This window comes from Micromys minutus (assembly GCF_963924665.1).
Source record: "Micromys minutus genome assembly, chromosome: 15".
Taxonomy (NCBI): Eukaryota; Metazoa; Chordata; class Mammalia; order Rodentia; family Muridae; genus Micromys; species Micromys minutus.
The window spans coordinates 3633253-3777431 of NC_137984.1; the positions used below are offsets into that span (position 1 = coordinate 3633253).

Genomic DNA, 144179 nt, shown 5'->3' on the forward strand with positions numbered 1-144179 from the left:
ACATGTTGATCCCACTCTAGCCCCTTGCTTGACTAATCCTATATATATATATATATATATATATATATATATATATATATATATTATATATATTTACATACATATACATACACATATATACATATATATCCATGTTTTTATACATATGGCATTCAAAATGCTGAAAGATTCATTATTGAATGTATCATGAATAAAGTCAGCATAAATTGAAAGTCTCCTCATTGTTTTCTCTCTCTCTCTCTCTCTCTCTCTGTCTCTCTCTCTCTCTCTCTTTCTCTGTGTGTGTGTGTGTGTGTGTGTGTGTGTGTGTGTGTGTGCTCATGTTTATATCTGCACACATGCATGGAAGTAGAGATAAAAACTATGGTCGACTGTCATTCTTCTGAAGTGCAGTTCACCTTTTTCTGAGACCGTTTCTCAAGACCCTGACACTTGGCAAATAGGCTAGGCCGGCTGGCTGCCCATCCCTAGGGTCCATCTGTCTTTGCCTCCCAGCTTTGGGATCACAAGCTCAGGCTGCAGGGTTTTTGGAGTCTGGGATTTGCACTCAGCTCCTGTGTTTGCTAGTGCAGAACTTTGCCTGCTGATTGTCCCCCCCGCCCCCCCGCCGTCCATGCTGACAGTTTTAAAGGAGACAAACCCAGTTTACACCCATTTAACATCTATTTTTCACTTATAAATGTGATGCATGTAAACAAAGCAAGTAAAAGAAGACTTATGAATATATGATTTTTTTCTTAGTCACTGTATTCGGTCACATGGCTTTTGCTTTTGTGTTCTGGGAGGTGTGGTGTTGCTGATGGGAAGGGGCATGGTAAAAGCTGAAGAATCAAAGGTGAAACAAAACTCATCAAGAATTGTAGCCTACTGCTCACATTCTGTTTCAAAATAAAAGCGTATCAAATAGAGTTAGAGTTCTTGATATTGTTCATCAATTAAAGTGCTGACCTCAAAGGAGCAAGACAGGCACCCGGAAGCCTCCGGAAGTCTAAAATAGCTAATAAGTAAATGTATTAAGATAGCAACCCCGGACACCACATAGACCGTATGTGTGTTTGTGCAAACCCATCAGTGTTGTGTAAACTCTGTGTCCCACGTTTAGCAGCTCCAGGCAGAGAATTTTTGTTTGCACTGGTGGGAGAAAAAGAAAGTCACCTCTCCAAGCGCTCATAGTATTTTCCGGGTGAAACGCGCAGCGCAGGTCTGCTCCAGGCCACTGGGTCTCCTGCCTTTGAGACCTCTGGGGTGGGGGGTGGGGGCTCTGCATTCTCTCAGGGCTCTATTTTGGGGCTTCATGATTTCATGCCCTCTGCAGACCACACAGCGATTCCAGTCCAGCCCTCCTCGTTGGGCCACGCGGCCGATTCCTGCAAGGGTTCGTAAGGTGCCACGATCGCGGGCGGGGACAGGGTTTGGGGTGGAAGTTAAAGACACGCCCACGTCAGGGACCCAAAATAGCCCACGCGCCCAGAGCCCGAAATCAGACAGGAAGCCAAATAACCGGGGCGTTGAGCGGCTCAGGCCCGGAGCGCCGGCCGAGGGCTGGGAGCCAAGGGTCCGGCGGGGGCGGCGCGGCGCGGGGCGGGGCTGCGAGCCTATTAAAGCTCAGCCCGCGGGGGCAGAGCGGGGTGATGGAGCGCGACGGCGACCAGGCAGGGCACGGGCCCCGTCGTGGGCCAGCAGGAAACGGCCGCGAGCCCCAGTCTCCAGCCGCGACTTCGCTGCTGGCGCCCATGGACCTAGGGGAGGAGCCGCTGGAGAAGTCGGAGCGCGCTCGCACCGTCAAAGACCCCAACACCTACAAAGTGCTGTCGCTGGTAGGTCGGTGCTCGCCGGGACCAGACACCCGGGAGGCAGCGAGGGCAGAGAGCACGGTCAGCACCGGGCACCGGTGCTGGAGAGTGTGGGCGCCTCCTGTGCCAGCAGAGGGGTGACCTGCAGGGCCCTTACCCCTCGCCCAGCAGGAGCAGGCTGCTAACGTAGTCACCTTGAAATACCGTCCTCTTCCCTCAGAGAAGACAGGATATTTAGAGGGGGAAACAAATGATCAGCTAGTCTTAGGCTAGTTCAGCGAGGTTTGTAGCCTTTTAGGTGGCCTGGTTCAGGGTGCAGGTGGTGCTTGTGGCTTTAGATGAATTCATTCCGGTTGGAAGATTTATCACAGCTTTTGAAAGTATCAGGGACGTTTAAAAAAAACACCCTTGTTTGGCTCCGTCGTGGTGTTTCCTGGCAGTTGTTAGAAACCCCATCGATATTCGTGTTTATGTGACTGGGAAGAGGCTGGGATTCATTGCCCACTCTTCTAACCACAGGCAGAGGCAGCGCTGTGTTGTCAGTACTGCTGCTTGCTTGTTTCCCTCTATTTTGTTAGGACAGTTGCAGGACCCACAGCCAACTTTTGGAAACAGGATGCCGAGTTTTCCACTCCTTGGATCAGAAAGGCTGAGTCCCGGGGGTTGTTCGAAGTTTTGGTTCGGACTTTCATTATTCTTCCAAGCTCATTATTCTTCAAGCTAAAATGGGAGAGCGCACAGCATGGTTCCAATGGTACTGGATGCAGGGAAATAAAGTCAGGACCAAAGGAAGATGTAGTTACCGTCCAGTATGTGGACGCAAACCGCAGCTCTCTGTGGCTAGAGCACCCTGAAACATTGTCACACAGCGTGGCTTGAGAGCTGTTCTGTTGAAAAGTCTCCTTTGCGATGTTTAAAGTCTCCCTTTAGAGATCGTTTTCATTCCCACTGTTCCAAGGTTCTATGCAGACACCACAGCACTTTGAGAACCAGAGTTCCTAGACGCAAGCGATGGTGTCATATCCTTAGTTTTTTAAAAATAAGCCTGAGGTTCAAAGGAGAAGTCTCTCAAACCACAGGCTGCTGGATCCCAGGGTATAATTTTGCAGCATATATCACTCATACGATACTGATGGGCATTTATTTAGTTTGAGTCCAGAAAGGCTTTTTGTTGTATTTTTTAATGGAAAATGATAGGATGTCACAGGACTATTTAAATTACTGAATATCAGTACCCTTAGCTACGAGATACTCAATAAATATTGAGTATCTGAATATTTATGAAACTGCATTATAAAACATGTTTATAAACTACAAGTCTCTAAAGGGTTTCCAGTTATTGAAATCAGTTTTACTCGTTTGCTTATAGGCCCACAAGAGATGTCAGCACAGGTCCACCTTCAGAACACAGCGTTCACTCTGACGCCTGCAGTCAGTTGGTTGAACAGCATTCCCTCATTAGAAGTGGCTCTGATGCTGCACCTCAGAAGTTGTCATGCATGTGCCCTGGAATTTCCTCAAACAGAGCAGCTATGCATATTTGGTATATTTGGGTACAGCATGTTTTATGAGTTAGAAAGAATCCTTGTCTCATGTCAGATAATTTTTAAAGATTTATATATTCGTAGTTTATGACTGTTTAGCACACACACACACACACACACACACACACACACACACACATATATATATATATATATATATATATATATATTTACACGTGTACATATACGATCTACTTCAACTGTCCAGTGTTCTCAGCAGAGGCCCAAAGCAATGTATGCAACCTCTAGTTAATTCATTTTATATGTGTGTGTGTGTGTGTGTGTGTGCATACACACATATAGAGGTCTACCTATCTATCATCTGTCTATCTCTATATATCTGTATGTTTGTACCCCTTGTGTTTGTGTACCTGGTACCCACAGAGGCCAAAAGAAGATGTCTGAACCTCGGAGCTGTAGTTGCCATCGAAACCCTTTGGAAGTGTAGTGTACAGATGGTTATGAGCCACCATGTGGGTGCTGGGAACGGAACCTGGGTCCTCTGCAAGAGCAACAAGGTACCATCTCTCCAACTGCAGTTTCATATCTTTTGATAGATGGCAGAGAGACATAAAATATGTCACTTGGTTTCTCTTTAGAGCTCTTAGTTCAGGACTGAGCTGGAAGTGAAACCTATTTTTTTCTCTTTTCCTCCTCTACTTTAATAACCCTCTATCAGAAGCCCTCAAAGGAATTTGACAACTGTCATCAAAGGGCCCTGGGATATGTTTTCTGCAGACAGCCATAATTATTGGATTTATCTTGTTTCTTTTTTCAGATTAAGCATCAGCACATTTTGTATGAAGCTGAAGAATCAGGTTGAACTAATTGCATCCTGGGGTTAGGATCAGGGAGGCCCCCACTCCCTGGCCACAGGATGCTAATCGGACAGGATAATCACAGGGCTGCCTTGCAGAGGAAGGCTGGAACGGTGGTGACAGGATTGTGTGCTTTCCTCAGATTTTCTTTTATTAAGGAAAAGAATGTAGTTACATCAGAGTCAATGAAGAAAGAGGTGCCTTGTCCTGGCCTTGCTTGCTTCATCTCAGGACTTGGGGCGGTGGTAAGGATTCTGCCTAGGTACTCAGCCAGACTGAGAGAGAGAGAGAGAGAGAGAGAGAGAGAGAGAGAGAAAGAGAGAGAGGGGCACTGCTTTCAGTGCCCTCTGTGACATGTGTTTGCTTTTCTTGGATATCATGAATGACTTTGGCAATCAAATTGCCAAGGGAAAAGATGGAACAGAGATCATGGTACTGAGACCAGGGTATCAGAGGTTCTCTTACATTTGGTATCTGCTGAGAACTCTGGGTGTCTGAAGTGGGGAATAAGGATGGATAAGCAAACATAGATGAAGCCTATAAATCTCACACGAGGTAGATTCTCAAGTCTACCACCTCCTAATAGCACTGCCCTGTGGACTGAGTTTTAGCTCACGAAGCTTTGGGTAGATATTCTCAATGCAAAGTATAGCAGCAGTGTTAGGTATAGAATGCCTCTGCTTGGTTCCAGATCAAGTTTGAACTGGAATATTCACTCCTAGAGTTGGGCTGGGATATTTATCTAAGATATCATTCCTCCCTGTTCTAGTTTTAAAGGACTGGGGGCTTTCAAGTAGTGTGTGCTCTGGTTAGGCCCCCCAAAGCATTGTTTTTATGAGTTTGTGATTTTTCTCCTATAATCATTAAGATAGAGATTTGCTATGTGACACAGGTTTGCCGTCGGTGGTGGTAACTGAGGGCTGTCTTTACTTTCCTTAAAAGAGTTCTTCCTAAGAAACAGAAGTTGACCTTGGTCTGTCTAGACTAGGGTGTGACAGGTGAATTCTCTTTCTTCCCTCCTCTGCCCATTAGCCTATATGCCACAGTGTTCAGAATAACACTCTCAACCAGCTTTGGATTGACATTGTCCATTGATTTTCAAATTTAATATCTGCCTACTATGGCTTTAGCATTTTACTACAAAATGACCAGGCTATGTCCAAAGCTAGAACAGTCTAAAATTTGTTGCTAAAGGTATTAATTCATATGCTCTAATATGTATGGAGAGTCGAGGAGCCCAGGTACATGTTGTCCTTGACAGTACTTGACTCTTATCAACATTTGCTTGGTTGGATGAATACACCACACACGATATTACTAGTTAGAACCGTTGGAAAGACAGAACACTCTGTTATAAAGTCGGAATGCGAGGAATCCAAATATGCTCGGCACTTGGCTGTAACCCCGGGGATAAGATAAAAACAGGAAGAGTATTTTATTTGGATGACGGTGATAGTAGTCATGAATGAACAAGGTGGATGAGAGCCAGCATACCTGAGCAGAGCCCATGCTAAGGATCAGAAATGTAACCTTGAGCTTTCTTCCCCATTGGCACATACACCTCAGGTATGGCCAGACCAGGATATATGCAAAGGCCAAACAAAGCTCCCTCGCTTGTGCCAGGAGCTTTGTGCTTTGGTAACTGTTCTCTTTCCCTCATTTCAGCTCTGGAGCCTCCTGCAGATGTTTTCTTGGGTCTTGTCTCCTGTTCTTTCTCCTCTGCCTTGAGGTCCCTTCCATTCCTCCTGACAGGTTCTATAGCCCAGCATTTGGGCCCCACCTAGTCTCGTTCTTGGGAACCCAGCCTCCTCAGCACCCCTTTTATTCCTCTTCTATTTCACTTGGCCACTTTCCTGTCACTGAAACATCCTAATCATGGCTCTGGACAGTAGCCATGATGGCCGTGTTGAGCATTTCAAACACCATGGATAAGAGAGAGCTGGAGGCCTCCAGCTGTTCTAGAATATGGATAGAAATTTCAGTTTGCTAACTCTGTATTTTCCTCCAACTACGTTTTCTTTTCCAGATACCAATATTTAAAATTAAAATAGCTTTACTTTTTTTGCAGCATTATTTTTTTGAGTTTGATAAGTAATATTGAAATCTCTCTCTCTCTCTCTCTCTCTCTCTCTCTCTCTCTCTCTCTGTCTCTGTCTGTCTGTCTCTCATGTGTTTAACAATTAGCAAATATATTTCATGTATATTACAGGCTTTGGTGACAATCCACAGAACCTGATCATGATTCATTACTTACCTTTTTGTTGTTGTTTTGTTTTTATTGGATATTCTCTGTATTTACATTTTGAATGTTATCCCCTCCCCCTCCCCTTGCTTCCATGAAGATGCTCCCTCTCCCAACCACCCTCTCCACCTCAGCACCTTGGCTTCCCCTACACTGGGAAAACAAGCCCTCACTGGATCAAAGGTCTCTCCTCCCATTGATGCCATACAATGCTGTCCTCTGCTGCATATGCACCTGGGGCCATGGGTCTCTCCATGTGTGCTCAGTGGTTGGTGTTTTGGTCCCTGGGAGTTCTGGAGGGTTTGGTTGGTTGATAGTGTTGTTCTTCCCATGGGGTTGCAACCCTTTCAGCTCCTTTAGTCCTTTCTCTAGCTCCTTTATTGGGGACCCCGTGTTTAGTCCGATGGTTAGCTGCAAGTATGCTCAGCTGTATCTGTATGGCTCTGACAGACCCTCCAAGGAGGCATCCATATCTGGCTCTTGCCAGTTAGCACTTCTTGGCATCAGCGATAGTGCTTGGGTTTGGTAGCTGCATATGGGATAGGTTTCCAGGTGAGGCAGTCTCTGGATGATCTTTTCTTCAATCCTTGCTCCTCTACTTCTCCCATTATTTCCTCCTGTGAGTGTTTTGTTCTTCCTTCTAAGAAGAGCTGAGGGAGGCAGCTACATGTCCCCTACGTCCCCCTCCCCAAGATGGTCAAAAAGAAACATTGGGCTTTTGGACATAGATTATTTATGCAAGCATAATTCTGCACTGGAAGAATAGATAATCAAAACATTGATTCAACATGAGAAATACCTATTTATCTAAATGAAAGTTGTGCATTCACTAAGGAGAGAATGGATCTAAGAGGGTTTTTGAAAACAGTGACAAGAATGCTGTGTTAAATATGAACTGGAGTACATGACCACAGCATTTTAGTTAGTGACGGCTTCAGGACAACAGCTGAATACAGTCTGGAATGGCTGCTGCTTTCTCCTCTTGGTTTTTAGAAGAATTGGTGGAAATGGGGGTGGTAAAGTCTTGATGGTCATGCTGTGTAAGGACATTTCAAAGGCATGTTTCCATATATGTTTGTCTGACTTGTGGTACATAAATTCTGTAGTAAGAAGACACAGTAATACCAAGTTCCATCTTTCAGTTAAGGGAATAGGCACAGTGGAATTCTTTTGGGATTCTAGAATGTTTATTTGCCTGGAGACCATCTGGGGCAGCCTTAAGGCAGAGATCCCAGAGGCCTCAGGTTCTGATTTGGAAGATCTGGAAGTTGTGCAATGCATCCAAGGAGGGGGGGAGGGAGAGAGGGAGAGAGAGAGAGACAGAGACAGAGAGAGAGACAGAGAGAGAGAGAGTGTGTGTGTTTGTGTGTGTGTGATGTAAGTGTGTGTAATGTATGTGTATGCAAGTGTGTGTGTGATATATGTGTATGTGTGTGTGATGTATGTGTGTTTGACGTATGTATGTGATGTATGTGTGTGTGATGTATGTGTGTGTGATGTAAGTGTGTGTGTGATGTAGGTATATGCAAGTGTGTGTGTGATGTATGTGTGTTTGATGTATGTGTGTGATGTATGTGTATGTGATGTGTGTGTGATGTATGTGTGTGTGATGTAAGTGTGTGTGTGTGTGTGTGTGTGATGTAGGTATATGCAAGTGTGTGAGATGTATGTGTATGTGATGTGTGTATGTGTGTGTGAGGGGGGTGGTACAGATAGAGGTCAGCTTGTTCTGCTGTTCTTCAGGAACCTTCCTCCTGTGGTTTAATAGGATTCCTTCAATAGCCTAGGCTTCCTAGCAGTCCAAAGATCAGTCTGTCCCTACCTCTCAATCTTCGAGATTATACGCACCTGGCTTTTCTCCTCCCTCCCTCCCTCCCTCCCTCCCTCCCTCCCTCCCTCTTCCTTCCTTCATTCCTTCCTTTTTTCTTTCCTTCCTTCCTTCCTTCCTTCACAGCTTCTGGGGACTGAACAGAGGCTCCATCTCTTACACTGCAAGCTCCCACTGAGTTATCCTTCCAGCCTGTCACGTGCCATTAATGAATAACTGGGGCGTTCGGGTGCAGGCTCTTCCTTTTCTCCACTTCTAGAAATGGATGACATTAGTTACAGGAAGACCGTAGCCCTAATCCTGCCTCATCTGCTCACCATGTCCACAGATGTCACATCCAGACCCATCACTTCTGACTACCCCGTCTGCCCCTTTCTTTTCTTAGTGCTTTTTATAATGAGTGATGGAAATGTGATGATGCACAGACCACTCATACCGTGAGACGTGTTTCTCTTTTCCTCAGGAACCCACAATCTGGTCATGCTTAGTTACTATTGACTCAGCAGTTGGTGTGTGTCTGTGTGTGTTTTTCTAATGTTCACAACTGAGAGTGTCACTATACTAATTTTCTCACTGTACTATAGGACTTTGCAATCATTTCATTGTCAAACATCCTCTTCATCTGTGATCTGGGAACCATAAAGAATGTTCTAGCTTGTTCCTGTGCAAGGCATTTTTGAGAAAGAAATGTTTTGTTTCTAAAGCTAGCTTCTTGCCATTGGAAAGTTTGTTGGCATTGGCTCACACTCAGACTTATAATGGGTCACCTGAGGCCTGTAGTCTATCACAGAGCGAGCAAAACAGAGACTCGGTAGTTTTTACGATGACATGATATGTATTACCAGAATTTTCCCAAGTAGAATCATGATTTTAGAGAAGTATGCTTATAATTCAAAGGCAATACAGCTGGAGCTAAGTTTCAGCCAGAATATTTAGGCAGCAGTTCTCAAAATGGGGTTAGCAGATACTTCTTCTTCTTCTTCTTCTTCTTCTTCTTCTTCTTCTTCTTCTTCTTCTTCTTCTTCTTCTTCTTCTTCTTCTTCTTCTTCTCCTTCTCCTTCTCCTTCTCCTTCTCCTTCTCCTTCTCCTTCTCCTTCTCCTCCTCCTCCTTCTCCTCCTCCTCCTGTGTTGTCATCATCATCATCATCATCATCATCATCATCATCATCATCATCACCACCACCACCACCACCATCATCATTGTGGTGGTTTCACTGTCTTCCTTGTTATTTTGGAATCCCCTGTGTAGACCAGGTTGTCCTCAAACTCATAGAGATCCCTCTGCCTCTACCTCCTGAGTGTTGGGATTAATAGATGGGTTCATCACACCCAGAACAAATCAGTCTTACTTTAATAGAACAGCCAGATGTCCCCTGTCCTTTGGCCATGTTGTCTTTGGGCGATAATGTCTCAGTGCAATGGTGTGAATGAACCCGTTGGTGCCTTGGTGGAAGGAGGCTGAGGCAGTGTGTGCCACAGCCAGTTGAAACAAGTCCCTGACTAGCTTACAAAGGAATGAAATGGTGATGATTTCATTTGGCTTTGACAGTTCCCAGGGGTCACCCCAATCTACTCTTCCAACTGCTGGCCTGGCCTCCCCTCTAGCAATGTCCCCCAGAAATTTGCTGTTTCTCCTGGCCACGTGCTCATGGTCCATCTCTCCCCCATGGTGGTTTCCTCCTCCTCTTTTCATTCTTTCTTTTCTCTACCCCAACCAGGCAACTCAAAGCCCACCTACCTCTAATCCCTGCAGTATTAGGCTGTAGCCAATCTTATTTAATCAATAGTTTAAGGAACAAGATCTGCAGGACAAAAGCTTGTAAAAGTGGAACTCACTGGTAGGCCTAGACCTAGAACTTAGCAGTCTAGTACATAGCAACGGGTCAGACCTTCATAGCAACGGGCTCAGTTAGACAAGTAGTCATGGACTTCTATTTAAACAGCAACAATAACCGACCCCTCCCCCCAAAAAAAATCCCTTAATTTAAAAGAATATCTTACATGGAGCAGCAAACATGTCCCTTACTACACTGAATTTATTAATTCTAATTATTAAAACTTAGCCATCGTTAATTTTTCTGTGTGATGGAACTCAGAGTGTGCATATAACATACTAGATGGAAGAACGGAGTTTTCTTCCAGAAATGAGAGCCTGCAGTTAAAACCTGATGGCTTCCTCCTATGCGGGGTGGCTTACAAGCTTGTGCCACGATACCTGGCTTCTTGAAATGAGGGTATTGTAATGGCAAGCATCTCCTCGCTGAGTGCTGAGCCTCCTCCATCTTTATAGAGTCCAAACACCTCTCCACGCGCTGGGTCATTCCGTCCTGTCAGCCCCCACCCCTTGTTGGAGGCAGAAAGCCTCGGAAAAGGTTGAGAGATGATTTAAGACCACAAAACGGGTAACTCTGTGGATCTCACCTGTGTGGTTGTCAGTGAATAGTTCTAGAGTCAGACAGAGTTACGTTTAAACGAATATTGTCATTAGCCGACTGAGTAATTAAAGATTGTGTCCTGAATATCAGCTTCCGCAGCTGTGAAGCCAAAACCATCGTGTGTGTTGTTAGGAGAGTCCAATAGTTTAGGACATGGCATGTTGTGTCCCCTGAGCAAGTATTGCATTTAGTAGTGTGACCTTGTAACATCACACCAGCACAGTGTCATCCCTTTGGAATTTGTAAGACATCAAGTGTCACAGGTCCTACCCCAGACCTTCTGGGCCATCATTTGCATGTTAAAATTTGGAGTGTCCCAGCATACCCCAGGTCTGAGGCCCAACAACTGGGCTTTGTTCCTAGGAGTTCTAATCAATAAACAACATTGCAACCAAGCATCAAACACCGAAAGCAAGATAAAAAGCCAAGTGCTCGATGTGGCCTGAATTGTAGTGAACTGGGTTATGCTGGTCCTACTTCTAGTGGCCCATCTGCTTCCCTAGACAGCAGTGGGACATGTGACAAGGGCCTCTTTCCTCCAAGGCATGCTTTCCACCTTACTCTGAACCGGCTTCGTGCCCTTGCCCAAGGCCCTTAGTTTAATTACCATCCTCACCCTGCTCTGACTTGCCCCTTAATTGCTGTTTATTGCTCCAAGTACAGCCAAGTTTCTGCTATGGCCATTGGTGGATAGCAGATGTTTCTCGAGTCTGCCGTTTATCCAAACACCATATTGATTTTTTCTTACAGCACGTGGTCAGGAGAGCTCTCCAGTTAAACTTCCACTGAGCACACTCTGTGCAGCAGGGCAGACACTTGACACAGCCAAGCAAAGGGGTCTCTTAGGGGTGCTCTCCAGGTGATGTTGAATCAGATTAAATATTCTAGTTTGTTCCACGATTTCCGCATTGTCCAAAAACGCTGGCTTCCAATAGCACCATAGAGATTTGGATTCCTGGGATTCTAGGAAGTGTAAATGAAATCTGTTCGGGTGGGCGGGTGTGGAGCACTGTGGATAGACAGACTCAATCTTAGCTGTTTTGGGGGGTGGTTACCCAGGGAAATGAGTACAAGACTATTTGTAAGTTATTTATTTAAATACCTTATACAGTCAGCAAAAAAAACAAAAACCAAACAAACAAACCAGCAAACAAATCCTATCTAGTCAGCTCAAGGGGGGTGCTGTGAAGAACTCCAGCATACTCAAGTATGCATTCATTTGTCATCCTTTGGAAACAGAATGAAAAAGCACTACTGGTTTTCCTGGAATGCTTTAAGCAAAGTGAAGAGATCATGTAGAGTGTAAGCTGAGTGTTATTGGATATTTGTTATTGGACAGTCTTTTCTCTTTGGACACTTTGCCAGTTAGAGAATCAAAGATGTCTTTCCAAGCGTCTAAGCTCTGCTCACACAGCCTTCCGCTGCACTCAGCTACATTTTCCCCACCTATTGTCTCTGTCTGGTGGCCAACAGTTCTGTATCAAGTCCCTGGTGAGAGGAGTTAAGAACTACAGTTCAATTGGCCTTCTTGCCAACCATTGTGAACTTGATGATGAGGTTGTTGCACTGCCTCCTGGGTACCCAGATATTAAGGGGGTTCCCAGTTTATCCATCATTGCAGCATTAACGTGGGAGTGGTGTATCCATGACCTAATCCCACCTACCCTAACAGCTGTAGGCGTGGTCAGGATCGTTGAGTGAGGTGCCTTTCAGAGCGGTTCCAGAGTCTTGTGGTTGGTTATTTCTATTAATCCAGACTTTATTAGTGGGGGTTAGGGGAAGGAGAAGACTCATGAACCTGGCAGATTGTAGGCCAGAGTTGCTTCTAGATCCTATGGAGGACTTCCAAGGATTTTAAAAACTTAGGTTGGTCATATTCAGCTAAGATATAAGACTGGAGGTTAGGCTGCATGGGAGGGGGCCTCCCATATAGGATCTCAAAAGGGTGAGACCTAAAGTATAGGGGGTGTTCCTAGCCATATATAAGGCATAAAGTAGGAGGGATGCCCAGTCACTGCCAGTTTCAAGGGTTAATTTGGTCAAGGCCTCCTTCATAAATTCCTGTACTTGACTTGGGGTTAATGGAACTGAGAGACTGAGGATGGTTTGCTTCTGGGGTGTGTGACAGCATCCTTGAATATGTACCCCAGATAGGTGACCTCAAGCTGACAAAGCTGGGCCTTCTTAGCAGACACTTGGTGGCCAAGTTGACTCAGCTTCTGTAGCAGGTCTCCTGTGGCTTCCTGATGGGTTTCCAAGTGCCCCATCTCCACTCAGGATGTCATTTATATACTGGAGTAGTTATTTGGGGGCACTCACCCAAGTCCTCATGCAGTGCCTCATCAAAGATGTTGGGTGAGTCCTTGAATCCTTGAGGCAGGCCTGTCCTCGTTGGTTGAAGCCTTTCTTCAAGTCTTGCTCCTCAAAGGCAGATAGAGGCTGGCTTTGGGGTGCTGAAGCTTCCAATGTTGTTAGGGGCAGCTTGGTTAACAAAAGCCATGTTCATGGTTGACCAGTGCTCTCTTCTGAGTCAAAGGAAGTTTAGGTCCTATAGGTTTCAAAAATCTTTCTAGATATTCCTTGGAGGCTCTCATTCTTTCCCTGTACCACCTGGCTCACTTTAGGTAAATTGTGGGCTGGCTGGCAGCCTCTTGCAGGTCCCCATCAGAATCCGGCAGTGAACCTGGAGCATCTCCTTACCTTTCAGTAATGTTGAAAACCCATGGCTCCAGGTGCATATGTAGTAGAGGATGATGGCAGTGTCTGGCATCAATGGGAGGAGAGGCCTTTGGTATAGTGAAGGCTCGTTTTCCCAGTGTAGGGGGATGCCAAGATGCTGAGGTGGAGAGGGTGATTGGGAGAGGGAGCACCTTCATGGAGGCAAGGGGAGGGAGAAGGGGAATGGGAGTGGGAAGAAAGGGGATAACATCTGAAATGTGAATACAGAGACTATCCAATAAAAAAATAAAAAATAAAATCCCAGTCAGGTCAAAGTCAAAGGAAAGTCTGCACCAAAATGAGCCCAGACTTTAGTGGGCAGTCCATTTGCCCCTGGAATCAATTTCCGGACAGCTCCCAACATCCTTCCTTGCTCTTCTCTGGAGCAGCTGCTGACAGTCAGAATGGTTGAAGGAGCATGAATCTGAGAACCTGTGAGAACTGCTGGTCTTTCTGAAATGGGGATGGGGAGGGGGTGGGGGATCTGCAATTTCCAGTTGTAAAGATCATTACTGGCCAAGGGCACATATGTCAGGAACTGAGATTTAGGCCTAGTCTTCTGCCAACTCGAGGCTTGTCACAGAATCGTCCTGTCTCACCTCATGCTTCAAGGCACTTTACTCAGGCTGGTTACATTCTGTCCCCTGGGAGTGGTCTTCCCACCTCCTCTCAGTCAACACCAGACTCCCTGGGGTCTGACTCAGTGTAACCTCCCTCGGGAAACATCTCTCTGCTGCTCTCTGGCCTATCTCATGTGTCCTAAAGCACTTTATGTCCCTAAAGTCATGTGGAGGCCACAGCACTTAGTGGTTAGGGGGCAGATTTTGGAACCAGAATGCTGGGGTGTTGACTTTACCTCTGCCAACAACTGCTGTGTGTTCTGGGCAGGACCCCAACTTTCCTGTGTCTCAGTTTCCTTACTCCCATGGAAAGGGATAACAGTTGACGCCTTTATGCCTGATGAACTCCAAGAGTGGAATTTGTGTTTACTGTTCCTGTGGCGCTTTGTGGTTTATTCACTGAGACCTTGGAGCTCCTTGGGTAACAGTGCTGTGTGGCTGTCTGGACTGGGATGCCAAGCAGGCACCTGGGAGACATTCGCTCTGTTCTCACAGTCTACACCCAGGGCCCGAGATAGCTGCCCAAGAATCACAAAAGGGAGTCATCAGGTGGCAACTGTGGGAAATGCTGCCCAGAAGCTGTACACAGGGTGGTGGAGGGTGGAGAGGAAGAAGATAGAGGTCTTGGCATGAAGAGGCTTCCCTGAGGAGGCAGCAGGCCTGGAGAAAGAGATCAGAGGGGAGGCTGCAGCCTGAACAAAGGCCCTGGGAGAAAGGAGCATGTGTTTCTGCCCAGCTCTGGTGTGCCTGCTGTTCAGAACTGTTTGAGAGCCCTCTCTCCCTCCCTTTCTTTCTCTCTGTGTCTCTGTTTCTCTCTGTCTCTCTCTCTCTGTCTCTCTCTCTGTCTCTCTCTCTCTCTCTCTCTCTCTCTCTCTCTCTCCCCACTCATGTGCGTGCGTGTGTGTGTGTGTGTGTGTGTGTGTGTGTGTGTGTGTGTCCCAAGGCCAGTTCCATCTGAAGGGTTTGGGTTTTTCAGAGTGACTGGAAAGTCCTGAAGATTATTTTAGCATCAGTGATAGGAACAAATTGAAGACTGTGTATTGAAAGATACACTGCCTTATTTCTATTTCTGGGCCACTTTGTAACTTCTCCCTCACATGTGGTTATTATATTAACATTCTAATCAAGTAATAGTAAATACAGTAAAAATTCATTATCTGAGACACATTTCCAATGCATAGTACTGTTTTACTACAACATTGAGATTTACAGGTGTATAGAACATTTTCATTGTGTCAAAATTTCTATTGACACTGTGATGTCACAGAGGTTTTGTTTGTATAATGCGGGGATCAAACCCTGGGCCTTGTACATGCTGGGTAAACGGTCTTCAAATAATAATAATAATAATAATAATAATAATAATAATAATAATAATAATAATAAATAATGTAGCATTTGTTAAAAATACATTTACTAAAAGAACAAAACAAATTAAAAGGGTTAAGCATAAATGTTCTTATAAATATACTTTGAGATTTTTTTTACCCACATGAATGTGTATAATTAAATTGACTGAAGTCATAGTGAACATGTTAAAAGTTGTTATGGTGGAAAACTGTCATCCCTCCCCAATCACAAACCCACACGTCCATTACCTGTTTGTAAACTCTGTCCTTAAGTTGACAGTGTTGCTGTGATGGAGCAACTCCGGGGCCTTTCTCAAAGGTTAAAGGTTACTTGATCTTCCTTTATACTGTTGCCAGTAAAAAGAAAAACAAAAACTGAAGTTTACTTGACGTTCTCTCTTTGTTACTATTGAGTCTTCATTATTAATTGCATCGGTCTCTTGGCTGTTTCATTCATGTACATAATGCACTCTGGTTGATCTCACTCCACATCCCCACTCACCCCACACTCCTCTGTAAAATCCCTTCCTCACATTCATTGTCTTCTGTTGTGACCACTGCGTTTAACCAGAAGGTGTGTGTGAGCAGGGGTTTGGAACTGTTCACTGGAACCGAGTGGGCACACATCAAAGTCAACCATGGTTGGTCGTCAGTAAACAGCAGCAGAGAGGGGCAGGGCCTCCTGTGCCCCGACCACTGGTACCACACTCCGCACCCCCATGATTTATATCTTCTCACTTTCCTCTAGTCTCCTGCCATTATTCTCCACTGGCTGATTCTGGCTTGAGCCAGGGAGCCTGGGTAATGGGGCCAGGCAGTGTCATTGCTCTTCAGCCCCGGGTCAGCAGGAAGCAGTGTCACAGCTTTGGTGTCCTTGGCAAACAAAACTGGAGACAGACTTAGAGATCTAAGCATTGTGCTTGGGTGTGCAGGGGTCTGCTCGTGCAGGCTGCACTGAGTGGGAAGTCAGCACATAGGGCTGTGCAGAATACTGAAGGTGACCTCTGACCCTGTGGATGGTCAGCGGGAGCCATGCTCAGTGGTCACATTGCTACACCATGTGCTGTCCTAAATTAAGATAACCCGTTGAGGTTGTGCAAGATCAGCCTTCTCAGGACAAGTGTGTGACCCTATGGCATTCTTTAGCCAAGGCTATCCCTCAAGGAGACCATGCCCAAGAACTGGGGTGGAATCCCTTCAGCCCTGGTCAGTTCAATCGGAGTGTCCAGCACACTTGAGAAACAGATGTGAAAATCAAGCCCACACACAGATCACACATTGCTGAGATACATAAGCAATTCTAATATTCAACTCAGTGTTTTTTCATATGACAAAACCATAGTTTATTATTTCCCCACTCCACCCTGTCGAACCTATGAAATTAAATTATGAAGATATTTAAAAATATTCATTAGTAAACAATTAAAAATCATGTTATATGCAAAGAGATGAATCAACACTGCATGTGGAATAATTTCTTAATTATGTCTCTATAGCTACAGTAGGATATTAGTACATTTTAAGAAATGAAAGTAGACCAAAGATTTTTTTTAAGCAAAATGGAAATTTGCAGTAGACTAATTCTGAGTTTTTCTGATTTCCCTGTTCCCCAATAAATACTCTATTTTTATCACAGTTTTAGATTTACAGGAAAGTTGTAAACCTAGTACAGGGAGATCCCACACCCTCCCTTGTGGCTGACAGAGACATCACAGTACATTTCCAGGGTCCCCTCTGTTGACTTTATTCTTCCAAGACCCCCTTCAGGAATGACTGATTACACTGAATACCCTGTCCCACCCCGGCTCCTCAGATGTTTCTTGATTTTGATGACTTGGACAGTTTGGAGAGGACTGTCATATTTTGTAGAGTGTTCTTCACTTAGGATTTGTCTGATATTTTCCTCATGACTAGACTTGGATGGTGAAGCTTCAGGAGGCAGTCTAAGGGTTAAAGTGTTGTCCTATACATTATGTCCTATACATTACACATATCACTGTGGTTATCCTCAATGTCCTTTTTGGTTTTCTATAAAGACAGTCTTTTTTCCCCCTTTTTTGGTCCATTTTCATATTATTCTTTTGGAAGAAAGTTGTATATCACCGTCTGCCTCCCACGTGCCCGGGCTCCAGGTGTTTGCCACCATACCTGGCCATGGTCCACTTTGGTCACTGGCTGTCAGAATTAAACTGAATCAGAGCAAGTTCGCCAGATGTCTGCAGTTACAGAACTGTGTCTACCTAGAGATAGCATCAGATTCACAGTTTAAGGGCTTAGTCTCCCAAACTGAACCACCCTTCCGGTTTGCCTGTTTGTTTAAACCTCAATTTGTGGTAAGGCTCAAGTTGTTTTTAACCTGACTGGCTCCCGGGCTCCTCGGCTTCAAGCAGTTTGCTTGAGGGGCTCACATATTCTGAAGAAAAACAGCTATAGTTATTATAAAGGGTATTACTGAAGGATGGGGATGAGGAGAAGATGGTGAGGGTTTTGTATCCTCTGTGCCCCCTCTTACCAGGAACCTGTGTGTGTTCAGCCCATTTGATTCATGGCTAAGGGCTTAGTCTCTAAAACTGCACCCACTTTCAGTTTACCTGTCATAAGCCTCAAGTTCTCCCCCCAACCCCCGCTTCTGATGGCTCACCGGAAGTAAGGATTCTCCCACTCTCTTCGTCTAGGAAGCTCTTTGGACCTTGTCTTTCTTGTTTTTAATGGAGACTTTCCTTTATATATGATTGAGGTATGAACAACCATGAACTCTGACAAAAAGGGGAGAATGTTCTGGTAATCCACTGACATAGACATCCACCAAGGCTGCCCGTGGTTCTCTGGCCTCTTTCTATAGCATCCCTGTCTACAAAGTAGGAACGATGTCTTCACTCCAGGGTAGGTAAGACACTCCTCGTGTCTTATTGTTTATTATCAGGCAAGGGGAGGAAGGCCACGTGATTTCTTTATGGCTAGTTACCGGACAGAAAGATTCGTGTTTCAGTGACTTGCTCTGGGGAAGAGAAATACTAGTTTCTGAAAGTTTGTAAGACATAAATAATGGACAAAGGTTGAAATAAATATGACTATGGATACATATCACATTGTTGGCAGGTTTTCGCTGTTACACTTGGTTCTAATAAATGTCCTAATTTCCTTGTATGTTTATGCGAGTAGCCAGTAAATTGGAATCTTAGGGCAAAAGGTGTCCCATTTTGAGTTTGATTCAGTGATCGTCAAGTGAACTGAAGCCTTTGTGGAGATGTGGTGAAGGCGCCGAGGCTCATCTTTCCCCATCGTTACCAGTTATCAGTCTCTTTGGTGCTTGTTGATGTCGATTTATAGCCTCTGACTTTTTAAAAGAATGAACATTTCTGTATTTGTGAACGCATGTGGGAGTCAGTTCCCCCTCCACAGAGTGGGTCCAGGGGTCAAACTCAAGGTCTTAGGCTTGGGCCAGCTCCTCTACTTCTGAGCTGCTCTGAGGGTTTTACTTTAAATGAAAGCGAATACTTCCTGTTTCTGGGTTTTGTTGTCACCCCCACCCCCATTTCAAATGATTTGGTAATACTTTATTTTAGTAATTTCACTTTGTATCTTTAAAAAACATGAAATGTTAATTTTTATGTGTTGGTATGTGCATGGGGTTCCTTCGGAGGCCAGTAGAAAGCGTTGGGTTTCTGGGAGCTGAAGTTACAGGCAGGTATGAGCTGTGCCATGTGGGAAAATCTACTGATAACTCACTGAGTGTGAACTCATGCCCAGCAAGCCTGGCTTCTTTCTACAGCATTTCTGCCTTCAAGGTACAAATGAGATTGCTTTCCTCCAGGGTAGGAATGAGGAGTGGCTTGTTGTCCACTATCAGACAAGGGAAGGTCACGTGATTTCTTTATGAACTTAGGTCCTGGGTGAGCACCCTCATCTACTAAGCCACTCTTTAGACTCTCACTTTATATCTTTAAACATTTTCTTCACCAACCAGTTTATTTTTATAAGGTGTTCCTTCTACTGGACACCCCTGCCCCCAAGCTCATGGCATTAAAAATGTCACATTTATTTATTCATGCGCAGGTGACACTCAACCTGCTATAGCTTGTGCGTGCAAGTCAGAGCATAGCTTGTGGGAGCCAGTACTTTCCATCTGTGTGGGTCCAGAGGATTGCATTTGGGTTATCAAGCTTGCTGGGAAGTACCTTTACTACCCAGCCATCTGGCCATCCCCAAATCTCTCTTTTCAGTGGGTAACTCTTCTTCAGGATCAGAAGTCAATAGACTATGTACATAAAGGTCACAAAAAATATCTTGCTATACAAAAAGTTCTACAGAAGACACAAGACAGTTAAATTGTCAGTGCAAAACCACAGTGGTGATACTTACTGATTCCATGATCAATCCAGAGCACCCATCCTTGTGGGCATAGACAGAAGTTCTCCTGTGGGAGGCTGCCCCTGAGGAGTGCCTTCTAGCCTTTTGAAGCTTGATCCTGCTTTGCCTTTGTGGGGTTTCCAGCCACTGACAGACTACACTGTGCCTCAGGTTTCAGTGAAGACATGGAGGGGTGACATCAAAGCTGAGCAGAAAGACATTACTTGGCACTATCAGATGGACATTTTCTTCTTAGGCCTTTGACTTCAGAGAGAAACGGTCTGTGGGGGCACATGCAGGGCCTGGAGGAGCCTTTGCTCACTGAGGCGGAGGTTGCAGACAGTACTTAGTTCCCCCTTTGAAGATATTTGGTACTTATTGAACACAAATGACTGAACACAAGAGGAGGTAGATAACTCGGTTCTCTGCAGATCTCATCCAACAGATCTCTCCTTTGAAAAACATGGCAAAGGTGAGCTCCCAGCGACCTTCCTCTTCTGTGTCAGGGCTGATGCTTGAGGCCTCATAGTTTATTCCAGTGGCTCATGTTCAAGGGAGAGCTGTCACCCATACAAGATGTAAGAGATTAAGTTTTCAGGGAGAGGTAGATTCCTAGGTAGTGCTCTATTTTACCAGGGGAGGGCTGGGAGTGGTGCATGTTACTCAGAATCACCACATCTTACACGTAGCTTGATGGTTGCAGGGGCCATTGTGACTGCCCGCTGTTCTGAGCTCTGTTAACTGGGTCTGGCTGTAATTGGAAGAATAGTCATATTTGTGTCCTTTCTTTTCTATTTTTTATGGCCAGCCTTTAAATTTGATATTTCCTCTTAAGCAATCCTTCTCAAATCTTCTTAAAATTCTGATTTGCAACTCCTCTGCTTTCTGAATGGAAGGCCTTGAGTTGTTTCTTCAGGTACAAACTCACCAGAGTAGCTCACCAAAAAGTAAAGACATAATAATGTAGGTGTTGACTCAAATACCCAAGGTGCCAACACCCTCTTTTGATTCTTAATTGCAGTTTATAATCTGATAGAGCTCTATCTGCAAGACCAGTCCAGCCAACGATGCTGTGATTAGTTAGTAGATAAGTGCCCGCACCAGATTTTCTGTTGTCAGGTTTCCATTAGCTGCAGGCGTCATCTCCATGGGCTTCCTTCATGGCAGGGTGGGCTTGGAAAAGTTGAAGATATCCATCTTTCTTTCCCCTTAGGAGAAGGTTCAAGCCTCAATTAGTGACACATACAAATGACCTAAAGTGCTTCTACTAAATAACTTCAGAGTTTGTTTTGTGCTTTAGTCACTAAATTTTTCCCATCTCCTTTCTTACCTCTTTTGTCCTTTTGAAAAGGTGTATGGTTGCCGATGACTGATTGATTGATTGACTGATTGACTGACTGACTGATACAGAAACTAGAAAGAGTGTCAACCATCTGTACTCTGTTCAATGCTCTTGACAATATGATCAGTTGTTCTCTCGGAAGACTCTCTGGGTGGCCCGATTCTCTCAGCATCTTGGGTGCTCTCCGTGGGAACTCTTGATTTACCTCTAACCCCAGGCATGTCTGGCAACTTCTTGTGTGTTATGTTCGGGGCATAGCCCTTTCATAGGTAGAGAAATGAAACAAAACAGAAGCCAGAAGTTCCAGTGATCCTATAAACCATTCCCAGACCTCATGGCTGCTGGTTTTCTACAAGTTGCCATAATGTTAGCCCTGGGAGACACTGGCTGGGTTCAGTTCCCTGGTCTGTCTCTAGCCCTGCACAGTGCAAGTGTTGTTCGGGGAACTGCTGGTTCGGGGAATTCACTTTGAACCATTCTGTCTGAATCCGAGACTCTTTTTGTTTGTGCTTGGGGGGGATCTGAGTGTGAGGTTTGCCCTAGTGAGGTGTCTGTTCAGGCTTGTGGCCTCTTTCTCTTGTTTTCCAGTAACATGAGTACCTTAACATACAATTCCACTATAGTTAGGGAGTTACTGACCAAGTAAGTCAGCAGCAGAAGAGAGTTGCCCATGCCTGGGCAATAGACACAAAGGGTATCAACACCTGCCTGGAAAGAGCGTCAGAGGAAGTTTATAATCTATGCTCGAACTTCACAACATTTAGAAGAGCTCCAACAAAGTGTTAGCCTCTGTATGTCCTGTGGAAGTTGGACTTACTTCCCTCTAGTCTCCTTGCCCAGCGGAGGAGTCCCTGGCAGACTGAAATGCTGCTGAGGTCTGAGTTCTAGCAGGGTTTGTTTTTTATTTTATTTTTTTTAACTTCTCTTGCAGTTTGACCGAAGGTTAGAGGTCTAATAGACAACACACCCTTGATTCAGCTCCATGAGACATCAGCATCTTTTCTCGTCTGTTACGCTTGGGTGGTAAATACAACAGTTGTCCATGTCGGGGCTTTTTAAAATGCACTTATTGTTGATAGACTTTATATGAATCAGGCATAAAGATACTTAAATGGACCAGCAGGGTCAGGTCAAATGTAGGAAAGGGATTCTGCCTCTTTCCCTAAATTATGTTTTCATTCAGGCTTGCTGGTTTTTGGCTTTGGCTGTTTAATGTGTGCAAGGCGCCTTTTCGATGTGGAGAGCACAGAAGTAAATAAACATGTCTATAGCTGCCTGGATTTCACAGTCAGCCAGAGACAGGCAAATAAACAAACCCACGTCTGAGGCCTGGGTTCCTGTAACCTAAGGAGGAGACTCTAGTCCAGGGGAGCAAAGAGCAGCATCCTTCCAAAGTGAAGCAGACAAGCCAAGACCTCATCTTCATATGGGACCATGCAGAGTCATGCCACAGCCCTCCAGGATGCTGCTGAAAGACTTTTCTAGAAGTTTCTAGAACAATCCATTTGTGTTACTTCCACAGCTAAAGGCTTCAGGATCTCTCCATCTGCCATGATCCTCTGTGGATTATTCATTTCTCCACAGTTCGGGTTCTATAAACTGGTAGGATCATATCATCATAATCTCTCTGAGAATGCTCTTGGGAGGATTAAGTGACTTAATATAAAAGTCTAGAAAACCTCAGGATGTGCTGTGGAAGTGACACGTGTTATTTTCTCAGATTCTATACCCACATGGGGCTTCTGGAGACCCTGTAGCTTGCATTGTGATTCGTTTGGTTAACTGAGAGGTTGCTTTTTTGCTAGTTTGTGTCTTTCTCAATGACGTAAGGCTCCTTCCAGAGTCCTCATAGACTCTAAGATGAAGGCTCTCACTAGAGTGTCTTCTGTTTGCTTTGGTTTTGTGCGTCTCCACTGAACCTCATTTCGTCATACACCACAAACAGGTAAACACGTGTTCATCGATAGAGAAATCCTTTTCTCCTCCCAATGTCTTTATGTGTCCTTGTGGCCTCTCCTTTAGGCTCTCCACGGGGCTACTAGTACGTCAGCATCTTTTGCATTTTTCCACTGCAGCTCTTGTCAAATTCTGTCGTGTTAATTTATTTTAACGTCCACTACTTCACATTTTATCTCTTCATAGGCTCAGAGTTGCTTTCACTGCTGTCCTGGCCATCAGTGTAGGGAACACACACAAGTAGGCATTCACATCTTGGAAAATCCTTAATAAATAATGAAAATCAAAATAATGCTAATAAGGAGCTGGTAAGATGGCCTAGTGGGGACAGGCACTTGCTACCTAGCTACCTAGCTTAAAGAGTTCAATCCCCAGGGCACATTTGTGGAGGCTGAGAACTGACTCACATGTGTGAGCATGTACACACACACACTCACACACACACACACAATTATAGGCAAATATAATATAAAGTTAATGCTAGTGTGTTTGAATGAATCTGTGAGGAAAATGTGCTTTGTAAAAATGTCTGTTTTTTTTTTTTTAATTTCACTTAATGTCAAAGAAAAACCTAATGATTTAGTTAAGAACCCCTATTAAACAAGCAGGAAGCTAACAAGTAAATATCCTTTAACATAGAGGCAAAACGTTTGAACATTTTCATTTTTTTACTTTATGTGTCTCAGATTTCCAGGAAGTGTTTTTCTATAAATTTCAAGAAACCATCAAAATATAAATTGAATTATTCAAATTGTTAATTGAAAATGTCAGAATATAAAAGTGTCTGAATTGTTTCAGAGGTAAACAGCTTGTTGGGGGGATAGAGAGGTGGATCTGGGTTCAGTTCCCGGCACACACATGGTCCTCACAACCATTTGTAACTTCAGGGAATTGGTGTTATCTTCTGGTCCCTGCGGGCATCAGGGTGCGTATACAAACATGCAGGTGATACATCCACACACATAATAAAAAAGATTAAAATAAGTGCTGGGTGGACTTCGACCTCAGATTAATCTACACTGAGAAGAAAAACTGAGTCAGAGCTCGCAGTTCTGAAAATGCTCCAGGGAAGTTTTCTACTGAAATGATTTTGACTAGGTGTGCTACAATAGAATAACAGACACCACAATTTGTGTGTGTGTGCATGTGTGTGTGTGTGTAGGGATAAATGAAGAATATTTTGTTGTTGTGCATACACGTTTTAATTCTGTGTTACACATAATATTATAAAATGCAAATATAAGGAACTTAGTTTTTGACAATGAAGAGCTAATTACGGAAAGAGAGGTGTGTACTTTCTGGTAGTTAATAAGCGGGCAGGGCGTCACGTACATACGGTTACCTGTTAAATGGTTAAACCAATGGGCACAGTTTAAATGCTCGCTTTCAACCAACAATGAATATCCACCCTGTTCTCGTCCCTTCATTTCTCCCACACAAGTGCTCAAGTCGGCTTGATCCTACTCAGACGTCCCGCCCACGCGTTTCTGCTTTGTTGATTCTCCCTTCCTGGTTCCAGGCTTTGCCAACTTCTCAGCCGGTCTCCCACCCCATTCCCAGACTTTCAATGCGGTGTATGCCTTTGTGATCTAGTAGGTCAAGCTGGGCTGCCAGAACCGAAGCTCTTTCCCTGTCTGCTCCTGGTTGGCCCCTTTGCCTTTGCTGCCACCCTTCCCCAGGTGCTACATCCGGTTCATCACACCAGAGCTCTGCTGCGACTCCCGCACTCCCTGCAGTGCTCCCTGCCTGATCCACCCTGAGCTGCCTGCCTTCCTACAACCCAGGCTCTCCGCCTTAAGTGTGGGTCTTTTATAGTCCCCCCCCCCCCCCGTCTTCTGTCGCATCTCTGAGGCTAACTCCTGGAGATGCTTCCACAGCAGAGAAAGGAACTTAACTTTTGGAACCGGTTTTCCTGTTCTGTTCTTTCGTGTGTCGAGTGAAAACAGTTTTGAAGGAACCGCTCAGACAATCAGCCTGTAACTCTTTCCTGCTTCCCCGACCCGAGAGCAACAGACAACAGTGGCCTGCCAACAACACTGTTTGATGTATTAACACCGAGAACCTGCATTGCTCTAGGACACACTGACTGTTGCTAGCCCAGTAGTGGGCGGAGAACTACAGATGTGGACCATTAGGTAGTCAGTCCTATCAAGAACTTCAGAGTCTGTCAGCGACTGGTCGGCAGGGACCTGCCAGTCAGTTCATGCATCGGCAGCAATGTGTGTTTGTGCTGCTTCCTTGGTGACCAGGGTTATGCCCATGTGACAGTCTGTAGCAGTGTAGCAGTGGGTAATTGAAAATGCAGTTGACTGATAAAGCGAGTGCAGAAATGAACAACAACAAAACTGATAGTGCTGGAATTGAAATTCAAACAAAATATGGAGTTTTGGAGGGCGAGGCTTATGTGGGACTGTTGACATTACCACGGTTTGGTGCATGAAGGCAGGAAGGCGGAGGGATGTCGTGAAGGCTGCTTTCTGATGACGGTTGACTGTACGCAACTCTAATTGGAAAGGGGAGGCCCAGATAAAGGGAGAGTGTTGTGTATATGTCTAGCGTTTTTGGCTTTACCTTCCCTTGCACGTTCCTGAGCTCCCGGAGGTAGATCTTACTCTTCCCTGGGTCACTTTTGCACACAGTTCTTTCTCTGTGAATGCTGAAATGCCCTGCGAGCTGATGTCCAGGATGCTTTGAAGGAAAAGCCAACTTGAAAAAGGTGGGCGGGGGAAGTTGTTTTGTGGATTATTTTCCTCCTTTGTCTTCTGACCCTCAAAACTTGTTATTGACCTTAGGGGTTCCAGGTCTACTTCATTTTAAATAGTAAAGGCAGGAATCATGGGGAGGGAGGAGGTGGGAAAACAGAAGCCCTGGAAGGATCCTGAGAGATTGAAGCAGTCCAGTTTTCTGCTTTTATAGATGAATAAGCAAATGCTTGGAACTTGTGAGTTACCCCCACCTCACACTGACAGCTCGTGGCAATGTTTCAGCCCAGTGGGCATCCCTGTGACCCTGCAGGGTGCATCTGAGGTGTTTCCTTTAGGTTTAGGTTTGTGAGTTCAAAGCTCAAAGAGGCTTGGAATGTTCTAGAAGGCAGTAGGAAGTGAAGCCACTTAATAGATTTTCTTCCTTTAAGGATTACAACTTTCTTTCTGGCTAGTTCCTTCATGTTAGCCAAGTGTTTTCCTCATTGCATTAACTTGGGATGATTTAGAAAGTTGCCAGTTGATGTTTATCACACATTCAGAACAGGACTTAGAGCACAAGTGTGTGGTTTGAAATGTTCAAAAAGTGAACCTGTCCCTGTGATCAGCTGCCACATCTGGAAACATTTTCCCAAGTCGGAAGCACTGAAAAAGATGAAGATAGGAGGCTTTCAGAAGACTCTAACGGTCTTTTCCTCTCCTTACAGGTTTTGTCAGTATGCGTGCTAACAACCATTCTTGGTTGTATATTTGGGTTGAAACCAAGCTGTGCCAAAGAAGGTAATTAATCCTGTGGGTTTCTGTGTCTGTGTACCTGTGGATGTATGTTGGTATGTGTGCGTATGTGCTTCTCTGTGCGTTTTCTGTATGTGCATATGTGTACACTTACAGCTGAATATATATGTGCATGTGTGTAATTACAGTGTGATTGAAGTAACTGTAATCTCCAGGTCCTGTGCATGTTTCCAGATGTTGACAATTTCATAAGTTTGACGCTAGTTTAAGCATTCTTCCTGAAGTTCTATTTTATTTTGGACATACACAGTTTTTTTTTTTTTATTTGTTTGTTTACAAATTTTTATATTAAAATGTGGAATAGAGTCTGTGACCAAAAACAGTACCTCCCACAAAAACAAAACAAAACAATCTAACCTATCCCCCCCCCAAAAAAAAACCCAAACCAAAAAACAAAACCAAAAGCCAAACAAACCATGAAGACATGACCAGAGGTTCCTCCAAGCCCCAAGGAGTTGGTTGCTAAAGCAGCTCTGGAAGTTACTAGGAGACCAGTTAGCATCCCTAAGTGACCAGAATCTCAAGAGAGTTTTAGATATTTCTGCCATTGCTCGTTTCAAAGTAGTAATGAAACCATCACACCTCTAACTGTGTTTTCCTGGTATCAAGAGTAGGTTCTACACAGCACCGAAAACTCACCAAATAGATAACGAAAGCAAATAGGCAACTTCGGTGGTAATTCTTTTGACTCGGTTGTGTCTCCCTCTGTACCCTGTATGGAAGAGTATTGGTGATTCAGTTCTCAAAATTGAATGCATCTTTGTCCTGCTCAACTATCTTGCTATTATAATATTACTCGTCTAAATGTTAAGAGATTTTTTTTTTTGAAATATGCCAATTTTATCTGTCTGGATGGGATACCCTAGAGCAAATGTACTTAAGCTTAAATCAAGCAAAAAGGTGGGGCTTTTGTGTTACCTTTGCATTTGTTCATAAAATGAACTAATTCATCTCACATCAAAGAAAATGAAAAATGGTTATTTTAATGTGAGCTCAGGGTAGTATGCACTGTTTTAACAGTTGCCAGACGCATCTAAATCAACAGCAGTTGCTGTAGTTCCACGCCCCGCCCCCTTCCACCGATAGTTCTAGGAAAGTTAGTTTCCTTTCCTCTCTCTAGTTTTTCTTTGTAACATTGCCTGGTTTCCAAGCAAACGGGTGTGAGTTATGTTCTAAGGCGGTGGCATCTTGACTCAGGTGTGCCTTAACTGGTGCATGCTTTGTAATTTTGTGATTGACAGCACCTGACTTGTTCACAATTTTCAGTAAAAAGTTGCAAAGGCCGCTGCTATGAGAGGACGTTCAGCAATTGCCGCTGTGATGCTGCCTGTGTCAGCCTTGGGAACTGCTGTCTGGATTTCCAGGAGACCTGTGTGGAACCAAGTATGGTGGGAGAGGAGGCGGGGTTGCAGGGGAGGGGTGGAGTTACGGAAAGGGGCGGGGTCACGGGTGTCAGGAAAGGATCTCCAGGAAGCCGTGCGTCTATCTTCCTGTCTGTGGTTAGAGTAACTCAATGCGTTTTTCTCTTCTAGACACCATTTATTCCTTTGCTTGCTTGTTTGTTTATTGAAATAAGTCTCACTACGTAACCCTGGTCTTTCTGGAGCTTGCTGTGTAATCCAGGCTAGACTTGAACTCACAGAGATTCACCTGCGTCTGCCCTGAGTATAGAGCTCAAAGGCATATCTCCACCATTCCCAACTTAGATGTTTTTAAAATTTTCTACTTTAGAATGTACATGTTTTCTACTGTAGCCTTTCTCTTTCGACACCTAAAGAACTTATTTCATCTTTGTTAAATGCTGTATCGATAACAAAATTGTGTATGTGTTTAATGTGTGCCAGAACTGTGGCTTAGTTCTTTAAAATGTAGTCCTAAAAGAATACTTTTAAAATGTGAATATTTTTTATTATTGATCTATTAAAGAAAGAATTCTTGACTATTTACTGAACATTTTAAAAATAAAACCATTGGATCAGAAAATAAATTGAGATAGTAAAAAATTTATTTTTGTTTGTTTTGACACAAGAGTCTTATTCAAAGACTGGCCTCCACATTTCCATTCTCCTGCCTTTGCTTCTTGAATACTAGAAGTACAGGTGTTTACTAGCATATATAGTTCTAGATTAAACTTTGAGACCCCTGAGAAGGCTGCTGAGACAAGCCAGGGCTTTCTTCTGTTTGTACAATACTAATGACTTGTCCCAGTCTAAAAACAATGAAGTCCTGGGTTTCTAGTGAAATATTACTGGCGGGTGCCTGCATGTTTGCCATCTTTTAGCTCAGAAGGGCTGAGCAGAATCAGAATCTCAGGACTCAGTTATAGAATGGATTTCTGTCTCTGATCCTCTTGTCCAAGATGCCGTTGATTTTATGGATGTGTTGAACTATAAGTATTTGTGTTTCTTTGTTCGATTCTGCTTTCTAGCACATATATGGACTTGCAACAAGTTCAGGTGTGGTGAGAAGAGGCTATCCAGATTCGTGTGCTCCTGTGCAGACGACTGCAAAACCCACAATGACTGCTGTATCAACTACAGCTCCGTGTGCCAAGGTCAGCGTCGCTACTCTGGGCTCTCCTGGGGTCAGCCATCTTCCAGGGCCTTTGGGGGGGTGGGGTTACATCGGCATCGTCTTTTCTAGGAGCAGCTGTATGAGTTGTCCTTACAGTGGCTGTTGTGTTGATAGGCCAATCTCAGTTGCCGAAAAAGACTCGCAAACCTTTTATGACGGAGTAGCTCTAATGTATGCATGAACTAAGAACACGTGACATCATCCAACTGGATGATGGTTACTATCGGTGCATGGTTGACCCTTTTTTACCTGGAGCCATTTTTCTATTCTTTTTCTTTTTCCACTGCCATCTTCCCCACGCCATTTAGATGGTGCCTGCATACTTAATACTGCAATTGAGTAAGGATTATGTTCTTGCTAAGGTTTCCTTGTGATAAAGGAGCACGGTCTTGGCCAGGCAGCTCTAGAGCTGGGTTTGATGAGACCAGGCACATTCCGGGTGGAATGGCTGGAGACAGGAAATTACTTTGAAGGATGCTAACAGTGCTCTAATGTTTTGCTCCAGAATTATAAGGTGACTTTAAATCTCCAACAGAACCTGAGTCTAAATGTGCTCATTTAGGGAGGGAGGCTGGGACAGGCTATACGTTCTAGATGAAAATACTACGATTTAGAAAGAAGGAAGGATATCTCAGTTCTCTACTACTTTGATATAATGTATAAACATCCTGTATGCTGAGCTGGTAAAATACATTGTAAATTACATATTAAATATTTTATCTGCTTTTCCAAAAAAAAAAAAGCAGGAAGGATATCTCAGTTCTCAGTTCTCATGGACAGAATGGTTGTCCTGGTATTTCACGGAGACAAGCTGAATAACCTGTGTCCTCACTTCAGTCACCAGTGCTAAGTCCCTTCTATGTTAAGTTGCACAGTGTTTGCACATGACCTGTGCATACCTTCACATATACCTTCACGCTCTGCAATTACTCACAGTGCCCATGGAACAGGGAAGCTAAGTAAATGATTGGTACATGATACCATCTAGGAAATGAAAGGTAATTCAGTGTAATTCAAACAAATAACCACTTTCCATCCACAGTTGGCTGAGTCTGTGAATGCTGATTATTCACAGCAATGAGCAGAGCATTCGCATCCTGCAGTCTTGTACTTTGTTTTCTGCTGACTGTAATTTTGAAACAGAAAAACTCTATATTCATGGTATTTGTGTACTGTCAATGCCTCCGAGGCCTGTTTATTTTGCTTTGGGAAATCTGTGTTGCTGTGTCTGAAAAACACTATGTTTCTGCCATTATCAAGCATGCTCACTTTATTTTTTTGAAAATATTCCAGAAAAGAAGAGTTGGGTAGAAGAAGCGTGTGCGCGTCTCGACACACCACAGTGTCCAGCAGAGTAAGCTCAATGTGTGCAGACACACATTTCTCCCTTTTTGAGAAGGGCCGTGCGTTTCTCTTTCTAAATTAAGATTAAAAACAGTAATAAATCATTGGCTAATTAAACATTTGCTTCCACCAGACCGTGTTAGCTACGGGTTCTCCAGAGGAGCCAGTAGAAAGAGACAGGCCATGAGTAATAGGGGCTGTCATCAGCGCGTGTGTGGTGTGCTTGCTTCCTTGGTTCTAGTTGGGAGTTTCTGGTGCTGTTGAACTTGTAGCGAATTACAACTCTTTTTTCTTTTTAAATGTTTGAATTTTTTATTTTTAAAACTAGGATAACTATTATTTGTAAAATGAATGAATGGAACTTCTTTAAGAATCTAGTTACCAATTCAGAAAGATTTCTTTCTTTTTTTTTTCTGAGTACTTTAGCATACTTTTTTCTTTTAAGTTTTTTTTAACTTTATTTTAAAAAACAAAGGTAAAAGAAAAAATTTAAACATTTTTGCATAAATGTATACAAATACAATTGTGTCAGTGCTTGGCTTTTTTTTTTTCTTTTTTTTAAGGTTTGATACTCTGCATTATACTCTGGTTTCTCTTCAGATCGTATAAATCTTTCACCTTTTACTAAAGAAACTCTGCATTAAGGTCTTACTAGTTACAATGAGCAAAAAGTACATGTAAAACAGGATGTAACCTGGAATTAGTCAACGTTTTCTTGGTGTGTAAGGATTGAGCATGACGTTTTTTTTTTGTTGTTGTTGTGTTTTGTTTTGTTTTGTTTCTTTCTTGAACTTCACACAGTCTGTGAGTTGTTTCTGGGGCAGTCCGAGCCTCTGGGGTTAGCATCCCACTATCAGTGACAACATATTATGTCTGTTCTTTTGTGACTGGGTTATCTCACTCAGGATGATATTCTCTAGATGCATCCATTTTCTTAAGAATTTGGTTAAGTCATTGTTCTGACGGCTGAGTAGTATTCCATTGTGTAAATGTACCACAATTTTTGTATCCATTCATCTACTGAAGGACATCTGGGTTCTTCCAGCTTCTCGCTATTATAAATAGAGCTGCTATGAACATTGTGGTGCATGTATCTTTGTTGTATATTAAAGTGTCTCGGGGGTATATGCCCAGAAGTGGAATAGCTGGGTCTTCAGGTAGTACTATGTCCAGTTTTCTGAGGAACCACCAGACGGATCCAGAGTGGTTGTATCAGTTTACAACCCCACCAACAGTGGAGAAGTGTTCCTTTTTCTCTGCAACCTCGCCAGCATCTGCTGTCATCTGAGTTTTGGATCTTGGCCAATCTGACTGGTGTGAGGTGGAATCTCAGGGTTGTTTTGATTTGCATTTCCCTGATGGCTAAGGATGTCAAGCACTTCCTTAGATGTTTCTCAGCCATTGCATATTCCTCAATTGAGAAAGTTCTGTTTAGCTCTGTACCCCATTTTTTAATAGGGTTATTTGATTCTCTGGTGTCTAGCTTTTTGAGTTCTTTGTATACCTTGGATATTAGGCCTCTATCTGATGTGGAGTTGGTAAAGATCTTTTCCCATTCCGTTGGCTGCCGTTTTGTTTTCTTGACGATGTCCTTAGCTTTACAGAAACTTTGTAATCTCATTAAGTCCCATTTGTTAATCTTTAACCTTAGAGCTTGAGCCACTGGTGTTTTGTTCAGAAAAATTTCTCCTGTGCCTATGTGTTCTAAGGTTTTCCCTACTTTCTCTTCTAATAGTTTCAGTGTATCTGGTTTAATGTGGAGACCTTTGATCCACTTACACTTGAGCTTTGTACAAGGAGATAAGAACGGGTCTATTTTCATTCTTTTGCATGCTGAGTGCCAGTTGGACCAGCACCATTTGTTGAATAGGCTGTCCTTTTTCCATTGAATGTTTACAGCTCCTTTGTCAAAAATCAGGTGACCATATACATGAGGGCTCATTTCTGGATCTTCTATTCTATTCCATTGATCCACATGCCTATTTCTGTACCAGTACCATGCAGTTTTCAGCACAATTGCCTTGTAATATAGCTTGAGGTCAGGGATAGTGATTCCTGCAGATGTTTTCTTTTTGTTGAGGATGGATTTTGCTAGCGAATTACAACTCTTAAACATTATTTTTTTGGCAAGTGTATGCAGTTTTGGCATAAATAAGACGTTTATGAGAGGAAGTTACATACGTGTTGTAATTCATCTATTATGCTCTTCTTCAAACTTCATGTTCAATAAATATTCACTTATTTTATTTTGAGATGGGGGTTTCTCTGTGTAGCCCTTGATGTCCTGGAATTTCCTCTGTAGACCAGGCTGGCATAGAACTCAAAGATCTGCCTGCCTCTGCCTTTCTAGTGCTGGGATTCAAATTATGCACCACGATCACCTGGAGAAATACATTTCTTTTACCAGTTCAAAATAATGTCTTTCAAACTTTAAAATACTTTAAACCTGTATTTTTATCTCATTTTGCTCATGTATGTAATTTATTTTGTCAAACAACTTTATTTATGTTTGAAACAGCAGTAAGGACAACAAAAATTAAGTTATTTTATCAGAAGATGGATTTTTCTGTAAGCTGTTTTTTAAAGGCCAAGATATACTAAAGTTTTAGACTTGCTATTTTTTCTTTCTAAATGTTAGTCATCCGTTTAAAGTGTACTGTAAGATCTGTACTGGAAAATAAAATTCCTGTCATAATTTGGAACATGTTCTGGGAAATTTTATGTCAGTGTATTTGCCCGGTGTTCCACTAACCCAGATTTCATGGCCTTTGTTGATTGACTTAATTTTGTGCAGTGACTGAGACTATACACAGTTGATTACCGTCACCCAGGAGGGCGAGGTTAGAAAGAGGAGTTACCGAGAATTGTATAGCAAAGTTCTTCCTTTGGTGTGGTTGCTTTTAGGTCTGGATGTTTGTTTAAAATGGGAGGGCTGAGAAGATAAGAGAGAGAAAGCTCACTCGCTCTAGGATTTTAAAGTTCCGAGAAACTGTGGGAAAGATGTTTGCTGTTATTTATTTATTTAGCAATGCGACTTTCCTACCAACCATTAGCAAAACTGTTACTCAATTTCTGAGCCATGGCTTTTTTTTTAGTCCCTGGCCAGCTATTCTCTTTCGCAGTGTATACCTGATGCAGTATTTTATGCCCTCTTGTGCTAGCGGTGTCACACGCCTTCTGCGTCTCTCTACGTTCCTGGTCTCTTTACTGTTTAAATATAGGAACATGGTGTCTCTCAAGCTTCTGCACCAAATCTTATCTCTTCAAAATATACTGAACTTAAATATTAAATATGGTCAAGATGCAGCTGATGGGCATAGCACGTGCCTACCATTAGTGAAGACAGAGCTGGGCTTGATCCTCAGCATATAAAAAAAGCAACAGAGCCTAATTATGGCGTATGTTCTGTACCTACTGGGGTACCATATACTGAAGGAGAGACAAAGGTTTGTTGAGATAAAGAATTAGTGGGAAAAGGTAGTTTATTTGTCAAATTTCGTTTCTTAGAAAGTATGAAAATCTTATGACAGTACCACTTTACCAAACTTGTGGAATGGCAGGAACTATGATTGAAGTTTCTCTGTTGTAGCTCATAACAGTATGGATCCTTTATAAATATTATTGATGATACATGCATGTGAATTACTCCTTGATAAAATATGTATACAAACAAGAAAGCGTGGAGGACGTTCTCTTCCGTTCTTGATGACTTTTCAGATTACTTCAGTTGCATGATGATGTCATTGAAAAACCTTCAAGGGTGGAGCCGGGGAGAGAGTGGGGTGGGGAGAGGGTGGAGCCAGGGAGAGGGTGGAGCCAGGGGAGGGTGGATCCAGGGCGAGGGTAGGGTCAGGGAGAGGGTGGAGCCAGGGAAAGGGTGGGGTCAGGGAGAGGGTGGATCTAGGGAGAGAGTGGTGTGGGGAGAGGATGGAGTCAGGGAGAGGGTGGAGTCAGGGAGAGGGTGGAGCCAGGGAGAGGGTGGAGTCAGGGAGAGGGTGGAGCCAGGTAGAAGGCAGGGCCAAGGAGAGGGCATCTTCTCTGGATGTGTCTTTATTTTGTCTCTTTACACAGTTTTCTTTTACTCTTTACCAGGTTTGAATCACCCCCTACTCTCTTGTTTTCTTTGGATGGATTCAGAGCTGAATATTTGCACACCTGGGGTGGACTTCTTCCTGTCATTAGCAAGCTGAGTGAGTAACTTCAGAGCTGAGTATTGAAGGGTCACGGCTTTGGAGCTGGATGAGGGAGGGGGATGTTTCTGGAAAAGTACTGTGAAGCCTCTCACTGCTTTACAGAACTTCTCCATTGCAAGGCGGTAAACTTGAGACCACTAGTGTTGATATTGTAAATCTTGGAAACTTTCCCCAAAATACTTTTAGCTTTATTGGTTGTCCTAGTATCTGAACCCTTGACCATGGCTACTCGTATTTACTCTTCTTGAGAATTTGGGAAAATATTTACTTACTTCCTGAGTTTTCTTATTAAAATGCAAAAGCTGACAATTTTGGAAACTAATATACAGATTGTGTAGACAACTATCCTCTGTCATCATTTTGGGTCAAAAAAATTTTTTTTCTTTGAGACAACATATTATGTAACCTGGGCTAGCCTTAGACTTGCTGTGTAAAGGTAGCCTTCAATTCCTGATCTTCCTGGCTATACTTCCCAAGTACCAAGGTTATAGGCATTGTTACTGCAGTGTTCTTCTGGAATTCTAAAGTATCTCCTAGACAAATACATTGTTGTTTTAAACCTTAAAATGGCTCTCAGTAAATGCATATATGTATCATTAGGCTGGGGTAATTTAAAATTTTCAGTGTTAAATATCTGCTTGGAAGATAATGTTTTCATAAGTCACTTGGCATCAACCAGGCCTGTGAACTTGGAAGATATGAGCCAGCCCTCTGTCCCTTCCTGAGACTTGTCTCTGTGGTATGGCTATCAGCATCCATATGTGACATTTAAACCAATCCAGGCTTAGCCAGTTTAAGCAGAAGTAACCAAGAGTGTTGGGGTTCTGTGTCTGATGACTGAGGCCATAAGAAAGTCATAGGCATGCAGACACACACCTATCTGGGGACCACTTTCAGATAACACAGTTCAACTGCTGGGTCATCAAGTGTATGTTCCTCCTCCAAGAGTAGACAGTGCGGAAGAGTGAGACACAGGGCTAGACCAGAACAGTGTCAACAGTATCTGACTCCTCAGTTCCCTTCGACATTGTCTTTTGTTTTTCAAATAACTAAGAAGCTCATCCGTGGGTGGCCCGTTTGTGCTCTATAGCCAGGGGCAATGTCACCTCAACTCCTGGGGCTTCTTTGTTTTCATTTGCAGATTTAGCAGAGAGTGCAGCCACTTTCCCTCACCCTTACTGATATTTATCTATTTGAACACTAAGTAGCAGGCTCTTCCAAGCATCCTGTTACCTGTCTGTCTGTCCATCTCTTCAGGCTATTGATGGTTGCAGGATAGCTGCTTACTTGGCTTAATCAATTTGCTCATTGTTTTTGTAACAAAGACTATAAGGTCTGGAGTTGAATGAAGCTCAGGTGGTAGAGTGCTTGCCCAGTATGCATGAAGCTCTGGGTTCAGTCCCCAGCACTGTATAAACCAGGCATAATGGTGGACAGGTATAATCCTTGCACTGGAGAGGTGAGGGCAGGAAGCTTGCAGTTTAGTGTTTCCTTTGCTGCACACCAAACTCAGTGTCAGCTTGGGTTACACAGAAGGGAGGGAAAGAGAGAGAAATAAAACCACGTTATTTCATTGTTAAGATGAAATGTGTAGTAGCTGTGTTACTTTTGACTCATTCTGAATTTTGATCTGCATCCTGGGATAATTACTTTACATGATACACCCAATTGCAATGTCTGTTTCTTTTCTTTTTTCTGTGTAGAAAACTGTGGAACATACACTAAAAACATGAGGCCTATGTACCCTACAAAGACGTTTCCCAATCATTACAGCATCGTCACAGTGAGTAGGCATCCAAGCATTCTGTGTTTGTACCAGGAAGATGTAGTTGAAGCGCACTGTTCAAGGGCATACGTAATTCAACTTCAGAAGAGGATGAGATAATTTGTTTTGGAATGTGAGGTATAATCTGCAATTGATCTTTTCTCAGGGACTTTACCCAGAATCCCATGGAATAATTGACAACAAGATGTATGATCCTAAAATGAATGCTTCTTTCTCACTCAAAAGTAAAGAGAAATTCAACCCTTTGTGGTACAAGGGGCAGCCGGTAAGCTGTTCGTTGTAGCTACTAAAGTAGTTCATTATTTGTACTTATTTTAACCAGAGAAAAATAAGATGGTTCCATAGGAATTCTGTTTGATCTTCCTTGTGTAGTTCAGGCAACTGTTGACGGTCTCGTGTGTGCGTATTACACAGTTTACTTGAGGGCTAGATTTGGGTTGTACCAAGTTCCCCTTTTCCCCAGCCTGAGCCTTCTCTCCTGAAGTTCTAGTTGTTTGGCATGATAGTTTTTATTATTTGTTACTGACCTTTATGTGTTTATGGTGCATAGTGTAATAATTTGATGTGGGTACATACTGCATAATAACCAAATTAGGGTAATTCACATTTTCAGCTTTTTAAACATTTAATTTTTAAAAGTAATAGAAAGTAATGCTAAGGGGATATAAATGTTACTGACCATGGTTTGATAGCATATCTTGTATACATGACTAAAGTATCCCAACTATTGGACCTGGAAAACACTGTCACTGAAGAAGAATGTGCTGGTATAGTTCTCTGTCTCCTTAGAGGGTTAATATCTTTACCATCTGACTCCCTTCCCTTCTCTTTGCCAGATTTGGGTCACCGCTAACCATCAGGGGGTCAAGTCAGGCACATACTTTTGGCCAGGATCAGACGTGGAAATTGATGGGATTCTACCAGATATCTACAAAGTGTATAATGGGTACGCGGAGGTGACCTGTCCCTGGGTTTGCTAACACAGTAAAACCTCTATTTCTCTTTACTCCTCCTTTCATTCAGTTCTGAGTCCCAACACTTGAAAGACACTCAATTAAAGACCGGAGTAAGAACTTCTCTAGAGAGTTTTAGATGGTGCTGAATAGAAAGTAAAATAAGATGAAAAGTTTATAGAATCATTTGCAAGATGTGTTCTGATCTTTGGGTAGTGTTTTTGTTATTGCTTTGGTTTTTTTTTTTTTTTTTTTTTTTTTGCTTGTTTTTTTTAAATGAGGTAATTTTGGACATGTTTGTGCAGGACTGTAATTCCTGTAGCAAGGCACTGAGGTAGGACGGTGAGTTCCAGGCAAGCCTAGGTGGCAAAGTGGGTCAAGGCCAGTTTATGTGAGTACAAGACCATGCTGAGTCTATAATCAGACTTTGTTTCAAATAAAATAAATGAAAAATAGCACAGAAGGAAGGAAGGAAGGAAGGAAGGAAGGAAGGAAGGGATGGATGGAGGGAGGAAGGGAGGGAAGAAAGGAAAGAAGACAGGAAAGAAGGAAGGCAGGCAGGTAGGCAGAAAGGAAGGCAGGAAGGAAAGAAGGAAGTCAGGCAAGCAGGAAGGAAGGCAGGCAGGAAGGCAGAAAGGAAGGAAGAAAGGAAGGAAGGCAGGAAGGAAGGAAGGAAGGAAGGAAATCAGGCAGGAAGGCAGGAAGGAAGGAAGTCAGGCAGGAAGGAAGGAGAGGGAGGGAGTAAGGGAGGGAGGGGGAGAGAGAAAGACAGAGACACAGAGATCGCAGTGGAAACAGTTCTGAGTGCAGAGGTGCTATGTATTTTAACTGTAGAAAGTAAAAGAACAAGAGAAGAAAAGAAGGGGTGCTTTAAAGAATTCATAAGCAGGAGCTCCTGCATGGCGGACACAACATAAACAATGCATAGGTAAGAGCTACGTCATGGTGGAGTCTGGAACGTTGTTAAAAAAAAGATTGTTGTGTCTCTGTATTTCCATTTCTAAATTACTTTAATATATTTACTCTCTAACACAAGGACCTATGAGGATGGCCTCTCTGGTTGATTTTCAAAAACCATGCAGACATTTTAGCGAGGATTTTCTTTCACTGATTTTAGCAAAACTACCAAAGTAGTTTCTTTTATACTTTTGAAATCTATGATTAAAGAGTCATATGATATACTTTACCTGAGAATATCAAAAACGGTCACAAATTCCAGACTAGCACAGGACAATCCTTCCTTGGTCAGCTCATGGTACTGTGTGTTCTGTGTGGCTCACTAAAGGAGAGTATGAGGTTTGTTCCTGTCTCGGATGCTCACCATGGTTTTTATTTCATAGAGGGAGTGGTCTTTGAACATCTTGCTAGCCTAGGTGAACGTACAGCTCCATGAGGGGCAGCCTAGATGTAGTAAAGGGCTCAGCTGGTGGTGTGTGGGGTGAGCAGGCTTTGGAAGGACTATGTTAACAGAACCCAGTGACCAGAGGAGGCAGAACTAATTTCATTGAAGAAAAGTTACCTAGAGGACTGGAGTCTGTTGTCACCCTGTCTGCTTCCCAGTCACCAGCGGGCCACTCCTTCCAAGACACCAGTTCTTTGTGTGACAGAGGCCGTTCTTACCTGAATGTGGAATCCTCAAAAGAAGTCAAGAAACAATCTTTAATCCCACTCACATTTATTTGTATAAAGTTAAATCTTGGTCGTCATTGGAAAAGCAAATTTAAGTTTGGAAAGAACACCTCTGTGTGGGTCATGGGGTGGGGGAGTCTGCAGGGCAGGGTCTTTCTATATAGACCTTGAACTGCAGTTCTGTGTTGGTTTCCTGATATTGGAATTTTAGGATGGCAAATAAGTCATAAATAATTTCAAATACAGCAGACACCCCTGCTTGCTCTAGCATCACTACTATTTCCAATGAGAAAAATGTTTACATTTGACATATAGTTATTGTAGATTTGGTTTCATTTGCTTACCCTCAATTTTAGGTCAGTACCATTTGAAGAAAGGATTTTAACTGTTCTTGAGTGGCTACAGCTTCCTAGCTATGAAAGGTATGTAGACAGTTTCTGGTACAAAGGCTGCTTTGTTTTATAGATGTCACGTGCTTCTATACAGACTATAACAAAAATGTTGTTTGCTCTGATGACTTTTATCCAAAGAAACTGGTGAGCAATTACAGCTTCATTTTGAAGAATCCCAAGCTTGTAAACAGCTTCTCAGAGTTTTAGGGATGTCACCCCAGTGCTGTAGGATTTTTAATCAGGATCAACTGTTGAATTATTCTTTTCACTCTGTTTTTCAATGTGTTCGTAAAATATTACATTTTGATACTGTTTGATTTAGACCACACTTTTACACTCTGTATTTAGAAGAACCAGATTCTTCAGGGCATTCACATGGACCAGTCAGCAGTGAGGTAAGTTCACTCCTATCTGTAATCACTTCATTAAGCTTAGTAATCTTGAAGTGGACTTCAAGATCAGTATGTAAGGTACTGTGACTTCTGGAAAGTAAGACGTTATGGTTTTTTTTATGAAAAGAATGTTACATAAAACTTTTACATAATCAGAGGGGACAATTTAAACAAGAGCTGAGAGAACCGGTTTTGCTTACATTTTTTACAGTGCTACATTGAACTGTTGTGTTAATTCATGTCTTCAATTCTGAATCTCATATCTTCTCTCCATAACCTTTATATCTCTCTTTGCTTTCAAACCTGAGTGCTCTTTGGGAAGCCTTTAAGTATCCAAGACTCCAAATTTCTGTGAAAATATCCTCTTCTATTCTTAGAAGACACTGTCCTGCCTGTGAGCCATGCTTATAAGAGATCTGGGTCTGGAAAACATGAAAGACACAATCAAAGGGAAGAACCAGGCAAACAATAATCATTTGTGTCAGTTACTGTGACACAGGAGAGGGGAACCAGTCCCCTATGGAGTAAAGAACATAATGTGTCCTGTTCAACCTGCCCACATTTTACAAACACAGACAGTTCCTGGCCAGGGTCACCATAGCTTAAAGCAACACTTCCTGCTTTCTGAGTTCCCATCACCAGGCCGTGGGGTCTAGAGCATCGGCACCCAAGGCGGCTCGAACTTCTTCCTCCCCGCATCCCTGTTCTGTTTTCTGCTGATGTGTGAATTCATTCCCATGGCCTGGGATGTGAATGGAAAAAGAAACTAAGGAGTAGGGAATCCTGTGGGACATAAGATGAAGAGGTGTTGTTGGATCTATTACCTTTCTCCTCCAGAAGACAGACTACAAACCCACTGTCCTTCTTGGTAGTTAAACCTTCACCCCACATTTCTACTAGTTCCCTGCCCAGGTGTAGCGGAGGCTGGATAGTTTATGAGTCTTTAGGATTCTTTATCGCATGTCCAGGTGGAGGCTTGGTCTGCTGTGTTCACTATGAACTCTGTTTTGGGTAGCCATGTCTGTGTTCCTTGGTGTAAATGCAAGATGATTGTTAAAGGTAACTGTAAGGAATAGGCAGACGCCCCCACACGCACACACACACACTTGAATTTAAGCCTCTGAAGAGACCATCTTTCCTTGTTTGACTGCCCCATTCCTGGCACAAACTTGAACCCTTTGAAAGAGTAGATACTGTTTCGTGTTGCTTTTATATCAGACAAAAGAGGGATATTCGTCCTCAGCCAGGTCTGTTTCTGTCCAGCAGCTCCAGGGTAGATAGCAGCCTCACCATACCAAGTCCGACTCTCTCCTTGCTGGAGGCAGGGTTACGGAGACACATCACTAGACTGGTATCTCACAGTAGGACGACAGAAACTCTTCCCATGATGACTATTGCTGTGGTTTGAGCAATTGACCAGGCAGCCAGTGTGATTTTCATTATTTTGCTTATTAATTTATATTATTTCACTAGTATGTAAGACTCATGACAAGACAAGGTCAGTTTGGCTGAAACAAAACAACTGTTTATTAGGTCACATAATTAATATCCATGCAACCCTGCCTGATTTTCTTACTTTCCTGCTTTTGTCCTAATGTGTTCTTGTTCTGGATGAAGCCCTTTACTGTTCAAATCATACTCACCAACTATATTCAACTCTTTTAGCATTCCTGGCACCTGAAAACTGCTTTAATATTTACAACTTAAAATCCATGTCATTTGGCTGTCTCTGTGAGTGGAGGGTCATATTGAAGGATCTTCTCTCGTATCAGTTCGAGGTATAGAATATGTAAGTGAAGATACGGAGAATACAGGCGAGACTTTCTCTGTGTGGCTTTATAACGCACGAGGAAAAAGGAAATGCCAGAAAGCACAGCTCCCCCAACTCATAATCCTTCTGTAGCCTGGGAATCGCAATGTGCAAAGTAGGTTCATTTTGTAAGGAAATAGGGGGTAAGGTTTTTTGTTTTGTTTTGTTTATAAAGTAAACAGAACTACATGAAGCATTTGTGGATTAATCCCAATCCCTCTGGAAATCAGGAAGCGTTGCACTCATATAGCGACCGCTTAAATGATGCAGAAGTTGAAGATGAGGTTGATAGTGACGAGTGCAATGGTAATTAAGAAGGCACTGGCTTCTGCCCGGGCACTGCAAACTTGAGTGAGCATCACTTTGGTTTAACTGGGGCTAGTCTGAGTTTGATACTTGAATCTCAGGGAGGGACTAGTTAATACAAACCCAGAGTATACAGTTGAGGACATGCACAATCTGGACCATGTGATTCTTAATTATTGGCAGATGTTTCATGATCTTGACCTGTATTAGTCTAATGTATATTTATCATAGTTTATCAACAGCCCCTTCCCCTCCTTTCCTCCTTCCCTCCCTCCCTCCCTCCCTCCCTCCATTCCTCTTTCCCTCCTTCCTCTCTCCCTCTCTTCCTTTTAGCAGACTGTGATTATGTAGAAAGTTTTAGCATGGAGTACATCATACCATTCCTGTTTGCCATTCCTAGGTCATCAGGGCCTTGCAGAAGGTTGACCAGATGGTTGGCTTGCTGATGGATGGTCTGAAGGACCTGGGCTTGGACAAATGCCTGAACCTCATCCTCATTTCAGATCATGGTAATCTGAGTTCATGTGTTCACTCTGTGGATTAAACAGTGTTTTTTAAAGAATTGGCTCGATTGGGTTCCTGGGTTTTTTTTTTTTGTTTGTTTGTTTTTTTTGGTTTTTTTTTTTGTTTTTTTTTTTTTTTTTTACTGAATATTGTAGATAAAGCTTCTTACTTTTAAATATGATTTCCTATGGGCACTCTTTAGGGAAAATACTTTAAATATAAAATGCAGGTAAAGCATACCATTAAAGAAGCTTGTGAGCCTGGCCATAACCTATCTGACTTTTCTTCGATTTGAGAAGATTCTATGTCAGACTTCTCATCTCTTAAATTCGTCTTATATGGTAAATCTGACTTTGGAGGTGGAACATGTTACTTTTATGAGTTTCTCACAGCACGTTTTATTCAGAGCTTTAACTCAATTATTACTTGTGCCCGTACTGCACCACAGTGTGCTGTTGGAGGTCAGAGGACCACTTTTAAAAGTCAGTTTCTCCGTCTGCCATGGGTTCTGGGGACAGAGTTAAGGCTGTTAGGGTTGTAGAAGTGCCTTTTCCAGCTGAGCTGTCTCACTGGTCCCCGCGTGCAATTTTTACACCACATGATTATTACTTTTTGTAGTTTTGGGACTACAAAAAGTAGTCCTACCTACACAAGAAAGTAGCACATAAACTTTCTGGTTCACTTTGTCAGTATCACTTGTTTTTGCTTCAGAAATAGTTGTGGAATGCTGCCTTAGGAAACAGTCCTAACACTGTATGCTAAGGGATCTCCTATTTCAGAAGTATACTCCAGTTTAATATGAGGTGTTCTTGAGGTACATCGTGCTTTTTAAGTGTGGAAAGATATCGGTTATGCTCACATGGTGATTGTATCAGGAGGAAGGAGCATACAGTTAATGCCAAATTTGGGAATGAAGGAATGGGAGAAGTGTGGGAAAGCTGGAGAGAAGGCTCAGTGATTGAAGTGTTAACTGTTCTTGCAGAGGACCTGGTTCAGTTTATAACACCCACATCAGGAGGTTCACACCATGTGTAACTCCAGTTCCAGGGATCTGTGTCTTCTGGTTGTCTGTGGGTACCTGCACACATGCCATATGTATAAGTGCACACTCATGTATGCACATGCACATATGCATACATACATAAAAATAATAAACATTTTAAAAAGAGAAATATAGAGAGAATGTGTACCCAGCTGACACTCTATGTCTTATTGGGGAATCTACTTATATGAGTACTAAATTGTGTGTCTAGATAATCAGTTTAATCCTGGAGGTGTCAGGTGGCAGAGGCAGGCAGATCTCTATGAGCTCAAGGGCAGCCTGGCATATGTAATGAGTTTCAGGACTATATACAGAGACCCTGTCTCAATAAAATAATAAGAAAGAGCCAAAAACTGATTCTGGAAGTGAAAAAAAAATTATGCTTTATATGTTATTTTCTTTTGTCACATTACAACATGTTTTGTGATTTAATTCTTCCAGGCATGGAACAAGGCAGTTGTAAGAAGTATGTGTACCTGAATAAGTATTTGGGGGATGTGAAAAATGTTAAAGTTGTGTATGGACCTGCTGCTCGATTGAGACCCACTGATGTTCCGGAGACCTATTATTCATGTGAGTGAAGCTATTTGTTAACTTTAGATATCACCAGAGTGAACATATTCCTCTACACTAGTCTGTGCCAGCCGTAGGAAAGCATCATCAAGCCTCCACACAGATGTCCTGTACTGAGTACCAGTGGAGCGAAGATAGGGCAACCACTTACCAATTATATAATCTGGGGCCAGACGCTATTAGGGGATCTTAATATGATTCCATATTACAGTATATAGTCTGCTTGTTAAGTTTTATACACTGTTTATGAGACATTTCCAACATTAAATAATAGCATTCCATCATAATACCCACCATTGTAGAATATTGTTATGAAGAGGAATGCAGCAGAAACTATTCACCCTTGTAGGCGATCGATTTCTTTATTGAGAAATAATTCCCTAAAGCAATAGCACCTTTTACACAGAGAGACAAGCGATCTCATCTTCTGTCTCGACCACATTGGAACACACACGGCCAAGACATTTTCAAAGATAAGTGTTACTTTGCACATCAAGCTCATGTCATAGCTGTCTCTGGGCTCCATGGCTCCTTTTCTGACTTCCAGCTTTGGTTTTGTGTATATTTTTTGATAGGATTATTTTTGATATCATTGCGCAGTGGAAATATGAATGTGTCTGAATTATCAAAATTGGGTTAAGTTTGGAGTTTGCAATGAAGTGAATTTCAGCAGAGACAGTTGAATATTTTGCTATCGTCATCCTCTAAATAGTAGTCTTATAATTAGCTGAAGCTCGCTTTGTATTAGGCATTATATTAATTCAGAGATGAGTGACAATATACAGGAGTTCATGAAAGTGACATACAGAGACTGCATGACTCTGTAAGTGACGTAGCCATCTGAGAATGGCAGTATCTGAAGGAAGGCCCTAGGAGCATTTTTCAGGGATTCTGAGGCACACTGTCCCTGGTTATTAACCTGTTAGAAATGTGTTGACTGTCATTTTCCTAGGTGGCATTTGGCACAGGGTGGTTGAGGTTGACATCCTGAGTAGTGTTTGGAATGTGGCTGATCTTTAGCCACATCATCATTCCTGTTAGGACTCCAGATCTCCCAAAGTAAAGCAAATGCTGGGCATTGATTTATCTATATACATATGCATGAATTCTTCTGTGTTGGTAATTTTCTCAAATTCTATGTAACTAAAGACAGAACTAAAGAGACTTTCAGAAAACTAGATGGTTGCTGATATGTAGCCCCAGCTACACTAGGAAAGTCTAATGGACCCCCCCCACATTTAAGTCCAGCATTTGCATTAATCTACCTGCCTTCTCCTTTGTGTCTGTTTCATTTGAAAAACTTATTTCCTTCTCTACATCACAGCTTGTTTCTTCTCTTTAGAGGCAGCCTGCTAGGTTTGGAATATGTCTTCCTGGGTACTTTCTGTAATGTATCAGAAACACATATTTTTATTATTACACGAAGGAGCTATGCTAGATCTGGATGGGTGGACAAGCAGCTGCGGAGTCAGGTGGATGCGTGGGCAAGCATGTTTGCACAGGGTGATGGGCCGACAGACAGTGTAGTTTCCTTTTTATATGGCGGTGTGACACTGTTTCTTGGCCATCATGACAGAGTGGTGCCTAAGGACTTGTCTGCTCTTTTCAGCGGCCATGCTCTGAGGTAACAAACGAACTGTTTGAGATCAGCTTGGGGGCTGCCGGTGTAGCCCCATTGGCAGGGAACTTGCTTAGTTTGCAGGAAACCCCAGATTTGTTCCCCAGCACAGCATAAATTGGGTGTAGCGACACATGCCTGTGGTCCGGGGTTGTGAGTAGGAAGATTAGAAGTTCAAAGACGTCCTCACTACATAATGAGTGTGAGGCCAGTCTGGGCTACATGAGATCCTGTTTCAAAAAGAGGGAAAGAAGAATGCACTGGTACTTCCTGATCGGTTTGAGTGAAACAATATCACACTGTGCATGTTACATTGCTTGTTCTGTTAATTGTAGCCTGTCATCAGCTTTAAATTCTTTTGTTTGTCCCTTCAGTTAACTATGAAGCCCTTGCAAAAAATCTTTCTGTGAGTATCTTGATTTTTTTATTGCTATTCTTGGAATTATGTATGATATAGGTCATGGTGAACCACTGTGCTACACATCTCTAATCTTGGTTTTGATTTGGTTTATACTAAGTATCTATTTTAAAAATATATCTTTGTCCTAGTTTCAGTATATATCTATATAGCAATATATCTATATCTCTATATATCTCTATATCTATATTTCTATATCATTGTAAAGAAATATATATGTCTACGCATTTATGACATTATATATGACATATATATATACATATAAATGTTTCATATTGATACAGTTTAAGTATTGAAGAATTCTGTATAGCTGCATTTAGCAAGCATGTGGAATAAGCATCTTAGTTGTAGCCTCACTGTGACCCGGTGACACTCGAAGAATCCTAGGTCTTTGGCTCGCTTTAATTCCCAATGAAGGTTGCAATGACCATTCAAGTCCCACAACTAGCAGGAAGCATGGGTTTCCTAGCTGCACACAGCTGTGTCTTCCGGTCAGGCTGGTGATGCTTGAGAGTAGAAACCCTACCGGAAGTGAAGGGATTTCCAAGATATTTTTTTGCCCCAGATGACGTGAGAATAACAGTTTCGTTTTGTTTGCCTTTTGCTCCATCAGTGCCGAGAACCAAACCAGCACTTCCGGCCTTACCTGAAACCCTTCTTACCCAAGCGCTTACACTTTGCTAAGAATGACAGGATCGAGCCTCTGACCTTCTATCTGGACCCTCAGTGGCAACTTGCATTGTAAGTTATGGAGACACTCTTGGCCTGTGCAGCCTGAGGTGGTGTCCACTATGGGGAGGACCGGCCCCTTTGTAACAGTGCACGTAGGGTGTTCTTCACTCTGACTTTAGACTCTCAAATGTTCATTTGAATCATTCTTGTCACTGCAAGCTGCTCAGCTCGTCATAGGAACGTTGACAGGACACTGCACTTGGTTTCAGCATTCAATCTGAGCTTACAGCAGTCTGGAAAGCTAGAGATGAACCCTAACATCTCCTGGGGATGGGTGATCAGCTCTGTCTGCTCACGCCCATGTCGATGGCTTCTAATGACCGACGTTAATGTATTACCCACATCACCGCGGCTCTCCTGTGCGGTGGTTATTTCTAGCAGTCCTTCCAAGTTCTGCAGTCGTGGGAGCCTCTTTAACAAGCATGCATCGTTCTTATACATAGCAGCTCCTTTTCATTTTCTCATACCAACCCATCAAAAAAAAAAAAAAACAAAAAACAAAAAACACTCAGTTTGTTGTGATAGTCACCAAAATATATGCATGATTGATTAGATTCATATCTTAAAACTTGACCATTAAATTGGTTTGATAGTCACTGGCAAAACCATTAATTGTGACAAATGTCCCTGCTGAATAACACTGGAACCAGTAAAACAGTTCAGTCAACAGTTACACCCTCTTCTCTCTATCAGAGCGAGGCATTTAGTCCAAAAGATGCATAATGGCCCAATTATTACTCTCCAGAGTTTAGTATATACTGACTAAATGCTGTGTATGAGGGCTGGGCATATAGCTCAGTGATAAAGTGCTTGCGCGGCACATCTAAGGCCCCGGGTCCAATCCTCAGTACCCTCAACAACAACAAAGCACCACATCTGAGTATTATTATAAACTTATTATTACTGAAGTTTTACAGATGACCTAAAAGAGAAGTTGAAACCAAGTGGAGTAAAGATTAATGCCATTTTTTAAAGTTACAGTCAGCATTCCCAGACCCCTCTGTCTCTGTGCTCAGGCTTGGTCGCCTTGTTCTGTTGTCTTGTGAGTGGATCAGCTCTGAGCAGAACAGCATAAAGAATAATGCTCAGGCGTTTCACAGGGAGGTAGCTTTACTTAGGCTGTGTTGATTTAACAGTAGCCACTTGTTCTTTACGAATGAATATAGCAGTGCGTTTGAAGTTCTGCTCAATGACTAGAATTGTGTTACTAATTTATATATTTCAAAATGTAGGAATCCATCAGAAAGGAAATACTGTGGAAGTGGATTTCATGGCTCTGACAACCTGTTTTCAAACATGCAAGTGAGTCAAGTTTTTATACTCCACTGATGAGATTATTCTGAAGAAAGCCAGATTAAAAAAAGAATTTAAGTCTTAAAAGAAGAAACCAAATGTGTAGTGAAAGGCAATTACTGAGTTTTTTCTCCTCTGGGAAGAATTAGAGAGTCTGTTAGGAATGTGTGTTCATGTTTCTGTAGGTGTGAGATTTACTGGCCACCTTACTCAGTGTCTAATGATAATGAATATATCTGTGCCCTGTGAACTATTTTGGCTCATGGTAAACATCAGCGATTTTGGGTGATTATGTTTATGATCCGAAAGGAGATAACTCCTGGCATTTGCCTGGCATTTTAAACTTCTTTTTTGAATATAGTTTAATCATGATCAGAATGTTTCTCCATAGCACACTGTGAGGTAGGCTGTGAGTTTGAGCTCCGGCTCTGGGGGATGGGATGCCCTGTCTGGCTTCTGTGAGTGTCCCCACCCACGGGTGGCATATGTGCACATAGATACATACATGGAGACACAAGTAAAAAAAAACAGTGAAAACCTTTTATGAAAAGAAAAGAAAATTTAAAATGCAAAATTCCACCATAAAAAATTCAAAAGTCATGTTTTTTTTTTTTAATGGAACTTGTCCTATTTCATAGATGAAAAAAATGATTTCATCGTTCACTCTGTTCTGATTATCAATCCAGAGAGTACAGTAAAAGTGAACAAAATATTCTTAGGTATCTTTATACACAATGAAAATTAAAACTGTGCCCAAGAAAGCTCACTGGGCCTGGTGGTTCCCTTCCTATCTTACGTGGCCAACTATATCCATGTGTGTGCACCCCTCTGTGTGCACCACAGACAACATAAAATGTTGGCCAGCTACAGGCATAACTGAATTAAACTCATATTTTAATTTAACTTAAACATTTCATATTTCTGGTGAATTCAGGCTCTCTTTATTGGCTATGGGCCTGCCTTCAAGCACGGTGCTGAAGTTGACTCCTTTGAAAATATTGAAGTCTATAACTTAATGTGTGGTAAGTGTGAGCAGCCATTCTGATGGGTGTAAGATGGATGCTCTTACAGAAGAGCTGGGCTTGGTTGCCAGTACCCATGTTGGGTGACTTACAATGGCCTATGTAACACCAGCTCTTGTGGGAAAAGTGGCCTCTGTTGTCACCAGCACTGATGTGTATATACTGATGTAGACCAACATATACATATGATTAAAGATAAATATAATCGCTTTGTTTTCTGAGACAAGGTTTCCCTGTGCAGCCCTGGCTGTTGTGGAACTCAATGTATAACTCACAAGCTAGCCTTGAATTCAGAGACCCACCTGTCTCTGCCTCCAAGTGCTGGGATTAAAGGCACGGGGCACATGCAGCCACCTGGTTAAGATCAATCTTAAGTGAATTAATGGTTAGGACTTTGGGTGGCAGGGCACTTGCGTCAGTATCAGGACACCACCTTTGGGGTGGAGCGATGACTAGTTCTTCCAGACGACGCAGGTCCAGTTTCCAACACCGCCATAAGACAGCTTACAAACAGCAGCTAACTTGAGCCACAGGGCATCCAGCACACTCTTCTAGTCTCCACAGGCACCTACACTCACATGCACGCGCACACACACACAGACACACACACACTCACATGCACACGTGCACACACACATACGGTCTTTATAGAATAAGTATAATAAAATAACCATATATGGGTAAACAAATCAGTTTCCTATAGTTCAAGTCCAAGCATGTCCTATCTTCTTTCTAGTTAAATAGAAAGAGAATCAAATGCATTTAAAACAATAAAATGAAACTCACAGTACACAGTTTGTTTGGTCTAGAAATGTCTGGTTAACTCTTTACCATTCTTGGGACTGTGCAGATTTATTGGGTTTGATCCCAGCCCCCAATAATGGAAGTCATGGCAGTCTGAACCACCTTCTAAAGAAACCCACTTATACCCCAAGTCATCCCAAAGAAGAGGGCTTCCTGTCCCAGTGTCCAATTGAATCCACATCCAGTAACCTCGGCTGCACATGTGACCCCAGGGTGAGTATAGATGTAAAGCTTAACACTGAGTGTGTGTGTGTGTGTGTGTGTGTGTGTGTGTGTGTGTGTGTAGGGGAAGGGGGTTGTTGTTGTTCAAATGATATAATACACGGTTCCATTTCCATTAGTGCTAACTGTCCTAATCATAGTGATAGTGCCTTAGCTGTCGCCAGAATGTAAAAGAACAGTAATCTATGGGCCCAGTGGACGAGATTCATGAAGTTAGCAGGTGGAGCTTATTTTACTCGTTCTCTTTTGTTTACCTTTGGTTTGGACTTGGAATAGAGATCAGATCTTAAAGCAGATTTATAGATTCAGCTGCCACAGATAATTTTGTCTCATGGTAACCATTGCTTCTCCTCTTTCACCTCTCTTGTCAAAGACAGAAAACATCTCACATGATACTGTGTAAATTTTTTCCTTTTCTTCATGGATTAGTTATGTTACAGGAATGATATAGTGCAAAATGAAAGCATGTGTTCCAACTCCTTAAAAATCCTTTTATAAACCTCTTTTAGATTGAGCCAATCACGGACTTTGAGAAACAGTTTAATCTGACTACGGAAGATGGTAAGACATATTTACGCTCAGATCTGAAATGTGGAAGCAGGTCCTTCTCTATACAAGCTTCAGAAAGTTGTTAGGGGGCATTCTTTACAGAGGACCTATAACATGGAGCCATTTGAAGGAGCGTGGTCCTCTCTGCCAGATAGTCTAGCATGTTATTCGTAAGGCAAGAAATGTCATTTTACACTGGAAAGGTATACACCCTGTTTTGTGAAAGCCATGTCTTTCTGCACATGTTGGAAGTGTTCTGAAAATTTAAAGATTTTTGTAGGTTTATAAGAAAGCTAAGATTTACATTTAATATACCTGGAAAATTCCCGTCCCCTTATTTTAAAATTAATTGTAAGAAATTACAGGTCAATTTATCTATCTAAAGTTATTTCCCATAAATTTTTTAATTAACACTTTTTTATTTATCCTTTTCTCATAGCTTTCTAATGAGGGCTACGACTTTGTAGGCAACAGACACAATATTTTCTAATTGTGACTTGGATGCTCAGAGTTACTTTGGTCCAATCTCTAATCTTGAGATGATCTGACTGGTACTTTGTCGTTGCTAGAACAAAGGGATAAATTCTACGTTAAGTTTGACTTGAGCTGGTCTTGTAACTGTTGGGATTGGGGACAATCTTTTATCCCCAAGGTGGCACAATATGTGATAAAGGTCATAACATGTGACTCCTTGAGACCATGGCGTAGCTGAGTTTGTGGGCTCAGGAACAGTACAATGGGGGAAGTATTTATCCCTGCAAGCTTCCATAACTTCCTCTGTAAAATAGCTGTAGGACCACACTTGAGATGTGGGAAACAAGTTGAAAACCATTTTGCAAAGCGCCTGACCCTTAGGGGAAGGGCATCAAGCCATTGTCTATAGCGATGTCATATCTGCCAGTTGCTCCTGGTCTTTGCCTTCTAACAACCCACATGTGTCACTTACCTGGCACTTAATGTGAGGGATTAAAACAGCATTAAGGAATTTCAGGGACTTGCAGGGCAATTCAATGAGTTGACTGCCTGCTAACATACATGAAGCCCTGGGTTCAGTCTTCCAGCGCCACAAAGAATTAGGCATGCCACCTCGCACCTGTGATGCCAGTTCAGGAGGCAGAAGCAGAAGGATCAGAGGTTCAAGGTCAGCCCTGGCTGCATAGTTCACATTGGTACCAACCTGAGCGAATCTGAGACTTTGTCTCAAAAAATACACTTATCTATCTATCTATCTATCTATCTATCTATCTATCTATCTATTTATTTATTTATTTATTGGGTATCAATGTTTCAGTAGAAAAGGCAAAGTTTCACATCTGCATATGGCTACTCTGCAGTATTGGATGTCTTTATGGTTAAAAGCGAATTTCTCTGTGTGCCTTAAAAGACAGAGGGTAACAATGGAAAGCGTGTTTTCATTTTCCCTTTATGACCCAAGCAGAGGATATTGACTACACGAGTGTGCCCTACGGAAGGCCCCGGGTTCTGCAGAAGCAACACCGTATCTGTCTGCTCCAGCAGAGACAGTTTTTGACCGGATACAGCCTGAACCTCCTCATGCCCCTCTGGACATCTTATACCTTCCTCCGTAATGCAAGTATCTGCCCCGCATTGTGCTGTTGAAAGCAGTTTACCGCTGCTGATCTGTTAGCCTTCCCGAAGGACGAGAGGAATCCAGAAGTTAGGGCACAGCGTTAGGTCGGCCACCAGCTGTCTGTGTGGCTGTGAGACTCAGGTTAGAAGTCTCAGCAGCTGATTTCCTTTATCCTCCTCTACCCCTCCCCATGTTTGAGTTTTCAAGGCAGGATTTCTCTCTGTAGCCCTGGCTGTCTTGCAACTCACTTTTTAACCAGGCTGGTCTCGGGCTCAGAGATCTGCCTACTTCTGTCTCCTGGGTGCTAGGATTAAAGACTGCCACACCCAGTCACCCCCTATTTTTAATACTGTGTGACCCTGATTTATAATCCTAGGAGATCAAATTGGCAACAAGTCACAGTTACTCTTTTTGAAAGGCAGGAATGGCTATCTGAGCATAGCTGTCTCCAACTGACCAAGTTTAAGGAGACCCATGAGAGCTCTGTCTTGTCGCTGCCCCTCAGCTAAGAACCCCACACAGAAGGGCCGTGCATTTTCTCTCCCTCATCCTGCCAACAACAGACTATCGGGGCCTTGAAAGGATTGTGTACAGATATCTTAGAATAAGTTACTGTCCTCCCTCACTGTGGCCCACAGCGCTTAAATGGGAGGAGAAGGGTAAAGGAACCATGGGTGATTGGTGAGCCATAAAGATACCCTTAAGGGATTGTGAGGGGATTGGAGAGAGCTCCACTGAAGGGAGCAGTTAGACTTAATAAATGGTTAGTGTTGACGCTCTTTGAGAGTCCTAGACAAAGAGATAGGGATACACACACACAACACACACACACACACACACACACACACACACACACAACACACACACACACACACACACAACACACACACACACACACACACAACACACACACACACACACACACACACACACACACACACGTATATATATTTGTTTATAAAAATACTCACTTTTATAGACATTCGCATTTGTGCAAAATTTTTTGTGGTGTGCACAGGCATTTGCTGTGGCTCACTGCTGTGATTTGGGATTGTCATTGATTCTGTTTGATTCTGATTTACCTTGGTGCCCCCCACCTCTTTCTCAGAAACTTTTGGCTGTATTTTTAGATATGGAAGATGGAGAAGACTTCCTGGAAATGGATTTTTTTAAATCTTTACAGTGTTTAAAACTGTGTAAGCAAAACATAACCTCACAGTAGCAGACACTCGCATATAGAGATTAATAGTCTTCCCATTGTAGAATGTGTTTGTGCTTTAGACAGAAAATACCCACAGGCAGATGGGAAGCAGGAGAGGGTTGTGACTGCCGGTGCAATGCAGCCCGCCTCTAGTTTACTAGCTTCCGTCTCTGCTCCGTGCCTGGTACCAGCTGATTCCTCATCATTTGTTCCCCAGGACCAATTCTCCACAGATAACTTCTCCAACTGTTTGTACCAGGACCTTCGGATTCCCCTTAGTACCATGCATAAATGTTCCTATTATAAAAGCAATTCCAAGCTAAGTTATGGATTCCTCACGCCACCGAGTAAGTACCTCTCCACTGTGGCACCATGGCTTTTCCCTTGCCTGAGCTTTTCTCGTTTCTTGCTTATGAATCTCTCATGGGTCTGTGGGAACTCTCTTAGCATGTAGGAGTCTCTGGGAAAGTATCAGCACCAAATTAATACTAGCAATAATGAAAGTAATAAAATATATTAGTGAAAAATATCTCCCGTGTATTCTGTAGCACTGTGAGAGTCTTTTATGGTATTGACCAGTGAAATGATATATTAGGAACATAACTGGGGAAACATTACATTTTTCTGAGGCTGGAATGTTTGATTCATTGCATGCTATGTGTTTGGGAAGTTATTGACCTTGTACAAATACTTCAGGTAGAAGACTCTGTCTTTCCCGTGCATTTTCCTGAAAACTTGGAAGTGAAGCATCTATGTCTTAGGAAGGAGGTGAAATTGCTCAGTGGTTAGGAGCAGTGGCTGCTCTTCCAGAGGTCCTGAGTTCAATTCCCAGCAACCACATGGCGGCTCACAACCATCTGTAATGGGATCTGAAGAAAGCTATAGTGAACTCACATACATAATGAATAAATAAATAAATACATAAATAACTTGTTTTAAAAAGGAAGGAGGTAGCTCACCTCCCTCTTCCCAGTCACACCCTCACAAATCCCCCTCCCCTTCTCCTCAGAGATGGGGAACCCCCCCTTGGGTGCCCCTGAGATATCAGTTCACAGCAGGACTAAGAGCATCCCCTCCCACTGAGGCCCAACCAGACTCTTAACAAGACTTTTTAAGGCCAGCCTTAAAAGGCAAAACTGAAAAGGCCCCAGGTGCCCAAGCCCTCAGCTTCCAGTTCAGCCTGCAGACAACACTTGGCCATTGGATGGCTAGAGAGCAAGGCCTAGCTCAGTTTACACACAGAAGCTGTGTGAGGTGTGCTGGGGCAGACTCGGCTGTTTGCTCTGGGTGGTAGGTGCTGTGTGCTCAAGCCAGAATTTCTGAGCTTTCTTCCTCTGGTTGTAAAAAAAAAAAAGTTTGAGAAATTTGTAAACACAGCTAAAATAACAGAAATAAGGTAAAAGTTTGAAAAGGTATGTATGGTTCAGGGCTTTCTCATTAACAGTTGTATTTCTTTGATGAACGATCAACACAAATAAATGAGTTTACATTTTTAATTTTCAAAGGGATTTGGGCAAATGTGCTGCACTTCCTGTCTGCTAGAACCTGGGCAGGTTTTACAGGCTTCAGCTGACTTTCAGCTGACTGCTCCTCTCTACCCCGAGAAATTGCAAAATGTTCTTTATGCTGTATGAAAGAGTCATGTTCTGTTTCTTCTTTACAGGAGTAAATAGAGTTTCAAGTCAAATATATTCCGAAGCATTGCTTACTTCTAACATAGTGCCAATGTATCAGAGTTTTCAAGGTAAAAACCTTTAACGATGATGTCAGTATATGTAGATTTAGTCAACATGTAATCTAATTTATAGTTTTGATTAAATGTGTACTTACCAAATGCACTCCTCAGGTACCAGAACACACACAGAAATGTCTATAAATACTAAGAGGTATATTTTAGTACATCTTTGCTTTGTATTTATAGGCATTTTTGGCAAAAGAAAGTATATGGTATGTTCTCTATAGTTACATAGTGAAGTCAATAAACCAATACATCAGCTTCAGTATGGTTCCTTATTTAAATAAGTTTGGATGGCTGTTCTCACGTTAAAAACAAATAGATTTCATAGCATTCTTGGCCATTTCAGTATTTGGTTCCTAGAAAAGTAAATAGGCATTCATATGTAAACTTATGGTACAGAATATAAAATATACCACTTACGAGGACATTTTATTTGAATTTCTGTCTAGGACACATGTATATTTTCAGAGGACAAATTCAGTTATGAGTAGTGAGTCTGATTCATTGTTTGTGCTTCTCTGGTGTTTAAAAATGCTGACACAGGGTCATTACTACAGCTTAAGATGAAGATGCATACTTCTGAATACAGAGATGGGGTTGAACCCGTGTTTGCCCCTTAGCCTTTCTGAAAGCCAAAGGTGAACCACACATTCTGGGCTTGGCACTAAGACTGAAGCCCATATCAAACCTGTCTTCGCTTACTGCAAAGACCAGCATTGCTTTGAGCCGCTCACCAGTTCCACACAGGAGCAGGGCGTGTCGTTCTTTTGAAATTGCAGCATCTTCTCTTTCAGTTATATGGCACTACCTTCATGACACCCTCCTGCAAAGGTACGCTCAAGAAAGGAATGGCATCAATGTTGTCAGCGGTCCCGTGTTTGACTTTGATTATGATGGACGTTATGATTCCTTAGAGATCCTGAAACAGTAAGAACATATTTCATACCCTTAAAAGTAGCTATAGAGGGGGATTTCCATTTAGTCAGTGGATCCTTTTCTGTTCAGTGCAACTCGTGGGTACATAGGAGACACTTATCACCCAGGGGCATTTGGAAATCTCTAGGATAGATATAATTCTCAGTTTCAATCATTTTATTTTCCAATGAGAGAAGCCACATCTCCCCATTCATGGGCACTGTGTACACGCTGATCCCTGTCTCAGATCTCTGCGTGGTCAGTGTTGGGATGCTCATGTAATAGATGGTCAGACACTGAGAACAGTGCTGGCTCGGCGACAGAGATGCTCAGTGGAGGGGCAAGAAAGGACATAGAAATGTAGGGTCATAAGCCCAGTGGCCTGAGTTAATAGCACAGCGCCAAGCCATCTCTCACTGGATGTCAGGCAAGGAAACATCATTTTGAAGAAATTGTCAAAGGAGCTGGTTTCATAAACGGGAATGTTCTAGAAGCTGGTTGATGCTTTGGATTCTTTTGTGGGAAAGATGTGTGGGGCAGGATCTTCCACAGGTATGACAAGCACTCACCACTGAGCTATGTGCCTTACCCTGGTGAATCTCTATTAACTCATTAACTTAATGGCATTTTCTAAAAACAAAACAAAACAAAAACAAAAAAACCTGCAAGGCAGATACCGAAGACTACTGAGATTTCATCCCTCACAGAGACCCTCTCACTGCTTTTCAACAAAACGTCTTGGGTGTGTGTCAGTTTGTAAAACACGTACTTTTAAACTGTGCCTACTATTAGCACAGGGTTTCTCTATGTAGTCCTAGGATCTTGGAATTAGCCGTATAGACCAGGCTGGCCTTGAAGCCACAGGCACCCCTAGTGGTAGGATTAAAGGTGCGTGCCAACACACCCAGACAGTTCAGCTATGTCTGTTGAAGCAGATTTTTTTCTATATAGCTGGCCTGTAAGCCATGTTGTGGAGATTGTAGAAGAGACCTTATGTGCGCCCCTCTCACACCGTTAGCCAGAACCCTGTTTTCAGTGTATGGTACAGGTTATGACTCTGCACAGGGCCATATTCGGAAAACAGTGACGTCACAAATAAGCACAGGCTGTAAAACAGAGGTCCTAGTCTTAGCAAGGGGTGGTGGCAGTTTGTGATTCTTTTTCTCAGTTAAAGTTTTGGAATAAAAATAGAAATTCAGTCAAAGGGATGGAGAATTTATGGCGTGTCCTCTTTGAAGGAAAGGAGGGGTCTTGGTCTATTTTGTGTCATTGTGTGGCTAATAGAAGACCATCGATATTGATCTAGTGTTAGAATATTGGTTATAAGGTTTTTTTTAAGTGTTTAAATATATGGTCTGAATATTCTTTAGATAGAAATGAAAAAAAATTTTAATAGAAATTATTTGTACATCTACTTATTAGCATCAATAATTGGAGTATTGAGGCAGCATGATTTATTTCACATTTTATAACGGGCTTATTTAATTAAATTAAGCTTTAGACATTTTAGCAAAAGCAGGCTGCACTGAAGCATTACTAAAACAGAGATAACTGTTTCTTAATGAAAGCGAATCTTGCATATTTTTCAGGAACAGCAGAATCATCCGCAGTCAAGAAGTTGTGATTCCAACTCACTTCTTCATCGTGCTGACCAGCTGCAAGCAGCTGTCTGAGACTCCCTTAGAGTGCACAGCCTTAGAGCCCTCAGCCTTCATATTGCCCCATAGGCCTGATAACATTGAGAGCTGCACGGTAAGTAACAGCTTGCCTCCCTTGAACACTGATGAGTAACCTGTGTGCCTTACATTGTCCACATTCTGGAAGAAACAGAACTCCTGAGTGTACATGGGCTTTGGATTTATCTGATGCTATTACTTGTAGGCCTTTTTAAAAATTATTATATTATTTATTCAGAGAGACCATGGTGTGTGTGTGTTTGTGTGTGTGCGTGTGTGCAAATACCATGTGGATCTTAGAGAACATCTTTCAGGTGTTGGCTCTCTCCTTTCCCGACCTAGGCCATTAGCTGCTGAGTCATCTTCCTGGCCCCATAGGCCTTTTGGATACGCCTTTGACCTTTTTCCATGGCCATCTCCAGAAATGCTTATAGCACATGGATGTACCATTTCTGTACATGTTATCTGATTTAATGACTGTCTCCACTTCCATTGACTAGAAAGTCTACCTTTGGTTCTATTCTGATCACATATTATCTAGATCTTTACTCTCTTCCAAAATGAAATTGCGTTTTATGTATTTTTCAACCCCATTTCCATGGGGCCCTAAAGACGACACATATCTATGGTAACCAGAGTTGGTGTGATACAGTTGCTCACAGCTTTATGTTTGATTTTTAAAACCCCCCTGGCACAGGGGCAGGAAAGATGGTCAGTGATTAAGAGTACTGGCTCCTTTTCTAGTGGCCCTGGGTTGGATTCTTAGTCCCTATATGGCAGCTAGCAACCAGAACCCTATTTCCAAGAGGTCTGATTACCTGTTTTTTTATTATGTACAGGATAATGCATTCAGGCAAAAATAAAAACCCCATATGCATATAATTTTATATAAATATATATAATTTAAAAGTAAATAAATCTCAATAATAAAAAATAACTAAATAAACATATGGTAAAGCAATACAAATTTACTTGTTAAGTTATACTTCCAATAGGACAATCATATGACCAGAACTTGAATCCATCCCACCCCCCAAACCCCACCCATTCTTCTCTACCGCATTGTTATATAGTTCCCGTTTCTGATAGTTTTTTTTTATACCAGAAGCCTCTAGGAATGAGTATTCTTACAGCCATGCAGTGTATAAGCATCTGTTCCCAGTTTGCTCTCCTTCCCTTAAATCTGATATATCTAGTTCTACAGTCAGGCCTTTTGTACAGGCTGGAAAATATGTCACTCAAAAGTGTGCATTATGCCTAAAGTGGACCCTGTGGTTTCTGTCACTTCCCAGCCTAAAATGTCCCAAGTAAATAAACTGAGAAAAGGGGGACCTTGTGGGATTGTGTCCTGAGTGTTTTCTGGTGTTTTCCCTCTAGCACGGGAAGCGGGAATCTTCGTGGGTTGAAGAGTTGCTGTCCTTGCACAGAGCTCGGGTTACAGATGTGGAACTCATCACCGGCCTCAGTTTCTACCAGGACCGACAAGAGCCAGTGTCAGAACTGCTGAGGTTGAAAACTCATTTGCCCATCTTCAGCCAAGATGACTGATTGCTTTTTTTATTAAAAAGAAACAAAACACCATAGATCTTTTTTTGAAAGAGTCTTATATTTTATACAGTCTTCTACACTCTTGCATTGTCTGGAAACTGTCATGTGAAGTTAAAGCTGGGAATCCTGTGTGGTGCTGATGTCACAGGGCTGTGTGACAACTCGGCACCTCTGCGGTGTTCCTGTCCTGTGCAGATCCCCTGTCTACAAATTAGATGTGTTACCAACGCACTGGCAGTAAAGACACACTTCAGCTCACACCCAGAAGTGCTCTTGGGTCCCCCTTATGGGCAAGGGTCAGTGAACATGGTATAGGGACCCGATGGTAAAGGGACCCGATGGTATAGGGACCCAATGTTGGGATTAAGTAAAGGCCTGAGGTAGCTCACGTCTCATTAAAAAAAAAAAGGAAAATGGTCCTAGATTAATCTTTACTTGGAGTCTCAGTTTTAACTAAATGAGGTCCCATTTCTATCCTTTCTGTCTCCTCCTTGTGCTTTTAAAACAAATTGTGATGGGATCTCTTCAGGTTTTTAGTAGCTTTTGAAAACTGCACTTTGATGGAAAATTTGTGAGTAGAGTATATCTGGCTTTTATAAAAAAAAAAAAAAACAGACTACATCTGTACACACCTACACAAGTGCACACTCTTGAACAGGCACACACTCATATGCACACACTCTCACACCTGCACACATACACACTCTTGCACATGCACATCTCAGTCCTCTACACTAGAAATAAACGAAGACTGAAAAGAACCCTGAGCAGTGTTCTCTCCGGTCATTAAAACTGGGCTTTGTTTGGGTGAATCCCCAGAGAATTCGTCGGCACTTACAAAGTGACATTTCTCATCGAGAAGAGACCCCCTCCCGCCCAGTGGAGAAGGGCTTTGCCTGCCTTAGCTCTTCAGTTTGAAGCTGTGTAGATCGGAAGAGAATGTGTCACCCATCACTTAGCACTCGACAAAGGACACGGTGCTGTAATTTCCCCTCTGCATCGACTGCGTCCTTGTTCCAACGTGTGAACCCCCAGAGACTGTGTTAAATTTTAAGTTTCCTGGGCCCATTTTGATATAATACTAGTCTGCCAAAGATTTTCATATGTCCTTCCTAGGATAATCATTCTTTTTGTCATCTGTAAAGATGTTTAGGAATAAAACTTGCAACGACCTTGACGTGGTAACTTAGAAGGTGTCGTTTTATTTTACCCATGCACTCTGGCATGTGTGTCTTTCAGTCTGTTGTTCCCGGGGGTTATATATAAGCCATTGTTTTATTTGTAGAATGTTATTTCTGTTTTGCTTCCTTATGTCTTCTATTTGCTGAGTTCACTTCCATTGAGTGTCAACTTCTTCATTTGTTCCACGTGTGTTTGTGGGCGCCACTTGGTACATCTTTATGACGCTTTTGCACAGTTCCCATTGGTACGTCCACACTTCCGGCCTCAGTGTCTGTTTCTGTAAATAGTGGGGTTTTCTTGCCCTTGACATATTCTTCTCCTTCTGATGATTGTTTTCAATTAAAACCCGGCTATTTTAGGCATTCTGTCTTAACACTCTGCCTCTTGGGTAAGGCTCCTCTGACATCATTCCTGCAGGAATACTGAGGCCCAGCTTCCTTTTTCCTGTCTGGGAGCTGAAGTATTCCACCTCCTCCGTTGGTATTGGAGGTAAGCAGGGTAGGGGATCAGCTCCCTGCTAGTACATTGCTGAGGCCTCCCCTGCTGGGATGTGAACAGTACCACTTACTGATCCTGGCAGGTCTCCAGTGATGCTGGCATCCTGGAGTCAACTTCATCACCACTGGACAGGGATGGCTCTTAGACTGCTCAGCCTTCACTGGCCCTGCCTGGTAGTGGAGCTAGAAACCGGGGCACAGCTTTACAGCTTGCCGAAGGCAGAAGTGTAGGTTCCGCACCCTTCCCTGGTGTGGGAGGGTCTTTTGTGGGTTTCATTGGCACAGAGTCGATTTTGTTGAGTTCTGCTTTGCCCTTTTCTTGCCCTTTGGGTGCCATGTTTTCCACTCCCTGCCCTCCCCCCATATTCTGGCATTTTCATGTTGCTCCTTCATCAAGGCTGAGGTAGATGAGCTTAAAGGAAAACTTGGAGCATTATTCCCGAGTCCTGAGGTACTTAGTCCGCATGTGCTTTACTCCATTCTTCTGGGTTTGTTTTTTCTGTAATATAGAGGCTTTGTCGCCAATCAGCAGGATATGTGCTTCACTTTTGTAGAAGTGTCTCATGGAGTGTGCATGTGTGTGTGCGTGTGTGTGTGTGTGTGTGTGTGTGTGTGTGTGTAATAACACTTCCTAGTTACATGACCCACTTGACCTGAAGCATCCTAGTGGGGCTTCATTAAAAGGATAAGTTCCCATTTTCTGAGCCAGACACCACTGTAAAGAGGAACTGGTTACAATTCCTATAATCTTGAGGAAACAGGCCATAGGGGGAGAAGTGTGGGTGGGTTCCTCAGAAGTAGGAACTGTTGATGAAGTATGAATGATATACTAGGTAATTAATTCAGAGTCCATAGCTCTTGGGGACTACCTATAGGTGACTGTGGCTTTATCCTACCTTTTCTGACAACGACCCTCCCTTAAATCCTAAATTTGACTTCTGTGCCTTGGGAGTCCGTGCTTTTTAACGAAGGGAACTAACGAAGTAGTCAGTACCTTCATTGCTGAGAAAGAACCAGGCAGACATTTTAAAAAGTTTTCAAGAACCAGAGATACAGACAAGACCACTGTGGGAAGAAGGCGGAGGCTCAGTCTGTAGGGAAAATGCATCTGAAGAGACCAAGGACTGTTTGAATGGAGGGAGATGTGATGGCCGAGGCGGACACTCCCCTGAGGAGTCTGGTCACCCTTGACTTGCTCTGTTATTAGCCAGGGTAATTTCTGTCCTGTGGGCACGTGCTTATCTGCTAGAGGAACGGGCGCTTGAACTTTGAAACAATTAAGCTGATTGCCCTTCATGTAGAAGCTTGTAACAGGACAAGCCTGATGGGAAATGCATTCCTAAGCTAAAATTTTAACATGGCTACAAAGCAGGGACATTTGGGGGCTGTTTTGGGTCAGTCTAAATATTGTAAAAGACAACAAAAAAATTCTTCTACAGGATGTAGGTGTGTCTATACTGAGAAATGTCATTTTCTTAATAAAACTTTGATATACTGAGTCTTGGCAGCTTTCCTGTGTGGCTATGTGTGAGGGCTGGGGTGGGGGAGGGGTGGAGCGCCCCGCAGAGAAAACCAATCCGGAGCTCAAGCATTGTTGACATTGAACCGAGGCTGCCTTGTTGGCAGTAGAAAAGGAAGTAAAGTTCACTTCAGTTTCGCAGAGCAAACACTGCCAGCCTGCAACCTCTGTCCTCTTTGGGGGCAAGACCATGTGACTGTCATGAAACTAGAGGAAAGGTGCCAACTTGTGACAACTATAGACATCTTCAGTGTGAAGCGTTTGCACGCATCCCTTCCATTATAATTAATGATGCAAGAAGAATGCAGTTTACTAGAAATTGTATCTGGATGCCACACAAGTTGACATAAAACAAGGCTCGGTTTTCTGTCATAGCTTGGTGTAGTATTGTCGGCTTCTTCCTGCTCTGTGGAAAGATTTCTTGTCAGTTTACAAGCAGCTGACCTGCACTTTACTGTTCTTCCCAGAGCTGCTCCAACTGAACTCTATCAGCACAAACTATCAGCTCAGGGGACAAGTTCCAGCTTTAATAAGAATAAACCAGTGCTTTGACTTAAAATTTAACCTATTACCTAACAAAAATTCAGAGTTTACCTTCTGGGGAGATATTTAAGAGCATTAAATGCTCTTCCAGGGGTTCTGGGTTCAATTCCCTGCAACCACATCGAGACACACAGATGCCTGACTCCGATCGCTGGGCAATCAGGAAACCTCTTTTTCCTCTGCAGGCACCAAATGCACGTGATGCACACACGTGATGCACACTGCAATACATGATACACACACGTGATGCATGCAAGCAAGAACACTCATACCTACAAAGTAAGAAGAATCAGAACTCACGGGTAGAATTCATCTAAGTCTTCACTGTAAAGATTCAGGACACTGTTATACAGGAAGGAAAGACTGCTAATGGTATCTCAATAATTCTATCTTAGAATGACCAGACGTTTTTCACTATAAAACATATTTATGGAACTAGGCATGGAGACACAGAAGGATCATGCGTTGGAGACTGGCTTGGGCTATGTACAAAGAGAGCCGTCTGAGGTTTAACCCGGGTGGTACCTGGGTGCTGCCGGTGGGAAAAAAGCCTCAGACTGGATGTGAAATATGGAAAATTTGACACTGTTTCAAATGAGGCAAAATCTCTTAGTCTAATGAGTGTTCTTTATTGCTCAAATTTGAAAATTTTAAATATTCTGCATGAGCCTTCTAATGACTGGATTCTCATCGGCTGCTGTGTACCGGGACAATGTGGCTGTTTTGAAGAGCTTAAGTTACAAACGGAAACAAGCTTGCCAATTCCCAGAGCTCCCTGCACTTGTATGTAAGACATGGCCACTTTGTTTCCATTTTAATGCAGGAATCTGATAACATTTAACTAGAGCAGGTCTAGCCATGGCTTCCCAAGCTGTGCTGATCATTCCGTATCTGGGTGTGAGGCATTAGGGGGAAGTCGGAGCTGAGGGGATGAGGGGAGGACAGATGGAACTCCTGTCCCTCCGTACTCACCTGTGAGCATTAGCCTCGAACACTGGTTCTCAAACTGGGGTGGTGGGGGTGGTCAGATATCAGATATCCCACGTATCATATGTTTACATCACGATTCATAACAGAGGCAAAATTATAGTTATGAAGTAGTAAAGAAAATAATTCTATGGTGGGGGGTCACATAACATCAGAAACGGTATTAAAGGGGCACTGCATGGGGAAGGTTGAGAAGCATCGCTGTAGTATAAGGTCTGTCAGACCCTTCAAGATGTAAACTAGTGGACAACATGCCCCAAGGCTCCTGATGCTTCCTGTGTGGCTGTAACATGGGTGGCTAGATGGTACTGTGTACCAAGAAGCTGTACTCAGACCTTAGCCGCTACAGCAGGTACATCCTTGCTAATGGCAGAGGCTACAGCCAGCACAGGAAAGAAAGTCGTTTCAAGAGTGCTCAGTTTCTTTGTAAGGAGACAAAAGCCTGCATCCAGACACCGCAGGGACCACTCCTCCATCTTGCTGGCGGGATCAAACCGAGTTCACGGTCCCAGGTCCACAAATGACTCCTTGTTCTCTTATCATCTTGGGTTACACGTCAAATATCCAGGATGAGGCCTGACCACCAAGGCTCTGAGTCAAAGGTCTCGGAATCAGGTGGCCGGGCAATGTTTCCATGTTTCCCGTAACTTGCTGGCCACCAGTCAGGGCCAAACCACAATGGAGACTCCCTTGCCCAACCCCTTGTGTGAAAATATGAGTGGACAATGCTACAGCCCAGCCCCTTCCTCCTCCATCTGTGGCCTCGTCTTTAAACATGCTGTGCAGCTTCTCCTCACGGACACAGCTCAGCTCTAGCGTCTGTTCCCTGGCCCTGGTGGATCAGTGAGAGCACGGTTACAATGCGCCTTTGTCATCTACACTGACCTGGGGGTGACTTAGGTTGGATTGAAGTGGACTCGGGAAGAGCTTTACACATCCTGTCCATAAAAGGCCTAGTCAAGGCCACTGAAGGGAGAATGGAATTTTCTGACCTTCGGTTACGAGGGGAAGCTTGGGAGCAGGGGCAGAAGGCTGTCACTGGCGGTGAAGAAGCAGAGAGCAAAACAGGAAGTGGGCTACGAAACCTCAAAGCCTGCCCCTTTGTGTTTCCTCCTGTTAGAGTGCCATTCCTTGCAGGTTCCATGACTTTCCCAAAAGGCGCCACCAGGTGGAGGAGCCACGCGTTCAAATACAAGCCTATGGGGAAGGCATCACATCCAAACCACGTGATGTGGCTCTAAAGGATCATTAGCTTCTACAGAGGCCCCAGGGACCTGCCATGATCTCTTCTTAAAGAGAGTGCCTTCACCACAGACTTCATGAGACAAGAGATGCTGACTAAGAAACCGCCACACTCACACCCCTGCCTGGGTCCCTCCGAGCCTGCTGTGATTGTAGCCTTTGAACTGGTCCCCAGAGCGTCGTTGATAAGGTTTATGGCCTGTAAGTGTTCGGTTTCACAGGGACTATAATTCAGTAGTGCAGCATAGATTGCCCTGGTTGTTGTGATAAGCATGCTTTCAAATTGACATATACATTTTCAGATATGTATGGCCATGTTGCTGAAGTCACACGTTACTAAAAGCAGAAATAAACTTTGCATCCAGTTCTAGTATAGACACACATCTGGGGGCCTAAAGAACATGCTCAGGTGAGCAGAAAGCACTCGGGAATTGCTACCAAAACATACACTTGAGGGCAAACACGGTGCAGGAGGGGCTAGAAGAGAAATGCAGAGAGAATGAGGCTGGTATTTCAATTCGTACATATAGTCAGAATAATACATATACATACACATACACATACACACACACACACACACAGACACACACACAGACACACACACACACACACACACACACACACACACACACACACACACACAGCCAAGGTCTCATGTAGCCCAGGCTGCCCTTATTTCCTCTGAAGGGACTATGACCCTCCTTCTCCCAGGTACTGGGATTACAAGAGGGCTCCACTGTGCCGGCTCTAATTGATTACTTTTAAAAGATTTACATATAGATACTGCACCAGTGACAAGTCAGATTTTTAAAAAGTTAATAAAAGTGAAATTGCCTTTTAAGGGCCTTTTACAATCGTTTCGGGGGCTCCACCCTGGGGAAGGTCTGCTGCCCTCTGAAGGGAAGAGGAAAGGAAGCCTTTGCTGGGCTTTGCCTTCTCACAGGAAGCACTCCAAGGACATGCAGCCAGAAACAGCAGAAGCACTTGGCAAAGGTGGCCGTGTGTGTAAGTGCCTGGGCTATCACACCCACTGGCTCACACCAGACCTTCTGGTAGCAACCAGACAGCGGATCGACCAGACAGCGGGTCAGCCAGACAGCGGGTCAGCCAGACAGCGGATCGACCAGACAGCGGGTCAGCCAGACAGCGGATCAGCCAGACAGCGGATCAGCCAGACAGCGGGTCAGCCAGACAGCGGGTCAGCCAGACAGCGGGTCAGCCAGACAGCGGGTCAGCCAGACAGCGGGTCAGCCAGACAGCGGATCAGCCAGACAGCGGATCGACCAGACAGCGGGTCAGCCAGACAGCGGGTCAGCCAGACAGCGGGTCAGCCAGACAGCGGGTCAGCCAGACAGCGGATCGACCAGACAGCAGCCGGGACAAGCTGGTTGCCATCAGCTTCCAGGCATCTTCCCAGGGAGGAGAAATACTTCCCCACTACTTCCTTTCTGTGAAATCCAGGATAATGGGATGGGTTCAGGTTCAGAGAACTCACATTGCCACGTACGTGTCTCCGCAATCGTCCTATCCATCCGTGTCCCATGAAAGGCATCTCTGACATGAATCACGTGATGCTGCCGCTGACGGTTTCTATCATACCTGCGGCCGGCAGTTTCTTTTGTTTCAAACTTTTGTGCTAATGACTTCCGTGTTCTCCTAGTAAGCCTGTAACTGGAACACTCTAATTCTCACACTGGTGAGGAACTCCAGCCTGTAAACAAGATGTCATGGTGTCTGTTTAAAATCACATGTATCATGTTTAAGTTCACTCATCCGTCCAAACCAGAATAATGCCTTTTGAGTAAATTTATTTTCGATTTTATTTTAGTGTGTGTGCACACACGTGTGTGTGTGTGTGTGTGTGTGTGTGTGTGATATACGTACACACAGTGTGGCAGGACACAAACATGGAGGTCAGAGGAGGAAGGTGTTCCACTCAGCCCTTTAGGAAAGAGTCTCTCTCGATTTATTTAGAGTTAGGTTGACAGCCAGTGATCCCCAGTAACCCCCTAACCCTGTCTGCCAGTGGGGGGTTAAAATAATGCAGCTGGGTCTGAACCTAGGTGTTAGGGATGTGAACTGAGGCCAGCTTTCACAGCAAGTGCATTTACCAATGGAGAAAGGCTTTAACTCTCCACTGAGCAGTGAGCATAAGCAGTGTGACATCATGGGGAACAGGTACAAAGTTCAACAAACACAGGAAACTATTTTCACTCGTTTGTTAGTTTATGTACGAAACTATTTTTCTATGCCTGGCACTCAAGAATGGATCCAGAGTCTCAGCCATGGCAGGGAACGTAGGGAACTGGACAGTCATATCTTGGGGATTGTTACACAAACTTTTGTGTGCTATCTGAGGGTGAGCTAGCAATTTGTTTCAAAGAGCAAATGAGAGTTCATTGACTGTAACATGAATTTTGGGACTTTGTTTTGAGGAAAGCATTGTACGATTTTAGAAAAATACAGTGATGTTGAGTTTAAACAGAATGCCCCACCCCTCCTCTTTGTCTCTGGACTCTTCTGTTCCTCTCTTTTCCTCTCCCTCCACCCCCCCCAGCTTCTTTTCTCACTCATCCACTGGCCCTCAACTTTCCCAAGGCTAGACCCTTTAATATTATTCCTCAAGCCCTGGCGTGATGGCTTCTATATGCTCAGCCCAGGGAGTGGCATGATTAGAAGACGTGGCCCTGTTGGAGTAAGTGTGTCACTGTAGGTGTGGGTTTGATCCTCACCCTAGTGGCCTGGAAGTCAGTCTTCCACTAACAATCTTCAGATAAGGATGTAGAACTCTCACTTCCTCCTACACCATGCCTGCCTGGATCCTGCCATGTTTCTGTCTTGATGATACCGGACTGAACCTCTGACCTGTAAGCCAGCCCCAATTAAATGTTGTCCTTTATAAGACTTGCCTTGGTCATGGTGTCTGTTCACAGTAAAACCCTAACTAAGACACCTGGTGACCTCCAATCATAAAATTATTTTATTGCTACTTCACAATTGTAAACATTTTGCTACTGTTATAAATCATATTTACAAAGTATCTGATATGCAATACCCAGGAAAGGGTCCTTTGGCCTTCAGCTTAAAAACCCTGACCCTAGAAGCAATGCCCTGCAAGTATGGTGTGGTGCTGCAAGCACAGCCCTAGAACTTAACTGTGCTGCATAATGAATGTAAGAACCCTTGTACGGTCCCTCAATCTCCACTGCAGTCTCTAAAGTCTAGGTTTCAGGTAAAGAGAGATGGTGAGAAGGCAGAGGCCGTGTTGACAGCTGTCACCAAGAAGACCTCATATGAGGAAAAGATCACCTCAGACTGGCTCTTGCAGAGCTGCTCAATGCCCCTTGCTGGGGGAGCGACTATAGTAAAGAGCACAGAAGAGCCACCTGGCAGGGCACAGACTTTCTTTGGGATTCTAAAAAAAAAATGGGAGTTGTCATGTGAAGCCAATGCACCAGAATTTGTTGTGTAGCCTAAGTGAGATCAGACAATTTGTGTCACAAACCTGTCAAAAGAGGGGACGGGAAACCCACAGCCTGTTTCCTTTTCTTTTTAAGTTAAATTTCAATTTTTGAAATTAAAATATAATTACATTATTTTCTCCCCCACTTCCCATGTAGGACACCCACCACCCCTCATGCTCTCTGAATACTTTTCTTCTTCTGTAAGAAGACTGGTAAGATAAGTCTGGCTTCTGAGGGACAAAGGCAGGGCTGTGTCTGTATTTCAGAAGCGTTTGATGTGGTTTCTCCAGGGTAGTGGTGGTGGTTTATGTCATTCTTGTCTCCCTTTTCCTTGTAAGACAATCTGCCCCTTTGGATGTATTCTGCCCTTTGTCCGTTGAACTGTGTGAATGAAACTAATTACAGTCTCCTATATTCAGGGGCAGCTGCCACAGTTTTAAGACACCGTGACCTTAAAACCCAGCAAGCAGCATCAGCAGGTACCACCCATCATGTCCAGATTCCATGACGAGGATCTTTCAAATCGATTCTGTGTAATTCCTAGGCCGATTGGGAAGCACTTGACGTGGAGGAAACAACTTGGGTGTTCACAGACGTGTGAACAGGAGGTGGTGCACGGATGCACTTAGCGAGATGCTACTCTACATGCTCGGCTTGCTTAGACTTGCAGCGTGTGAGAGTATCTAAATGAGTCACATTTATACACACATATAGTAGCATATGGGCTGTCTAGAGTTAAGGAAAGGTGGGAGGGAAAAAGTCCTCGATGCTGTATAGGATGAAAGGTTTGTTTTGTTTTTGAGACAGGGTTTCTCTGTGTAGGCCTGGATGTCTTGGAACTTACTCTGTATAGATAATACTGACCTCAAACTCAGAGATTCTTGCCTCCCAAATGCTCCAATCAAAGGTATGTACCACTATGCCCAGCCTAGGATAAAAGGTTTTGATACCTTTCTCCAAACAATGAAAATATACTGAATGCTCCTGAAATATACTTTGCTTCAAAATAGTTAAAATTAGAATGTTATGTTTTGATTTATAAACCATCACTTAAAAATAATCACAGTGAAAGTAGAAGGTTGCATTGGCGTGAAAGATGATAAAGTCCTGGGTACAGATGGAAAACACGCTTGATTGTTACTAATATAAAACAAACAAATCACGAGATTCCCCCACCCCATGTTTATAACCTCAGGGCTGTCTGTGTGTTCATGAGCTACAGAAAATAAACTTAACAGGGGTCACTCTGAGCTAAAGAATTGTTCGTCCCCTGCTGGTCAGTCTTGGGATTGTTCTGCTTGAAGAAAAAGAATGGCCCAAGATTGTTTTTTCAGTAAGTTGTTCCTGATCCTAAAGGTAAATATTTTCATTCACCAAAATGTTCTGTGTATAAATATCAGACTCCAAATCAGTCTCTGAAACCACTCACTCATTCATTTCTTTGTTTATTAAAATAAACACACCAGCCCTTACTTAGCTCTCACTATGATTTATGGTTTCAAAGATGACATTGCTGTAAACTCACTGCCTCATAGAGGGATGCAGACACACAAGTCATTAAATCAATGTTGTGGAATTATGGGTGTGACAGAAGACAACTCTACTCTAGAGTATAAGAATTGGGAAGATGGAACATTACATATTTAAAGGACAACCATTAAGTTCAGAAAGCAAAAACTGAAAGGCTTCAGGAAGTCCCTGAACCTGACCATATGCATCAGTCCCCTTCTTCCTTAAACACACATAAACGTCAAGGACTGCAGAAAGACATGGAGACAGACCAGCTCAGCCTTCTGGAAGTCCAGAGACAGCCAAGCTGCCAACATATGACAGAAAGCCTCTTTAACCTGTTGTGAGTTGGAAGGATTGAAGAGTTCCATGGGGCTGTAATTGGCGAATTGTATCCCTACCCTTAGAGTTCACCTTAAAAGCATGTGTATTTGTTTCTATGTAATTTTATTGCATGTATAGAGCCTATCAATCCTGACATAACCAGGATGGAGAATTATCCCATCCCCACAAGTCTTCTAGGCTCCCCCTATTCAAACCCTGGAAACCAGTGTGGTGCAACCTTGAGGAGACGTGACTGTATGTCTACTCACTCCAGATAGGGAACGGACAACAGACTAAGTACAGGAACCCCCGAAGTCAATTCCACACATCAATGAGTTTAACTAAGGTTACTTACGAGAGCAGAAGTGACTCAAAGACCACCATATCAACACAACCCACCTGGGCATGGATGACAGCTCATGAACGCTGGGGACCTGGAGCACATGCACAACAGCTGGTCTGTCCCTGTGTCTCTCAGCAGTCCTTACTGGTTATGCATGTTTAAGGAAGAAGGGGTCTGGTGAATCTGGTCAGTTTCAGGAACTTCCTGAAACCTGTGAGTTTTACCTGCCTGGGCTTAATGAGCATCCTTGAACAATGGGCTATTTCATCTTCCCTTTCCACATCCTCTCGCCTCAGCTCCCTAACATGCTGCTTGCTGATGAACTTCCCTCTAAGGTGGAAGGGTGTAATCTCAGAGGAAACTGTCAGACAACAGTTAGTCTTTGGAAAGATGATGCTCCATCCAGAGATGATCTGTGCTGCAGAGACATGTAAAAACCAGCCTTCATGTCTGTGCAGGAAATTCAGTTATCATTTCCTTGTCAGCCCTCGTCAGGATTACTTGGGTGTATTTCTGTGGTGCACGTTGGATTCTCTTTACTGTCACTTCGGTCTGTTTATCTGCCCTGCCTTGGATACTATCCCTTTGTGCTGAATCTTAAAATCAAGGAGAGAGAATCCTCCTTGTTTATTTACTCTTATATTTGTCTTGGATGCTTTAGTTTTGTTGATCTCTACACATTCCAACACTTTCATGTCCTTCTCAAAGCACACATCCTGCTGAGCTTTGACAGTGAAGGGGAGAGATAAGGGACGCCTTCAGCTCTACATTGTGAGAGCACACGTGTACTTCAGACTGTTGAAAAGGAGAGGGACCTTTGGCTCTCTGAGTCACAAGAGCCTATTTGTCATCCCCCTGTGTGAAGGAATCTGGACGTGCACGCTGCAGGCTGCCCGGGAAGTGCACGTTGCTAACTGACTGGAGTTCATCTTTAACCTACGGGTAGCTCAGATGATGATTGGAAAGAGTCGTGACTCAGAGGCTAGCCTGGGCATACAAAACTCCCTGCAAAAGGAGGGGTGATAACGAGGGCAGCTTGCAAGCAGAAATAAGGAGAAACCCACCAGCACGGACGAATCTCAAAGACAAGGCAAACCACGTGACCGGAGAGGCGGGACTAATTGTTGTTCTGGTTTCTTATAAAACATGCTACTGGAGGAAGCCATGTTTCCTTGCCAGGAGGCCAGTCCTCCGAGGGGAGGACTGATCTTGTCTGCTCATCCCTGTCTGTACCTATGGGCAGCAGGGGTTCTATTCCGGTTATGGCTGGAGCCAGGCAGATCTTGTCAACTCTCTGCCGCTTCAAACATGGTGCTATATGTCCCAGCCGGTGGAATAAGGAAAACGGAAACAAAATAATACAGGTTCAGAGAGGAGCAATGAGACCAAGTTCATAGGTGTCACAGTTGCTTATATAGACAGACCCCAGGGAACCTACAAACCAACAAAAATGAGTCGCTAGAGAAGTGTTCTCAATCTGTGGGCCGCAACCCTAGTGGGGAGGGGGTCACATATCAAATATTTACATTCAAATTTGTAACGGTAGCAAGTTGTTATACATTGTTATGGTTGGAAGTCACCACAGCAAGAGGAACCGTTTTAAATGGTTGCAGAATCGGGAAAGTTGAGGACCACTGTTCTAGTGCTCCACAAAGCATTCGGCAAGGTCTCAGGCTGTAGGTAGCATCCCACTGATGAAGTGAACTCCGCTGTCAGTTTAGAAAGAGATGAGAGTTTCACTCAGTTGGCCAGCCTATGATTACATCTGACCCAGTTTTTCTTTTCTCGGTATCTTCACCACATTTATCTTTAATACAAAGTTCTCGTTTTCTTTTAGCAGTTGTTAGAAGCAGTGTGTTTTAAATATTGGTTTCAAAGTGTTCATTCCTGACACAGAGATTTAAAATGATTTCAGGTAAAATTGTCTTATGTCCCACAACCTTGCTAAACCCATATTGGCTCTGGTCTTAGGATGATTTTTAAATTCCTCTGATGTTTTCCTGTAGACATTTCCCTCGGCATTTGCAAGTGAGAGAGTGTTCTTCCTCTTTTTCTGATGTCCGTGGCCTTGTTTATTGACTTGATTGACTGACCGTAGCACATGGTGCTGTGCAGCAGAGATTATACACCATCCCCTGATCTTGCTCCATCTCATCAGAAACAGCAGTTTTCTTAGGTGCTAGTGACGGCAGCGTTCTTGGATAGTAACAGGAAGTTTGACTTTTTAAAAAAGATTTATCTATTTATTATATGTAAGTAAACTGTAGCTGTCCTTAGACACACCAGAAGAGGGCATCAGATCTCATTACAGATGGTTGTGAGCCACCATGTGGTTGCCGGGATTTGAACTCAGGACCTCTGGAAGAGCAGTCAGTGCTCTTAACCACTGAGCCATCTCTCTAGCCCCAAGTTTAATATTTTAATGTACACTTCACCATAACATACAAGAAACACTATTGGGGGAAAAAAAGACAACAAACTCCACAGAAACCTGAGGCATCTCCCTCAAAGGAATCCTCGGCAGACGGGCTAAAACACACCGGGGCGTGGATGTTTCTGATCTTGTGCCTGTTATTTGGGTCTTGCTCTGCAGAGCCTTAGGACCTCCAGGCTTCTGCCCAACGATGAACGGAGCCAATGTCCAATGAGAAGTTGAACCTGTGCCGGAAGTACTATCTCGGTGATTTGCATTCCTGCCTTTGCATTGGTTGGTCAACATTTCTGGTTCTTCAAAGGTGTTCCTTGCCCCAGCGTGCACAGAGCAGAGTCAAATCAAAGGCTATGTTTGGCACCCAGCTAGATCACCCTCTCCCAGATCTACCGCTCCACTCAGGTGTGCTCTTGGGGACGACCTCCACTTCACCATTCCTCTTGGCACTCCCTGACAACTTTATAAGTTGGAGATCTGCTCTTTCTCCCAGGATGGGCTTTTCTGCTCCAAACTTTCTCCCAGACCCTGAAGACATCTGCTTCTTATTTCCCATCTGCCCCAATAATGGACCCTAACTTATAAAAACAAAACAAAGCAAGATAACAAACAAACAAACAAAAAAACCAACCAAACAAAAAAACCACTATTGCTTCTTTTGCTCCTAATAATGATCTCCCATGTGGGGCATATACCTCTGCCCAATTGTCAATTGCTGGATTGACAATATATAGTTCTATGGTAGAGCCTTCTCCTTGATAATAGGCCTAGAAACACACACACACACCAATGCATTCGAGATCACCTAGAAAAATAATACTAAGAAAAATTTGTACTCTGGGGAAATTTTTACTATAACCACATTATTTGCAATTATAATTTACCTTGTAATTATATGAAAATCAGAGATGATATTAGTAATTGCTTCTGTGACAACCGCTGTCTTCTTTGAGATTTGATCCTTTTCTTTTTCTCTATAAAAGTTCTCATCCTAAGGAAGATAAATGACAGTACATTCTAGTTGGCCCTTACAATTATATTTGATGTAACAGTGAAAACCTGCAATCATTTTGCCAAAAACTCATCTCTCGCATGATTGTTAAAATACAATGGATATCATGGGACCTTTGTAATATTTGTTATATTTGTGAAGTATCAGGCTTCAATATGGTTGGCAATCTTAGGGTCATCTAAAGCTGATGTTTTCGTGAACATAGGTGCCTCATAAGGTGCTCAGAAAACAAGATTTGCTTATCCAAAAACCTAGAGCTTCATATCTGAGCATATTCTGAGGGATCCCAGCACCGAGGAGAATGCACGAAGAGGGTCCTGGCTTTCTTTGTGTCTCGAGGGTCAATGACGCCTGGGATTGGCGACGGATTTATCAACGTGAATGTGAAGGTGTTTGGTAGGACCATCAGTGGATTCAGCGGTCACCAGGGACATTTGCTAATATGCCAGACCTCATGAAACAAAGGAGGTGCTCTTCCAGATACTTTGTCCTTCTGAACTACAACGTTCACCCAGCAGGTGGCGGTATGTGCCTGTGAGAACCACAGTAACAGCATGGATGCTAAGGACCTTCAGAGTTAAGGAGTGGGGTTTCCTGAAGCTACCTCCAAGAACGTGTTGAATATTCTGTGCATCTGGCTAGAGCTATTGATTTGGGCTATCTGCTCGATTAGTTGGCACTCACATACTGTTTGAGCAGAAACAAATTTGTACTAGAGATGAACCTGGGCTTGCTGTGTGGTGTCAGACTTCCTAATACCACCTCTCTCAGCACAGTCCCATTTGGGCGTGTTGACACAATCTCTGTTTTGGGTTATGGTCTTATTGAAAGAACAGGTCTACAGCTGTTGCTGTTACCTCGGCTTAGAAGCTTAGATTCCTCACACCCACCTCAGATCAACACACTCAACCCAGTGTGTTGCTGGGTCAACCGACAAAGTATCAGGTAGGTGTCACAAGCATTGATCGACTTCAGGTGGCCAGTCTGAAACCGGCTGCAGTAGTAACCCTGGCCACAGATAGCATTTTACTGCTGCAGACAGTATTTTCCTCTTCAAACGGCTATGAAATACTTAACCAATCCGCGGCTAATCCAAACATGCTTCTGCTCTTCCTTAGCAACGCCCCTTCCCCGGGGGAAGCATCCCGCAAATGTACAAATCCCCCATTAACTCGTTCCACAAAGTCTAGTCCAATCCCACCTGCACCTCGGGGATACTGAATACAACCAGTCTGTCACGATCACTTCTTCCTTAACTCTGGCTCCCCGAATCCTTTTCTTGTATCACAAGGTCAAATCCTCTTAATCCATGTGTGTCTTTCTCAAAGGCATAGTGACTATACACCATGATATGTGTTCCTGGAGGGCTTTGAGCCCTATGGCGGAGACAGTGCAGTGACCTTAGTAGCTGTGGTAGGTCTTGGAATGTATGAGATGCTCACTAAATGCCTGTGGCTATGGCTTACTGCTACAGAATTTCCTAGTTCTGGTATATCCTACCATTTGATTCCAGCCGAGTTATGAATAGTGATTTTCATTTCCAATCATTTTATTGCACACTGTGACCCTTGGTATGCCCTCTGTTGTCTTCACATCTCCTCCGCCTCTGCCTCTCCGAAACCTTCCATTTTCTTAGAGATCTGGCTGCAGTGGCATTCTCTCTCTGGAACTACCTTTTCTGTAGCCTTCGAGTGCTCCCATCTGAGAAATCTGCTATTTGTCTATCAGCTTCTTGAGTTCCACTGAATGGGCAAGCTGAAGTAATCCTTGGTGGTTGACAAGACCACAGAGAGGAAGGCTGGGGTTCAAGAGGGATATTATGAGTCTTTCGAAAGTCTCTTCCTTGTTCAGACCACACAGGACCAAGTCTGTGGGGGCCCGGATCTGTCTATTTAAAGTGGCAGTCTCTTTGCCAGCACTCCCCAGAGGCTCCTGGGTTGTTTGAGATCTGGTCCCCATCAAAGGTGCTTTTGACATCCTGGAGCCCAGGTCTGTACGCGTCCCTCAGAAACCCGGGTTTGGAGAGACATCTCTTGGGAGGGGATGAGAGGAGGAGTTTAGTTTGAAACAGGAAGGCGATGGATCTGGAGGAGACAATATTCTGTGAGTAAAAAAAGAGGCTCTCGAGGTGGTGTCTGAGGTGCTTGGTTGTTAACCCTCTCATTAGCTGCCTCCCTTGTCCTTCCGGCTTGGCCTTGGGGGGGGGAGCACTGATGGTTCTCTCTAGCTGCTGCTGCTCTTCTGTGAATAATTCCAAAGCAGGCGAGGACGTTTTGTTTCAGGAAAAGCTGACCAAGCAATCATTTAGGAAGAATCTGTTGCACCCTCTCATAGACCAGGAACGGTGGCAGGTTCACGGCAGAGTAGGGTAGATGTAGACAAAAATATACATACCATGCCTTGACGTTGTTGTTATCCATGCTGTGTCTTGTTGTTGTTATTTCTGGCTATGTGTAGATAGTTTTCATTTGCAGGGGTAGTCAGACAGATTTAAGGTGAGTGAGAATATTCCTTCCCAGCAGGAAAAAGACACTGTAGAGCCCTTGGCAAGCTTTGCCATGGAGCCACTGTGAGCCTCTGAGTCTCCACATGGTTCAGAACAAAATGCTCAGGGGAGCCATAGCCAATTGCTTGACACTTCTGTAGAACATTAGCGTATTTCTCACCTACTCTCATCTAACTGATGTTCTATTCTCCCTTTTGTTAATCTTGCCAGGTACGATATTGCTGTCTGTCCTCCTCAGATGGTATCACCAATAATTATTTAGTATGTATTTTAAAAAAGATCTATTCTTTTTAATTTACATGTATGAATGCGTTGCTTAGAAATAGGTGCATGTAGTATCCAAAGAGCCCAGAAGAGGGCGTAAGATTCCGTAGAGCTAGAGGAACAGATGGCTGTGAGCTGCCATGTGGGTACAGGGAGCACCTCACTGGGCTCTTCTGAACAAGCAGCAAATGCTTTTAACTGCTGAGCCACCTCCCACGTGTCTTAATACATGTTTTGTCATCTCAAGTTGTGAACTCATCTTGGGCCTTGTCCACAGAAATTCTCTGCAGCCTGGCTTGCAAAATGCACTTTTCCAAAGACTCTTCCACATTGTTTTAAGTCATGTGGCCTGGAGGTCATACCATTTTAGGAATAAGTTTTATATTAATCCCTTGGCTTGGGTTTCTCAGACTACATAGGTAGGGCCATTTCAAACCCCAAACTGCTCTGTGAGAGGATTATAGTGCCCCTCCCTCATCCGGACTAAATAAGTTTTCTTCTGGGACTTGTGGAACAGATAATGCAGCGCATTCTTTCCACGAAGGTGGGGTAAAGTTAGAGTCCTGGTTTTATTGGAAGAATGACCACGGTGTGGGGGTCAGAGTTTCAGCGTCACCTGTTTTTCTTATGGTTTCCCCTTGTCTGCTCACTAGAGTGCTCATACCCCAGGCCTCTGGTCACTGACAGCGGAAGTCTCCCCTGCAGAGTCCTCACAGCTAAAGACGTTCATTTTCCCTTATTTCAAGATGCTGCAGAAACCCCCATCGTTCATGAGAGCTCAACGATAGATTTTTAAAGAATATTTGTATTTTTGTCCAGCATATCTAGGTTTTGCAGTATGAACCTGTTCAACACATCTAAAGCTCTGAGAAGGAAGTCCACCCAGAAGATTCATAATGCTAATGAGTCCTTAAACCTATCTACCCAGCGACGGAGTTCTGACCTCTGTTTTCTCTGCTTGTCAGATCTTTCTGAGTTTCAGGCATGTGTACGGTGTGGAGGGTGAGTTCTGCCTGAATTTCCCTGTGGCTAAAGCAAATTATCTATTTTAGGCATGAACCATATCACAAGTTTTTACTGTTAAGTATTGTCACTTTCCTTGATTTTCTATAGGGTTACTTTAGTCCGTGTGTGTTAAGGTATTTGGCGCCTCCTTTGGAAAGCCTGTCTCTCTCCGCAAATCATTCAAGAACTTGGCCAAATTGTTCCTCGCAGAGGGAGTGAATCTCCCAGTGCTAACAGAGAGCCTGAAATTCCTTCAGGGTAGCTATGCCAGTTTTTGCCCCTTGGTGGCACTGGTCCCTAGTTGGCCTTTTGGCCCTGGCCAACTAAAGGTTTAGATTTTAAATATTTCGGTGAATCTGAAGCTTCCCCTTTATTTATATGCTTCTTTCTTAATAATGTCTAATGAAAAAAATGAATGGATACAGTGCCTTACCATTTTACAATGGTTCCATACACAGGCAGCAATGGAGCCCAGAAGGACAATGTCTTTTCCCGAAGAACTCTATAAGTTGATAAAAGAAGTTTGACTGGCAGAAGTACTGCCGTGACTTTGGGCCCCAGATCTTGGCACACAGTAAGCGGTTAAGTGTAAAAACCCAAATTTCTTCTATGTATCTGTTGACACTCTTGTACTTTCAATGTGGCTCTGCCACAGATGTTTGTAGCTCTGGACTTTGTGGCTTCACAGGTGTCAGTAGTATCAAACACACCAGTGGTTCCCTAGTGTGCTCCCAGCCCCCAGAGTACTACCACATTAGCAAGGAATAGCAAGCCTCACAAACTACCCAGGACTGAGGACCTCAGTGGGGAGGTGGTGGACACAAGGGTCCAGGCAAGTACTTAAGTCTGAAAACCCTTCCAATCCAAACAGCCTCTTCTCTAAGATGCTCTCTGGATACAGTAGCCATGAATTTTTTTTTCAAGGTCTATCAAGTTTTCTGAAATTTGAGAGATATGGTTAATTCTTAAAAAAAATAGCAAATAGAATCAAATTAGATTTCTTTTTATATGGAGTACAAAACAGTATGTCAATTATTCAATTAACTTGAGTCCTTAAAATTATCTCAATAAGCGTGTGTCAAGCCTTTGCAAGTGCGTATGCTCCTGTTACTGAGTTCTTTACACCAACTTCTATGAAGGCAATTCTGAAATTGCAGGTTTAAGATGGAGACGACAACACAGGTGTTCCAGAACCATCTTTGGATCGCCCTAAGTTGCTGGTGAAGTCTAAGGGAAAGAACAAAGGATGCCGTTGCATCAGATTTTTAGTGAGATGCCTTTAAAACTAAGACATCACACACACACACACACATGGAAAACACCTCCCAAGTGATGTGTGATTCTGTCTTTTGTGACACAGTGTTTGGTTTTACTTGTTCCTTTAAAAGATTTATTTATTATTTTCTTACATGTATTAGTGTTTTTCCTGCATGCATGTATGTGTAGCAAGTGCATAGCTGATGTCCACAGAAGTTGGAGGACGGTGTTAGGTTTGGAACTGGGGTTACAGATAGTTGTGTACTATGCAGGTACTGGGAATCGAACCTGGGTCCTCTCAAGAGAAACCACGTACTTGTAACCATCTCTCCAGTTCCCCCATTCTGTTTTCTTGCTCTGCTGTCTTCCGTATATGTTCATTAATACAGTCGGTTTAAATACAGCGGTAACACACAGCAAGTAGAAAGAAGCAACAACACCGAGAACGCAGGAAATGCAGCAGCTGCTGTGCTCATGCTTAGCACGTAATCAACACATCACCAAATGCTCAAAATGACCCACTACACATAGTTTGGGATCTGCTATGCTCACCCTTAAGAAACTTACATTGTTTTCTTCTATAGATGGGAGAACTGAAATTTAGGAAGCACTGTTTCTGTTCTCTCGTGCTGGTTACCGTGGGTTCGGAGTTTGAACGTAAGTCCTTGCCCAAGTAGAAATTGTTGAGTGGTCCCATAGCACTCCACTGCCTCTCTGAGTAGTGGCCCTAATGGGGACTATTGTCTCTGCGAATAGACATTGGTGCCCTTGACTTGACTTTATAGTTCTAGAAATGTGTGAGACGAGTTAACCCTCCTCCTAGTCCGTGCAGGCATGGTATTTAATATTATTCCTGAGGTCTGCGGAGTTCAGACTTGCTAAGTTTGAGCTGAGCTTCAGGAGATAACATTTATGGGAAAAGATTCATATCAGAAAGTCTATTCTGGGAATTTATTAATCCCTGTTCTCTTGTAAGACTTAAAGTGCAGAGAGCCCCATCAATGCGTTTGGCCTCTGTTGCTCAGAAGCGATCTATGGCCAGTTTATGACGTCAACTATAGAGTCACCTCCTAAAAAATAGTATTTATTGCTTGATCCTAAGCCCATGTGGCAGACTAACCCACAGATACCACCGACATCAATCATGCATCATTACCACAACCAGCACACCAGGAGCAGGAGCCCCTAAGCACCTCTTACATTCCATTCTAGGTCTATTGGAGATTCTGCACGTCCTATTCAGGAGCTGAGCATAAAAGCTAATGGAGATGATCCAAATCCTATTTGTTGAGGAATCAGGTTTTTCTAGCAAACATGGGCTCCCATTTTTTAGTACTAATGAGGGCACTGATGGATATCTTCAGATGCAGCAAAGTGATCTTGAGGTAGAGAGAAGTGAAAAGTGGTTTTCAAATACTTTACATGTTGTCCAGCCATTAAAAATAAACACGGATGTGAACACACACACCAACAAGAAACAGAGCAGTATTGCCCAACTGAAATATGAGACTTAAGTGAAATGTAAAACTTTCATGAGTGTCATTTAAAAAGAGAGAGGAAATAGATAAAATTGATAACAATGATTTATAATATAGTAATATACATATATTTATAATTGTTTTTCATATTTAAATATAGTCTACTGCCAATAATGCATTTTAACATGTTAGTGCTGTATACCGCATGTCAGTGATAAATTTTGTTTAATAAAATCTAGTATTATTATTTCAACATATAAACAGCATAAACTTCTTGATATTTTTATGTACTTCAAGAATATTAATACTGGGAGTTTGGTCACATGTCCGAGGGAGGAAGCCTTGGGGCCACTCGGTGAATGGAGACTTGAGACCTGAGAGCGGAGACCTGAGCCACCACACAGCCTTCTCATTAACTTCGCCTCCCACACAGATTCCCCTCGCTCCGCAGCTAACTCCTGGATTCTGTCTTAGTCCAGGTTTCTATTCCTGCACAAAATACCATGACTGAGACGTAAGTTGGGGAGGAGAGGGTTTATTCAGCTTACACTTCCATGGGTGTTCATCACCAGAGGAAGTCAGGACAGAAATCAAACGGGGCAGGAACCTGGAGGCAGGAGCTGATGCAGAGGCCATGGAGGGATGCTGCTTAGTGGTTTGCTTCTTATGGCTTGTTCAACCTGCTTTCTTTTAGAACCCAGGACCACCAACCCAGGGATGGGCACACTCACAGTGAAAAAAAGTTTTACATTTCACTCAGTCACTAATGAACATATGGTCCTAAAGACTTGCCCACAGACCCATCTTAAGGAGCCATTTAACTGATGTTTCCTTCTCTCAGATGATGTTAGCTTGTGTCAAGTTGTCAAAGAACTGCAGTGTCAAATTCTTTCAAAGTAAGGAATTACAGTAGCTTCCAAAATAATTTTAAAATGCAATAAGGTTTGTATGAATTCTAAATTTGATGCTTAATATAGCTGATTTGGGATAATATTTGCAGGCTTTTACTTGAATCATTGATTTTCAACTTTCTCATCTTTTAACTTTCTCATTTTCTCATGTTATTTTGACTCTACACACACATACACACACACACACACACACACGTATGTAAGCACATATATGTATGTGTGTGCACACACGCACATGTACATGTTTTTGTATACAGACCCCTGTGTGGGCCTCTGAACAGCTCATAGGCTTCAGCACCTGTGTGTGCACTAACCCGGAAGACACTGATGCTCAAAGGATGTTTGATCCAGGAACTATTCTGAGGTAAAAGGCACGGCAGACTTGCACCTTTCAAAGAAACAGAAATGACATGTTTGTCATTGAAAGGTCCCTCGGCTTCCATATTCTTGCCCTGAGTGAGCTTCTGTCCTGACCTCCTCCAATGATGGACTAAGATCTGGACGTGTAAGCCAGATAAATTCTTTCCTACCCTTACTTTTCAACTTACTTTTTTGTCATGGTGTTTCATCATAGCAATAGTAACCTTAAGACAACATCCTATCAAACAAACAAACAAACAAAAAACCCAAAATACCAACTGAAGCCAGAATGTCATGTGGGATGAGGTTCTGTTTTGATGTTTTATATGACTTAGAGGGGAACTTCCATTATAAGAATACTCAAGGCTTACCTCCTGAAAACCCATTCCCACCCAGCTCATAGGAGCTCCTCCCTTCCTTCCAGTGGGTAGGGGAATTCTACCTGGTGGACAGGGAAGAACTCTGGAAAGAGTCAGTGGGCTATCGCTGGGCATGTTCAGTGTGAGTTTTGGTCCAATCAACCCTTTCCTTTATTTGAATAAGCAAATATTACTGGAATGATTACAGGAGAAGACAAATCCGTCTGGTACCCAGGGGACTGGTGATGTTTAAAAATATAGGTACGCTCCATCCTTGCACGCAGTGGGAGAATGGGTTCGAATTCTGAATGAAGGATTTAATTCAGAAATTAAAATGCGCGAGAAGCTTCGGAACGCCATACCTGCTGTGGTTTAAGTGGTAAATTCCTTTGAATTTTTGCATCCCTAGCTGACGGTGCTGTGTTTGGTAGGTGGAGCTTTGCTGGAGGAAACACCTCACTGGGGCGGGCTTTGTGGTTTCTTATCTTGGACTTCACTTCCGGTTCTCGCTCTGCTTCCTGACTACCAAAGTAATGTAGCAACCAGTTATGCTCCGACACCACGCCTTCCCGGCCTGATGTTATCACCTAAGGAACTTTAAGCCAAATAAAGCCAAAACCTCTTTTATGCTGCATTTGTCTGTATTGCTAGTCACAAGTGCCTCATCAGTTGGTGGAAAGATATACTGAAGGTGTTTTTACTAATTAGTAGATTAGATTACTGTTCCCAATTCTTCATTCCCTTCCGTATGAGAGCATCACCCACACATCATCATGTGACTTGCAGAGGTTTGTTCCTGCAAACTACACCACCTGCTTGGCCATGTGACTTGTTTCTGCCAATGGAAACACAACGACGCGCCGTCCAAGTATTAGCAGCGGTGTTTCTGGTCTCATTTCCCTGCCTCAGAAGAATGTTGTGCCTCACATAGGGTTAACACTGGTATCCGGAATGAGAAGTAACCCGGAATACAAGGATGGTAACGGAAACCCCAGCTAATCGGCAAATGTGTGGGAATAGATGTTTTTCGAGTCCTTGAATTGTAGGCACAGCCATAGAAAAGCTGAGTCATGCTGGTTTCCAGGAGGAAAACTCACCTTGCTGAGAACGTTCTCGTAGTTTCTTAGTGATGTAATTTGAAGAAGTTTCCTGTCAAATGTCAGCAGAGACGACCATAGTGATTCTTCTAGAAAGCAATGCTTGAGTAGCATTTGACTTTTAATAAGAAGGTAGTTCTTCTGTGTCACCGTGCCATGGGTCCCACGCCAGGGAAAGAGATCATGACCAACATATTTGAGAGGCCAATAAAGTTACTTATTGGTCCCTAACAGCACGTCCTGGAGTTTAGTCATGTGGACACTTTACATTTTCAATTACAAATGTGACATTTTCCTTTTTGCCAGTTTTTCTAGAGTTAGGGATTCTTTACAAGGTACTTAACTGTACTTCATAAAAAAATCAGTGTTAAATAAATCAGCTCATTCCCCAATGGCCCAACTTAGCTCAGCATTTATTCCTACAGGGTGTGATCCTGTTCTTTTTCCTCTGAGCTCTCAATAAACTAAGTACCTTGGCTCAGAAATATATAATCATTCTGAACATCTGCATTATCATTATATATGTATTTTTCCTAATTTATCTCACCCCATATCCTTCATTGCACTCAGCAAAAGTGTTTTGCTTGCCTATTACATGTCAAGTACCATTTTATATCCCTCACACATAAGGAGAACAAGAGAAATCACATCTTGTTCTCCTGAATTTAATATCTTCGTAGATTCTTAGGAGAATATGTGCTAGGGTAGGGGGACGAGGAAGTCCTAAGGCCATGAGGCAGGGCTGAGCTCAGGACACAGGTAGAGTCCAAAGTAGACTGTTGGGACCTGATCGTCAGAGTCTGGAGTCTAGACCAGAGTGCCTGTGAGCCACACCATCTTGGCTGGTGTTCTATTGGTGTGAAAAGACACCATGACCAAGGCAACTCTTATAAAGGAAAGCATTTGAATGGGGCTGGCTTACAGTTTCAGAGGTTCAGTCCATTTTCATCATGGCAGGGAGCTTGGCACTGGAACAGTAGCTGAGGGCTACGTCTTGATCCACGGGGGGGGGGGGGGGGAGAGACAGAGACAGAGACAGAGAGACAGAGAGACAGACATGGACTTTTGAAAGCTGTAAGTCCACTCCCAGTGACATACTTACTCCAACAAGGCCACACCTTCTCCCACAAGGCCACACCTCCTAGTACTTTCATAAGTTCCACTCCCCGGTAACTAAGCATTCAAATATATAAGCCCATGGAGCCATTCTTGCTCTTCTCCCATCCCCTTATATCCATCCTTAGCTCTTGCAATCCCACCCAAATAACACACACACACGCACACACAACTATCTCATAGTGAAAGTTGCAGTAAGTCACAGTGTGCCCCACATTATATCCTACTGTCTGTACATCTTCACTTGCAAATGTTACTTGCAATGAGTCATTGGTAGGGTCTGAGGTCTCTGGCTTCTGTGACACCATCAGTATTAAATCCTTCTCCTCGGGACTCCTGCTGGTTATCCTATTGTCGCCCTGTGTCTTGTAGATCCTGCAGCTTTGGATCAGCAAAACTGCCCCTTCCACTTGTCTGTTCAAAGATGGTGTGGATTGTGGGGTGGGACTGGGTGGCAGCTGAGCCGGTCAGGGCTGGTCCCTTACCATCCAGCCCTGCTCCAGCTGGGCTACCTGATGTATGGAGCCATTCTGATTCATCCATCACTCATGCTAAGTAACTTAGATTTTACTCGAAACGTAATATGAAACTTAGAGAAGATTTATGCTTTAGAAAGGTTAGTTCCAGTTGCTGGGTAAGGAACAGGAAGGGAGCAAGGGGGAGAAGGGAGATTTAGGGTAGAAGGTTCTGGAAAGGTACAAGATGACTGGGGCTGCATTGAGGGAAGGAGAAATAGTCACACCCAGGATGCATCTGGGACATAGAACTTACTGGCGGGTTGGCTGTTGGGTGTGAGCCCCAGGAAGAGTGTCACCTCAGCATTTCTCTTGAGTGGCTGGAAAGACTGTGGCGTGCTATTGGCTGGTATGGTGAAGACTGAGTAGATTATTTGGGTCTTGAGGAGGGAGATTGCGTGTCTTAGCATGTGGAAGTGTTCCGGAGGAAAATGTTTGTAACCCACTGGGCATGGGTTTGACACGGTGAAAGCTATCTGTTATGTTTACTCTTGAGTTGTGTAATGTGCCATAGCCCCCTGAGCTGCGTAGGCCACGTAAATTTGAGCCCAAATAAACTTAGGAAGGGAAAAGATGACCTCAAAGGTCTTTGGCTATGACAATCCTTATAAGAAGGAGAAGTATAAAGACTCGGAGAAGCAGACAGGTCTGTGTGCATCCTGTGTGAACATCCATTGTTCTCCATTATAGCTTGACACTCACCCTGATGACTCTAATTTTTCTCTATGCTGGAGATGGGTAAGATATGGCCCACCACTAAATCTGACTTTCTGCCTGATTTTTTGGTTGTCGTTTCCTGACCTATACCTATGCCTGTTTACTGAATTACTCATGGCAGCTTCTAAGCTCCGATGACTAGGTCAAACAGGAAGGCTTTATGGCCCTAAGTGGCTAACATAAGCACTATGGGACCCATTCATGAGAAGGTTGCCAACCCTTGCTCTTCTGGAAGCAACACAGGCCAACTTTCAGAGCCAACTTCACCAAGACTCATTTGAGATAAATTTTTCTCTGTTTCCCTCAATTTGTATTGATTAGTTCAGGGTACCCATTCACCCAGCTTTGCATCATTCATGAAGACTCAGGAATTCTGGGATAAAATCCAAGATTTTCAGGTGTGTTCCTAGTTTAGATGGATGCTAGTCATGGAGGAAGTCTCAGGATGGAAAGCCTCACTTAGCTTCTAGATTGAAACTACCACAATTCTGGAAAGAGTAAGACATTCTGGTGATGGTTTCAGTTCTCTCCCTCCCCCCCTCCCTCCCTCCCTCCCTCCCTCCCTCCTTCTCTCTCTCTCTCTCTCTCTCTCTCTCTCTCTCTCTGTGCTTCTCTGTTGAAAACAATCTCCATGACTTTTCTGCTAAATTACTTTTCCTTCATAAATATCTTCTTGTTTAGACCAGTTAGAGCAACTTGCTATCATTTTTAACAGGACCCACGTGGATATGTATATGTATTATATTGGAATATTTAATATAAAGATGAAATAAAGAAATAATGCTTTTGACACATCCTATCCTCAAATGATTCTTTATCATAAGGTGTCATTCAGCCTTCTATTAGACTTTTCTCCTATACAACTCTCAAGACGTTTAACATGTTCTACCTGACTTCATGGGTATTTGAGGGCAAACACTTCGGCCTACACACCATGAGTCTGTAAGAGACCACACCTTGCCCTGCACACTTTCTAGTCGCTAGCACAGTGATCGATGTACCACAGTAACTATTTAAAAAAAGAAAAATCAGGTGATTGAGTGGGGCCCAAGAAGAGCCACCTTGGAAGTTGACTGAAGACTTGTCAAAAAGAGGGGGGCAAAGAGAATGAAAGGAAATGCTTCCCTTCCCCACCAGCTTCCTTTTCTTACCCCTGAACTGAGGGAAGAGAAAACACCCTGGGCAAGACCAAATTCTGAACTAGATCAGCTTGGACTTAAAAACATCTGAAATAAAAATAGTGTCATGACCAAAAATAACTTGAAAATCATGGTCTGTGCCCTGGATGCTTTAAGAAATGGGATTTGGGTATTTATCAAAACATGCTTAGCATCTAGAAGTTGGACATGGGTGGGAAATGAAGCTTTTCATCTATGCTCTCGTTTACCAGGCTCAGTCTGTGTCAAAGCCACGTAAGTACTCTATGCCTGGCCATCTTTCTGACATATGTGACTTTGGAATTTACATTCGAGCTATCAGTTATTTAAGATGTTTTGAATCTTTGAGTCGTCTACTGATAACACTAGATCTAGGAGGTAATTTTTTTAAATAGACTACCTCTGTGTTCCTGTGATATAAGTCTACTCAAATAAGCAATTTGATGTAACAGATATTTATGAAAATCTTCCACATTTACAATGAGTTTATGAGCTTTAGAACTTTTGAGCTGATAAAAAAGGGGAAGACAAGGTACTTATTTATTAGCCAGTGTAGCAGTTTGAGTAGATTGCCCCCATAGACTCATGTGTGTGAATGCTCGGCCCATAGGGAGTGATACTTCTGGGAGGCATGTCCTTGTTAGAATAGGTGAGGCCTTGTTAGAGGAAGTGTGTTACTGTGGGGGGTGGGCTTTTAAGGACTCCTAGTGCTCAAGCTCTGCCTATGACTGAAGAGAGCCTCTTCCTCTGTAGGTTAGATCTCTCCTGGATGCTGGCTGCCTTCAGAACAAGATTTAGAACTCTCAGCTCCTCCAGTACCATGCCTGTCTGGATGCTGTCATGCTTCCTGCCATGATGATAATGGACTGAACCTCTGAACCTGTAAGCCAACCCTAATTTAATGTTGTCTTGGTCATGGTGTCTCTTCACAGTAATGGAAACTCTAACTGAGACAGCTTGTATGGCTCCAAAACCACAAGCATATGAGTAAAGCTGTCCAGGTAGAAGGAGCAAAGAAGGTACAAAGAAGGCTGCTGGTGTGATGAAGGGCTCAGGAGAGACGCTTGCAGGAAGAGCACAAAAGATGGATTAGGATGGTTTGTGTGTGCCTACACACACACAAAGATATACACACCCATGCACACATGCACATGCTCATACACACATGCACACATTCATACATATACAGGCACACACAGGCACACACACATACAAACATATGCACACAAGCACACATTTTACACACATTCATACATAAGAATACGTACACACATACATATAAATGCACAAACACGTACACACATGCAGGCATCTTTACAAACACATACATGTCTACACACATACATGCGCACACACACAGTGAATAAAAGTAAAATATGAAATCTTTGTGGGAGTATGAGTAAGTTTGATCTGACCAAAACCCTATGTATCGGAGTAATAGGGGATAAGACAGTACAGACTGTGAAGCTGTCTTGTGTAACCTACTGACAACGCGAGCACCAAGAGAAATGATAACAGCTAGGGAACCTCAGAACTTCTTGGAGTGGAACAGGGAAACTAATTAGCACAATTAATTTGTACTTCTAACAAATATTGCAGTAAAACGTGGTGAAACATACAGCAAGAATTATGGGAAAACAAAGTTGCTTAGAAAAGATTTTAATTTAAAGTGAATGCGTACATATGGACCAGTGCTTGCTTCCTTTGTGGAAATTTCTGCAGACAGGTTGGTTGGTTTGCTACAGCATCTTCCACTTCTAGAACAGGAAAAGACATTGGCACCTTACAGTAATATGAGGGAACCCCCAAACTGAAGCTTAACATTCTGAAGCCTTCTGGGTAAATGGAAGGAGGACCCCTGTGCCTTCTGTGCTCTCTTAGACATGTGACTGCCTACAGCTCTGGGAAATCTACTTAGGTAGACATGAAGAAGGCAGGTGGGGGAGGGGTGAAGAACCACACGTGATTCTGAGGTGCGTCCCAATGATGGAAGAGGATGGGCGAATGCCAGTATCCAACCAGTGATACTAAGGCCACCTTAGCAGTAAGCAATGACAGCAGTCAGTTCGCCGGAGGGAGGGAGGGAGGGAGGGAGGGAGAGAGAGAGAGAGAGAGAGAGGGTGACATGGGCCCAGATGTGTCACGTGACTTCAGCCCCAGTGAGTAGCTGCAGAAGAAGGCGGGCTGTGCTCACATGCATGGGCTGAAGGGTTAAGAACATATTCATCCAGGTAAAGCTTTTATTTTTCTTGTCAGCTGCTTCGTTGACACCACAGTCTAGGACCACGCTTTTGAGTTGATTAAACTGTTTTAGAAGATATTTGTATGTATTAGTGTATATGTGTATTTATTTATATGTGACTGAAACAGAGACAAGGCAACAGAGGAAAGAAGTACGCTGTTACTAAAACTCAGCATCAGCGGAGTGGGTAAAGGTAGACCTGGGCTAGTTATAAACATGCCATCTGAAGAGTAGAGCAAGCAATAAAATCAACTTAAGGATATGACTGTTGTTCTAAACTGAACCATACACAATACTCAGTCAATACCACAGCAGACAATATATATACATACATATATATATGAATGACAAAAATATGTCTATGAATGACATATGTATACGAATTACACATATATGAATTACATATATATATGAATTACATATATATGAATTACATATATATATGAATTACATATATATGAATTACATATATATATATATATATATATATATATATATATATATATATATATATATATGACAAATAAGGGGAAGAACATGGGTGAAAACCACAAGCAGTAACCAACATTACAGACAATAGTTCATTTGTGCCAAAATCCCTTTAAAAATCAATGATCTCAACACACCAATTAGTAGAATGCCAGAAGTAGATTAAAAAGCAAGACATAATCTTCTGTTGCCCACAGGAAGTCCTCTTTGACAGAGCCATAACAGATACAGCCCTGGTACATATAGCGGTTTCTCCTGTACGTAGCTTTGTTAAGAAAAATACAACAGCATGTTCTGTGTACTTTAACATATCCACTTTCCCCTGCTCTCTTCTTGGACCAAGGGTTTGTTTTGTCTCTGGTGCTCACTGTGAAGACACTGCAGAGCTCCCAGGGGTGAAAAGCTCGGAAGTGTTTTGGGAAGGTCAGGTGGTTTCTGGATCTAGGGCCATTGTTTATATAGATGATTTTCCAAAGCAGAGTTAAAAATATCTGCATGTGAGTGAGGAGAGAAGAGGCACCAAAAATGGTGGAGAGTTTCCACCTGGGGAGCAAGCAGATTTATACCTCCATGACTAGCACACAGGATGGCCAGGGGACCCTGGGTTTGGAGGAAACTATGATGGTTAGTGTCAATGCTAACAAGACTGACAGTCTGTCTCCTTCTCTCAGGGGTGAGTCACCTATGGAGGTTTTAACAAAATAACAAGGAAAAGAAAAACAGCCTCCGTCCAAAAACCACTCTTCCCATAGCTGACCCACAGACCTCGTTCCTTGCTAAATACACCCAATGATGCTTCCAGTCAATGGGCTCCCACAGGAGCCTTTCGGCTGTAGGGTGTGGCAAGTACAACTTTTAGGAGTTGATTTCAACAGTGGTAACCATGTGTTGCCATGACAGTAGCTTCCAGGGCCATGCCTACTGGCCTACATATTTTCTTTTTTTAACCAACAATACCCCCCAGCAGCTCTCTGCTGTGGATACTTTTCTAAAAGGTCAACATGAGCTTCTGACCCCTATGCCCCTGGAACATTAACAGATTCTGAAGGGCTTGGCTGAATAGGTCTTCTCCATTATTTGGGCAGAAAATGTGGTTACACACAGATCCTGGGCTTTCAGTCTAAAACTTATTTTATCATCATGGATTTCTCTATGTTGGTTTTTCTTGACCCCTATGGGAATTGAATAATCCTTTCACAGGAGTCACTGAAGACTATATTATAAAACATAGATATTTACATTATGATTCGTAGCAATAGCAAAATGACAGCTTTGAAGTAGGAACTAAAATAATTTTATGGTTGGGGGCCACCACAGTATGATGGACTGTATTAAATGGCCAAGTTTTTAGAAAGATTGAGAATCACTGCTTTTAATGTACTTTAGTATTTATTACAATAAATAGAAAACAGACAGTCTTGACAAAGGGTTTGAAAGTCACTGAGAACTTTGTACACATGCCATGAGTAGACGGATGTGATATTATTCAGGGTCACATTTCTAGTTGCTCACTAAGTCACCAAGGTCAAACCCAATGCCACACACCAAGCTCCTAAGGTCACATGAGAAAGTTGGTCATTCTTTATCCCAAATATATTAATTTAGGGAACTGTGGTGTTGGCCCATTTCCCTGCATGGTTCTCTCTCTCACCACATCCTGACATTGTGGCATCTCCAGCAACAGTATTCTGGGAAGTGCCCAGACCTCCCAGAGCCCCTTGATATAAATATGTAAACTTGCCCAATAACCCTAGCTTAAACATTATAAATGACATGAAATAATTTTTGTGTTGAGATTCATCAGCCCAAATGATAGGTTTAGTTTAAAAACACAAACAAGGGGCTGGTGAGACAGCTCACATGGTAAAAGCATCCAGTGACCTGAGTTCAATCCCAGGAATCCACAGTGGAAAGAGAGAAATGACTTTCAAAATGTATTCTTTGACCTCCACACATGCCATGCCATCCACAATTCTGCACACACACACACACACACACACACACACACACACACACACACACATACACACACAATCTGTCACAATGATGAAAATGATGATGATGACCAAATAAGTTAAGCACTTAAAAAATAGAAATAATAGAAACAGAAGCAGTCAGTGCTGTGAGAGTTCTTCCAAAGGTCTTGGATTGAGCATCATTTTCAGTCCTCAGTGGCCGTCTCTGTAGCAAACACTGAGCAAAGCTGACACATACTGGAAAGAATTTAGCTGAGGAATTCAGATTGTGATTAAAAAAAAAAAGAAAGTTTTGTCTGCTCACATAAAAAATCCCCTGGAATAACATAAAAGAATATATTTTTTTTAATATAAAAACAATGGAAGTTTATCTTTAATTCTTTTATGGTGGATGTCTCCGTTTTAGAGGAGTTCAGTCTCAAGCACAGGATAAGTCAGAGAGACGCACTGGGTTTAAAAGACAACATTGCTGAAGGAGGATAGAAATTTACAGGTTTGAGAGTCTTGGGTGACACATGGTTTGAGTTAGATCTATCTGTGCTTCCCAAGTTCAGCGTGCTTTGTGTGGCACCCAGGACAAAGACAGTGAGGTCAGAGTGCTCTTCTAGGGCAGTGCAGACGTGAAAACACAGGGTAAGGACTAGGGACACCACTCAGCCACTTTTCCTCAAAGCCTTACTTTCCTAACTTTGTATTTTGAACATCTTAGGTGGAAACGGGAAGCATTTGATGTTTCTTCACTGCCCAGTCTTTGTAGAGGGAGGACTTTGATGCTCTGTGAGTCATTCGGGCCTGTTTTCTTGTATAAAAGTGTGTTTACACAGAACACTTCTTAATAATTTTGATTATACATGTGAGAGTACAGATCACTGGGAACATCACTTTGTTTGGCTCCTGCTCCAGGATGCATGTAGCTTTTCTTTAGTTTTTGTCTTTTAATTAGATCAAGGCAAAGTAGATAAGAATCATTTTTGTTTTCCATGCAAGTGGCAGTTTCTATCAATGCTCCTACTAGGATTCTGATGGAATACAGTCACAAATACAGAGTATGCTGATAATCCCTGTTTCTAAGGTGGACTGCACACAGCATGAAACTATTTTTCACATGGGTCTCAGGAAGCCTTAGAACCTGTGGTATTCTATAATCAAGTGAAGTCCTCTGAGTCCCGTGAGTATACATCTATCATTCCATCTTGAATTCATGTTTTCGGGAACATGGTTGATAAGCAAATATGGAGGAAAAAAGGAGGTCGACATGTTCTGTAAGATTTAAGTAAAGGTCAGTGCCTCAGTCAGGGTTTCTATTCCTGCACAAACATCATGACCAAGAAGCAAGCAAGCTGGGGAGGAAAGGGTTTATTCAGCTTACACTTCCACATTGCTGTTCATCACCAAAGGAAGTCAGGACTGGAACTCAAGCAGGTCAGGAAGCAGGAGCTGATGCAGAGGCCATGGAGGAATGTCACTTACTGGCTTGCTTCCCTTGGCTTGTTCAGCCTGATTTCTTATAGAACCCAGGTCTACCAGCCCAGGGATGGCACCACCCACAATGGGCTGGGCCAGGGATGGCACCTCCCACAATGGGCTGGGCCCTTCCCCATTGATCACTAGTTGAGAAAACGCCTTACAGCTGGATCTCATGGAGGCATTTCCTCAACTGAGGCTCCTTTCTCTGTGATAAGTCCAGCTTATGTCAAGTTGACACAAAATCAGCCAGTACAGTCAGCATGAGCCCATCAGATATTTTAACAGCTGTAACTTGTCTGTAAAGGCATTGCATCTTGGGAAGTTTCTCAAAGGTGAAACATTTTGGGGTGACATGTTTACCCTTGTTAAATAGTATGTTTGATTTTTCCATTCATACAGTGCTGCAGTTAATTATTCCCTGAAGCTTGTTATGTGTACTATATGTTACCTTTCAAGAAAGCAGAGATTTAAAATAGGATTTTTTTTTTTTTTTTTTTTTTTTTTTTTTTTTTTTTTTTTTTTTTTGGCTGTAGAGTAGTAATTTTTTTTTTTTTTTTGTAGACAAGTCAAAAAATACAAAATAAAAGATGGAAATTTCCTCAAGACAATTCCCATGAGTGTTATGGCAAATCACTCAAAGTTCTTGACCTCATTTATCAGTGTTAATAAATAATATCAATTTATCAGTGTTAAGCTTCTTAAATAAAATGGATACATTTCACAATTCAGATCAAGTTCTGTCTCCTAGGTAGCTACTATTCTAATTTCCATCATTGTTGATTAATTTTGCCTGTCCAGTTCAGGAATCATTGAGTTTATATGATTTTGTGCTCAGCTTTCCCCCCTAAAATAAGTTTCTTTCCTGTCATTGTGCACCACCCCATGGAGTTAATGTCTCTTATTCGAGTTGTTCTCTTGTTAAGAGACATTTGTATACTTTTTCAAATGTGGATGAATAAAATTCCTTTGAAACAGGCATACATGTCTTTTGTTCATTTCTTTTTCATATAACAAGGAATAAACTTTTACAGTGTCATAGACATAGGTTAGCTGTTGTTAAATATTGGCGCTATTTTCCAGATATCAACTTACATAAATTATGCATGTTAACTTGGATGACAAAATTGTGATATTTGTTGACTAATGCAAATCTTAATAAAATTTGCACTTATGTATTTAAATACCATTTGCTACAGGATTGGTTGTTTGAATACTTATTTATACTATTTTACATGTACTGTGTGCTATCTCCAGAGGCCAGAAGAGGACATCAGATCTATAGAACTGGAGTTATGAATGATGATGAGTCTTTATATGGATACTGGGATCTAAATCTGGGTGTTCTTTAGATGCAGTGGATTCTTTTAACCACAGAGCTGTCTCTCCTGCTCTCAAGGTTGCATTATTAGAATGTAATCCTCAATATATCTTTGGTTTTGACTATTCTTTAAACATCCAGTACAGAAGACAGATCTACATGTCGTTTATCTTGGGTTCAATCTTTAGATCTTGAGAATGTTTTGGTTTGCTTACTTTGTCTTTAGTCATATATATATATATATATATATATATATATATATGTACATATATATATATATACATATATATATGTGTGTGTGTGTGTGTGTGTGTGTAATTAGTCTGTATGTAATCAGCACAGCTTGTGAAGTATAGAATAGTTGTATACTTATGGAGGGAAGCACATAAAGATATGGGATAAACAGATACACCGGATATGTGATGAATATGTGCATTTCTTAAGGCATGTGTGTGTCCGCCATACTTCTTAGCACATGAGCTAATTAAAGCATGCTAACTTGAACAGTTAGGCCATTCATTCATTCAATCATTTTTCTGAACTGTCTAGTCTATCAAAATCCAAAACTATACAAATCTCCAACAATCTTGTTATATTCATTTTTTTAGTTTTTTGTTTTCTATTATAAAATAATGATTGTTTACTTTATAAGTTTGTAAAACTGCACTATAGATGATAAAAAAAAAACAAATGTACTTTAAACAGAGCATCATGAAATGAATAGTATTGATTAAAGATGTATTATTTCAAAGCTATTCCTGGGTTGAGTCTGGGCTTGGTCCATCAGAGGCTAATGTTCTCTGAGGTACTACATGAGACATGTAGTATACTCCAAAAAATAACATCACTGAAAATTTTATTATGTGTGTTCTGATGCCATTCCTTGGGAGTCTCAGAAGGTAATTGCCACATTTTTCTGTTGTGACAAAAGATGTAAGGCTGGTAATCTTTTTTTAAAAATATTAATTAGATTTATTTTACATTATGCATATGAGTATTTTGTCTCTCTGTATATATTATAGCATGTGCATCCCTGGGACCCTTGGAGTTCAAAGAAAGGCATTGGATGTCCTGGAACTGGCTCTGAGCCACCTCGTGGGTACTGAGAGTCAAGCCCAGGTGGACTCTCCGCTGAGTCTCCCCAGCCTTAGTGCTTCCATCTTTAAAAAGGGTTGGCTGGCACAGTTTTGAGGCTGAATGTGCATGCCTTGCCTTCCAGCCACACTGCCGAGTTGAGGATGGCATCTAGACAGGAATGAAAAAGGAACAGGAAGGGGGAAGACTGATGAGCTGAGACTGGGACCAAGAGGCACTCAAGGGCATCCTGTGTCAATGTCCTCAGTTACCTTTTATCTTTCTCTTGGCTTCACCCTTCAAAAGTTCTAGTACATCTACTTAGAATCCATCACTACCAGAAAGTCCTTGGTGTTTTAGTATCCACATTCTTCCCAGGGACTAGCCCTGGTGGTTGTTTCTTGTGTTTTTTTTCTTGAGGCAATGGAGGGGAAGAGCATCAGTGGGGGTAACATTTGGTCTTGTGAGATATTTGGGTTTTCAGTAGGCTAATAAAACATTTACCTGCCTTAAGTCTAAGTCACTTTGCTTCTGTTAGCTGACCTGCCTTCTGAGTCCCTCTGAGGTGAGAAATGTTTAGCACCTCCATAAAACAGCAGAAGATCAAGTGCAGTAGTCTTTGTTCTATCTCCATCTCTGCAGGAACTGCACTGCTCTAACGCTCAGCCTGCATGATGAAGTTTCATGAAGAAAAGGGGACACTTGGAAAAGTGATGTTGGTGTTTGTTTCTAAGTTCTATAAAGTTTCCCATGAAAGCTCTCTAAGAAAAAATGGAATAAGCAGAATGCTCTCTCTCTGTCCTCAGCACTTAAACATTTCAGAACACATGATCACATGGTAAAAGGCTCATCACAATTTATACATAATTTAAAAAAATAAATTGAATAAGTAGTTTACAGCAGAGAATGTTTACATGTATATATATATATATGTATGTATATACACACACACACACATTAGGAGTAATTATTGGACTAAACATACATCATCTGTCACCAGCTCTGCAGGTTCATGGAGAATTACAAAACATATTTTGTGACCAAGGTATTAGTGAAGTTTTGTATCAATAAAATCAGTCAATATTTTACCATATGTCCTAGCATCTATAGTAAATCAATAGTTCCCCTTTTATGACCTTGGATTAATGGTTTTACAGCCTCTTGGAATGTGCTCTGAGTACAAGATGCCTGCTTGCTATCTCTGAAGCAATTCACTCATGACATTAGAGACTGGCAGAGTTCTCAATGCAGATCTGATTATCAGAGAGGTCTTAATACCAGCCCCACTATAGAAGAGCTTAGCAATTGCTAATATAATTTTGGGAATTCTTATAGGATCATCACTAAGAATTAAGAAATCATATATTTGTCTATGTAGCATCAGTACAACACAGTACATCTTTTTTGTTCTGCAGAGATCTGCTCAGAAGGGTACACTCATGCCCAGTGATTGTTCTACATATTTAATAATAATAGCAAAGCATATAAGTAGTGGGAATATTTCCTAAACTAGATTTCTCCTGGGCTTTGCCAACTGGAGAAAATTCATCATAAATTTTAATCTAAGGTAGACCCATCTCAGGAAGATCACCTGCTAATGATTGACGTCTGCTTGTCAGCTTCTGACAACATTTCAAAGTAAAGTCTGGGTCTAGAGGTTCTGTACTGCTCTTATTCTGTCGAAGCTTTCCAAGTGGGCAATGTAGAGAGAAAGAAAGAGAGAGAGAGAGAGAGAGAGAGAGAGAGAGAGAGAGAGAGAGCATTTTTAAATTGAAAGAATTTTATGTGGTTGAGTGTTTGCTAGCATGAATGCATTTCAGCTCATGTGCGCTTGGTGCCTGAGGAGGCCAAAGAGGAGGCCTCTGCTGCTCTGAATCTGGAGTTACAGATGGTTATGAGCAGCTACATGGGTGAGCCACATGGCTCTCTGCAAAACTCTTAATTGCTGAGTCATCTTTGCAACTCTGCTGTGAACTCGCATGTGCATGCTACTCCCAAGCCCAGGTCAGGGTACAGTTGTAGTTCACCCCTGTTACACTGCGGCTGGTTTTCTGTCTTCTTTCCCTTGTGTTCAGCTTTGTGTGGCACACACACACAAACAACCAGGAAAGGGGGGATATTTGGGAAGACATAAAAGGCAAGTACAAAATAATCGAGAAGAAAAAAGTAGTGGGCGAATACAAGCAAAGAACATGGCACACATGTAGATAACAAAATGGAACTGATTATTTTGTGCAATGACTTTACATTAAGAGTAATTTTAAAAGGAGATAAGCTGTATTCAACATGGTTGGCAAGTCCTTATGTAAGCGTCGTAAGTGTCTTTGAAGCTTGCTCACTAGCACCTTTTGTTAAAAGGTTTCATAAAATCAATATGCCTTGAGTTCTTTTATGTGTTTAGTGGTTTGACTGTGTCCTTCATGTATTGCTTTTATTTCTTTTTTATTTTTTTCAATAGAAGTCTTTCAGTGTTTCCAAGTTACAACAACTTGTTTGTGTAATCTGGGATCTTTCTCTGTAGCTGGAGAACTCGGAACTTACTCATCTGTCTGCCCCATCGTTCCCTTTGCAGAAACAGATACCATATCTTTGTTTTTCTGCTGTTGTGGATTACTGAAGTAAACCAGCTCAATCTGAGACAAGTCTAACTTTGTTTTCTTGACAGATTAATCATCGTTCTGGACTCACAATTCAGTGTAATGGCTAGTACTGAGTGCCAACAGGACCAAGAGCCATGGGGACAAGGGCTTGAAGATTTTGTGTGACTTATGTGTGATATGTTTGCATGTCTAGTTGATAGATGATGAACGTGTTGTAGCTAATATTGATGATCAACTTGACTTGGTCTCCTCTCCCCCGAGAGGCTCATCCCTATGTCATGCAGCCTTGAATTCTATTTTGGATTACATTATAATATTTACATTATATTTTTGGTTACCTGCTTTCTTTACCTTTTGTTCTCTTGGCTACTGTACCTGACCTCCTCTCACTCCCATCTCTCCCGGTTTCCTTCCCCTTTCCCCTCTCCTCACATGGCCCAGGATCATGTTTACTCTGGATTCTCCCAGATGCCCCTGCCTCTGTCCACTCTACCTAAGAGTAGGCATGTTCTCTCTCTCTCTCTCTCTCTCTCTCTCTCTCTCTCTCTCTCTCTCTCTCTCTCTCTTAATTCATCTGGTGCCAAAACCAGAAGGTAAGGTATGCCAGCCAGAAGAGTCCTGGGACAGGTAGGGACTGAGGGATTCTAGGAAAAGCTAGCAGCCAAGTTCACTTCAGTACATTAAATAATACCTCCATCATTTGCCCTGGGTTTGAGACCTAACAACAGAATCTAGATTTGTCAAAACAACTGCCATAATTTCAGTGGTCAATGTGGCATACCAGGGAAGGGAAAATATCATCTGAGGGATGTCCTCCATTGGATTTACCTGTGAGCACATCGTTAGGGGAATTTCTCGATAACCAGTTGACTCTGTGGGTAGCACCACCTCTGGGCAGTAGGTTTGTTCTGTGTAGGAAAGATGATGAACCAGCACAGGGATGGAAGTAAAGTAAGCACCATTGCACATGGTATCTGCTTAAGTTCCTGCCTCTAGGCTCCTGTCTTGATTTCCCACCTTAGCTTCCCTTGATGATGGGTTCATATACTGTAAGCTTGAATAAACCTTGTCCATCCAACTTGCTTTTGATCAGTATTTCATTAGAACAACAAAAAGAAAAGGGGAACAACAGGCCTCTGTGTACATGTTTTGAGAGAGGTTCTCTAGATAAGGTCAAATGAAATGGGAATGTCCACCTCAGCTGTGGGCAGTTCTGCTGCATGGGACATGGCCTGGTCCCAAAATGAATGAGCTAGATGACCACTCTAGAATTCATGTCTCTCTGCAACTTGATCAGCTACCTGAAGCTCCCACCACTGTGCCTACCAGCCCCAACCCATGACCGACTGTGTTCTTCAACTGGGAGCCACAATTAACCCCTTTTCTTCCTTCCTTAAGTTGCCTTTGTCAAGCCTTTTGTTACAGCAGCAAGACAAGGAATGTCCGAGATGCTCAGCCTACTAAGTCACTGGGATCACGGGGCCATGTCTTGAGGCTCCGTTTCTTATTTTTATCCCAGTCTCCTTCCTCTTGCCCTGACTGGCTCCATGTTGATCCCATCTTTGCGTGTTTGTGTCTTGTCTCAATAAGCAGCCCTGAGTGCAGGTTGTACTGGAGCAGAATAAATCCCTGCCCTGTCCTCAGATGCAGTGCTGGCCAGCGCCTGCTGCCTCTTGGGACCTCTCTTGTTTTCAAACCATCACATGCTTCCTTCCTTTCCCTTTCCCACGCCTGCTGAGACAGCTCAGGCCTTCAGTGGTTGGCAATTTGTCTTCATTACTATCTCGGGGTCAAGGGTGTCTTGTCTCCTAATTCTGCTACATATTGCTCATGGGAGTTTGGTTATGCAATTTACTTACTGTTTTCTGTGTGCAGATTTGGAAACGTCTCAAGTCCTCCCCTTCCTATGGCTTCATCCGCCCCCCCCCCTACAATTCTGGGATTCCTTTACTGTTTGTGCATATTTGGTGTTTATTTGGGGGGTGTTTGTTTGGGGTAGCAGCTGCTGCTGCCAGTGTTGCCATATACCTGTGAGGTTGCACCCTAAAACCCAGTGTTGTGACTAGGAATACTTTTCTCATGGGAAGTCTTTCATTTGGCTTGTAGTGTGGCCGCTGTTTGTAGAATGTCTCTGCTTTCAGGTGTATTTTTGTCTCTCTAAGTGACTACAAGGTTGCTAATTGTCACAGGACAGGCTAGTCTGATGGCGGCGTGTTATCCTCTGAGTCCACAGCTGTTCGAATCTAGGAAAAGGAAGTGCCTCTGGAGTGTTTGTGATTCTGTTTGCGTCACTGGTCAGTAACAGCCAGGTATGTGCTATATCATTTTTATATCAGGATTCTTGAAGAATTTAATGTTGCCACCTATAAGCTATTTTGGGAATGTGGGACAATAGTGTGGAATCACCTGCAAATAAAAACCATTTTCAACTAACGTCAATGGACTTATCCTATTTTTGTACATTTGCCAGGAATTGTCACAGCAATAAAAACATGGAACTTGTGCAACCACACTTTGTATCTGGTTTCACTTCAATGCACATGTTAGGCTAGGTATCCCATTGTTCAGCTCAGAGCCAGAGCTATGGTCAAACACACAAGCTATATTTAACCATTTTCTCCATGTAAGGCACAGGCTAATCTTTGATGTGAAAGATTATAAGTTAGCTCTAATGTCCAGATGCTCCAACTCAAAAGGGACAGAGTGAAGTGTCCTGGCCATGGAAACTGAAGTCAGCTACACAGAGCTGAACTTACAGTGCTCCTTAAACACCCTGTAGATAACAGATGTGTATGCCCGGGTGGTTCAGTGTAAGAGATGTGTATGCAAAAATCGACTCATGCATATCAACGGGATTTGTAAACTTCTTAGATAAATATGAACTTTCTGCTTACACCCAAGAAAACCCAAGAAAAGTTTACAAGAATGAGCAGCCAAGTCTTTCATATAAAAAATATATATACTTTATTTTCAACTAGAAAGGTGCAAACATGTAACTTTTGGTCACACTCTCAACAAATAAACTGCCCCCCCCCAAACCAGTCATAGTCAAAGAAGCAGCAAACACTTTCTCGTGGAAATCTGACCAGTTAGCCCTGAGCAAGCCATTTCTTAACAAAGACCATTCGTTCACCAACAGTGATTTTACCACACTTCCTGCTAGAAACCTGACTTCCGATACATTGCTTTTCCATCTATGCATATGTGCTGACAGTCGCTCAGGTCACAATTTCCACTGTAGTATCTCCTTTGTTTTGAGTCACAGACAAGTTCTATGTCCTACCTATGGTGTTTGGAGTTTGAGGCTATCAGTTTAAAAATCCCAAAAGCACTTAAAACAAGGACAATAGGCACAAACGTCTTTAAATTAACTTAGATAACTGTACAAATATATATATATATTTATCCACAATATTTACAATATCAATAAAAATCTGGCTTGTTACAGGCAAATTCACTTGCCACAAGCTGTCCAGTCTAATAGACAAGATTCCAACTCCTGACCAGTGTCATTGGAATCAGAATGTCAGAGCTGAAACAGCTGTTCTTAAAGAACAGCTGGACTCAGCCTCATCTAGTGGAGGGCATACACACAGCTCTTGCTAGAGCAGGTCTGTCTGCAAGCATGCTATAGTCTTCCTCCCCTGCTAGACTCCAAAAAGTAGGCACACTGCTGCTTTTAAAATGACCTCAGATAGTACCTGTCTTTCTCCTGGCATCTCCACTGTTGCAAGAGACTCACCTCAGTGTGCGTTCTGGCACTGTGTGCTAATGAACAACTGTCGAGTCTAAACTGTCTCGTAACCAGTGTCTGAGACTGACAGTCTATTTGTATGACAATGACATAACGTTCTCACTTTTGGTGGGATGTTTTCCCCCACAGCAGTTAGAAACACAGATTTAAATTAATGTGCTACTGTAACCGTTTTTACAGAAGGAAATGAGATGTAACTCAGTTCAAGTTATAGTCTAATGAATGAGTTCATGTCCCTTGCTCCCTGGCTTTATGCCATGTCTCCATACATCTTCCTGTAGTACAGGGACTCAAAGATGTCGTTGTCCCCAGGACAGTTGTAATGACAGGCACAGGTCTTGATGAACATCATGTTCTTTTTCATGATCTCGCCATCGGGGCATTTGAACTCCACGGGCAGCGTGGTGGTTCTGTGTGGTGTGCAGCAGCGGCCGTCGGTACACACCCCGCAGAACTTAGCCCGGTAGGTCTTCACACTGGTGCAGCCGGAAAGCTCAAACTTGACAGGCTTGGCAATTTTAGGCGTCCGGATGCACTTTTTGCCCTTCTAAGGAAGACGAGAAGAGAAACAGCAATTACTACAATGGGAGTGGCCTTCCTCAGCCCTCTGTAGACTAGCCCTATGTCATCTGACTTGTGTTTATATTCTGAGGGGGAGAGGCTGGGAGTTGCGTTTGCCAGTTTTCCAAAAATAGCCATGGCCTCCTTTGGAGTGTCTTGAATTAACTAAGGCCATGGGGAATTTTGTAGTGGAAAACCGGCAGCTGCTGTTACAGCATCTCTCATTCTAGCCAGACAGCTCCGTGGTTAGGTATTTCTGGAGACAACGGGTCTATAATAACAAGGGCAGTCAGACAGCCGGCGTTGGTTCTCTTCCCTGTCATTCTGTAAAACCGGGCGAGCAGGGGTAGAGTATTTACCTTAATGTTTTCCTCTAGGTCAGCTTCACAGGGCCTGACCATGCAGAGGCGACTCTGCTTCTCCAGTCTGCAGAAGGTATTGTCGTTGGTAACCCGGGTGGAGATGCCCATCCCACAGGTCTTGGAACAGGCGCTCCACTCTGTGGTCTGGACCAGGCAGTTGGCTCGCATCATAGTTGGGTCTGGGCCAAATGTGTCTTCCAGTCGGTAGGCTGTGAGAGAAGAACACAAACACGAGGTAAAACACCCAGATAGGACAATTTCCCTTTAACCCGGTGTACTTGGGCATTGGCCCTCAAGTTGGGAAGGATGAATAACAGAAACTTGAATGAAGACAACTCACCAGCTAGGGCAGGGCCAACCGCTGTGCGGTCCTTGGGTTCGTCACACACCCACTCCTCACAGCATTTCCCGGGCAGCTTCACCCTTCTCGGGAAGGGGCAGTCGGGGCTGGGCAGGCGCACGTCCATGCTGCACAAGGGCACACAGCCCACGGCCCCATCCAGGCAAGTGCACTGGTATTTGCAGCTGCTTTGGAAGGACTCGCCGCTGCGGTACACGGACCCACCGAAGACACAGGGTGCACCATCTTTGGCTGCAGGAAAGGAAGACAAAGTTGTAGAGGTCAGACGAGGGTCTCGGGGATCAGAACAGCTATATCACTGTACATGCTAAGGTGGTGAGCTAGGGTCAGGACTGCAGGGGGCCGGTTGGAAGCAGCTGCAAACTAGGGCTTTTCTCTTTCTAGAGCGCACCACACTGGACTTGAGAGAGGTGGTGGTCCAACACCAAAAGCTAAGGGGGCTGGAATGGGGGCTGCGGGTCTTACCAGTGCACACGCCAATCTTGCGGTTGGCGGGGGAGCCGAAGTCGCAGAAGAGTCCCTTGTGTGGGTCGCAGGGATCGCGCTCTGTGCACAGTTCTCCCAGCTGCTTGGCGCAGACGCGGCAGCAGCCGCAACCGTCCAGCACCAGGCTCACGCCAGCGGGGCAGCGCGGCGGCGCTTCGGCTGCGCACTGACACTGCGCGCTGCACTCCTGGCCGGTGGCAGGCTGCGGAGAGGAAAGGGAGGGCGGTCAGTCTGCCATCGCAGCTCACTTTGCCCTCCCTCCGTCCCTTTCGTCAGTCCCGGAGCTTACCCGGGTGCAGAGGGCAAGGAGCACCAAGGCGAGGCTGACGGGACCCGCGGCGGAGGCGAGCATGGTCGGGGAGCGGCGGGAGGACGCACAGCCGGGTGCAGAGGCGACGAGAGGCGCGGCCGGAGCCTGGACTCGGGGCGGAGGTTGGTGTCTGGACGCTCCGGGCGGTGGCGTCTGGGGTTGTCGGCTGGGCTGGGGCTGCTGCTGTCTGGAGGAGGTCGGTCTCCTGGGGTCGGAGCTGGAGGAGGTCTGGTTGAGTCTTCTTGGAGAGAAGAGCTGTGTGAGGCTGGGCGGGCGGCGCTGGCTTTTATACGCTCCCGGCGGCCGGCTTGCCAAAGAACTGAATGGAGTCCTACACAAACAGGGACATTCCTCGCATTCCTCCCCACCTTCCTGCCCCATCAACTCACACCGGATTGATCCTGACCCCTTGACACTCCACATTCCTCCGTCTGAAAAAGCTGGCACACTTTAGCTGGCCAGGAAAAAAAAGGCACTGTGTTTTCCAACACCAAGAAGTAAAACTTTCTCCGTATCCTCTTCCAACCCCTCCTGATGAAATGTAACTTAGAAATACATGGACAACGATTATTTCTCTCCTATCTTTTCTTCTTAAAAATCGCTTTGCCAGTTCTGGCTACTGATATATAAACGTCTTAAGACTCAAGTAGCTGAAGACGCAAATACCATGGGACCCTAGAAATAAAAAAGAAAAACAACAAAACTTTTTTTCCATTTTTTTCCTTTTGTTTACGAGGCTGTAGTCTCTTGGGTGTTCTATTGAGAGGAAAAGGGTTCTCTCCGCCCAAAATACCTATGTGCAAATTCTGTATCTGAAATACAGGCATTTGATCTTTGGACACTGGAGAGAACCGTTTTTGGTGGCTGAAAGATATGAAAGCCAGGGCTCTGGGTAGGAATGCAGGTTCCTAGGGAGATTTTTCAGCCCTTGCTATCTAAGGACTTGTCTTTAGGGTCCGGAGAGGAAGGGAGAAAGACTGAGTGTGGAGTTTCTAGAAAAAATAAGTTTATGAGTTCAGACCAAATGTCTGTGTTCAGTAGGTGTCAGGGAACACGGGGTGGGAAAAGGCAGGAGGCCAGTGGGGGTTCAGCTGAGATATTTAAACATGGCTGTACTGAAGTCCCCGCTTGGATTTTTTACTTATCCTAACACCCATAATCTAGCAATATTGTTGGGGTTTGTTCCGGTCTGAAGTGACACACTTGTTTACATGACAGCAAAGCCACAAGTTCTATCTAGTTATAACCTGTCTATAAGCTAAGCATCAGTGCATATTATATTCTTACTGGCTTCCCTGAGTGTCTACAAATTATGATGAAGCCCCTTGCTACTTGCAAGTAGCTTGCAGGCTAGTGGAGGGAGGTTAGTCAAGGAAAGAACAGGCTTTTGATGGTAAATGTGAACAGTGTGCCTAAGCTTGTCTCTGTTTCTTAACACTGCACCGTAGCTTCTGCAAGGACCCGTTTTCTACTCTGTGCGTTCATTTACAACCTGTGTTATTTATCCTCCCTCTCCCTCTCCCCCCCATCCCCATTGTACATTGAGAGCTGGGACCATCCCATGATCCCCCTAATACTACATCACTTGCTACTGGCCAAACCCAAGCGTGGCTTCCTGTCATGGTTGGTGCTTCTGAGTATGAGTTTAAGGTAAGTGTATCTGCAAAGACTACTTTTGAAAACAACACACCATAGATTTATAACATGAAAGCAGCCCATTTAAATTGGCCAGTTTTAAAACTATTTGAATCCGTCCATGGACAATTAGCAGGGGTGGGGTGGGGTGGGGGTAGTGAAGCTAACCACTTCAAGTGGCGACCGCATCATCTGCACACAATTACCTTCTTAAGCCAGCCACATGCTGTACAGTGCAGTTAGTTGAATGTCACCAGTTAGTGGTGTGAGTGACTTGGAGTGTGAGCAGTCTTTGGAGCACAGGAAGGATTTCCAACATTGCAATCCAATGTTCTTTCCAAACATTCCTCTAAGAGAAGAGGCCTGGGAGTTCCTATTTAAAGAAAGAACATTCCAAGTTATGCGAATAGCTACACGTGTATTATAGGGAACTTGGCCTCACACTTTTGCTGTCCTCTTTGATGATTTTTTTTTAAAAATGTGGGAAGCCACAGTGAAATCTTTCAAGTCTTGAACGCCCAATTATATCTACCGCCAATGGTCAGAAAGGTGGGATGGATGAAGAAGGGACAGGATGGGAAGGGTGAGCCTCATCTGAGGTGGGATGTGGGCTCTGAGGTGAGCTCTCTAGCTTTCGATGTGATGAGGGAGGCAGGAGGGCCGGGGCATTCTTTGAAACCACAAGTACACCTGAGAACCATGGTTGGCTGGCTGCATCCAGGGAGCAGGCTCAGTCACAGGGATAAGTGGCTGGGCTTTTTATAACTGAGCAACTTGGGCTGCACTTTGAGAATGGCCATTCACAAAGCTCAGGGAAGTCACGGAGAGGAGCAGAGCTCCAAGCTCCCGTTTATAGAAAGGAGATAAGAAGTTTCAATTTCGCTGCTCTCACCGAGAATTAACCATCTTATACTTCTCAGGAAACAGATGCTTTATATTTTAACTTTAGTTTTCTCCTCTCTTTTTCCTTCCATTGCCTCTGCCTTTCTCCCTCTGCCCCCCCCCCACTTTCCATTTAGAGTATATACATACACATACATATGTGTATATATACTATAAAATTCACACCTCAAATTCTCAGTAACCCCACAGTTAGTTCCAAAGAGATGGCTTTGATATCAGCTAAGAGGAACTAGCATATTGAAATGTACAACCCATATGGAATTCTCAGAACATACTGTGCACTTTGAAATGTAGTTTGGAGCTTTATGACCAAAACTCTGGAAAGGGTGAAGACAGAAGACTACCTCTACACAAATCACACAGACAAGAGGGACAGAAGGTGGGGTAGAGGAGTGGGGTGTGACCCAGAAGAACATCCAAGACATTCACAGCCGGGAAAGTCTGTGTTTATTATGATGCAGACCGTTGAGTGCCAGGAAACCCAGAAGGAAAGACTGACACAGGAGCAACAGTGTATGGCATGACACCTGACTTCTTATGCCCGTATAAATGACTCAGAAAACGTTTGTGTGCACCTGGGTGGTAAAGTGAACATAGCAGCTTCTTACAACTCCGTCCAACTCAGTCCTAACCCAACCTTTCTGACTGACAGCAGGCCAGAAACGGGAGAGACAAATCCTCGAAATTGTACGCAGAAGAAAGGTGTTGTGTAGTTAGTAGGTGGCTTTAAGAGAACATTTCTACCACAACCAACCTCCCCCGCCCCCCAGCAGATGAAGAATTCACTAAGGTGGCCACTTAAGGTATGTTTAAGGACACCCGGTGCTTGAGTCTTGTACAGTGTTTTCTGCTGCCTCTAAAAAGGTCACTTGTTCAGCTATAAGACAGGGAGAATCCAGCAGAGCTATAACAAAGTGGCCAGAGTGTTTGTGTACTTAAGGAAGGAATTTTGCAGATATTCAATTTTCAGTTGTAGACATTTTCTTATAAGAGCAAGCAGGAAGTCAGTGCCAGCCCTCAAAGAGGAAATCGAAAGTCCCAGGGAAACATACTGGTGGAATGTGACTCAAAGCCAAAACCCATACACAAGCTATACACTGGTCTGTCAGTCTTATAGGAAGTCTGTCCCTAGCCCTATAAGGGCATCTGGAAACTGGGTGATTTGTCCTATGATCCTTAGGGAATAGGCTTCCTGGTGTTTCTGGAGTGTTCTAGGTTCAGTCATGTAAATGAATTCCACCCCCCCCCCCCAAAAAAGAAAAAAAACAGGACAGGGGGAGTATGCCAGAGGCTAGAGTCTTTTTGAAAAATAGTAATAAATATTTTTCTAAAACCCTCAGAGACCCTGGCTTGGTTTCCTGGACCTATTTGCTTCAGATGAAGTTTAAGGAGAGTGCCTCTCACAGGGAGTTAGGTGGGAAGGAATCATGGATGTTTGCTATGGAAATTACATTCATTGCTTTCCTGCTGTTTCTTCTTTTATAATGAATTCTCTAATTTTCTTAGGATATTTTCAGATGCAAAGGTATTGGTCGGAAGGCAATTGCCCCATGTGGTTTGTTTTACATTTCCCTGCTCATTTCCTTGCTTGAACTTGTAGTCTGGGGTAGAGGAGGAAAGGGAGGATACTTCGTTTTAATGAGGTACTCCCCACACCTCTTTAAAGTTAAAGGGACTTGTTCTCTCTGCTGACTTAAGAGCCTGTTCTGACTCTAGGCCTGTGCTGACAGCAGGTGGCGCCAGAGAGCATAAGCATTGCTCGGACCCAGCTTTCTCTGATTGTGAAATCAAAGTTTTGAGAAGGAGCAAGAATTTGACCTTCTTTTTCAATTGAACTAAGTGCAATATGAAATGTGATATGCTACGTAAATTTAGAAGATACTCATTTATTAAAATGTGTACTTTGGAGGGACTAATCATAGATTTAAGAGGCGCAAACTGAGATGGAGTATTTATTCCAAAGAACGGAAGTAAATGAGACCACTGATCACTATACAGGAACACACCCCAGATTTTTGGTGGGGTGTGGGATAACTCTAGACAAAGCCCCATGAGTTCACCCTTGGAAATGTGCCTGTGGTCTGAGGACTTGTGATGCCAGGGGTCCTTGGATTAGGTATATGTTTCATACCTAACATTTACCAGCCCAGGGGAACATTCCCTTTGTATGAACGCCTGTGGGGAGTCACATGTTAAAAGCTGAGCACACTAAATATGGCTTTTCGAGCAGGTATCTTATATCTCAGATCAAAGCCATTACCGTATGCAGAGAAGAAAGGGTCATTCTGCCTCAACAGGCATATCAGATGCTCAGCAAGTGAAGAAATGCCCTATGCTTGGTTTCATTTGTTATTCAAGCACATGATTCAGATTTTACTGGATCAATCTAAGTAGGATACTCTTTAAAGCTCTAGGTGTATGGAATAGATATCACAAGTTTACAAAGCCCTCTACTTACACTGTTAATTTGGTTTAGTTACATAGCCCAGACCTGCTACATAACGCAGTCAGGTCTTGAACTATTGCTCCTCTGGCTGTAGGATCCAGAAACGCTATGGCCGCAGGGAAGTCCTACGCCTGACTCTCTACATACAGCGCCTTACTCCAGCTTCATTAGAACCACAGGAGGTGTTATTCTTTTCAGTTTATAGGGACGGGAACTAAGGTGCAAGACTGTTCACATAACACACTTGTAGCTAGAGGTGGCCCAGTGGCGTGTGAAGTTGAATTTGGCTTTTCTAAGAACAGTACCCTTGTCTTTGCGCCCAGACTTGCTTTTCCTCTCACTCTGTACACAGTGTCTGTCCTTGAGATAGCTATCTCAGATTCTCTGAGGCATGTGAAACACCCCAGGCCTGTTGGCATGATACTCGGTTACTTTGGTGTGTCTGATAAGTGTAAAGTGACAGACAGTGGTGCCTGGCCTGCGTGAGAAAAGGAATTTAGACTTAAGGATGTATTTATCGTCATTGTTACCAATTCGGTTGGGCGATTTTGCTGCATAGACAGATGTGCTGCTTCTTACCCAAAGATGACCCAAGGAGGCTCAACCAGGAAAGATGAATTAAGATGATGGCTGGGACCCCAGAGGCTCACGTCAGGGTGTGCTCCACTGTGACATCAGCTCTACAGCACGTGTTCAACACTGTGCTGTCTTGTTTAGGCTGAGAACGGGACCAACCACAGACATCGTAAGAAGCTCTTAACTAACCCTTCACGGATAAGCTGTCTTCGGGAATAAATGTAAACGTGGGCAGGCTATCCACACCAGCGTGATGGCCACGGTAAACGTGAGTTTTTCATGAGTGGCTCTCAACACACATGCCCCTGGATGTCATGGATGCTACCGAGTGTGTTTTATGAACTTGTCTTCATTGAAAATGCACTTTTCTTGCCCTTACCTTGGATGCATAGTTGGCTCCAAGCTTCTGTCCTCTCCCCTTCGGGTGTGGACTGAATTGGCTTTGAACCATGTCTCGGTTCATGCTGTAAGTGGAATGATGTCTGTGGTAACTGTGTGTGGCAAGGTTTGAGAGTGTCGTCTAGGAATGGCAGGCTCATAACAAGGGAATTTTCTCAGTGACTCATGCCTGTGAGAGAGTGAACAACGGTAGCGCACAGTTTTGTCTGATTGCAGACTTACTAACGTCTGGACTTACTCCACCATGAAGGTGTTTCTTCCATGTTCACAGTAAGTGCTGATTTTGCCCAAACGGATCTCTTGGATCATTTTTGTCACTTTTTAACACGTCTACACTGGTTTCTCCTGGTCCTATTTTGTTCTGCTGTTTCCGTATGTAGCTGATTCCCGAGTCTCCATTTGTTTCCAACCCACAAGGTGAACAAGCAAGCTTCCTGTTCAGCTTCAGAGAGACTTTGAAGCACACTTACTTTGCAGTATGGCTGGGCACTGCCAGGGCCCAATGATCCCACTCTGGCTTTGACCACTTTCCAGGCATGCCCCTCCCGTACCAGTCAAGTAGGTTTTTCCTGGCCAGTTTCTAAAGTAGCTGTCAGAAGGGGGACCACAGAATGGTGGTACAGCATCTGTCTCTCATGTGTTCACAGTTTACTCCTTGAAACCTGGTCTTAATCTCAAGTGGACTCCAGGTCTCCAAGCCCTTATTTTTCTCATGCATTACAGCCAACTTTCCAAGAGAGGAAAAAGGTCTTATGTTGAGCAGAAATGGTATCTGGAAGCCTTTTTTTTTTTTTTTTTTTTTGGTTCACAGTAAGTGGTAAGTGTGAAAGGAAATTTTAGGTTCTCTCTCTCTCTCTCTCTGTGTGTGTGTGTGTGTGTGTTGGGGGGAGAGCACAGGAGACATCGGGGAGCAGCAATGAATGGAATCACTGCATCACTTAGTGCATTCCCTCGCAGCCTTTGTGGCACTGGGGACCCTTCTGTTTGGGTTTCCCCAGTGTTACTGATAGTGTTGGTACCACTCAGCCTTCCTCCAGCCTCTCTGCTTCTCCCCAAAGTCCTATCAGAGCACAGGTCAGGGTCATAGACACAGCCATTCCTGTCCCTTGCTCTGTTTCCCGCTGCCCAGTTCTGTGGGGTCTGAGAAGCCATATTCTGAAGCCCCTTTCCTCAAGAGATCCCCCTGTGTGTCTTTTCTGATTGCAGCACACTTGTAGCAATACGGCTTTCCCGACTTGTCGGCAGTTCCCCGCTCGGCTCACCCACCCTCTGCAGCACAGTAGGTACTGAGGCACGGGCTGCCCAAATATCTGATTAGAAGTTATTTTGGGGCATGTCTGAGAAAGCCTTTCCATAAAATATTAACATGTGCTACGGGATTGGGTAAAGCAGTAGGCTCAGGCCACAGTAGCTGTAACCCGTGGAAGATCAGAAGGCTGGGAAGCTGAGCTTAGCCTTCCTCCGCCTGAGGCTGCGGCGAGAGTGTGGATCTCCTTTTCTATGACTCCAGATTTTCCCGCCTTCAGATGCAACCTGGTTGCTGCACGAGGCTCTCTCGACCTCAGGCCTGCGAGCTGTCACCACGTCTGCAGCAAGAAGCCCGAGGGTCTGGAGACTTCCCAGCATCTGTAACCACAGCAGCGTCGGGCCAGTCTCTCCTGCTGGTTCAGTTTCTCACATCCAGACGCCAGCCACCATCTTCTGTTGCCAGGTAGCCATTCAAAGTCACTTCAGGTTGCTGTTGCCCGCTCCTGCTAAGCCCGTCAGAGCTGCTCTGTCCCCGTAGTCTACGTTGCCCATACTCTCCCGCGGGCCTGCTGGCTTACCCCTTCTGTCCGCTCTTGCACTGAGTTGAGACTTTGATCTCTTGCTTCTTCCCAATCTCTTGAGTGCATGGTTTTAGTTCCTTCTCTTAAGTCTCAATAGTTTTCTTCAGCCATCTGTTACTAGCCACTTTGGCATTTAGCCTCCCAACGTATTTTTTCAGGGGGATCTCATGTCCTACTGTTCCCTCCTCATACCAGGAGACCAGGAGATGGGCACAATTCTGGCTTTGATACTGGGATGGATAGTGGGATCTTCAGCTTCTGTGCACTGCTTTCTACACGCCACAGCTGTATCATTCAGTTCTTAAGGGTTTCCATGGGAGTATTAAAATGTAAAGCACTCAGAGGGCCATAGTGGCAGATCTGTTTGAACCTAGCACTGCAAGGACAGGGGTAGGTATAGGTGGAGAGGGACAGGGGAGAGGCAGAAGCAGTGGGCGGGTCAGAGGCAGTGGGAGGGGCAGAGGCAGTGGGCGGGGCAGAGGCAGTGGGAGGAGCATGGATGGGGGAGGGGCAAGGGCAGTTCGATCTCTTTACTTTGAAGCCAGCCTGTTCTACATACCAGCTTCCAGGGTAGGGTTTCTTAGTGAAACCTCTTATTGAATAAGTAAATACACTTCAAGCAATCAAAATGAAAAGTTCCTTCCCTTAGTTACACTATGAATGCCCAGTGGCCACATACATCTCGTAATTACCATACTGAACGCTTTGGAGACCTTTCTGTTGATTCAGACAGGCATCTTCTACTCTGAATCTGACATTCTCCTGTAAAATGATGCGTGTTCCTCCTTTCTCGTGTTTCGTAAATCATCTTTCTGTATTAGATGCTGTTTCTTGACACATGCAGATATGCATACCTTCTCACATAGAAGAGGCCCCTCCAACAAAGCTGTAGACCAGTGGTTCTCACCCTTCCTAATGCTGTGACCCGTCAGTACAGTTCCTCACATTGTGGCGACCCCTCAACCATAGAATTATTTTTGCTGCTACTTCATAATTGTAATTTTGCTACTGTTATGAATAGTAGAGTAAATATCTGATATGAGATCCCCCCAAAGGTGTCACAACTCACAGGTTGAAAAACACTGATTTAGATATTGTTAAAATCTATACATCACAATGGCGTTTGGGCCACACACACACACACACACACACACACACACACACTCAGGTACTCAGAGAGAGACCTTATATTTACTATCTCTGAATAATTGTGTCATACTGAAAATTGTCATTAAACCACCTTCTGCCCGGCTACCCCCATCACAGTCTTTTCAGATCTTTGATGACTTGATCTTACGGTGATGGCGATGGGATTTGAATTCAGCTTTCACCTTCTCTGACCTTTCCTTTGGCCCTTTGAGAACTCATTTCCTGCTGTGAACCTCTGATATGGGCAACTCATTCTTAGCGGTATTCTTCAGCTGCTGTATTGCTGATGGTTCCATGCTCTCTGGATTGAGCAGAACCCTCACTCGTAGCTCATCAGTGCTCTTGGCAATACAGAATGTTGCATAGATCTGTCTGTCTATTTATCTGTCTAGCTATTTCTCTGCATACACAACACACACACATATACTTTTAGTTATTTTTATGATAGATAGGGCAATTGTATGTGTAATAGACTTTTACCTTATCATTTTTAATGCTTCTCCATTGGCTGGAGCTAGAGCTCGGTGGTAGAGCCCTTATCCTATGTGGTGGTTTGGATCCCCATAGGCTAATAGACGTGAATGCTTGGTTCCCAGTTTGGTGGAACTGTTTGAGAAGCATTACGAGGTGTGGTCTTGTTGGAACAGATGTGTTAAAGCCATACATCATTTCTAGTTTCTCTCTGCCATATGATTGCTGCATTAAGATATAAACTCTCCGGGCTGGAGAGATGGCTCAGTGGTTAAGAGCACCGACTGCTCTTTCAGAAGTTCTGAGTTCAATTCCCAGCAACCACATGGTGGTTCACAACCATCTATAATGGGATCTGATGCCCTTTTCTGGTGTGTCTGAAGACAGTGACAGTGTACTCACATACATGAAAAAAAAAAGATATAAACTCTCCACTGTTGCCCCAGCACCATCCCTGCTTGCCTGGTGCTTTGCTTCCTGTCATGATGTCAAGGACTTACCCTCTGAAGCCACAAGGTCCCTACCAACTCTTTTCTAGGTTACGTTACTCATGGTATCTTATCGTAGCAATAAAACAACTAAGATATACAGCCTGCATTAAATCCCGGGATCAAGCCCCAGTACAACAAAACCAAAAACACCTCACTACCTCTTCCTGTTTTAATGCTCCCTCCCTCTTCCCAAGTAGTCACCACGGGTCTATACTCTGCCTGTGAGAAAAATATCACATTATTTATATGAGTCTGGCTTATTTAGCTAAATATGATTATCTTTATCATTAATTTTCTTCTAAATGGCAGGATCTTGTTGTTCTTTGTGGCTGTAAAATTCTCCAGTGTGTGTGTGTATTTGTGTGTGTGTGTGTGTGTGTGTGTGTGTGTGTGTGTATGTGTGCTCACATACTCTCCCATTTGTAAAGTCTGTTGTCTCACTTTGTATTGCAAACCATTCTGTCAGGTCCAGAATCTGCCAGTGAGCCCTATTTTCCGTTCACATGAATATTTTGAGATATTCTGATATAATACTTGTAGCATTCAAAAACTTCCCACATAGCATTAGGAAGAAACATCACAGCCTTTTATTATTTTTTTAAATAGAGTTGGATATATAGAAGATAGTTATGAGGCAAAACCTTTTTGAAAGTTCTGAAGATTTGGAGGGGATGAGGTAGGGATATTTCTTCAGTTTCAAGATATGAAAGGCCATCGGGAAGCTTTCTGGGAAACCATTGCCCTTTAAAAACGTTCTTAAATAATTTAAGGCATTTCTTGGAAGCTGATTTCTGAAAAGCGATGAATGACTCCTCACATAGCATTGCGTATAAACAAATGTACCACTCAGAGCATTCCTTATCTAAAGTTTGGGGACTAGCTTTAGCCTTACATCATTCTATGAATATTCTATATTTAGATGAGAACACATAGGGAAAGGTCTTGGACGATGGTGCTTTACAATACTGCTTATCAGTCAAGAGGTAGGTATTTCATGTTTATTGATTGCATTGCATAAATCATCTGGGGGACTTCATGTTCACACCTGGCAAGTTGGTGCTTCTCCAAACACTAGAGAATACAGTGCTGATGTGACTCACGTCATCACTTGCTAGAGAGACCAGGTCTGAAGTGGATAATATCACTACTACAGGGTTAAGGGAACTTGCTGACTGGCTGATGGTGTTGGGATTCTGTAAACCCCACCCCACAGTTACCTAGCAACAGCCAGGTATGCCCCACCCCACTCTCAACCCCTTGCAATATGCACGGTGACTCTATCAGTTGTCACGATCATCAACCTTTAGGTGTAAGAATATTTCAGTGTGAAATTTTCTAAGACTGCGAACCCCATTCCAAAGTACAAAGTGAAAAGCTAGGAATTTATTCTTGTGTACCTCTGAATAATAAAGACAATTCACAATGCTCTGTGTAGTTTATTTCTAATGTTGTGTTAAGATGTGGCGGAATATGACCAGGTACTTGGTCCTCACTTGTAAGAAGACTCTGATGGGCTTGCAGAAGCCAGGCATGAGTTCTGAGGACAAACCGGTGACGTTCACAGTTGTATGAGTTGGGTACACACAGGACGCCGAAGAGCTCTGAAGCACCAGTGCGGTAGACTGGACCATGAGCCTGAACACGGAGCGGTGAGCACTACGGTGTGCAGATTCTGACGCAGCTATGTGTCCAGGGCACGAGAGCCCCTGCTCAGCTGTCTGTGACGGTGGGGGTTGTCTGCGTGTGGTACCTGACAGAAGAGAGCTGAGTGCACGGTGAGAGAGGAGGGAAAGTGACCCACATACAATTGGCTGGCCTGGGTTCCCATGCACGCTGCTAGAAGAGAAAGAGGGAGCCAAAGCAGGCATTGCATTCCAGACCTTAGAAATGGAAACCCGTGGGAAGGATGCAGAAGGGCCTGAGAAACCGGCACCAGAAATCAAGTCCTGCTTTTATTGTGCCTTCTATTCATATATTCAATCTATTGCTTTCATTTCTAATCCATTTAGGTAGGGTATTTTATGTTCTCCTACTACCTTATGTATAATGCCTATCCGTGTGTGTGTGTGTGTGTGTGTGGCATGCACATGCGTGCACGCTATGGTACCTTTCCTAAAGTAAAGAGAATGTACTGATGTGTCTGCATTTGCTGGGTGGTCTGTCTAGGAGAGCACAGCATAATTCTTCAAGTCATCGATGTACCGCAGATTCCTCTGTTCATTCCTTCTCTCAATATAAGTCGCATTCATTAATTCCCAAGGTGAAGGCTGTTCATCTAATGGTGGCTTCTACGGAAACCCCCCCCCCACATCTGTGCTGACCACCCTCATCTACTCCTCAGCTCTCTTGCACTTCTCTCTGTGGTGTGCAGCCTGATCCCACGGCTTTTCTGTAGCCAGATGACACCGGTCTTTATGCCTCACTACTTGGAACCCAACAAAGGCAGAACTGAGCTGCAACTCCTGCTAGCCCTAGAAGAACCTCTGTGCTGAGACTGCTGATGCCACCTGATGAGTCTCAGTCTCAAGTGACCCCTGCAGACGCGGCTGCGTAGGTCCAGTGTGAGCCTTCCACCCAACCTCACAGGGCTACTTCCTTTTCACAGGCTCAGGACTGGGCTTGTGAAGAAAACATCGCATGACAGGCAAGCTTGAGCGCCGGGGGTCTTTCTAGACCTCTACACACCCCCAATTCATCAGTTTCCCAGATACCGTGACACTTGCATAAAGTAGTGAATCATGGTGATGTATGTCAAGATGAGCAAAGCACACATTTATTTTTTGTGAAAATTTAAATACCTACTTGATGTTTTTGAGGTATGTGAATGAACACACAATTTTTCAGGCAAACAACAAAATATAGCACCTTGTCACAAAAGCATTATTGTCATTTATAGTAAATTACAGAGTTAGGAAGGTATAAAACAGAAAGCCTAAAGTCGGGAACAATTGTTGCCACAGTAGACTGTGTGTTTTTGTTTGACTATATAATAAAATCACATTTGTTTGATGGTTAAGCTTACTTGGAAGACATTTTGTCAGTTAATAATGTACACAGTTCTTTTCAAAACCACATACATGTTCCTGCCTTATATTTATACAGTACAGACCTCAGTTTAAAAATCAAATTAGAATCTTCCCATTAATGAAGGTACAGTGCTCACTGAGAATTTAAAATAATAGTGAGCTGATGGTTTCCTCAACTAACAAAACATTGTCTGTGCTCCCAGAATGAAATAAGCAACAGATCACTATTTTTGAAATTGAAATAAATACTGATTCGTTAAAAAATTAAGTTGTATTGGAAAAACGGGTCTGCAGAAACGGCTCAGTGAGTAGGAGATTTGCTCTTTGAACACAAGGACCTGAGATCAGCCCCTACACCCAGGCATGGCTGTGTGAGCCAGTCTGCCCGAGGGACAGGCTTTCAGTACAGTGAGAGACTGTGTCTTAAAATGTAAGGCAGAAGGTGACAGAAGACATGGGGTGTTTTCTTCTGGCCTGTGCATGTACACAGACAGCACACACAGAGACAGACACATACACATACATGCACATACAGACACACACAGACACATGCACAGGCTTTAGTTGTGTTGTTCATAAGAAATAGAAGACAAACTTATTTATATGATTATGAGTTTTCATTCTTCTCCAAAACTTTTCAGAATATCTCAGATTTACATATAAGGTGACGTAGTAATTGTGAAACAAGTGGAGGCAACTGATAGTCCTTGTGGGACAGCAGCAATGACGTCATCTCATCCCCAGCAGCAATGACGTCATCTCATCCCCAGCAGCCATGACGTCATCTCATCCCCAGCAGCAATGACATCATCTCATCCCCAGCAGCAATGACGTCATCTCATCCCCAGCAGCCATGACGTCATCTCATCCCCAGCAGCAATGACATCATCTCATCCCCAGCAGCAATGACGTCATCTCATCCCTGGAATGGCATCTTGAGGAGAGTTAAATATAGAACTGAGATAGGATATCAGTGACTCAGAACAGTGGGGTTTGTCTCAAGAGATGCCATGAGGTGTGTTTAGTCCTCAGAATGCCTTAGGCCTAACTTGAGGTTGTTTGTAATTTCTCCATTTCTCCACTGCATGCTTTGACTGTGGTATGTATTGCCATACACTGGATTTATCTTGGATATAAAATCTCTTTCCTCTAACACAGGGAATTGTGCCTTACTTTAGATTAAAGCCACCTTCCTCAGATCTAGTTTCTCTTCCCCCAGATAACGACAGTACAAGTTATATATAAGTAAAGACTGAGCCACACTGCTCTTAGTGTTAGTAGAATCATTTGGGTAAGTATCTTGCCTTTTATAATTCAAAAATATATATCACCATCATCACCATCGTCACTACCACCATTACTGTCATCACTATCATCCCCATCTCCACCACGACCACCATCACCACTATCATCAATTGGAGCTGTGTATGAAAGTCAAGGTGTGCATGTGGTCTTGTTCGTAACACACCACGCAGTCCAGGCTTCAGTAGCTTGTCTGTCTTTCCTGATGTGTTTACACATATGTGAAGTCAGTAGAGTTCCTTCACTGAGCACAAGAGTGAACCTCGTAATGTGCCTTGTGCAAAGGCATGGCTCCAACAGAAATCAGGTGAAGCAGTTGCTGAACAATGTTCTCTGCTGTTCCCATCTTCTGACTGTGTTCCAGATCTTTCCTAATAAGGCCCTGCACTCTAGCCTCTGACGCTCCCGCTTCCGCCCACCCCCACTTTTATGAGTATGAGGCTATGCACTTAGGCAGATTTCTTAGGTCAAACCTCAAGAAATCCAGCACAGACACAAACCGTCGTCTGGACTCAAAGGCCGACTTGAGGTTTGTGTGGCTGCGTGGTGCTGGGGAAGGGCATAGGACTTCCAGTACTGCTGGGGCAAGGGTGTTGGTACATAACTTCGGCCTGTCGGTATAGACCATGTTTTCAAGTTCTAGGGGTGGGGACCACATCCTAGGGAACTGGGAATTAAAGTTGTCCCAAGCACTTCTTTTCTGACTGTCAGAAAAAACTTAACCCCATTCTTTTTGAGGATGATGTTACTCATTGCCTAATAACTTTACATCCCTATTACTTTGAAAAAAAGATTTATCTATTTATTTATTTGATGTATGTGAGTACACTGTATCTATCTTCAGACACTAGAAGAGGGCACCAGATTCCATTACAGATGGTTGTGAGCCACCATGTGGTTGCTGGGAATTGAACTTAGGACCTCTGGAAGAACAGTCAGTGCTCTTAACCGCTGAGCCATCTCTCCAGCCTAACCTCCATATTATTTAGTGTTAAATTAAAAAAATTTCAGTGTGGTCTATAAAGCAGGAAGGAACGACTAGAGTCCTGGACTTAAAGAGGCGAGAAGCCAAAGCTACAGATGACTTAGGTATTCTGGGTAAAGACTTAACCATGTTTATATTATCATAGGAAGACAGAGCAAACAAAGAACAAAATACACCACACAAGGAACTTCAGAGCACCAAAACATCAGACATTCTAGACTTGAGCTAGAGTTCTTAACACTAAAGGTCTCCAACACGTTGAATGAGTAGTTGCATTCATCAGAATCCAGAAGTCTTGATCTATAAGACAGGTCAAAACAAAATACAGACACAAAATGAAAAAAAAAAAAAAAGAAAGCATCAGACACCAGAAGCACACAGTATACCAAACAACCACTAAACCCATAGTTCTCCGGAAAGAGAGCCCCTACTTCTCACAGTGAGCCACACCCTTCTATACCCCTTGATACCCCGACAGTCAAGCCCAGACCATGTTGGTTCCTGCATTGGCTCAAAATATTTTTAAGGGAACCTGAAGTGGGAAGCTTGTTTGTTTGTTTTTTAACTTTAAATGTAACGGGGAATGTGTTTTCTGTAAATACCATCCTCGCCTCAACCTGACAAATTCTGAAGAGAGAACGCAGAACAGGATTCAGGAGGAGAGAACAGCCTGGATCAAGTTCTCTTCCCGAAGGAAACAGTGCAGACGTTTTAAGCACTAATGGTTCATGTTTTAGTTCCCTGTCTGCTCTTGTTCTGGTTTTCATTTCAAAGCCGTTTGGCTCAGGGGCAGATCTCTGCTCACCGCACTTTCTTCTGTTTTCTTTTCCCTTTCCATTTTTTTGATCGGCGAAACTCGATTTCCCACCCTTCCCACTGTATTAAAAGTCCACGAGCTTCCCCAGTGCTGGGAAGTTAGGCAGAAATGAGATTTGAAAAATCTGGGGCTTTCCCCCCCAGCCATCACACATCTTTTTATAGATTTAATTTAACTGAAAATAAAATTTTATGGAATTCTTATACATTAACCGGAGGCCCACCCTGATGGTTTTGTGAAGAAGGAGAACACTATGACTACAGCCTCCTGGGGTCTTGAGGAAAATGTCAGAAATACAGCAGTCCTACTTACAAAGATGGAATGGTTGGATTTACATATAAGCCTGAAACTGTCTAGAATCACCAGGGAAGGGAGTCTGAGTGACGATGTGCCTGTCGAGAGCAGGGTTGTCTATGGATGTGCCTATTGGAGGTTATCTAGATTATTTGGTCGAGGCAGGAAGACATAGCCCATCATGGGCGGCACCATCCTCTGTGTCTGGGTCCTGTGTATGGAAGACCATAGAGAGTAAGGTCAGGTGTAAGCTGGAGACGTTCGGAAGGCTGAGAATGACAATCATAGGGAGCACCTCTACAACATTTGTTTTCTTTGTTATAGGAGACATGGTTTCATTGTGAAGCCCTTGCTGATGTGGAATTCTCTATGGAGATTAGGTTGACCTTGAACTCAAAAGAGGTCTGTTGCTTCTCTCCCCACCCCTCACCCCAAGTCCTGGGATCAAAGGCACAGTTCACATTTCTGACATCACAAGGATCCACTGCTTGTGGAAAACAGATAACCAGTTGGCCAAAGCAGTCAGGAAATGACATGCAGACATTCGGGGACTGCTGGGTAACTGTCTGCTGAACCTCGAAGCTGCCTTCAGTCCCTTAATGAGCAGTGATGAGCAACCTGGAGCCAGGCGTTCAGACGAGGGCACTAACAGCCTTTGTGCCTGTTATATTGCCCAGCACATTTGCACATTGCTTCACTGTGCCAATGAAGCTGCTCTGGAGCCCCTGGTTTACTGCCAGACTTTTCCTTCCAACCTTTAGTTCATGTTGGGTAAGGACAAGGCCAACGCCTTCTTTCTGGATGCTGCTTTTCATTGTGATGAACCAATAACACAGGCACTCGTGCATGCACACACACACACACATACACACACACTCACACATACACACACACACTCACACACACTTACACATACACACACATACACACACTCACACATACACATACACACACTCACACACACATACACACACACTCACACATACACACACATACACACACTCACATATACACACTCACAAATACACACACACTCACACACACTTACATACACACACTCACACATACACACACATACACACTCACACATACACACACATACACACACTCACACACACATACACACACATACACACACAGTCACATATACACACTCACAAATACACACACTCACACACACTCACACATACACACACACATACACACACACTCACATACACACACTCACACATACACACACTCACATACACACACATACACACTCACACATACACACATATATGCTCACACCCACATATACACTGACACACACACATATACACTGACACACACACACACACACACACTCACACACACACTCACACACACACTCACACATTCATCTTTTGTATAATTTATGCTCATCAGTGACTGGGGAACTTCTGTAGCCATTAGGGTTGTGGAGATCTCAGGCTTGTATAATAACAAGGAACTTCAGGTTTGTACTGATGGACGAATTTAAGTAAATGTGACTCTGACCCTGATGTTCATCCCAGTGCCTGACCCGTCCAGATGTTTACATTTCATTTCCTTGGGGCTTAGATCCTGGCTTTGTCCAGTTTGTAAGAGCCTAGTTTATTATTCCATGGCTCTGTCTTCTCCTTTCTAACCTCCCAGAAACTCACCTACTTGAATCAGGGAGGTGGCCAAACTGGGCATTTTCCAGAAGTTCAGCAGATATTTATGGTATTGGTAGAATATGAGTTCTATCTTTATGGACCCAGAATCTTTACCCTAACCAGGACTTTGGTTTTTCTCAATAAAAAGCACAAAGGAGGAGGGATAATAACAGAAATAATGCCATAAAATTGGTGATATAATACTGTATTTGCTGAGCTCTTACTGTTCGAAGATTCTGTGCTAAGCACTTCTCAGGAACCATGTAAATAGCCACCATAGAGTCTCCGAATGACTGTTAATATTTTACCCAGTTTCATTAGATAACCTTTCCAAACTCACAAACTGACAGAACATTATTTTCTAAATGCCAGTGGCATCTGGTGAATGTATTATATGCTTTATAAAGAGTGTGGAATCTTTCGGTTGTTGTTTTGTTTTGTGTGGTAAGTCAGGGCCTCACTCTGTAGGGCAGAATGGTACAGAGTTCCTTGTGATGCCTCCATTTTGTGGTGATCCTCCTGCCTCACCCTTAAGTGCTGTCTTTACAGGTGCCTCCTTGTTTGCAGTTTTGGTCTGGGATGAGGCTAGATTAAACTGGATAAAAAGTCATTCTTTTCCCTGGGTGACACGTAGGGAAAAGACAACTCTGAAAGCTCGAATAAACAAAGCCGATGATGGGAAATGAAAGCGAGCTGATGGTTGGTTACCATTGTTCTTCCTGTGGGGTTCCAATCCCTTTCAGCTCCTTCAATGCTTCCCCTAGCTCTTCCATTGGGGTCCCCGGGCTCAGTCTGATGGTTAGTTGGTTGTGAGTATCTGTATCTGTATTTGTCAGGCTCTGGCAGAGCCTCTTGGGGACAGCCATACCAGGCTTCTGCCAGCAAGCCATTCTTGACATTAGCAGTAAGGTCAGAGTTTGGTGTATGTAGAGGTGGGGTGGTCTCTGGATGGCCTTTCCTTCAGTGTCTGCACCTTTTTTCCTTTTCCTTTTTTTTTTTTTTTTTTTTTTTTTTTTTACCCCTTTCTTCCTTTAGACAGGAACAATTCTGGGTTAAAAATTTTGAGATAGGTGGGTGGACCAGACCACTCAGGACTCCCGGGCACTAAACCATCAACCAGAGAGTATACACAGACAATCCATGGCTCTGTATACACATGTAGCTGAGGATGGTCTTATCTGGCATTAACAGGAGGGGAGGCCTTGGTCCTGTGGAGACTTGATGTCCTAGAAGCTAGAGTGCTGAGGCAGGAGTGGGTGAGTGAGTGAGTGGGTGGGTGAGTGGGTGGGAGAGTGGGTGAGTGAGTGGGTGAGTGAGTGAGTGGGTGAGTGAGTGGGTGAGTGGGTGGGTGAGTGAGTGAGTGGGTGAGTGAGTGGGTGGGTGAGTGGGTGGGTGAGTGGGTAAGTGAGTGGGTGAGTGAATGAGTGGGTGAGTGGGTGGGTGAGTGGGTGAGTGGGTGAGTGGGTGGGTGAGTGAGTGGGTGAGTGGGTGGGTGAGTGAGTGGGTGGGTGAGTGAGTGGGTGAGTGAGTGGGTGAGTGGGTGAGTGAGTGGGTGGGTGGGTGGGTGAGTGGGTGGGTGGGTGAGTGGGTGAGGCAGGAGTGGGTGGGTGGGTGGGTGAGTGAGTGAGTGGGTGGGTGAGTGAGTGGGTGGGTGAGTGAGTGGGTGAGTGGGTGAGGCAGGAGTGGGTGGGTGGGTGAGTGGGTGGGTGGGTGAGTGAGTGGGTGGGTGGGTGAGGCAGGAGTGGGTGGGTGGGTGAGTGAGTGAGTGAGTGAGTGAGTGGGTGAGTGGGTGGGTGAGTGAGTGGGTGGGTGAGTGAGTGAGTGGGTGGGTGGGTGAGTGAGTGGGTGGGTGAGTGAGTGAGTGGGTGAGTGGGTGGGTGAGTGAGTGGGTGAGTGAGTGGGTGGGTGGGTGGGTGGGTGGGTGAGTGGGTGAGTGGGTGAGTGAGTGAGTGAGTGGGTGAGTGAGTGGGTGAGTGGGTGAGTGAGTGGGTGAGTGGGTGGGTGGGTGGGTGAGTGGGTGAGTGAGTGAGTGGGTGGGTGGGTGGGTGGGTGGGTGGGTGAGTGGGTGAGTGAGTGGGTGAGTGGGTGAGTGGGTGGGTGAGTGGGTGGGTGAGTGAGTGGGTGGGTGAGTGGGTGAGTGAGTGAGTGGGTGAGTGGGTGAGTGGGTGAGTGGGTGAGTGGGTGGGTGGGTGAGTGGGTGAGTGAGTGGGTGAGTGAGTGAGTGAGTGGGTGAGTGGGTGAGTGGGTGAGTGGGTGAGTGGGTGAGTGGGTGGGTGAGTGAGTGGGTGAGTGGGTGGGTGGGTGAGTGGGTGAGTGAGTGAGTGAGTGGGTGGGTGAGTGGGTGAGTGGGTGAGTGGGTGGGTGAGTGGGTGAGTGGGTGAGTGGGTGGGTGAGTGGGTGAGTGAGTGGGTGGGTAGGTGAGTGAGTGGGTGAGTGGGTGAGGCAGGAGTGGGTGGGTGGGTGAGTGAGTGAGTGAGTGGGTGGGTGAGTGAGTGGGTGGGTGAGTGAGTGGGTGAGTGGGTGAGGCAGGAGTGGGTGGGTGAGTGGGTGGGTGGGTGAGTGAGTGGGTGGATGGGTGAGTGAGTGGGTGGGTGGGTGAGGCAGGAGTGGGTGGGTGGGTGAGTGAGTAAGTGAGTGAGTGGGTGAGTGGGTGGGTGAGTGAGTGGGTGGGTGAGTGAGTGAGTGGGTGGGTGGGTGAGTGAGTGGGTGGGTGAGTGAGTGAGTGGATGAGTGGGTGGGTGAGTGAGTGGGTGAGTGGGTGGGTGGGTGAGTGGGTGGGTGAGTGGGTGAGTGGGTGGGTGAGTGAGTGAGTGGGTGGGTGAGTGGGTGGGTGGGTGGGTGAGTGAGTGAGTGGGTGGGTGAGTGGGTGGGTGGATGAGTGGGTGAGTGGGTGGGTGGGTGGGTGGGTGAGTGAGTGAGTGAGTGGGTGGGTGGGTGGGTGAGTGGGTGGGTGAGTGAGTGAGTAAGTGGGTGAGTGGGTGGGTGAGTGGGTGGGTGGGTAAGTGAGTGAGTGGGTGGGTGAGTGGGTGAGTGAGTGGGTGGGTGAGTGGGTGGGTGAGTGGGTGGGTGGGTGAGTGAGTGAGTGGGTGGGTGAGTGAGTGAGTGAGTGGGTGGGTGAGTGGGTGAGTGGGTGGGTGAGTGGGAGAGTGAGTGAGTGAGTGAGTGAGTGGGTGAGTGAGTGGGTGAGTGAGTGGGTGAGTGGGTGGGTGGGTGAGTGAGTGAGTGAGTGGGTGGGTGAGTTGGTGGGTGGGTGGGTGAGTGAGTGAGTGGGTGGGTGGGTGAGTGAGTGAGTGGGTGAGTGGGTGGGTGAGTGAGTGGGTGGGTGAGTGGGTGTGTGGGTGTGTGGGTGAGTGAGTGAGTGGGTGAGTAGGTGAGTGAGTGGGTGGGTGGGTGGGTGGGTGAGTGAGTGAGTGGGTGGGTGGGTGAGTGGGTGAGTGGGTGGGTGAATGAGTGGGTGGGTGAGTGGGTGGGTGAGTGAGTGGGTGGGTGAGTGGGTGAGTGAGTGAGTGGGTGAGTGGGTGAGTGAGTGAGTGAGTGAGTGAGTGGGTGGGTGGGTGAGTGGGTTGGTGAGTGAGTGAGTGGGTGGGTGGGTGAGTGGGTGAGTGAGTGAGTGAGTGAGTTGGTGAGTGAGTGGGTGGGTGGGTGGGTGGGTGGGTGAGTGAGTGGGTTAGTGGGTGAGTGAGTCGGTGAGTGGGTGAGTGGGTGGGTGAGTGGGTGGGTGAGTGGGTGGGTGAGTGGGTGAGGCAGGAGTGGGTGGGTGGGTGAGGAGTTCCTCATAGAGGCAAAGGGGAGCGGGGATGAGATAAAGGTTTGTGGAAGGGAAACCAGGAAGGTGAATATCATTTGAAATGTAAATGAATAAAATGATTAATGAATAAAAAGAAAGAAAGGAAGAAGAAACCCTTTGGTGTTGTGCCCAGCCCACCATTCCCGATCACCCTCTTGTATCAACTGAGTGGTTATTAATTTGTTCTCATTTATTGATACCTAACTTGGCAGACAGCATAGTCCACAAGGACCCTGGTTATCAAAGAATCATAGGCACAAAGTGGCCGCCCTATTGCCCTGCTCCTGGCTGGTGTTTTCGTTACAGGCTGGGGGGTGCAGGGCTGGACTGGTATCCCTGTTTGTGTATTGTTGACAGCAGCTGTGCCTGGCTCTCTTGCGTTGTTTTGTGCTGTGTCTGCTCTGTAACAAGGTGGTTACTTCATAAGGCCCGGGGAATGAGAGCAAGCGCCCTCTCGGATCTCCCTGCTCCTCTTAATCACTGTCCTGGAATTTTGCTTATTAAGTTGTTGACTGGAATAAGTGGATACTGTATTCTGGCTTGCCGTAAATGTTCCTGTATTAGATTAAATGTGACCAGTCTCCGTTTCTGCTCTTTCTCTGTAGCCAGAAAAGAGCCTTGTCCTTCACCACACTCTTTACTCTTCAGCACTGCAGCTCCCATCAGAACAGGGGCCTTTCTTCTCTCATTCTGAGGCTGCAGAGAACAGCGCCAGGGGGAACTGTTTACGTATGAATGAATGATTGACTCAAGCACGATAAAGTTGATGGTATTTGAGTATTAACTTTATGTCCAAAAAATGGCTACAGGTGAGGACAGTTCTCCATTGACATTTCCGTTTTTACTGTGCTCTCCAGGATTAGGAGTAACCTCTGTCTATGAGTGTGTGTGAGAGAGAGTGTATGGTGTGTGTGTTTGTCTACATGTCTGTGGTGTGTGTGTGTGTGTGTATGTGTTTACATGTCTGTGTGTGTGGTGTGTGTGTATGTGTTTACATGTCTGTGTGTGTGGTGTATGTATGTGTTTGTGTGTGGCATGTGTGTATGAGTGTATGGTATTCATGTGTGTATGTGTGTGTATGGTTTGTGTGTATATGGTATGTGTGTGTGTATATTTGTTTGTGTGTATTTGTTTGTGTGTGTGTGTTTCCATGTATTTCCTGGCTGCATGGTTTGCCTTACAAAAATTTTGCTTTTCCAGTTCCCATTATTATGTGAGTATGAGAAGCATAATTTATTTCATATTATTTAAAGCCTTCTGAATATTATTAGCATGAGAGGAAACCATGAAAATTATGGGTTCCTGCCTCAGTATTTTAATAAATATTTACTGAGAGCCAACCAAAACAATATTTACTGCATGACTAGAAAACAAAAGGCCACAGTCCTTTCCTCCTGAATTTATTGTTTATGGTCTGTATTGTTTATATCTGTGAGCTCTGCAAGTGTCAAGCTCAGCTAGTGTGGGTAGAGATGAGTGTGCAATAGAATAAGAATGGGGAAGTGGGTCAGGTGGGGGTGGGGTGGGGGCTGGAGATGCTCTTTCTGTGCAGCCAAGCAGCCAAGGTTAAGTGCGGCTGTTGACCTGGTGAAAGGAACCATTGCGGGGGACATGAAGCAGTGTGTTTCTGCACAGTTCAGCGAGTGTTTATAAATGCCTACCATGCACAGGACTGTGCCTGGACTCTGGAAATAAAGATGAGGAAACAGACGCATGGTTTGCCTCTGGGAAATAATTCTAAGGGGCTCATTGTTGTGCAACTGATGAATTTGGAGAACCCTCTATGTACTTATTTGGCTCTTCATGTACTTATTTCTCTTCGGAGTACTTTGACCTCTGACCAAGGATTACCTCAGCAGGCATATCTTCACCAAAAGGCCCAAAAGCCTTTTCCAACATATGTTCAAGGCCCGACAAACATATAGCCATGGACTGTGAGCTTCCAGCTCAGCAGTGCTAGCCCAGGCTTTCCCACCAATTGAACGTGTTCTCTACAACATCCACATGCCTTTCAGTCTGCCAAGGAAGACAGCCTCCCTCCAGGAAGAAAGCTCGGTTGCCATAAAACAACAGCCTCACCATTCCTTTTCTTCCTTCCTTCCTTCCTTGCTTCCTTCCTTCCTTTCTTTCTTTTTTGTTTTTAAAGATCCATTAACTAACCTTTGAAGCTACTCATGAAAGCAGATTGTAAGAAATGTATCTGTACTTGATTAACGTCTTCCTGTGAAGCATTCCTCGGTCCCTGAGCACCGGGCACAAGCAGCATTCATACAGAGTATGGTTGTGCGTTACAAGAGGGAGAGCTGTGGCCCAAACACATCCTAGCATTGCTTCTTATGAAGGTCAAGGGTTCCTTCATCACTGTTCTGTTTGTGCTCCTGATGCTGGTCTATTACCCTAGAAATACAAGCATCATGATCCTGGTAGGACGTAGGTTGTGAGTCAACTCTGAGTGACACACACTCTGTACAACCAACAGGTTTCTTGGCTTCCAGGAAGACCATCCGTCTGCTCGGCTGGCTCCTTGGCTAACATGCGTCCACAAAGCCATGGGCCAGGAGGTTAGTGACACCAGGGTCACATCTCAGTCCTGTCTCATGTCATCGACCCGTCCCTTTCTGCTCTTTGTCTCAACAAGTCACATGGATTCCTCGTTATCACCACACAATTGGCCTTCTATCTCCATGGGTGCTGTAGCCAGACTCAACCGATAATGGTAGAAAATACTGAAGGGAAAATCCATCTGCATTTAGGGCACTGTTACTTTTCTCTGCCGAGGGTCTCAACTTCATGTTTTACCTGTATTACTACTTGCTGCACCCAATGGTGACTGAACTGTGGGTGACAATGGCTTCTGACTTAGGGTTTTACTGTTGTGAACAGACATCATGACCAAGGCAACTCTTGTAAAGGACAACATTTAATTTGGGCTGGTTTACAGGTGTAGAGGTTCAGTCCAGTATCATCAAGGTGAGAGCAAGGCAGTGTCCAAGCAGGCATGGAGCAGGAGGAACTGAGAGTTCTACTTATTTATCAGAACACGGCTAGTAGATGACTGGCTCTCACATGGTTAGGAGGGGGATCTTATTGCCTATCCCCACAGTGACACTTTCTCCAACAAGGCCACACCCACTCCAACAAGGCCACACCCACTCCAACAAGGCCACACCCACTCCAACAAGGCCACACCCACTCCAACAAGGCCACACCCACTCCAACAAGGCAACACCTCCTAATAGTGCCACTTCCTGGACCACGCATATCCAAATCACCACAGCTTCTAAGTCTCAGCCCATTCCAGGAAGAAGACCACGCCAGGATGGCCCTTTGGTAGGTAAGGGGAAGCAAAGATGTTAGACTAAGACTTCCATGACCAGAAGCTAGAAGCAGCTTTTTGCTTGTGACTGCTCTGCCTAAACTGCCTGACCATAAACCACAAACAAACAAGCAAACAGTGTCTTTACTGAACATGTTCGGACTTGAAAGCAGCAATCACTATTCCCTGCAGAGCGGTGCAGCTGTTTGCCTTCACTTCAGATGAGGTATTGTAAGTAATGCAGAGCTGTGTCTGTGCTGACACCTTATAGAAGATACTTGACCATTCAGGATCTAGTGTCACTGGGAGAGCTAGAACCAGCTGCCAACCTCACTGAGCACGATTCTATGGATTAAAATATAAAGGATGGCTTGAATACAAATCTCAAGCATTTACTTCCTCTGCCTACCCTGCTTTCTAATTTTGGGATATCAGCATGTGCATTATCTTTGCTATTTATGCATAAGGGGGCAGGTGATATGTCTAGGTTATAGAAGAGGATATTCTTATATTTTGTCATTTTTTAATCTGTTATCCATTCATAATGTGGTCAAATAGAAAATGAGCACAGGTTCCCATCTTTTCTGTCTGAACTTAAAATGCAGAAATCAGTTCTGCAGAGATCTCACAAAACATTAGCTGTGTCCTAGAACATTCGTGGTTTGAAGTCATCAGTTAAGAAGTTTTGCCATACTCCATGGTGTGTACCTATAACTGTTACTTTTCAGTTGCTGTAATAAAACACCACGGCCAAGGAAGCTTGTAGAAGAAATGGTTTGTTTGGCATTGCAGTTCCAGAGTATCAGAGCCCATGATGACGAAGCCGAGACTGCAAGCTGAGAGCGCCCATCTTGGATCATGTACAGGAAGCAGAGAGAACAAAGAGGTGACGTACTTCCTCCAGCAAAGCCACGCCTCCTAAAGCTATGGGGACCAAGAATACAGACATCTGAGCCCAGGCAGAACATTCACATTCAAACTACCACATCACACGCCCCAGCATGTGATATAATAATATGTTATAATAACATTAATATATAATATATAATATGATTATATACATTATATTTTATCAATCTAAAAATACTAACCCAAAACACAAGTGAGCCAAGCAGTGCAAACATCAAGTCCTACTGTCCCATGTTTAGTGTCAAAAGGACTTAGCTGGCTCTTCCCTCCCAGATTTGTTGCCTATAACATAGATCTCTTTCCTGGGCTGGTTCCACTTCCTGTCTACAGCTTTCTTTGGCATATATCCCACAGCGCTGAATTCTCCAAATATGGGGTTTCCAACACAAGGCAGGCTTTGTTTCCACAATTCTGTCCCATGGTTTCTCAAGGCCTCCCTGCAGGAGCCTGCCCCACACCTGGCCATGGCGCATCTCTGACACTGCAGGAGAAGTTTCCACAGCTTCTTTCCTCCTTCCTGCATCCTTGCTAAAGTTGAGCGATGCTGCCAAACTCTGATGCTATGTTGGCATGAATCCTTGTCCCCTCAAGCCACATGTGCGCAGCACAGATGTTATTTGTTGTTGCTTTGTGGGAACAGAACACTCCTTAGGCCTTTTTATTCCGCACATTGGAAGTTCAGCTGGGTGAGGTGTGGCGCTGAAGATACCTTTCACTTTATTGCAGTGCAGTCAATCTCTCCTTTCTATCTCTGGCAGTGTGAGAAGAACAGAGAGACCACAGTCATGGCGGCTGAAACAGCAAGCTGAGAGCTCACCGCAGAAGCTACCTTCAGGAAGCAGAAAGGGCAAACCTGGAAAGGGGTGTGGCTTTTGAAACCCAAAGCTCACATCCAGTGACATTCTTCCTCCAGTATGGCTTAATCTCTTAAGCATTCCAGAGTATTATTGCCAACTGGGAACCAAGGAGTCAAACAAATGATCCTATGGGGGGCATTCTCATTCAAGCTACCACAGTGCCTGTAGTCTCAGAAACTTGAGAGTCTGAGGCAGGAGGATTACAAGTCTGGGCTATTTAGGGCAATGTATAATAGGAAGACCTTTAGATTGAAACAAACAAACAAAAAAAAAAAAAACCCAAAAAATTTAAAAAACAAGCAGATGTCTGTGCTAGAGTCTTTGATTAGTACGTATGAGCACAAGGTTCCACTATTTTTAAGGACTTTCTTTTAAGATATTGAGTTGGAGACCATTAAATAGCCTTTCACAAAATTTAAAATAGTCTTCCTGTTCACAATTTATAAAAGCTCTGGAAAACTCAGTGCTTTTCCTTCCCTTAACAATTCCAAATTCCTGACCAGAGTGATCAGCTATACTGAGGCCAGCTCTGACTCTTGTCCTCAGATTCTAAGTGAAGATGATGAAAAACACTGTAGATGATCTAGGTAGCAATTTGCATGTGAGACTCCTTTCCAGATTATCCCGATTAAGGGGATTTACCTGAGTACCACTTTATACACCAAAGATTTCTGCTTTGTTAATTTCTGGAAATACTATTAATAATATACTCAGCAATGATCTTCTAGTCCAAAATGTTCTTGTGTTATTTTGGAATGAGGAGTTAATGACTCAGAGGCCACTGGGCACACAAGCTATGGTTAACTGGTGGTCAGGTTAGGAAATTCTGTTCCCATCAACTCCTTTCCTTAGCTCAGAATGCTTCTGGACTCCAATTTCTTTCTTTTGATTTGTCATATTCATGGTCACCGGTTTGTGTTTTCCAACCAAAAGTAGAAGCTGTGACATGCCACAGGAGTATTGTGACTATTTTGTTTCCATCTTAGGTAAAGGCAGGAAAAAAACCACGTCATATCTTGGAAAAAACACCTCATTTTGTTATAATTTTAACCTGAGAGGTTTGGATCAACTTTGGTTGAGTGTCTGAACTTCTGGCTTTTTACAGTAAATTGAAGTTCAGGATTTTAGCACAATTCCTGCTAAAGACCAGCCATATTTAGATTATGTTAACACATAAATACCATAGCTTCTGTATCATTTTTACTTAATGTTGTGTGGTAGTAATTGTGTAGACTTCTACAGTGGGATGAGCTATCAATATTATAGTCGTACACACTGGCTACTTATTGGATACTTTATCTACTTATGAAATACTACTCACTGAGTGAATGCTTGACCAAAAGTCACTATTTAAAATAAACCTAAAGCAAAACTTGTGGCTGACTCTTGGAAGGGAATGGTACGGGCCCCTAGAAAGTAAACCCAGATGGCTTTGTGTTCTGGTAACTCTCCAGGGCATCTGTATGTCCTATGAGATGAATGGTAATCTATGCTCAGACATTCATATATATCGTATCTTTTATTTTGAGGCGCACCAAGGTGAAAATCTAACTGGACATATTAGGATGAGAAGCCAGGGAAGGTTACATTTAGGTGATTCTTGGCAGGTCCTGAACAACTTATTCTATCATTATTTTCCCTAGCATTGTTAATATTATACTGTCGTGTGGATTTGTCACAGTAAGTTGTTCCTTTTTATATCTTTAAATTTATTCCTTCCTCTATCCCTCCTTTCCCTGAGCTTTGCAATGTAGCTCGGACTGACCTCAACTATGAGATCTTCCTGCTTTAGCTTCTCAACTACAATAAAAGCATCACCGTGCCCAGCTTTCTTTGTTTGCCTTCTGATTTTGTCATATGATATCACCCACGCCATTTACTGTCCTTCCTATGACAACAGAAATATAAAGCTATGGGACTCAGGAGTATTAACTGTGTTAAGTAAACACAGGTCACTTTCTTCATAAGATAGATGATTTCTTTTCACCTTTAATTTTGCATTAAAGGCAAGTCATCTCTAAGGGGGAAGATGGAGAAAAGACAGCCTTAGGGGTGTAGGCTGTTGAGACAAGAGAAGCTAATTCAAGCCTCAGTCCTGTTTTAGCACTGAAAACGGAATGAAATTCATCATTTGCTACGTTCTGGGAGGAGCTTGTGTTCTCCTCTGTCCCTACTTGCTTGCCTGCAGCAGGAATGTGCTGGACAGGGTTAGAAACGGCTGCTCCTCTGGGTTTTATGGTTTAGACTAGATGCAAAGTGCCAGAGTTCTTTAAAATAATCCCCTCATGAGTTTCCAGGCCTTTGAGCAGACTCAGAAAGTGAAGAAATTTCTCAGTAGTTGGTCCAACTCTATATTATAGTCACTTTTAAGAGTCCTGCTCAGAGTTAAATGATGAAACAACCAGTTACTTCAGGTCAACCCCTACCTCTCCCTAGACCTTCATCCAAGTTGGGGGGGGGGGTGGTAAAAAGTTAGTTCCTGTTCAAATGCTGCTTAAAGCAAACACTCTGCTATTTGGTGGAGTCACCTGATGCCCACTTTCTTCCTTAGCTCTTGGAATCATATCAGTCACACTCTAAGATCTGACATTTCAGACGGTTTAACTGAATAACACAGGATGAATGAGCAAGGCCTACCAGAGAATTTATAAAGCAGCCGTTGACAGAGCCTGGGCTCTCGCTGTGCTGGTGAGGATCATGCTCATAATGATGGTTTTCTTAAACTCTTCCGGAAAGTGTTCCAAATAGAGGAATTTGTAGTTTTCCCTTTCTTTGGTCCAAGATCAGAAACATGAACAATTTTAAGGTTGGAGAGTATCTAATCCACAATTTCAGTGGGAAAGCAACCCACCCTTTCTCAGTCTTATGTAAAATAAAGAAAACTTGGTCTTGGCTTCAGCCTGTACCATCTCAGGCACTTACAATGAATGCCTCTTATCTTCAGTGAGGAACTCAGAGACTGGTTGCTTGCTCCTTCCTTTTCTTTTTAATAATTTTAAAAGTTTTACTTATTAGATAATTTTTAGTTCATGAATACAATGTTTATACATGAATGGATGTTTTACCTGCATGTATGTCTGTGCCACACAGGCATGCATTGCCCATGGAAGCCAGAATAGAATCTTCTGGTGCTGGAGTTACAGGTAGCTCTGAGCTGCCAGTGCGTCATCTGGAAGAGCACCCAATGCTCTTGGTTGCTGAGCCATCACTGAAGCTACTGCATAGAATATTCTTCGATCATGCCCATCTCTGGCTTTCTCCTTGGATGTCCCCTACACTTCCTACACATCTTCTCCACTTCATGTCTCTTCAGCCTCTTACTTCTTTTTGTTGTGGTGGACTGACTTTTAATGAACACTGCCTATATGCACACAGGTACAGAGAGCCATCTGCCATGCCTGTGTGCTCATAGGTGTGGGTTGGCTACCCACTGGGGCTTGATGGGAACACCCTATTGCTGAAGACAACATACACTTTGGTCACAGGACAGGGTAGTGATCAGGACGCTTCCCCAAGCTGCTGTAGAGCTGGAAGACTTTACAGGCTGTTGGTGGGGAAAGGGCACTATCAGTTTTACCTTTCTGTGAAATACAGAAGCTACAAGGACCATCTGGGAGAAAAGCCCTTCGGTACAGTAGTAGCATGAAGGCTCCATCTCTTTTGAAAAGATCCTTATTAAACTGTTTTTCAGTGGCTACAAACAATAAATGAAAAACCTGGTAAGTTCCCAATAATGAACATTATTATTTTGAATTTGAGTGATTTTTACTGGATAATTTGGAAGCGCTTGTTAGTAGCAATTGTTACCAAAGATTATTTCATTTTCATACAAGCATGTGTTGATGTTTGTTTTAAAAATAGAAGTAAACTAGCTGGGTGTGGTGACAAGCACCTATAATCTAAGGCCCAGGAAGTGGAAGCAGGAAGGTCAGGAGTTCAAGGCTAGTCTGGGTGACTTGTGACCCTGTCTTAAAAAGTCAAAATAAATAAAACAAAGTAATAAAAAATGAGTCATTCACTGGGTAATTCTTTTCCATTTACTTATATACGTGTGTGTGTGTGTGTGTGTGTGTGTGTGTGTGTGAGATGTATACACATATGTATGTATAGGTGCATGCTCCTATGTGTTCACATGTGAAAGTCAGAGAAGAATTTCAGGTGTGTCTGCTCTGTCATTTTCTGGTTCTCTCACAAAACCTGAAGCTTGTTTTGACTAGACATGCTGGTTAACAAGACCTAACAATCCTCCTGCCTCTACCTTTAAAGCAGTTTGTTAGAAGCTTTTGGCCATTATTGGGAGCTGAGCTTACCATGGTCACACCTTGGCTTATAAAAGCCCTTCAAGGAGATAGTAGTATCCACATGTAGAGGTGTGACAACAGAGCCATGAGGCATGCCACTTGTCCAAATTACACAACCACTGAGTGTCAGAGAGAGGATTCGAACTCACCGTGGTTTAAACATTGCATTAGTCTACACAAGTGCCAGAGATCTGAAGTCTGGTCCCCATGTTTGCTCAGCAAGTGATTTTACCCACTGAGTCATTTTCCCTGGACAACTCTTTATAGAGTTCCCAGGATGTGACTATTTTTATCTTTTCCCTCCAAGAAACTCAGAATGAGGAGCAATAGTTATGCTTTGAAAATCATCTTGATGTCTGTGGAAAAATATTGTAAGGTTCAGTGGACTATTTAGCGAATGGTGTGTGTGTGTGTGTGTGTGTGTGTGTGTTTATGAACTGATTTGACAATGCAGACAACAATCAATTCTATTCTTGTAAACTCTTGAGGATGATTTAAATAGCCAAGATGCTTACTAGAGATCATGTCCTGTGTTCATAAATCACTCCTATATTGTTTCAGAAGGTTGTTTTCCCCCAGATGATGTCTATCTTTCTGATTATGTCTGCCAAAGTACAGTTTAAAAAAGAATTTTTGTGTGTAATTTATGTATGCATTCAGAGAGCTTTCTAAATTTCTTTGCAAAAAGGAAGATTTCCCCCATTATTATGGTGAAACACAGAGTCTGGTGCTTAAATATTTTACCAGTGAGCTGCATCTTCAGCCCTAAATAGTATTTTTAAATAGACAGAGCATTTTATCCATTTTATTACTATTGAACAGCTAAGACAACAAGAGTAATCTTGTTAGCATCATCTTGACCTTACCCACTCAAAGTCCCTCCCACTTCTTTCCTTCCTTCTTCCCAGCCTGTCACTCCAGTTCTGTTATTTGTAGAGAGAGAGAGGGCACGGTGGTCCACACTTCCGATTCAGAACTTAGGAGGCAGAGGCAAGTTAAGACATGGCTGTGCTATGTCACACAATGGTCTCCATAAAAGGAAAAAAGGAAGGAAGGGAAGGGAAGATGGAGGAAAAGGGTGATGAAAGGAAAGAAAGAGGGAAATAAGTAAAGGAAAGGTTTTCTCAGTTTATAAAACGTATCTAAAGACAGGAAATATAATAATAAAAATATTATTCCTGTATTTAGAACTATGGTGGAAAAGAAATCTAAGCCCATCTCTTTGAACTTCTTCACCGTTTATATGAATGTCTGGGATTTTATGGCTTGAAGGACAGCAAAGAATTTTGCCCTTTATTTAAATAAACATCCATGCAGTGATTTTCTCAGACTGACATATGTATATATAGGCCAGCCAGGGTCTTACACAAATGAATATGTGAGAGTAAGGATCGGGATTTTGCACTCTGCTTAGGGGCCAGCTGGTGTGCTGACCATATGAACGTATGTGAAGGCATCTTCCCTGTTCACTACCATTGGTTTTGTTTTTCAATGTGAAATCACCACCCGGTCAGAGAGACTTATGCACTAGGTGCCAAAGTTCATGGCCAAGAGGGACAAGAGACCAGTGAGAAAACTTGCTTTGGAAAATGTGCATCCTACTCTCTTCCCCTGGTCTGCACATAGCTGGAGCATCAGTCGCTGTCCCATACCCGCCCTTTTCTGGTTAACCATTCCACATAAAGCTGAAGTACATCTCACTTTGACAGAAATGCTTTATATATGTTGCCCTTAGTGCTAAATATATTATTAACATAAATCTGACCTCATGCCAGCATAAGAACAAACTCATCCGGGGGCCGGAGGGATGGTCCAGCAGACAAGAGCTTACGCTGCTCCCCAGAGGACTGTTTCATCCCCAGCAACTGACTGTAACTCCACCTATGGCAGATGCAGTGCTTCTTGCCTCAGAGACCTCTAGATTCAAGTGCACACACACACACACACACACACACACACACACACAGAGTTACAAATAAATACTAAAATATAATTAATCTGATAATTTGGAAAGATCTCTGTTATATAACTACTTAACCATTATTCTAGTTGGGGTTTCAAACATATTTTAGCCAAGTAAGTGTACTTCAGCTAGAAACAAGGCAAGAAGACACCCTTCCCACTATAAATCTGTTATTTTTATTATTTTAAAAAGCGTCCCTATTTATTACATTTTGATAAATATATATGATATATACACATATGATATGTGTTTATGATATATATGACATACATATATATGTGTGTTCCATACACCTGTATATACATACATACACACATATATGAATAAAATGTAATATATACTACATGTGTATATATACATTGTATAATGTATGTCTCATATGTGTGTGTATTTGAGATTATATGTTATTCTAATTTCTCCTGTTGCTGGGACCAATACAATGACAAAAGTCATCTTGGTGGGGAGGAACGGTTTATTTCAGCATACAGGTTACAGTTCATCATTGAGGAAAGTCAGGGACACAATCTGGAACCTTGCTATTCCACACATTATTACCTCTGACCAAAGAACTCAGATCATAGACAAGGAAGGGGAACAGAAACCTGGAGGATGCTACTGTCTGGCTGGCTCACGTGTAGACTCATACAAAACCCACCTGCCCAAGCAGGCTAGACGTTCCAAGATCAATTAACACTCAAGACAATCCCCGCAGACACGGCCATCTACCTGTCTGATCTGGACAACCAATTCCTCATCACATCCCGCTCAGATGTCTCTGGGTCCTGTCAAGACTACAGAGCTGATGAGGATAAGTATCTTTGGATACATGATATGTTAGAGAATATACTCCAGGGTCTAAAAATACATATGTGTGTGTGTGCTTTCCATGAATGTAAATTTGTGTACATATATGTATATATGTTTATGTGTCTATGTGCTTGTTAAGTACCTTGTCTGTTCAAACATTGATATTAGAGATTCATACCTCATTTTTCTTACCTTTTCACAGTTTTAAAAAATATTTTATAACATTTATTTTTATTTTATATGAATAGGTGTTCTGCCTATATGTGTACCTGCATATTTTGTGTGTGTTAGATTCCCTGAGACTAGAGTTATAGACGGTTGTGAGCTGTCATGTGGGTTCTGGGAATTGATCCAGGTCCCCTGGAAGAGCAATCAGTGCTCTTAACTCCTGAGCCATCATTTTTAACCCTCTACAGAAAATTTAAAAGCATTGTTATGAAAACTTTCAGAAAGAAACAAAAATGTTAAAACAAACAGTTAAATGACATTGTCAACTAACAAATGCTATTCTGAAGTATAGTAGATTCGTTTGCAATTTGTGGTATTAGACTTTTATCAATCTGGTATTTTATGTAATGTCATACACATAGACATTTTCTTCCCTGACAAAGAATGCTGGATTTGAGTTGAAGAGATGAGTAAGTTTTCAGCCACCGATGTTGTAAATCAGTGTTGGGTTTGGCACCTTGATCGTGAATGGGCTACAGAGCAAGTCAGCTGGACATTTGCTTAACTTCAAGGCTAAGAAGGCCCTGGTCCAGCAATTGTGTGGGGGCTGACTGTGACTCATACTCCTTCAGGGACAGCATCCATACCTGAGCAGTGACTCGCAGGCCCCTCCCCCTTTCCCCTGTGACAATAACCCTTCACCTTGTAAGTATCTTGATTTGTTTTGCATAAAAGCCTTTTTAGTATTTCTCTAGACTCCACTCTAAATGGAGTATTTTACAGGAATGTAAAGATAGATCAGACCGAAGCCCTCTCTTCATCAAATTTAGACTTCAGTAAGACTTGAAAGAAATCTGTAAGCGATTTAACAAAGAAGTTACTATAATTCACCTAAGGAAAAACAAAGGATAAGTCATGAAGGTGGTAAGTCCCACCAGCTGTTCCTGCTTGTCCTGGATCAGGGTCAACATCCAGGCTAAGACAGAGTTGAGCTCCGTGCTTATGACGCTCCCCTTTTATTTAATCTGCTGAGATTCTGAGTCTGAATGAATGAGTCAGGACTCAGCAAAATTTGGCCTTTACATTATAGTATAGAGGAAAACCCAAACTTGACCTTCTACTTTTAAATATTTTGGGTTAAATAAAGTATTTTGTACAGATCAGGGATAGGCCCAACAGTGCCTTCTGGAGAATTTCTTCTGGCTACTTCAGAATGAATAGCTTCAGGATACCCACCCCCACCCCATGCAGGTGAGCATTTTCATCTCGGCTCAGCCCTCACCTATGCGTCCCTGCACAGGCTTTTGGACTTCTTTGGTGCAGTCTGGTAGAGAATCTCCTGAGGGTTGAGTTGATCAGGAATGTCCTTAGTGCTGCCATGTCCTGGAACTCTACCTTCCCATGGCTCTGTATCTACTTAGTTATTTGAGTAGGGTCAAATTGTGTTGGACAGGAGACAGTCCACTGAACAGTGGAAGACATGGTATTTTATGTTCAAGGACATACAAGCAAAGTAGAATTCCTCTCCACCAAGATGTGTTCAAGTGCTAGGTTCCAGAACCTGTTTACATGACCTTATTTGGAGATGGTGAGTCCTGGCTGATGTCATCAACGCAGGATGAAGTCATACTGGGTTAGGATGGACTATGTCCTAAATGACGGACATCCTTGTGATAGAGAAGGCTCTGTGAAAATGGAGATTGGAGTGCTTCTCTACAAACAAACAAAAAACAAAAAAGTCAGGTCTTTCTAGAGCTACTCCTAAGCTAGAAGAGACAAGGGGGGAAATTTCCCTCCACCCCTGAGCCTTCAGAGAGAGAGAGAGAGAGAGAGAGAGAGAGAGAGAGAGAGAGAGAGAGAGAGAGACATACACACAGACACACGCACACACACATACACACACACACACACACACAGAGAGAGAGAGAGAGAGAGAGAGAGAGAGAGAATACAGACAGAGGGAGAGGCAGAGGGACAGAGAGAGAGAGAGACACAGAGAGAAACACACACACACACACACACACACACACACACACACACACCGTATCAACTGGGAAACAAGAAAACATGTAGGACACATATAAAAAAACTTTCTCCTCCCCAATGCTCTTTGGGTCTCAGCATGGACTTGCTTCTGGGGTCTGGGGTGGGTACTATTTCATTCTTTCTCTGTTACCTATACAAATCATGCATTACTGGTTGAACACAGGCAGGCATCCCCACCCTGACTCAAGAATGTCCATGAGTCTCACATGGTAGAGTCCTTCCCCCATGAAAGCACCCAGCCATTGGCTACCACAGTACAGATTGTACTCAGCATCAGCAGAGCCTTTACCCCACCTCTCCTTGCTACCCAACACTGCCAGATATCATCTCCTTAGAGTTTTCCCATTGCTGTTTGATATTTAGAAAGACTTGCAATTGCGTATCCAATGTAAGAGTAGTTATTGACTACCAAGAAAGAAGGTATTGTGGAAGCGGTCTTTTATGTGAGTATACATGCAGCTTATGTATTTGACTCACTTGTTCAAATTCTGGCAGTGGTGTTCCCTGGAGAGTAAAGTATAATGCCAGGTCTCAGCATAGCTCACTCTGCTCTCCAGCCTGACAACCCTCCTTCTGTGTTCCGTAATCCAGCAGAACTCTTTCCCGAGCCTCTTCCCACTGATGGAAACCCAGTTCAAGTACCCACTCCCAGGGAAGGCAGCCTTTCCTTAGTTTCAGAGTTCCTTTGAGCAACTAGATACCTCCTGTTCATCTGTCTCCTCACAATCCTTTCTTTTTGTAGATTTCTGTGCATTTGATCGCCTTTTCCCAGAAACTACACCATACGGCGCAGACAGGAAGCTTGGTATTTTTTTTTTTAAAGATTAGTAGCACAAAGCATTTGTGAAACCAGATGGACTGAATCTTCTGGATGCTTCATATTTAGAGGTTCTTACCTGGAACTGCCATTTTGCATGGCTGTGACTCACGTAAAGAAGTACCCGATGGCAGGGAACAAGCTGAGCATGTACACTGGATATGTGGAGCTGCGTCTACTAGTGTATTTCTTCCTTTCCTGAAACTGGAATTATAGATAGTTGTGAGTGACCATGTCAGTCTGGGAACCAAACTCATGTCCTCTCTAAGAGTAACACACACTCAAAACCACTGAACGTCTGTCTAGCTCACATTCCTCATTTTTAACATGGATTTTAGTAAAGATACAGTCACATCATTCCTCCACTTTTCTTTCCTTCCTCCACCTCCCTTGTCTCCTACCTTTCAAATTGATGGCATCTTTTAGATTATTTTTGTTACTCTTGCGCAGGCATATACACACGTGTGATCATGCACACACACACACACACACACACACACACACACACACACTACAGTTTATTTTTGTTTCATTTTTATCGTTTGTGTGTGTATGACTTCAGGGTTACCATTTTGTATTAGATAAACAATTAGGTTATACTTGGGAGAGGTGAATTATTTTTTTCTCAGTGGTTAATATTTGTCTATATTTTGTTTGTTTTTGTCTAGGTTAGTGATTTTCAACCTTCCTAATGCTGTGACCTTTTGATACAGTTCCTTATGTTATGGTGACCCTCCCCCAACATAAAATCATTCCTTTGCTATTTCATAAGTATAACTTTGCTGTTGTTATGAATCATTATGCAAATGTATATCTGATATGAGACCATCCGATGGGTCATGACTCACAGGATGAGAAACACTGGCCTAAGGGTTGGATCCCTGAAAATTTTCCATCTCCGTGTTAGCATGTCTACTGATATTGTCATTCTTCAGGCTTGTTGAAATCAGTCATCTGTAGGATACATTGTCCCACAACAGACTGTCTAATCTTCTGGCTCTTATGATTCTCTTCCATAATGTTCTCTGAAACTCAGGGGCCAGAGTCATGTTGTAGATGTTGATCGTACGCGGTGTGATATTCTGTGATGGTCTCTATTTGCTTTGATGAGAATTTTCTTTGATGATGGATGAGAGATTTGCTTAGGTCTAAAGAGAAGTTTTACAATTCAGTTAGAAATTATGCTGGTCTAGTTAACTTGTAGTAGTAGATTCTTGTCTAAAATCCAAGGCCTCACTATTTCTTGGTTGTTGAGTAGGTTTCTGGTGCCAGACATGATTTCTCTCCTGTTGAGTGGACCTTACAGAACTACTGGTAACTAACAACCTGAGTGTCACTAATGCACCTACTAGATAATGCTATGCCCATGTTGTGATTTACTTTTTTTGTCCAGGATGGAACATGGCCTGGTGTAGATGTCCACCAAGTGTTTGCTAAAAGATGGATCTGCAAGGGAATGCACAGGAAACACTGGGCTTTTCGTGCTTTTGAAGGTCTTTGGAGAAGTATCATCTTTAAGAAACCTGTGACTAACCCAAGGGTAGTGAAGCATTTGTAACACCAGTTCTGGGGAGCTGGACAGCTGGAACCCCAGAGATTAAGAAGATAGTGAACCACACAGCCTACTTGTCAAATTCTAACCTAATAAGAAGCTCTGTCTTAAAACTAACGATGTAAAGATGAGCCTGAGAAACAACACTCAGGTTGTCCTATGTCTTACAAACACATACACACATACAGAAACACACATACACACGTTAGCACACATGCATGCAAGCACATATGCACACATGCTCAGTGAGGTACAACCACACTTGTAAACACATGTGTACCTGACCAGACATAAACATGCACACATATACACACTGAGACAATAATATTATGAATGAATTATTTTATTAGCAAATTTACTCCCAATAAAATCTTGTACATTATTGTACAACAGTGATTCTCTACCTCCTTGATGCTGTGACCCTTTTATACAGTTCCTCCTGTTGTAGTAAGTCCCCAACTATAAAATTATTTTCATTCCTACTTCATAACTATAATTTGCTCCTGTTATGAACTTCAAAGTAAATATCTGTTTTCTGATTGTCTTAGGTGACCATTGCCAAAGGGTCACTAGACGCCCCAAAGGGGTTGTGACCCACAGTTTGAGAACCGCTGGTCTAGACTAAAGACAATATTTATGAATGATGAACTAGAAATGAGAAAAGTTTTGGATTCTAACTTAAAACCATTTCCAGTTTGTGTTTGTGCAGATGGCATGCAAATGTATTAGTGATATACGTGGAGAAGCCAGTGAACACACCTGAGTGAGGAACAGGAGCTGTCTCAGCCTTTCCACCACCTTCTGTGTGAGCACGTGGACAACGCACTTAGAGGTCGAGGATGGCACTACACAGTTTTCTGTCGTAACTGAATTCCCGGGTTAAGTGACAGCACAACAAACTGAGCCTGTCTGGTCCACATGGACTGTTTTCCCCTCACATCCCAGGTTGGTGGGCTGAGCTCCTAGTGACTAAGCAAAGCTTGACACAGCTTCTCAAGGGGTCCCCCAAACTCTGACCACCATGGAGACTTGGCAGTTCATTCAGACCACTTTGAGAAGCAGTTCAAATCTGATTTTTATTTTATGATTCTCTTTCATACCTCGTATTTATTTCTGTAAAGGAGTTGAGGCTGATGTATTTTTAGGATTAGGCCATCTGAGTTTTGCGTGGGGGGAGTGGGGGGTTCCCTTCAGCCCTTCTAACCTTGGTGACGTCTCACAGCCTGTAAGTGAATGACACCATCCAGACACCTGGAAATTAACCTGCTTGAATAGTAGTTTCCATTTTGTGTGTGGGGCTTTTCCACTGTAAGAATTTATTTTTCCTGGCATAAGTCTCCACCCTGTCCTTTGTACATCTTAGAAAGCCCTGTTTTCCTCAGTTGAGGGAGACTGACAGCAACTTCTTCACTCTCAAGAAGTTGACACAAAATGAAGAGAAAAAGTTTGACCTTGAGATCATTCTGTCAGAATATACTGGTCCTCTTTTTTAGCTGTTTGTGTGTCTGTGTCTGTGTATGAGTGTATATGGGTTTGTACCTATGTATGTATGTACCCATGTGTGTC

The 144179-nt window shown here is 43.4% G+C and overlaps 2 protein-coding genes across 3 annotated transcripts; one reads left to right on the forward strand and one right to left on the reverse strand.

Annotated features, from left to right (window-relative positions):
* Window positions 1-1631: 1631 nt before the first annotated feature.
* ENPP1 (ectonucleotide pyrophosphatase/phosphodiesterase 1) lies at window positions 1632-59428 on the forward strand (the record flags this gene model as incomplete). 2 transcript variants are annotated; one of them, XM_080929137.1, is made up of 25 exons in its annotated part: window positions 1632-1817; window positions 26405-26477; window positions 27759-27875; window positions 28921-29046; window positions 30360-30420; window positions 34503-34600; window positions 36307-36386; window positions 36535-36654; window positions 37226-37335; window positions 39328-39393; window positions 39686-39758; window positions 42272-42380; window positions 43859-43990; window positions 45983-46014; window positions 46640-46767; window positions 47991-48060; window positions 48986-49073; window positions 49924-50090; window positions 50609-50660; window positions 52084-52238; window positions 53658-53787; window positions 55104-55184; window positions 55973-56105; window positions 57683-57845; window positions 59147-59428. In XM_080929137.1, the coding sequence occupies 25 exons, from the start codon at window positions 1632-1634 to the stop codon at window positions 59315-59317; spliced, it is 2721 nt and encodes a 906-aa protein (XP_080785263.1). In that variant the 3' UTR covers window positions 59318-59428. The 2 variants fall into 2 exon arrangements, with proteins under 2 accessions (XP_080785263.1, XP_080785264.1); XM_080929138.1 differs by having other exon boundaries at window positions 52087-52238.
* A 41787-nt stretch (window positions 59429-101215) lies between these two features.
* Window positions 101216-104353, reverse strand: CCN2 (cellular communication network factor 2). The gene is made up of 5 exons (XM_080929384.1): window positions 104089-104353; window positions 103779-104001; window positions 103293-103544; window positions 102950-103161; window positions 101216-102576 (listed from the first exon to the last, which is right to left on the reverse strand). Exons 1-5 carry the CDS (start codon window positions 104149-104151, stop codon window positions 102280-102282), a joined length of 1047 nt encoding a protein of 348 aa, XP_080785510.1. The 5' UTR covers window positions 104152-104353; the 3' UTR covers window positions 101216-102279.
* Between the last annotated feature and the right edge of the window lie 39826 nt (window positions 104354-144179).

What these genes read in the sequence shown, in the direction of transcription:
- CCN2 (XM_080929384.1), bottom strand. Translation starts at nt 104,151, where the DNA reads ATGCTCGCCTCCGCCGCGGGTCCCGTCAGCCTCGCCTTGGTGCTCCTT. An exon ending in CAAGATTGGCGTGTGCACTG is followed by an intron (nt 103,545 to 103,778) that starts GTAAGACCCGCA and finishes CCTTTCCTGCAG; the next exon opens with CCAAAGATGGTGCACCCTGT. An exon ending in ACCTAGAGGAAAACATTAAG is followed by an intron (nt 102,577 to 102,949) that starts GTAAATACTCTA and finishes CGTCTTCCTTAG; the next exon opens with AAGGGCAAAAAGTGCATCCG.